This window comes from Strongylocentrotus purpuratus, unplaced genomic scaffold, assembly GCF_000002235.5.
Source record: "Strongylocentrotus purpuratus isolate Spur 01 unplaced genomic scaffold, Spur_5.0 spur5_scaffold_5, whole genome shotgun sequence".
Classification (NCBI taxonomy): domain Eukaryota; kingdom Metazoa; phylum Echinodermata; class Echinoidea; order Camarodonta; family Strongylocentrotidae; genus Strongylocentrotus; species Strongylocentrotus purpuratus.
The window spans coordinates 37247628-37391806 of NW_022145611.1; the positions used below are offsets into that span (position 1 = coordinate 37247628).

General features: G+C 37.1%; 8 protein-coding genes across 18 annotated transcripts; 4 read left to right on the top strand and 4 right to left on the bottom strand.

The window, feature by feature from the left end:
• Positions 1–1319: 1319 nt before the first annotated feature.
• On the bottom strand, positions 1320–8566 carry LOC578993 (ankyrin repeat and EF-hand domain-containing protein 1). Its single transcript, XM_779129.5, has 7 exons — positions 7530–8566; positions 6968–7167; positions 6126–6399; positions 4981–5800; positions 4276–4502; positions 3644–3846; positions 1320–3133 (listed from the first exon to the last, which is right to left on the bottom strand). The coding sequence occupies exons 1-7, from the start codon at positions 7873–7875 to the stop codon at positions 2855–2857; spliced, it is 2349 nt and encodes a 782-aa protein (XP_784222.2). The 5' UTR covers positions 7876–8566; the 3' UTR covers positions 1320–2854.
• A 3578-nt stretch (positions 8567–12144) lies between these two features.
• On the top strand, positions 12145–27455 carry LOC115929729 (mitochondrial ribonuclease P catalytic subunit-like). 2 transcript variants are annotated; one of them, XM_030999623.1, is made up of 7 exons: positions 12145–12231; positions 22499–23736; positions 24156–24294; positions 24709–24858; positions 25363–25514; positions 25759–25948; positions 26565–27455. In XM_030999623.1, exons 2-7 carry the CDS (start codon positions 22706–22708, stop codon positions 26688–26690), a joined length of 1788 nt encoding a protein of 595 aa, XP_030855483.1. In that variant the 5' UTR covers positions 12145–12231; positions 22499–22705; the 3' UTR covers positions 26691–27455. The 2 variants fall into 2 exon arrangements, with proteins under 2 accessions (XP_030855483.1, XP_030855484.1); XM_030999624.1 differs by lacking the exon at positions 12145–12231 and having other exon boundaries at positions 22210–23736.
• A 3529-nt stretch (positions 27456–30984) lies between these two features.
• LOC578873 (adenosine 3'-phospho 5'-phosphosulfate transporter 1) lies at positions 30985–37025 on the bottom strand. Of its 4 annotated transcripts, none has more exons than XM_030999626.1 (4): positions 36869–37025; positions 34302–34580; positions 33074–33183; positions 30985–32549 (listed from the first exon to the last, which is right to left on the bottom strand). In XM_030999626.1, exons 2-4 carry the CDS (start codon positions 34564–34566, stop codon positions 31554–31556), a joined length of 1371 nt encoding a protein of 456 aa, XP_030855486.1. In that variant the 5' UTR covers positions 34567–34580; positions 36869–37025; the 3' UTR covers positions 30985–31553. The 4 variants fall into 4 exon arrangements, with proteins under 4 accessions (XP_030855486.1, XP_030855485.1, XP_030855487.1 ...); XM_030999625.1 differs by lacking the exon at positions 36869–37025 and adding an exon at positions 36666–36775; XM_030999627.1 differs by lacking the exon at positions 36869–37025 and adding an exon at positions 36672–36774 and having other exon boundaries at positions 34317–34580.
• LOC578800 (enoyl CoA hydratase 1, peroxisomal-like) lies at positions 36744–48547 on the top strand. 3 transcript variants are annotated; one of them, XM_030998301.1, is made up of 8 exons: positions 36744–36851; positions 40403–40565; positions 41094–41182; positions 42206–42342; positions 43087–43200; positions 45287–45429; positions 45994–46144; positions 46923–48547. In XM_030998301.1, exons 1-8 carry the CDS (start codon positions 36800–36802, stop codon positions 47016–47018), a joined length of 945 nt encoding a protein of 314 aa, XP_030854161.1. In that variant the 5' UTR covers positions 36744–36799; the 3' UTR covers positions 47019–48547.
• Positions 48548–50053: 1506 nt separating this feature from the next.
• LOC115919094 (dynein regulatory complex protein 8-like) lies at positions 50054–54398 on the bottom strand. The gene is made up of 5 exons (XM_030999615.1): positions 54291–54398; positions 53334–53418; positions 52621–52773; positions 51185–51294; positions 50054–50363 (listed from the first exon to the last, which is right to left on the bottom strand). Exons 1-5 carry the CDS (start codon positions 54319–54321, stop codon positions 50245–50247), a joined length of 498 nt encoding a protein of 165 aa, XP_030855475.1. The 5' UTR covers positions 54322–54398; the 3' UTR covers positions 50054–50244.
• A 7488-nt stretch (positions 54399–61886) lies between these two features.
• On the top strand, positions 61887–87544 carry LOC115919096 (heterogeneous nuclear ribonucleoprotein U-like protein 1). Of its 2 annotated transcripts, XM_030999630.1 has the most exons (15): positions 61892–62397; positions 63436–63696; positions 63948–64050; positions 65787–65854; positions 72126–72265; positions 73199–73298; positions 73780–73892; positions 74294–74446; positions 76289–76396; positions 81429–81551; positions 81899–82027; positions 83918–84086; positions 84285–84611; positions 85182–85498; positions 85876–87544. In XM_030999630.1, exons 1-15 carry the CDS (start codon positions 62076–62078, stop codon positions 86275–86277), a joined length of 2835 nt encoding a protein of 944 aa, XP_030855490.1. In that variant the 5' UTR covers positions 61892–62075; the 3' UTR covers positions 86278–87544. The 2 variants fall into 2 exon arrangements, with proteins under 2 accessions (XP_030855491.1, XP_030855490.1); XM_030999631.1 differs by lacking the exons at positions 81429–81551; positions 81899–82027; positions 83918–84086; ... (1 more) ...; positions 85182–85498; positions 85876–87544 and adding exons at positions 77666–77816; positions 78276–78346; positions 79116–80148 and having other exon boundaries at positions 61887–62397.
• An 18688-nt stretch (positions 87545–106232) lies between these two features.
• LOC100893977 lies at positions 106233–122476 on the top strand. Of its 3 annotated transcripts, none has more exons than XM_030998505.1 (6): positions 106233–106712; positions 111671–111997; positions 112658–112978; positions 119409–119587; positions 120715–120865; positions 121641–122476. In XM_030998505.1, the coding sequence occupies exons 2-6, from the start codon at positions 111706–111708 to the stop codon at positions 121652–121654; spliced, it is 957 nt and encodes a 318-aa protein (XP_030854365.1). In that variant the 5' UTR covers positions 106233–106712; positions 111671–111705; the 3' UTR covers positions 121655–122476. The 3 variants fall into 3 exon arrangements, with proteins under 3 accessions (XP_030854365.1, XP_030854364.1, XP_011661290.2); XM_030998504.1 differs by lacking the exon at positions 106233–106712 and adding an exon at positions 108796–109037; XM_011662988.2 differs by lacking the exon at positions 106233–106712 and adding an exon at positions 109371–109870.
• Positions 122477–127279: 4803 nt separating this feature from the next.
• GCF1 (transcription factor GCF1) lies at positions 127280–142885 on the bottom strand. Of its 2 annotated transcripts, NM_214656.1 has the most exon segments (4): positions 127280–127398; positions 127902–130644; positions 131626–132000; positions 142824–142885. In NM_214656.1, coding segments are annotated over 2 exon segments (1461 nt in total). In that variant the 5' UTR covers positions 131957–132000; positions 142824–142885; the 3' UTR covers positions 127280–127398; positions 127902–129514.
• Positions 142886–144179: the final 1294 nt, after the last annotated feature.

A 144179-nucleotide genomic window follows, 5' to 3' on the forward strand; every position in this document is an offset into this window, starting at 1 on the left:
AAACCTAAATCAAGGGATTAACTATGTGTTATTTCTTAATGTGTATATAGATATACATGTAATGCTATGATATTGTTCATCTGAAATAGAATTCTTATAGACTAACGTTTCATTGTAGCATTTTTTTTTTGTATTGCTATTTATTTTGAGCACACCTTGAGTTTGGTAATTCCTTGCAGCTTTGTTGTAGATGAAAACACATAGTTGAAGCTATTTGCATTATTGAATGTTAGACTTTGATTATTATTTGCAACATGAAGATACAAAAAGGACACATTATGTTCATCATGCTTCATGTTTCATGTGTAACCACATTAGTTTCTGTGAAGAAAAAAAAAACCAAATTGATATTACTTAAACCAGTCTATATACATTGCATATCACAGTGGATTCAAAATTCTATTTACATTTATGCTAAAAGCATGTTTGAAGTACAATCATAATTTTGGAGCATGTAATGTGTTCATTTATTTATTTGGTCTTTTGCATCAGGAACACTATTTTTTTTTTAAAGCTACTTGATTTATACTTAAATTTGAGTCTTTAAAATAATCCATTGATTGTACGTGTAGTAGACATATTAGACAAAATTTATTTTATTGTTAAGAACTTTGACCAAATCATTTGTTATGAAGGACAGTGTTTCACACAGACAATAATGGCACAAACTTGCAAAGTTCTATGATTTGCCAGCGTATTATTTTGTCACGGTATCTGTAGATTGTATCTTCATCTTCTGAATTGTTTTGTTCTGTTTTCAATTTGTGTGCTCAATTGTATCGCTATTGCAATGAAAGATAATAAATATCTTGCTTGACAATTTCAAAACGTGTGTTTGTCATAGATTTGTGTGTACACATTTACATTGATGTTGAAATACTCTGAAACCAGCAACTTTCACGAACTTGGCATGTTGTCACTTTTTGCAAAAGTTTGAAGTTTTAGTTTATAATTTTCCTTTCAATTTGATTGTCACGAATAAGTGGCCCTCCACAATCTGCAAAAATTTCTGGTTTTACAGCACTTATATTTAAATCCATGACTGATCCTATACATAGCCATCACCGTAAACTTATGACAGAAGTTTGTGACAGTTAAGTTGCCACAGGTAATTTATTTTTGTTAAGAATTTGTTATATATATATATTCTATTAACATACCTCTTTCTTGTATGACCAGGTTTGATAGAGAAGATATTCACAATATTATTTTGTTTTTCAATTAGTTTCAATTAATTTCAAGTTAGTATTAGAAATCAACATTTATGGCTCCTACAAGCTGCAACTGGACTTACGATATGACAGATAAGTCAAGATGGATTAATTCATGTACATAAATATTTATTGATAATCACTTTTATGATATTACACAATGAGCACTAAAATATTTCTCTACCTCACACAAAATTCACAAAAATAGAGGCACTTTAACAGAAACTTATGATGTGAAGCAAATAAAGTCTACAAATCAAAAGAAGTACATATTAACACCTTTTGACCTTTCAGATCATACTCGTTCTTTTTGTTCCAAATCAATATAAAAACATTGTTCTCCAAAAAATTTCCCAAATTGTTTCAAAACTAAAAAAAACTTAACCTGTATTGTTCTTCATACTTTTGCATAAAATTATACAACTTGCAAAATGACTGTAATAATGCTTGTTGATGTCGATAGACATATCTAATATACAAACATTTAAAAATTGACCACGAACAATAGTCTAATTAACTAAAATGCAGTTCACAACTTCACATAAACTAGCTTTTCTCATGAAATCCGATTCTAATTTATATCCGATATCAAAATGTAGTACAGTTGTACATGTAATTGAAAATCTACATGATTATTTCAGTACATAAGTTAACTTCATATCAAAGACACTCCTCAAATATATTTTTGTCACTAAAATACCAACTTGATGATATTTATTGATTCATAATTCATTCTATAGGACTACATGTAGGAGTAATGCACAATTCATAATTACTATAAAATAGAAGCATTAATTTAAGGGTACAGAAATAGTGACCTATACATGATACACTTTAAAAAGCCATGATGATTTTATAAAAAAATGATTGCTCAATCAAATATTTGTGCTTTATCGTTTGCATAAAAAATAAATTATGTGCATAATCTCAACTTGTTCGCTATGGCATTCATTTAAAAGTTATGATGCATAACATAACCATGACTGATGTTTGTTTTGTTTGTTTTTATAGCTGTATGGATCGAACAAAACAAATTTATCATTAAATTAAACATGATTTGATAGCATTAATGTGCATTGCATAATATATATCAGATCTGTGTACAAAGTCAGGAAACATTAGAATGCAATGATGGAGGAATTGATTACCATTACTGCAATCTCCACTAAAATACCAACAAGGAAAAAATGCAGCAATATTCAATAACGCCCACCTGATTAAATTCCCATGTTTACTATAGATGAATAAATACAGATGAAATCTACAGCAAATGTTTTCTGTATGACATGTGACTACTCATTGACACATTTATGCGTGACCGTTGAGATACAAGTACCAGGTAGTTATTGCCATCGATCAGAAGCATTCAAAAATGGACTTCATATCGCAGGCAACTCTTGATCAAAATGTTGATCTTTATAGCGTCACTGAGCATTCTCTCAACTCTCCCACCGAAACTTCCAACACATGTGCTGCACTGTGAATAGCCCACTACATTCTTGTATACATACTTGTATTCTATGAAACAAGCTTCCGACGTTCCAAACAAATCCACCATAATCATAACCATTTGGGAATTTATTCATTTGAATAGGACTTAATCAATTCTTTCATTCCATTTTGGATCTTAATCAAAATAAATTTCAATCATCGTCGGAGTCCACCCCACCAAGTTCTTCTGATTTCTTCATGAAGTTTTCATTAAACGGATGTCTGTAGTCAGGGAAGTCAATACCATCTCCATACCTCTGTCTTCTCTGTTCCTTCTTGATGATAAGCTCCATGGTATTTGGTACATTACTCCATGCTTTGAGGGGTATATAAGTGATATCCTCCTGGTGTTCTATACCCCCGGCCATGGCCGAGGCTGCTCTTAGTACGGAGCCTTTACGCTCGCGTGGTGTTGTGATTGGAGAGTCGGTCTAAAGAAAGGACAGAAAAAAGTAAAATGTTAGTCTACATAAGAAAATGTATACTTGTTGAAATCATATTTGATGTCCTTTAAATTCAATATTATTGGTAACCAATTATGAGGCACAGTGCTCCTGAGAAAACTGCTTTCGGGTTTATCTCCTACACTAACTGAATTCTTAGCCTCAATCCCGGACCGTACTGTAACTTTACTCTAACTCCAAACCTAACTGTAACCCTAGTTCTGTATTTTTAAAAGAAAAAAGCATTTTCCATGTTAAATTGCATCATTATTTGGGAAAGTGGTCTTCAAAAAACAAGTGTGAGCTCATGTTCAATCAAGGTAGATATGACTATGCTTACGTGTTGACCTCCATTGATTAAATAAGCTTATAATAAAAATTGAAAGTAGATCGACTGGTAGACTTCTAAAGAACATTTCATCTAGTTAGAAATAGACTTTTAAATGGAAATCACTGTATGTATACACAGGTCAGATTTCAAAGGAATGCATTGCTCACCCCTGATGGTTGTGATATGAGACCACCCTGAGGGATAGGGGGTACAGATTGTGCCCTCTTGACTCCATCGCTCTTCTTGCCAGCGCTCTTCTTGCCCTTCTTCTTGCCTTCCTTTGGAGTTGGGATGGTTTCAAACTTGTCAGAGACGATTTGAAGAACCCTTGGATCAGCCCACCACCTTGCTACATCCATTGCTGTATCACCTAAAGAGAGATAATATGAATCAAGATTGGAGTTTAAAACCAGTATCTTACAGTTCATGGATTAAACACCTTCTAATTAACGTTTTAGAAGTACAAGTCCAAAGAAATCAGTGCTTAATGCTTTAGTACTGCTTGTGTTGCTTATTACCGGTATTTAGGGTATTTCAAATTGCAGATATATTGGAGAAGATATTGGAACCTAAAATATTCTTAAATTAAAAGCTAATAAAGGGTCTTAAAAGTTTTCTGCTCATAAATAACATATAGATGAATAGGTTTCTAGTTTTCTGAAATAACTAGGGAAATGACATATGGATTTAAATTACTTCTTTAAAAAAAATTGCACTCTTTCGACATAAGTCCCAATATATGCCAATTATACATTTGAAATATCCCCTTAATAAAAAAACAATTTCAATCAAATCTTACCTTTTCTATTTTCAAGTTGCACACTACAGCCTCTGTTGATGAGGTATTGTACAACGTTTGGTGAGCCTGTCTGTATAGCCCTCATGAGCGGTGTCCCTCCATTCAATGCCTGAGCGTTCATGTCTGCTCCAGCCTCCACTAACCGCTGGACAATGTCTAGCTGACCAGACAGACAAGCATGGTGAAGAGGAGTCCACTTGAAGTTGTCACAAGTGTTTACCTGGGCTCTGTTTGAAACAACAAGGAGTAAATATTATATAGACTTACTCTGAATGGGAAGAAGATATTGGTCTCTTGTCAATTTGGGTTTCATCAATGTTTGGAATAACTATGTTTTCTAAAGAAGTGATAGCAATCATTTCTCTCTCTCTTTTTCTTTATCCTGTATGAAACTCATTCCTTCACAGGTGCAAAACGTATATTAGGATATGGACACTGCTTGGTAGAAGCGTCTCTTGTTAATCTGTTAACTTCCGATGGATTCTCTTTTCTTTTTCCAATGTTTTGATCATTCCTCACATTTCAGTTTTATTGTTATTTCTTCATAATACTTTAGCAACCAAATTCTACTTTTCATCAGTATTTTAACTTGTTTTCATCTGAAGTAAACTAAATTTTGAAAATGCCTCTACAAAAGCATGAATTATGAAGAGCAAAATTGAAATACCATTAATATCTAAATTGCAAATCAAATGCAGCACTTACCCATTATCAACTAAAAACTTGGAAATCTCAAAGTTCCCTTGACCACACGCAATCATGAGGGCCGTCTTGAAGTATTTGTCTCGTACATCCACGCTCCTACCATGAATGAACGCCTGTCGTAATGAGTCTAAGTCTCCCATCTTTGCAGCATCATTAACATTAATGTAAGTCTTTTCTGGATGACTAAGATACCACGCTGAGTCATCCTGGATGGGATGAAGTGGGGGTCTGTTGCGATCAAAGCGACCAGTATCAGTGAATGGTACATGTCTCTCAATGAATACAGGTGGGGGTCCACCCCTTTCTGTTCTATCACCTTCTGGTCCCAAACAAATAGGCATTGGCACTTTGGTTTTACCCTTCTTCTTCTTGCCCTTTTTGCCCTTCTTCTTCTTATCCTTCTTGGCATATGCTGACATGAGATAAGTTTTGTGTACATACTTCTTGGCTCCTAGAAAGTCACTGTAATTGATAACATTTTCCTTCATCTTGTCATGAAGCTGGAATAGTTTCTTAAAGTCTTCTTCATTGACGGGTGCATCAAACGATATGAGGACATCATAGAACTGGTCCTTAGAGATAACTTCATTCATCTCTGGGTCCATCTCCATGAACTTCTTGGAGAGTTCTTCTTGTCTGGCATTTGCCCAATCATACACCCTGACAGCCCATGGCTCCGTGGGCAGTTTGCCACCAGTCTGAATCTTTTTGGCAAGTTTCTCAGCCTTCTTGCATTCCTTCAGTGCATCCTTAAATCCAAAGTTCTTTGCAATCACTTTGGGAAGAAGGCCATCTTCATTCTTCATGTGTGCTTTGGCACCTATTTAAATGAAAACAAAAGAAAACAAAGAAAAACAAGTAGATTAGTACTAGTCTAAGGCTTTATCTACAGCTGACATTTGTCAAAATGGATATACTGCGATAGTTTGATATTTAATATAATGTTTATACTCCATTAAATTGTTCATCTGACTTACATGTAGATATATTCAGAAGTAGTTTTTATACGAACTATGAAACAACCCTAAAATTAAAAGTCAATCTGGAGAATATTTAATAGTTCCTTTAAAGAGTAATGGTACACAAAGAAAAAAAATCAAAGACCAAGTGCTGACATCCAAAGCTGAATTCCTACTTCAACCTACCTCTCTGTGCAAGGTATCTGCAACACAGGGCATGGCCCCCTTCTGCAGCATAGTGCACAGGTGTGTTTAGAATGACATCAACACATCCAAAGTCAGCATCGTAGCTAGCTAATATCTGAAGAACCTCAAAGTGCCCTCTCATGGACGCTCTGTGAGTGGGCGTCAGCATGTTCTTATCGGGTGTGTTCACGTTGCCCCCTTTAGACAGAATGGCTTTGACGACTTCAACGCTACCGCTTCCAGCTGCAGCATTCAGCGCTGTTCTTCCTGTGGACTACATAAATAAACGATGCATTGTATTCAAAATCATGTTGCACAATCACAAAATTGATTTAATATTGTTTTCCCTATTACATCTTACCTTGCCCTGTAACAACAAACTAGAAGCAATTTTAGTGATGGTTGTATGTCGTATCAATTGCTATATAAAGCCCAATAAAAAGGTATCAAAGAACCTTGAATAAATCTCTTGCATTGCTTAAGGATTTAACATCTCCATGTATGCTTCCTATGATTTTACCATGCTCAAAATTATAAATTAGGACCAAATAGATATACGGATTGATACATGTACACAATTCAGCAATTTTGAAAAATTAAAACCTTTCATTTGTTTCCATAGTAGGCCTACATATTATTTCATACATCAAATACTTATCTCTCTTTGTATGCCATTCAAAGTATTCAAGTTGTAGTTAAATGCGTATCCTAATGTCTGATTTTGCTCTTGAAATTTTCTTTGCTTAAATACAATTCCTTTTCATGGAATGTTCATCATTGAATTTTTCCCTTATATCCTGAAATCTTGTCTACAGTAGCTCCTGTGGGATTGGGAAACTTACTGGATGTGTGCTGTTTGGATCAGCGCCTTGGTCGAGAAGCTTCTTACAGATATCTTCATTCTCTTTTGCTTCTAGACAGGCTACAACCAGAAGAGGCATGCCATCATTAGATGTGTTGTTACACTCTGCTCCATTCTCAATAACAATGGCTGTACAGCGAGCATGACGACTGGTTGGCAAAATACAGAAGAACAAAATACCTATAAAGAAAAATGAAAAGAACAAGAGTTTAAAGTATGAATTCTCAAAATACACCTCCATAAATATAAATTTGGTTTATTTGTATGTTCATCATAATCCGTACGTTTAAAGAATCACTTATATTATTAACTTACTGACCAAATTAGGGACTAACTAGAAAAAGAAAAAAATTGCATTGCTCATTATGACTTCAAATGTACTCCAAGTATCAAGTATGAAGTATGTAATTCTTTTGTGAATACAGAAATCATAATTATCAGTTCCTCTTAAAACATTTTAGTCTACTTCATATTTTCATATAGACCTGAAAAAAACATCAGCTTGAATCTTGTCTGCTGGTTGAGTATAAAATCTTCCTCACCTTTGCCATCAGTATCTTTTATCTTCATGTCTGAGCCAGCTGTGGCTAAAATTTCCAGAGTCTGGACATGGCCAAACTCTGCAGCTCTCATCGCAGCTGTTCTCCCTTTAAGATCAATGACATTGGGATGGGCTCCCAAGTCGAGAAGGAATCGTACCATCTCCTCATCATTGACCCTTGCTGCCAAATGCAATCCTGTTTCACCTTCTTCTGGTTCACTGTAGTTGACGAGATGTGGGACTCCATTTGAGCACAGTTTCTCAATCTGTGCTTTGTCCTTGGATCGTACACACTGCAAGAACTTGTGAACTTGCAAGATTTCAAGTCTGGTTTGTGCAACTGGCATTGTTGACACTGGGTCCTTCTCTGCTTCTTCTTTATTATTAAGTTTCAAAGATTGCTTTATAGTGTTAGCGGTTGTAGATCATGAAATTTCAACTCTTACTTGCAGAATCAAATAGTCAAGACATCACCACAATGGCAATGAACAAGTCCCAGATTTTTCAGGAACTTGTTGTTTACTCAAATAAACTTCGAACAAATTCTTAATCTTAGATCTTACATTCATCACAAGTGTCCACCATGCACCAAAATCGTTAAAACATCACACTCTGCATAAAGATTATTGATGATTCTGCATTTCGTCTCATGTTACTTGCAGTAAGAATCTGTGAAATGCTCCAAATTCAACACCTGTCGCTTCCGCCGTCTCGCCTGGCCGTGAAAAGGGGTTGTCACACCGATATCCGGAAGAGAAATTGATTCCACAATAAACTGCACGAAAATTAAGTGGTTTTATGTCCAAACAGCTGCTCGCTCATTTCTGTAAATCTAGAGTTATGTTGCATAAAATCGGGAAATAAATATTTGTATATCCATGTTATTCCTTATCATTGATGTGATGTTGCTGAGGTCCTAAAGTTGGGGTCAGATGCATTGAGCGGCCTACGTTGCTATTTTCGTGGTGGTGGTGTTCCGCATGCACCTGTATTGTTCGCATCGCGATAACACACACACAGTACACAAGTACACACGTTGCGACCGTATCCGAAAGCGTGTGTAGCAATGCCCGTTGCTAAGGAGAAGACAATCAAATGGGGGTGTCTCATCGAACTCAAACCATGTCTATACGTCTACGAACGTCTGTGCTTGTGGTCGGTATTTTGTCCTTGATGCTCTGTCGGGACCATTGTGTGGTTGCAGAGGAAGGATGGCCAGATAACGGATTGCTATTATGCAACATGTAGGCTATTTATACAAGATCAAGTTTACAAGATTATGTCTGACATTAGATTTTATCCCCTTTTTTAATTAATAAAGAGTAGCCCTATGGAATTGTTGCAATGCAAGACGATTGGGGTAGGCCTACATACATGACTGTCAAGTCATGGTTTGGTCAGAGATATGATAATTGATATAGTAACATCACTGCTTTTGTTAGCTTGCCAGTTGTCTATAAATGTGATGTTTATAACTGAGTTGTCTATGTGAAATGTAAATTTCTATTTTTCAACGTGTTGATATAAATTTACCAATGAAAATGGACCTGTATACCCCCCCCCCCCCAAAAAAAAATAAAAAAAATAAAAAATGAAGAAAAAAAAATCCCTAAACATGGGTATGATTTTGTGCTGCAAAAATCGTTAAAAGTGCCCCCACATTTCAGATCTTGGCCTTAAACATGAGTTACTATTTTCTTCAGGATAAAATCTCACCCATAATCTCCAGTTGAACATTTCATGCAAGTGGAATATGGCAAAACCTTAAAGGCCCACTGCACTACTTGTAGCTACTTGCGCCCTCTATATAACAAACAATGCCTAATCGGTGACCATTGGTCCCTCATGATCCTCTTTTTCTTATGTTGACTGAGAGCTGAGTTGATGAGATAACCACCTGTCCAGTGACGTACTTGCAGGGCGATCTATAATCCCTCCTGTAAACTATGGCAGATAAGCTTTAAAGCCCCACTGCACTAGCTACTTGCCCCCTCTGTATTGCAAACAATGTCTAAGCGGTGACCGTTGGCAGTGGCGGATTCAGGGGGCAAAGGGGCACGTGTCCCCCCCCCCCCCCCCCCCCGTAGCCAAAAAGGGGAAGGGGGAACTAAAAAGAGAGAAAAGGAGAAAAAGGAGGGGAAAAGAAAGAAAAGGGTAGAGAGAAAGAAGAAGAAAAGAGGGCCCGGAGAGAAAAAGCAGGGCGGAAAGGAAGAAAGGGGAGAGAGAGAGGGAAAAGGCGGAAAAACAAGAAAGACGGAGGAGAGAAAAAAAAGGGGGAGGAGAATAATGAGAAGGGGATAAAAAAAAAGGGGGGGGTGATATTATAAGAAGTTTTTTTTTTTTTTACCGGGAAAGGGTTGGCGGGGGGGGGGGCGGCACACAATTTTGTGGTGTGCACAATATGGGGTCCCTCTTGTCAGGTGTGTAGCCCCCCCCCCCCCCCACACACAAAAAAGCACATGAAGAACAACAAAAAGAGGAGGAAAAAAAGAAGAGCATTTTTATGAGTTAAAGGAGAAAGGGAAAAAGGAAAGAGAAGTAAACAACGATAGAAGAGAGGAGCGAGAGCATAAGAGATAAGAGATAAGAGATAAGAGATTGCATTTCTTTTAAAGAGAAATGGGATAACAACCAGGGCGTAGCTAAGTGTGTCATGATATTGTCGGTAAAATTGCGCTGCTGTCGGGGGAAATGAGAAAAGGGGGAGGGAAAATGAGAGGGAAAGGGAAATAAAAGAAAAGGAAAACAGAGGAAAGAAGAATGAAAGAGTAAAAAGAAAAAGAGGAAGGAGAGGAAAGAAAGGAAAAGAAAGAAAAGAAAGAAAAAGAGAAAAGGAGAAGAAAAAAAGAGAAAAGTAACCAAAGATACGGGGATGAAAAAGAGGAGAGAGAGAAACGGGGGGGCAGAGCCTGAGAAAAGAGGGTGAGAGTAAGAGAGATAGGGGATGTTGATTGGAGTCACCACGTCGAGGGGGCAAGAAAGATACGCATAGATATTATGTTGCTGTGTCGGTATTCTTGCTCGATCCTCGTGTACTATTACTATATCAATGCAGAAATTTGAAGTCGGTAAGATGTATTAGGTCGGTCAGCCGGCATTTTTCCCCCAACGAACTGTTACTGTTTATCGGACAAATTAAGAACCATCTTCTTTCTCTAATAATTTAATTAAACGTCAAAGCTTCCGCGCTTCGCGCGGGAGGGGGCATCCAAAAGACGCGAACCCGCATCCTCGGCTGAAATATTTATAAATTTTAGTCACTTCTAATTCTCAAACTTTCATCAGTGTGCAAGGGGAACTCCCTCCCCGCTCCCTCCCTCACCAATCCCATGCAGTATTTTAATTCAGAATGTGACAAATGAATGCTTTTGAAAATAATGCTTCAAACAGGATTTGGTTAAGAGCTCACTGAAATTGACTAAATATGGAAAATTAGGTATTTTCCAAAGCCTGCTAAACTAAAATTTTGCAATAAACATTAATTATTGTGCATTCCTAGTGTGAATTTCTAGATAAATATAAGCTGGGATTGAGAGGTCCATCCTCAAAGGGGCCCCACTCACAAGCATTGCTTTTTGGGGTCTCAATTTGGATCATGTTTGTTCGTCATGATTACTATCCAGGATTACTATGCCATGTGTTTTTTAATAAACTGAACTGAACTGAACTGAAGCTCCCAAAACACGATGCCATCCCTTGTCAGAATGCAAAGTGAGATTAGGGAGGGCACGGCTGGCCTCTCAAGTTAGGGAAGACAGTGGCGGATCCAGGGGGGGGGGGCCCGGGGGCCCCCCCCCACCCCCCTTGAGAAAAAAATCATGTAAAATCACGTGATTTTTACCTTTTTTGGGGGTTAGGCCCCCCTGGCGCTCAAGGGGGGGGGGGGGGGGGGTGCAAATTGAATGTTTTTTGAGGATCAAAAAAAAAAAAATGTGCTCACTAACCCCCCCCCCCCCCCCCCCCCCCCCCCACTGAGCGAATTTTTGGCCGGCGCGTTTTTCAAATTTTCGGAAGCAAAAAAAAAAAAAAAAAGTGCTCTGTAACACCCCCCCCCCCCCCCCCCCCCCCCCCCCCCCCCCCCCCCCCCCCACTGAGCGACTTTTCGGCCGGCGCGATTTTCAAATTTTCGGGAGCAAAAAAAAAAAAGTTGGGCCCCCTCCCCTAAGAAATCCTGGATCCGCGACTGAGGGAAGATGTCAGGATCTTTTCACACCCACTTTCCAACCTCACCCCAAAGTTCGCGAACTTGAAGGCCTATTGCATTGAATGCTTTCCTACATTTTCAAATCAAGTGGTTGCGAGTTCTGACTTTGAGAAAATGGATAGCAGAATTAAAGCTGCAGAACGATGGGTTTCTTTGGAATACAGAAAATCAAATGAGGAAATATTCGCGAAGGTGTCAAAGGTGTCAACAGGTCCCTTTTAAACATCATTTCCCAAGAAACCCATCGTTCTGTCAGTAGTATCATAAGAAGAAAAGGTACATGGATTAGATGTTGACTGGAGAACAAAATGAGTGAAAGAGAAGCAAAGCAGTAGTATGTCCATGAGCAAAACAATGGACAGGATCAGGAGCACAGTATTGATTTTTTCTTCTCGAATTGTTGCATCGACAACACCATACTAGTAAGTGGTGAGAGGAAAGAAATTTTAAAAGTCGCCAGAATTTCTGTTAGCTGTCAAGTTTCACGGTATTTTGAAAGGTAAGAACCGAATTCTTGTTATATTGCACATTATTTTTCAAAAGAGTACATGATGAATCAACAAAGTTGAGCTCAGTAGGCCATATATTAAAACATCGTCCGCTACTGCGCATACTCTCAGTCCCATCTGCTTATTTTTTAGTTGGAAACATCGGGAATCCACGACCAAATCTGATCTGCTGCGCTCGTCTAGGTCCATGGCCGTGCATGTGCACCTGTGATGCTGGCTAATAATAAACACCAAACTCTAGCTTTCCGCACGCGTGAAAGTGAAAATCATTTTTGCAACAACAAGACAACCATGCTCTGACTTTATTTATTGTAGTAGACAGCCATTCTACAGCAATGCATGGTTGACCTCTGTTTTTAAATTATCAAGAAATAACATTTTACAAATAAATTTAACTCTACACGTGTGTGTGGGTGTGCACAAAATTTGAATTTGTAGATTTCTTTTTTAATTGTTTACTTTTTTATGTTTCCGTCGTACTTGTCATTTCCCTGTTGATCTATTATTTTATTATATTTTATTGAATCAAGTAGAGTCTATTATATTAATGTTTTGTAAACCGCTAGATTTTAAAAGACATCCTCAATCACTTTTCTTTCAAGATTAGATTGGACAAGCACTGGTCCTCTCAGCACCAAATGCTTCCATAAAATTTATATGTGCGTCCACCCGCCATGCGAGCAAAAATTGTTCAGGTTCATTTTTTGAACGAAGCACCACTGAATGAAACGACCTGAAGTTTCAACAGGATCACCTCACACTTCTGTATACTGATGCTGATGCTGACATTTTACTCTAAATTAAATTTGCTTCAGCCATATTTAATCAATAAATCAGATCAACCAATTACAATCAATCCTTGATCATAAGACATGGAAAGCTTGCTTGGGTGGAAGCAGAAAAAGTAGAGAAGGAGAATAAGGATTTGTCAGAAAATTGTTTAAGGATAGACAATTTTGTCAACCTATTTGTTTGTGGAGTTGAGATCGTCTATACCATAGGTGATGTTGAGAAAATTCAAACTAGTTTGTTTTCTACCCAAAAATCAAATTCTTATGGTAGAATATACATTTCTTTTGTGTGAGGAAATGTAGAATTATCAATATTGTGGCGGCCGCCCCCGCCTCCGTCTCCAACCTCGACCTCTACGTCGGGATTATTCTCATTCCCAGCTGGGGAAACTGATTCTTTATATCTGTCAGGATATTCGTCAGCCGACATTATTTATAATGTATGTCCGAGCGGTTAGAGTAATTAGATCTTATCTTTTGAGGAAAGACGGGGGAAGCTACAATACTTATTTACGTTCGTTTCGTCGAAATATACGACTATGAAGGAGTACCAGTCAAGAAGGACAAAGTGTTTATAGACTCATAATTTCAGTTTCAAGACAAAAGAAAATGGTCAACTTTTATTAATGCATGTACTTCCAATATTTACATCTTTATATCACCACTGTCACAAATACCTTGTGCTTATAGTTATACTTAATAAATTTATACGATTGTCGTTATTATATTCGAATACATGTAATAAAGTGAAGGGCAATGATTCATTGGGATTTATGGGACTTGGGAGTTTTCCTCTTAGTTTAATTCCATAGCATCATAGGGGGAGAGGTGGACTTATAATATTCCTGCATCTTAATAATAGTGGTTCATTAATTCCAGCATCTTAATTCCAGCGTAGACTTCCTTGTGTACCTTTATATTCCAGGGAGGGAGAGAGATCTTATGTGTGGTACCAGTTCCGACGAGTGCCCAATTCCAAGACAAGTCCTTAGGTGGGGGGGATTTCCAGGGAGAGACTAATAGTTCTGATTCCGACGAGCGTCCAATTCCAACTCCTCCCGTTTTAGAAATGTTACGGGTTATAAAGGCATAATGCGGACGTGGGGGAAATCGATGCGCTAAGCGATCTTGAAGAGTACGCGCGCAGCGAAAATGGACTTAACATGAAGACTGTGCTAGTTCAGAGCAAAATATCTAAGTAAATCTCTTATTTTACCATTAATTAAATACAACACTCTGAATGACATAGTTGCAGTAAATATTAACAAGTTACATTGTCTAAACAACTTTCCATCCAAATTCATGTGATAGATTGATAAACAATTACAGTATAACATCTTAAAGCATCTCAATAATGGATCCAAATGTCAATCGCTCATATGCAAATTATTAACGTAAACATTGTGCGTCGGTGTATGATGACGCGCTTGAAAACAACAATCATTTATGTTAGGCCTCTTTGTTACGTCACGACCGCGGAGCGGATCGTTACACAGCCCTCCTCCTTACAAAATGCGTCCTCGCATTTAAAACATTAGGTTTTCCTGGGCGATAACCTTGTTACAATGCAACCTTGTCTAAATTCGATTGCAAGTATATACATGTATACAAACCAAAAATATCTTTACTCAATATTATTACCAATAAGGTAGGTGACATTTGGAAGAAAACACTTGTCTTATTTTGCATACTTTTCTTCTCCTTCTCTATTACCTCATAATCTCTCTATCAACACCAGTATCAATCAAATATACATCTACAACATAAGACATCTGCTTTTCTTCCAAAACTTGTCAATTCTTTGTTCCTATGCAACATGGAACGTGCACTTATATTCTTAAATTTTCATCGCCCTAGATTACCTATTACAAATAAATTCTAATTCTTAAATCTACTCAGTGGCGTTACAATGTCAATAATGTTCATTTATATACAATACAAACAATGGAATCTGTATAAGAAAGAGATATAGATGAGAAAACAGAGTTGAATAGAAGAAAGAAAGAAGTGAGATAGAAAGTTATAGAGAAGGAAAGAGGAGAAGGAAACAGATCAAAAGTAAAACAAATATTATTCTACTTTATTTCCACAAAACCATTTCTAATAAAAGAAATGTGCGGGTCTTCTATTCCTCAGTGGATAGCGTCGAGTATCTTCTTGTCTTCTATTTACAGTCACGTCAGGCGTTGAATCTTGATCAACCTCTTCAGAGTTGGACTCCATCTCTCTGGCATCATTTCCAGCGTCTTCCCGTCTAGTATGAGCTGTCTTCCATTCCTTAGGCTCGTCTCCTTCACATGGCTTCAAACGGTCAAAGTGTACAACCTTCATCTTGGTTCCAGGGCTCTTTTGGATTCTGTATGTCACATCAGACAGCTTCGTCTTAATCTTGAATGGGCCATTCCATCTGTAACTTAGTTTGGGACTGATGCCTTTGTGTCTCTGATTATTTCGTAACCAAACGAAATTTCCTTCCTCGTAACTACTTCCAGCAATCTTCTTGTCGTAGTTTCTCTTCTGTCTTCGGAGATTCTTCTGACTGTGCTCAGTAATCCTTGTATAGACTTTATCCATCCTGTCTCGTAGTTCCTCGACGTAGTCTGTTCCAACTTCCATATCTGGTTGGATCATGTACTGATCTGAAAGCATTTTCAGTTCTCTTCCGAACATCATCATGTTTGGCGTTTCTCCTATTGTCTCATGAACTGAACTTCTGTATGCCGTTGTAGCTATGTGTACATACTTGTCCCAATCTCGCTGATTCTTTCCAGGCTCTATTAGCGTGACAAGCATATCGAGCAATGTTCTGTTGAAGCGTTCAATCATTCCGTCTGATTTAGGGTTATATGCCGTCGTCCTTGTCTTCTTTATTCCCAAGATCTGGCAAACTTCTTTGAACAACTGTGACTCAAAGTTCCTTCCTTGGTCTGTGTGAATCTCGGTTGGAACCCCGTATCTACATATAAACTCTTCAACTAGTTTGGGTGCCACAGTACTTGCTTTCTCATTAGGTATGGGATAAGCTTCTACGAACTTAGTGTAGTAATCAGCTACTACCATTATGTACTTATTTCCGTCATTCGTTTCTGGCAAAGGTCCTAGTATATCAAGAGCGATCCGTTCCATCGGACTTCCACTTCTTCTCTGCTGTAGAGGTGCTCGCCTCTTCTTACCAGCTGACTTCCGTCGAGCACAAGATTCACATTTACGGATGAAAGACCTCACATCTGCCTTCATTCCTACCCAGTAGTATCTCATCTGACTACTCTTCAGTGTCTTAGTTGCTCCCAAATGACCAGCTAAAGCACTACCATGAAGTTCTTTCAAAACTTCATCTATTTTCCTTCCAGGTAATACTAGTCGCCACTTCACTTCTTTGCCATCTATAGATTCCCATCTACGATAGAGTATTCCATCTCTGATTTCAAGTTGTTCCCAATGCTCTAACAAGACTTTAACTTTCTTAGACATTGCGGAAACTTCTTCCTTTGGTGGTCTGGTCTTCCTTTCCATAGCCTCTAGCACAGGCTTTATATTTGGGTCGTCTAGCTGATCTTTCCTCATCTCAGACAGTCTCTTCTCATTTGTCATCATTATTACACGGGCTTTGGCTGTTTCTTCCTCCTTGACCTTGAACTCGCACTCCAGTCCTCTTCCACACTGGCCACATGGTCTTCTCGACAATGCATCTGCATTCCCATGACTTCTACCAGCCCTGTGAATGATCTCTATATCATAAGCTGCGATGACCTCAAGCCATCTTGCCAGCTGTCCTTCAGGGTTTTTGAAATTTGTTAGCCACCTTAAAGCTCCGTGATCTGTTCTCACTGTTACATGTCGACCGTAGAGATATTGTCTGAAATGCTTCAAGTAAACGACAACTGCAAGTAGTTCCCTTCTTGTAACGCAGTAGTTCCGTTCTGCCTTACTTAGCACTTTACTTCCATATGCAATTACTCTTTCCTTTCCATCTTGTACTTGTGACAACACTCCTCCAATCCCATCCTTACTGGCGTCTGTGTCAAGAATGAATGCACCTTCCGTATTCGGGTATCCCAGAATAGGTGCAGTAATCAATCTTCTTTTCAACTCTTCAAACGCATCCTGACAGACAGAGCTCCATTCGAACTGTCCGGCACGGCGCTTTTCCGTGAGTTGATGAAGAGGTTTGGCTATACTAGCAAAACCTTCAACAAAACGTCTGTAGTAGGATGCAAGACCGAGAAAACTTCTAACTTCCGTCACATTCTTCGGCGTCGGCCATGTTTTTACAGACTCAACCTTCTCTGGCTGTGTTGAGACTCCCTTGCTTGATACTTCATGTCCGAGATAGGACACCTTCTTCCTGAACAGAAAGCATTTCCTTGGTTTTAACTTTAAGTTGGCTTGTCGTAGTCTATAGAATACTTGACGTAACCGTGAAAGTTCCTCTGGTATCGATTTACCAAAGATAATCAAATCATCTAAGTAGACAAGTAATGTCTCCCAATGCAATCCGGTTAGTACTTTATCCATCAATCTCTCAAAAGTGGCTGGGGCGTTACAAAGTCCAAAAGGCATCACGTTCCATGAGTAGAGTCCACCATCAGCTACGAAAGCTGATTTTTCCTTAGCATCTTTGCTTAAGCAAGGACCTTCGATGGAATACACACTGCCAACTCCTACTGAACAAGGCCAACAAAACCCTTGGGTTGCTGCGGAGAACCCTGTCACCATGCACCAAGGATGTGAAATCAAGAGCATACACAGCCCTGGTTCGACCGCAGCTAGAGTATGGCGCTGAAGCCTGGAACCCTCACACTTCTGGTGCTGCCGAAGGTCTGGAAAGGATACAGAAAACAGCTGCTCGTTTTGTCTTCCGCGACTACCGAAGATCCACGTCAGCTACAGGGCTTGTTTCCCAGCTGGGATGGGATAAACTGCACACACGTCGTCTTCTAGCACAAAGCACCATGCTCTTTAAAATACACCACCAGCTAGTCAACATTTGTCTTCCTCACCTCATAACCAAAGCTACATACATCAGCAGAAGAGACCACACACTCAAGCTCTCTGTTCCTGAGGCAACAATCGACTCCTACAAGTACTCATTTTACCCCCGCACCATTCGCATCTGGAATCAACTACCATTCACTGCAGTTACTGCCCCATCAGTTGCTGCTTTCCAGATGACCGCCCTCCCTGTCATCAGAGGGTTGGAACCTGCTGTAGGTTCCAGAATATTGTAAACCATATAGCAGCATGATTATTTTTACTTGCACGTCACTATTTTACTGTATAAAGAAATTGTACACCCTTTTGTTGTCTGCACCTTCACCTGCTGTCACAACACATCCCATCCCAGTATAGCTTGGAAAAGCTGCTTCAGGGATTACCACATCAAGTATCAAGTATTAAGCCTACTTGCCAGTATCCACTTGCCAAGTCCAGGGTTGAAAACCACTGCGCTCCTGACAAAGCATCCAATGTTTCGTCTATACGAGGTAGGGGGTAGGCGTCCTTGATCGTGGCAGCATTCAGTTGCCGATAATCCACGCAAAATCTCTGAGTTCCGTCCTTTTTCTTTACGAGTACAATGTTTGAAGCCCATGGACTATCAGTTGGTTCAATAAGACCTTTCTGTAGTAGCCCTTCCACTTGCTCCTTGATTTCGTCTCTCTGCCCAAAAGGGTGCTTGCGTGGTCGTTGTCTAATTGGTCGCTGAGTTCCAGTATCTATCTTGTGTTGTACCAAATTAGTCCTTCCAATATCATCATCTCCTCTTGAGAATACATCCTGAAATTCCGTCAATAACTTTGCCACGTCTTGGCGATACTGATCTGGTATTCCTTCTGTACTTCTCTTTAGCAAATCCCTCAAATGTTCCGGAACTTTTCCATCACCAACAGTGGTGTACTTGGGGACTTCTTGTACTTCACTTGTATCTATTACGGTCATCATAGCGATTGGTGTGTTCTTCTTTATTACTTTGTTGGAAGTAGATGGGTTGAATACTCTAACAGGCACTAACTCCTCCCCTGTCTTGATTAGAGTTCTAGCTGTAATGAGTCCTTTCTTCACTAATTGTTGTTGAACATTTCCAGCCTCTATTAAACCTAGGGTGTTAGGTTTAATTCGATCTCCTTCCTTCATTGATCCAAGTATTACAGCTTCATGTCCTGCGGGGATTGTAGTAGTTTCTGACGCAGTTATGCGGCAGGATAGTCTTTCTCCACTTTCATTCTTGCACTCTACTTTGCCCCATTTTGTGGTGAGTTGGAAATTAGTCAGATCAATGCTAGCCCCCATTCTTGTTAGATTGTCCAAGCCGAGGATTCCATCACTACTCACATCTGCTACCAAAACTGTAATTACTCCTTTATTTGGTCCTATCTTCATCTCATGAGTTATTGCTCCATAAATGGCTAATGGTGAACCATCTGCTAACTGTGCACTTATGCTACGATGTTGCAGAGGGGGTCTATCTTTTTCATCTAATTGTTCATATGATCGTCTAGAAATGTAAGAATCTGAAGCACCAGTATCAACTAGAAATTTGTATTCCTTGTCCTGAATGTGCACTGGAACATAAAGACCATCAACATTTTGATTTATACTGGGTATGAAACTTGTCTTTGTTTTGCTAGGTTGGGTCTCAATTAATTTTGGACGATTGGCCGCGCCACGACCCTTTGGGGCGACCACTTGTCGTTTGACTGACGCTGGTATCTTTGTCTTGACCAGTTAGATTCATCACTTGGATAGTTCCTTCCTCTTCGATCCATTTGTTTCTCACGGCATTCTCTTGCGAAATGGCCAGGTTTCTCACAATAGAAACATGTTTGGGTTTTCACATCAAATCTTCCTTGCGCTGTTTGACTTGGTCTTTGATTAGTTCCTGGTTTCTTCACATATCCCTGACATCTTTCCTTGTTAGGTTGACTTTCCATGGCTTGGCCTAGGACTTTGTTAATTTCATCTTTGATCATCTTCTCGAGATCCACTTCAGAGCCGATTCCTCTATTGTAAGTAGGCTTAACCTTCCATCCATTCCTCTCAGTCTCCGTCTGTAGAAATGTCTCAGTGGTTATTGCGGCTTGAATTACCTCATCTAAGCTTGTTGCCTTAGCATGAAATATTCCCATACGAATCTCACTACTACGAATAGCATCAGTAAAATGAATCCTAGCTAGTCTATCGACCCCTTGACTTTCAAAGTTTGGATATGCCTTATCAGTGAGTTCCCTAATATGACGTCCTAGTTCCTGAAGTGATTCTCCTTGACGTCGCTTACGATTCCTAAGTTCCAACAAATAGCTTTCCGCCTGTTTGGCAGAAGAGAACCTGAATGACAGTTTACTCTTTATTTCTTCAAAGTTCCACTTGGTGCCTCTTTGTTCTTCTAGTAATCTCAGAGCTTGACTTCTCAAGCTAGCAGCTAGATACTTGGCAGATTCCTCATCTTTCCAGTTGTTGATTCCGCAACAAGATTCAAAGTGCGAGGCGTATTCTTTCCAGTCGGTACTTCCATCATACTTGTCCGGCATGATCAGTGGTCGATGAGTAGTTTCCCGAATTCTATCTTCTTTGGCATGGCGAATATCATCATTCCTCTTTTGTGCTTTCATCTGGTTAGTTTCTTCCTTATGTTTCCTCGTCTCTATTTTGGATTTCCATTCCTAATTCCGGTCGTCTATTTGGTTTGAAGTTGAATTCCACTTCATCATCTGAAAAATCAGATAGTTCTTCCGTGGAGGAGTCTGGGCCAACAGTCCTCTTCCTTGGTTTCTTTGTCAACTTCATCATTTGCCCCATTAACTTCGTTAGTTGACTTAATATCCGACTTTGTAATTTCTCTGACCTACTCTTCTTTTTCTTTGAACTTTTTGTACTAGACATTGTCTCATCTGAGGAGCAACTTAGCTCATCTATTTCTTTCTTAGACTCTGGTACCTCCGCCATATTAATAATCCTACTTCTGACACCAAATTTGTGGCGGCCGCCCCCGCCTCCGTCTCCAACCTCGACCTCTACGTCGGGATTATTCTCATTCCCAGCTGGGGAAACTGATTCTTTATATCTGTCAGGATATTCGTCAGCCGACATTATTTATAATGTATGTCCGAGCGGTTAGAGTAATTAGATCTTATCTTTTGAGGAAAGACGGGGGAAGCTACAATACTTATTTACGTTCGTTTCGTCGAAATATACGACTATGAAGGAGTACCAGTCAAGAAGGACAAAGTGTTTATAGACTCATAATTTCAGTTTCAAGACAAAAGAAAATGGTCAACTTTTATTAATGCATGTACTTCCAATATTTACATCTTTATATCACCACTGTCACAAATACCTTGTGCTTATAGTTATACTTAATAAATTTATACGATTGTCGTTATTATATTCGAATACATGTAATAAAGTGAAGGGCAATGATTCATTGGGATTTATGGGACTTGGGAGTTTTCCTCTTAGTTTAATTCCATAGCATCATAGGGGGAGAGGTGGACTTATAATATTCCTGCATCTTAATAATAGTGGTTCATTAATTCCAGCATCTTAATTCCAGCGTAGACTTCCTTGTGTACCTTTATATTCCAGGGAGGGAGAGAGATCTTATGTGTGGTACCAGTTCCGACGAGTGCCCAATTCCAAGACAAGTCCTTAGGTGGGGGGGATTTCCAGGGAGAGACTAATAGTTCTGATTCCGACGAGCGTCCAATTCCAACTCCTCCCGTTTTAGAAATGTTACGGGTTATAAAGGCATAATGCGGACGTGGGGGAAATCGATGCGCTAAGCGATCTTGAAGAGTACGCGCGCAGCGAAAATGGACTTAACATGAAGACTGTGCTAGTTCAGAGCAAAATATCTAAGTAAATCTCTTATTTTACCATTAATTAAATACAACACTCTGAATGACATAGTTGCAGTAAATATTAACAAGTTACATTGTCTAAACAACTTTCCATCCAAATTCATGTGATAGATTGATAAACAATTACAGTATAACATCTAAAAGCATCTCAATAATGGATCCAAATGTCAATCGCTCGTATGCAAATTATTAACGTAAACATTGTGCGTCGGTGTATGATGACGCGCTTGAAAACAACAATCATTTAAGTTAGGCCTCTTTGTTACGTCACGACCGCGGAGCGGATCGTTACAATATCAAACCTAAGGTATCATAGAAAAAAAGTATGTTTGATAACCAAAATGGAAAAGGGGGATACTATGAATAAATGAGTGTTATCAATGTGTGACATAATGACTGCATTGACCAATTGGAGGTGCCCTATACTATAGATGTCATTGCTTTTATCAATTTTCAAATACATGTTACATAAATGTTTATCTTGTGTTTCTGCTTCTATATACTCAAAGCCTACCTTCTATGAAGTATAAGAAAGATAAGAAGAAACTTCAGAAAGACAAGAAATGCATTCTATAAAATGTTCTGATTTAAATTTTGTATTGCTATTTCAGAACTGATGGTCTTATAAGGTGTATGTGTGCCAAGACTGCTGTTTTCAGAGACTACTAGAACAGTAGAAGGTATCATTTAACTTTTTTTTCAAAGGAACCATTGTATGAGATTACCTGATATGACTCGAATTTGGAGGACATCCTGGAATGTTGTACAGTAATGAACCCTCCACAACTGAGATATTTATACATTTAAGCTAATGAAATATGATGGCCCTTCTTTCTTCAGTATGTAGCGTAAAGCAAATGGCTTCCAGAAGTGCTCAACTGAAGTCTTTGGTCAATAAGCTTTCGTTTCAAGAAAGAGCTGGATCATTCAGATTTCATAGTAGGACATCTCTGTGTATTTCACAAATTAGTATAGTCCAATCTGTGTTCACAAACCAAAGAGGGAAATGTGATTATATATCTCCCTATTACTTGAAAGCAAATGCAGGCCCATCGCACATATTCCTGCCTCAGAGGACATTGTCAAGTGAAAGCACTTTGACTCAAGTTGATAAGCACAGAGGAGAAATTGGGTCGAGAAGAAGTAGATGGCTTTTGGAAATTTCAAAAGACCAATGGTTTACAGCTGATCAGTGGAAACAAATGAAAACCAAGTGGATAGACGAGCAGCAGCAACGGAGAAAGCAATACATAGCAAGAACAGAATTTGAATATGAGCTGCATGCCATGGAATCAATTGCTGCACAACCATTCCCAGTTTCAGCAAAGTCTCTCATTGCTTTCATCAAGGATGAGCACACTGTCATGAAGAGTCAGTTAGTGAGTAAATGTCTTTTCATGTGTACAACATGTCAAGATCTTGAAGGGATCCTTTGGTGTGTGGATTGGCTGGAGGAGAACCAGGGCATGATGGACAAGGGAACCATAGCCAATGCTGTGTCAGGTCTATGCTTGACAGACAGGTGGCAGCAGAGCCATAGCTTTATTGCTAGGGCTGCTGATGCTGATTGTGTTACTTCAAGAATCCTAGAACCTTACCTGATAGCTGCTTGTGAGCATGGTGATGAAAGTCTTGCCAAATCTCTGCTCGAGGATCACTACTCAAAAGATCTCATTCCGACGGATGCTAGTGCTTTGAAAATCATTGCAACCTTCAAAAGCAATGCAGATGACGAATCTGTTCTGGAGGACAATGAGCACATAGTGACAAGACTTCTGGATTACAAGAGGGCAAAGAGGCACTTTCCTTCACAACATGTTGCAGAGGAACTGGGCAACTGGTTCAAGAGGTGATTTCTTTGGGGGTATTCATTTCATTGCTAACATGTGAAATCCAACATCCATCGTAATTTAGATGTCTCTTTTGGTAATGTTACTGTAAAGTTCTTTTGCACAATCATTCATAAGTGACATTAGTGAAATTGAAACAGAAAGAACATGTGATTGAATGAACACAATTAGAGACAGATGGGTTTTATTTCTTGGTATTTAATTGATGCAATTGATGAAGAATAAACCATTTAGATTTCAAAAAATAAAAATCTTTTCACGTAATCAGAATGCATTATAGTAGTTGCAAAACAGGCCTTAGACAGATGGCCCTGGCATAGCTGTTAAGATTTTGTTTTTAATGGAACATACGTTGTAAATGTTAGGTGTCTTGCTTGTATTATGTAATAGAGCTTATTTTTTACTACTTTTCCTGTAGCAAGCAGCATGAGACATGGAAAGTTTCTCACACCAAGATCAGTCATACAGGTGTTTGTAAGTCTTGCTCTAGTCATCTTGAACCTCTACAGACAAGTGGAGAAGAGTTCAACAATCTTAGAGAAGAGATCTTTAGTAAGGTATGTAGAGTTCAATGTCAAGGTTTTTCATTGCTTTGATATTTTTGTGCTTACCTTTTCTATCATATTGGCATCCCCTTTGCTTTAAGTTGATGATACATGTAGTTCTTAGCCCTTCATGTTTTATTTTTCCTCCTTTCCCTTGCTATAATATATATTCCAATCTCTATTTTGAAATAGATTTGCTTTAGTTATTAAGATAGGTTTGTTTGTTTGACTTTGACTGTAATACGTTGTAACAAAGTTTCCAGGAGGAGAACAATTGTTAAAAGGAAGGTACTGAGCCCCTTTCTTTCACTCCATGTTGTGTACTTGTATCCAGTCTCGTTTGTGATTGGAAACTCTTTTGTAAAAACTTTCTCTCTTTGTTCTCTCTTCCTCTCTCTCTCTCTCTCTTTCAATGTATATTATTAGGTAATCAGAGGCAAAGACATATTCAGGAAGACAACCCCAGAAGAGCTAGATGCCTTCATGAAATTCATTGATTCTGGACCTTCATATGACATTGTCATAGATGGTCTTAATGTTGCTAAACTCAAGAAGAGAAAGTCACCGGGTAAAGTGGTATGTTAATTCCAAACAAAATTATGTCTGATAGTTATTTGTACTCTTCCTCAAGATCATTGATTAAGTGATATTATTTTTGTAGATAAGACTTGTTATTATGTACATAAATGTATTATATTATCTTATTTTGTATTAGAAGTGAGAGTGAGGTAGTTTGCAGAGAATATGACTGTCAGTAAAGTTGTATTACTATTCAAAGAGTATTTGTCGTATTTCTGGGCCAACATAATTGCTTGTATTGTATAAAATATAAACCCTACACTTGGTTAAACTCGGTGGAAAGTCCAATTTAAATTGTAAAGTTAGACTGAGGTCTGAGTTTCCCCTTTGTTAACTTGACTTAGTCCTCGTGTCAGCTTGAACTGAGTTATTAGAGTATAGGCCAAATAGTTTTTTTAAAGGAAACTCGTGTTTTTCTATCTATTATCTAAAGACCACTTTCAAAGGCTTGCTACATCCTGGCACATTATTCACAGCTACATTATGTTTTCTCATTCCCAGCTGAGACAATTTGTGGAGTACCTTACCAAGAAGCTTGGCTACAGCTGTCTTGTCCTTGGGAGACATCACATGCTGAAACAACGAAATCAGTTTGAGAAAGGTGACATGGCTGTCATACAAGACCTTGCTGACTGCTTCTTTACACAAAACATGTAAATATCAAGCTCCATTATTATTATTGTAGTGTATGGACAAATTGAAATGTATTTAATGTACCCGCAGAGATTACAAACCCAACTTATGTGAGTAAAGGCATGGCTTTTCAAGTGCTAAACAGTGAAAGATATTATTGTATATCATTTCCATGTAAGTGTTTGCCAGATGGTAAAGATAATAATATTCCATACACCTCTCTGCAGATATGACCTTTAAACCCTTGTATCCTAACCCCTACAGGTCAGAGGATGACCCTTTCATGCTGTACGCCACCATGCACAGTGGTACAAAGACCAAGTATGTCAGTAGAGATCTGCTCCGAGATCACAAAGCCTTACTGAGTCCTGAAGCTCATCTGTCATTCATAAAATGGCAACGTACCCAGCAGCTCTCTCCTGTGGACTTTAGAGAAGGAAAAGCAATATTCAAGGTAATGATCACAAGTTTTATACATTTGCAATGAATATGCTATCCAATAGCTAATTGAGAGAGAGGGAGAGAGATAGGTACATGTGAGTATGTGAGTGGAGGTCACTCCCAATTGGTCAGTCACATTATGGAGCCTCAAATAGTTCCTTCTTTGTGTTGTGCCATTCTTTGGAAAGAAAAACCTTATTGAGGTCATTTGATTGTTCTAGATTGTATTGAATAGGTTATTACCAAAATGTCAAAATACAAACTTTTGATCGAGTGCAGAAATCTTTCATCATCATATCCATGTTACGTGTATCTCTTTCAATTAGCTATGTAATATAGGGTAATTATTCAAAATTATGATTTGCCTAGGATTGTTTGAAGATGCTATGCTCCAATGTGGTTTGATGCACTGGACTCTACTAAAGTTTAGAATAAAAAAATCAATATACAAATTTAAATTTGTTCAAATCTCAAACACAAAATTGTGGACATTTAGGAAACAGCACGACAATATACTTTCTGTGGTCTACACTGTCAAAGGAAGAAAACAAATGGGAAATAGAAGAAACCTTTAATTTTATGTCTGGATCACTAATGTTACAACTACTCTTCTGTACTTTTCACTGCAGGAAAATCTGGCTCATGACACTGTGATACAGTCCACAGATAAGAGCTGGCATATCCCCTATGATGACGGTCAACCACGCTTCTCATATGAGGTTCCCCTGACATGGCTGTGTGCTGTTAAAGACTAGATTATTCACAACTCTAACCATACAATGGCTATGCATTTTTGTTTTGCATTGCTCTAAGAAATTTGATTCATCTTCAAAAGTCAAGGTGATCTATTGGGAAATCCATGCTTACCTAGGAAATGGGATTTCTTTTTTAAAGAGACAACAAAACTTTCTAATTGATACTTCTTTATTTAGGCACTCTAACAGGAACATGTATTCATGAGAGCATGCCAACTATAGTCAAGCTTAACCTACCCAGAGTTTAATAATCAACTGATTGATGAAATGCCCATTGTACCCCCGTTTGTTCCCATAAATTACCATAATTATAAAGTTATAAACACAGACCATGTCATTATTTTAATTTCATGACTTTCAGCAGGATATTCCATGGCATTGATGCTCCATGCTCCATGAACATATCAGTGGACCTGGTACAGCCAAGGCTAACTCAAGTTGCATTTGTATGCCCCAACGCTAGTGCAACTTATGATAATACTGGCTGTCCTTATTCCTGATATTAAACTGCCCCTGTATTCTGATTTCTGAATTCTCCGGGCCTACATGTCAAACATATTTAATCAATAACAAGTTAGGAAACTTGGTATAAGCTAGTGAAACCATTGCATGCATTTGATTGCTTGGCTTTCAGCAGATTATGAAAAAGACATTTAAGTAAATTTTATAAAGTTTATATTTTTCAAATTTGTGTAGTTATTTGTTTCTAATTGACTTACTATAACTTGTATGATGTTACATTAAAGATACAATGACCACAAAGCTCTATTTGAGTATCACATTTACTTTTGTTTTATATTGTTTATCTTTGGGAAGGTGAGACATACAGAGATGGAGAGGGGGCAGAAGCTGAAAGAGAAGAGGGAGGGAAAAGATGGTGTGGGAGAGAAGAGTGTACATGTAGAGGGAGGGGGGGGGGGGGTTGTAGTATGAATATAATGATGAGTTATGAAAGAGTTACTAAATGCTGCAACAACCAGTTGAGTGTATTGGTGAGAGTGTTGTACAAGTCTTTTTGAGGGGCTGATCTCCCTTCATGACAGCTTTACCAGAGCTTTGCAAAAAAAATTGTTTTCTCTTGTAGCATTGGTTTTAAAATATTTTCAGTCATGATAAATGAATCAAATGGCGCTGAAAGGGGGATTCAAATGCCTGCCAAGACAGGTAGTCAGTATCTAAAAGTCTGCAAAAAAAGTAGAATTACAGATGCATACATATTCTTAATTTTGTACATGAATTGCACTTCTTTTATTTATGTCTTGCATTTATTATTATTAAAACCCAAAGAGTGAAATAAAAAGTCTCTTTCATAGTGTTGTGAAGAAAGAGAGGGATGTTGTCTGTGATAAGAAAGGCCTGTGTGCATGTTTGAGATCCCCAATCTTCAGAGATAGCAAGGAAGAGAGAAAGAGAGAAAGAGAGAAAGAGGGGAAGAGAGAAAGAGAGAGAAAGAGTATAATATTCAAACACAAACTTAAAGAAAAACTTACAAGTACAAACATGTATTAACATTCAATAGTATCCAAGCACCAGAATATCTTTAATTCCATTGTAAATGTATTTATTATTCTCCAAGAAAAATCACCTTTTACTACTCTATCTGAAAAATACATTTCTGTGAGCTATATCTGTATTATGTATAATGTATCATCATATTCCCCGCTTTGCACTGCAATAGCAGCACGTATCTACATGAAGAACAAGATGCTGGTACAATCATAATACTGAACGTGAAATTCTCAAAGTCAAAATAATACAATAGAAATAGAAGCCCAAAACTACTGTTTCCGATGTAACCTACACAAATGACAAGTTGCTTCATCAATCCAAGTGGTATAACACATTGACTACAGTAGTAATGTGATGTGTCTCCCCCCCCCCCCCCCCCCCCCCACAAGAAAAAGAAATCCAAGAATCACACTAAATTTACCTTGGCGATGGCTGAACAAAATAGATTGATAAAAGTTTAACCAAAATCAGATGAAATCAGAAAAAAAATGAATGTTTAATTTTTTAGGGTGAACAAGAATAAAAAATAGGGCAATTGGTCATACCATTCTAGGTAAACTTTCCTTTTCATTTTTACAGTAACGTATCATACATTATCTGTAGTCTAGTACTGTAGTCCGAGTAGATTTTTCACTTGGAGCTGTACTCCAGATATATTACCTATATCATGTTGTTAAGTCTCCTTTATATTGAGAAAAGTGTAACTTTATTCATTTTTGAATGACTGTCATTATTAAACTACCAATTTGAGATTTCCATCTTTCAGTGATCTCAACTTCAAAAATTCTTAATTTTCTAATTGTACTCTGGATTTTGTTCAAACATTCACCAATCTATTTCTCTGATTCCTTCTTTCATTTGAAGCACACATAATTCAATAGGCAGTGAAACACCGACTAAAGTAGTCACTTTAAACCTTCACATATAAGAATCTCATTTTCTTTATAGTAACAAATCTGTGAAAATAGAGCAAAATAAAATAGAAATGTAGTATTTTAACTCACTACAGCAAGTCAAAATATTCAGCACAAATTATGAGAGGCATAATAGGGCAATCTGTGCAATGTGTCCCATACAACATATGACATTTTGTCATATATTTTACCCATGAATGAAAAATGTATTAGTATACCAACACAACTCATGGTAGTGATACCATAAAGCAGTGCAAAGCACCACTATTGAATGGTCTTATCAAGGTATTCTTCATTTTTGGATGAACTATTTGGGAAAATGAAATTTGTTGTAAAAGGCACATTGTATGGCATTGCCCAATAATAATAGTCTTGCAGTTTCATGCAAGTGCATCAATTTAATACAATCTGATGCAAACAATTCAGTTCATTTAACCTATCACCAAAGATTTATACACCCTTATTGGTAATTTATCTTAAGCACACTTAAAAATCTATGAAGAAATTAATCAAAACTAATCAAGTAAACTTATTATTAAAAATTGCCAAAGAAAACTCAATCAGTATACACACCACTCACAGACAAATATAAATATCTGAAGAATCCACAAATATCCTGATTGTTGAAGAGTAACTATTTGGTGAGTCTTCTTCAAATTCAAGCTTGCGATATTTAGTTCCAATTCATTTAGATATAGCCTCTTGAAGCATTTCAAATTGAGCAGCACTCTGTCACAATTCACAATTATATCTAAGAACTAATATACACATAAATAATATCTTAAAGAGCTTTCTTACAAGCATATATACTTTGCTCAATCCTTAAGCACACAGATAAAATAACTTTTTAAAGAATGTTAACTAAATTACAGTATTCAATTGTGAAAAACTAGTCTTGTTAAAGAGTAAAGCAAATCAGAAACTACAAATAATCAAAATTAATATCACTGCTGAGAGTAATCAACCTGATTTCAACGCCCATTACTGTTCAGACTGAGAACAGTTATGTAGATTCAGAATTAACTGAGAACTACTGCTGTTACCAAAAATATACCGGTAGTCCGGTACATAAACAAAATGTTTGTACCATCCTCAAATTAATATTGATGCACAAACCCCAAGTATGGTGACTCTCACTGTTTTAATTGTTTAAAAGTAATCAAGAGATACATGTTCAGCTTAGTTTTGTAATGTAGTCGCACATAATTGCTATTAAAATAACAAAAAACATATCTGACTAACCTAACTTTCCAGGACTAGGGTTAGGACTTAGGAGTAAAGACACCAGAGCATACCTGCCCCCCCCCCCCCCCCCCCCAGTTAAGAAGGTCCCAGAGAAGCCAAATAAAATGGTTGAATGTAAAAAAATTAGGTGCAACTACATTTTACTCAGCCAGTACTCAACTTGGAATAAAATCAACAGAAATTGCACTTTATGGAGAAATCAAATGTAGTTGATGTTGTGGTATCCAACCAGCTTAAGCCAACTCTTCTCATTCAAATACATACGAACCTTTCATAGAAACAAATAAGAATCTCTCGAGGCAAAATTAGGAATGCAATTTGGAGCGCATAGAGGATTGTCTATAATGATTATTATGCGCTATACAAATCACAATTATTATTAATCTACTTTAGATGCTTTTACACAGAAGTTTTCAGTAAAAGAGAGAATTATAGAATTCCTTCAAAATATGAATGGTTGGCAGCAAAGCAGATACCATACGTATATACTTGTACAGTGTACAGCAGGAAATATACATATTATATTCACAAAGTAATTTTTTTTTAAATGTTATCATCTAGCGATATATTGCCAAACTTTGGTACCTCCATTACATTATATCTCTAGCTGAAAATAATTTTTTTTCTTTTGTACAATGCAGGTTCATTCTTGTTAGCTTGAAATGTGCATACACTTCAATATTCACAGTTATAACATTAAGCAGAAAGACAATTTTTGAATGTCAAGACTTTCAATTTGAAACACTCATAACGTCCAAATATACAATTAGTTATTTACAAAGGTCATTGGAGCCATGTCTAGATGATCACTTTAGCTTTGAAAGAAACTAACCTTCAGAGTAAGCTTGCAAATATTCAACTGAGTAAATGGAGAAGAAAGCACTGATGAACCAAACAAAATTATAAAGTTATGCTAGCATGTACTTGAAAGTTGCTGAACTGGTTACAAATAAATAATATTCAGAGGCTTACTTTGACAGTAATGGTTCCAATCATGATACCTTAAAAGTAAATATTTCTGAGTACACATGTATAGAAATTTACTACCATGTGCATCAACATTGTACAGGTGTACTACTCACATGTTTACTCTAGAGTGTCAGTTTCTCTCAAGAGGAGAGCTATCATCTGAACATGGCACAAGGTTAGCACTACATCACAGCACAACTTACAAATCACGAGTACGGCTGCCTAGTCATGTCTTATTTGGACCAATGGATGATTCTTGAGCAGGTGCAGGTTTGGCCTTTTGCCCTGACTTACGCTGTCTTGCATACACCCTGAGGAAGAGAGCCACGAATACCACTAGAATGCCCATGATGCCCTGGATATTGAGGGGATGGCCGTAGATGATGCAGGATAGGAGGATAGCCAGGGCCTGACGAGTCGTCATGATGATGGTGAAGGTGACCGCACCAAACTGGGAGATGGTATAGAAAATGAAGAGCTGTCCTGTGGCTGAAAACAGCGACAGTAGTCCCACATGAAACATGAAGGTGTTGTATTTGAGCATGAAGCCGATTCCCTCGAAAAACCCACCTTGTTCTATAAGAGACCAACTTGTGAAAAGGCAGGAGAAGAGGTTGACACCAAACATCATCTGAATACTGGACATTTTGTAAGTCTTATACAGGTCTGCTTGCCAGTTAGAGGTGAAACTATCAAAGGCCATATAACCAACCAGGATCATGACCCCTGATATTGTTGTCACGGTTGACCCCTTGTGATCCCCTCCCTGTGACAACAAGAATAGTGCTACACCAACAGAGATCATCACAGCAGTGATGTACTCGTAGTACTCATATGTTTTCCCTGATATAACTTTGCCCATGAGCATGACAGGAATGATCTTGGAAGCTTTGGCCAGGACTTGAGTGGGGAAGGTCACAAACTTGAGAGCCTCGTACTGACACCAGCTACTCATGATATTGGACAAGGAGCAGTAGGAATACTTGTACAGAGGTGCAGTATGGCGTGGTTGAGCAGTAAAGTTCATGACACACAGAGCAGCTATGAAAGCAAGAACACGGTTCATGAAAACCAAGAATTGGGAGTTGCTGAATTTCTCTCCAGGATTGTTTGCATCTTTGCCATACTCATGTGCCATGATACGTTCTTGAAGGACTCCCCAAGCTAGGTAGGACCCTTGCAAGCCAGCCACACAAAACAGCAACACCAAGCCACGGTTCATCTGAAAGTAAAATTAAATGTACATAAGTACTAAACATCATTATCCAAATAAAAAAAGAAAAATTAAATTTTCATACAGAAGGGCAATATATGAAAGAAGCACTCTTGCTTTTAATATACTGATTAAGCTCCTACTCATTAATTAATTAATTAAAATAATAATTTAAAAAATTAAAAAAAACATGTAATGATCCATATACATGTATCACCTAATCACCTATATTTATAGTCAATAGAACTTGATTCTAAAGTTGGCAATCCCTTACCAATTTAAAGTAGTATTGATATTTGTGTATATGTCATGGTTTTCAGCATAGCTGCATTTCAAAAGCCTGAAATTTTGCTGTCACCTTCACACAAAAATTAACACCTACTAATGACATATCAAACAGGAAAAAAAACTTGCATTATGACTACAATGTGATTACGGTAATCTGAATATATTAATGAACTGAAATGGAAACTTAAAGTACTAAATAAATGAAATCATACAAAAGCACAATAGATAAGCTGTGTTGTAATTACCTTTGGTGTTTCTGTCACCACACCTTTGCTACCTCCTTCCTCAAGGCTTGACTTGATTTCATCCAACCCAGCTACACATGATTTGACAGTCTGATACCAACAGCCATGACCTGTACAAACGTATTTGAGATAATCATAATAAAGGTTGAAAAAGTGGCACAATTGAATGGAGTAATGGACAATGTGCATAAAGGAAAAAGGGACTCGTCAACAGGCCCATGGCAATACTTCTTCCCCATTAATTCTACAAAATTATAGAGAACTTAAAATAAAATTTACCAACAATTAAAAAAATATTGATTATTTGAAGATTACACGAGACATGATTTAAAGGCTAAGTCCAGTCCGAAAATAATTAACCTTTAATTCATGTAGAAAAACTAGAGAAATGGAGCAAAACAAATTGAGTAAAATCGGATAACTAATAAGGAAGTTATGATTTTTTTTTAAGTATGAAAAACTACGGAACTTAGAAAATCGCTACACAAATTGCGAATTTGGTTATCAGTTTGTGACGTCATTCAAAATTCATAATTATTGATTCTTATATAAATATTTTATCAAAATTCACATTTGTCATGATTTGAATGAAATAAATTACTCTATATTAGTGCGTCCACACAAAAACATATTACTATCAATATAACTTGGATGCTGGTGTGAGGAAATAAGATTTTAGAAAGAAAATTGGTAATTTGTATTATCAATATAAAGAAAACAATTAGTGGATAGTGAGGAAATGACGTCATAGACTCATGAGTGAGTTGCCAATTTGTCTTGTGATTTTCAAAGTTTTTCATGTCATCAAAAATTCATAACTTTCTTATTAGTTATCAAATTTTGCTCAAACATTTTTTGATTGGTTTGTCTGACTTTTCTGCTTCTATTGGAAGTACCGGTAAGTTTTTTTTTGCCCTTTAAGTATATCAATTCATGCAAAAGTAGGATGCATGAACTGGGATATAATTCAGTTATCATAAAGTTTATATAAAGTGCTGGCAGTGCCAGCAATAGCATTTTCAATGTAATTAAGATCCAAATCTATTCCCTGTACCTGAGAAGTTCTCACCACCTCCTCTCTCTCATAGTGCTGGTACTATAAATTTGTATATGTACCAGTACTTAAACCCAACTCTATTCCCTGTACCTGTGAATTCCTCACCACTTCTCTCTCTAGTGCTGGTGCAATACATTGTATATGTGCTTAACCCAACTTTATTCCCTGTACCTTCGGGATCCTCACCTCCCTTCTCTAGGTATCCAGAGCGTCTGATGTAGCTAATCACCAACCATGCAGGAACAATCACTGACAGGTAACCAAGGACATTCAGCCCCAAGCGGATAAACCAGTAGTCCATCCAGCCATCTGAAGAATCCTTGTCGGCTTCTTCAGCATTTGCTACATGAGCGTTGGCCAGGCATAGGACAATGCTAATTATGAGGGTGGCAGTGCCACGACTTGGCTTGTTTGTGGGTTGTCTGAAAACAGTCATCTTCCCTCAATTTTCTGTGGACAAATGAGATAGATATTATAATAAGTCAAAATTTCATTTGCCTGAATTAAAACTGATACACCTTACGAGAGGTTACTACTTTTTCTTAATGATTATGGTTGAACATAGTGTAATGAATGTTTCATCAGACCTGACTTTTGTGAGTGTGCATTATGGTTCAACTTTTCGGTAGCAAATTCTTTTGAATCTTTGTGTAAACTCCATCTACACAAATTTGGTCGTAAAAAACATACCTTACCATGTCCCAGGTACATGCAAAAACCACTGAACTGAAGAAAAAAATCTAGAACACTGATACCCCCTCAGTGCCCTCACAATGCACAATAAAACGATTAAACAGATATCAAAATATGTGAATCACGATAGCAATAACAACATGAAACCGAGAATTGCAGGAATCAAGTGGTGTGAAACAAAATGGATTTTGAAATAGATTAAATTCACCCTTAGAGAAAGAAAAACTAAGGAGAGGAAAAAAAGGGAGAGACAGAGAAGAAGACAAAAAAAGGAAAATAAGAATTTGAAAAAAAGAGTGGAGAGAGAAGTAGGAGAAATAGGGAAATAGCAGAGCTAGGGATAAGGAAATTGACATGTTGAGAGAGGAAAGAGAGAGAGTGAGAAAAAAACCTTCCATACTACAGCAGTACTGTCCCAACCCCTCCCACTTTAAAAAAATTCTCCATAGCCCCTTATTCAGGTCTATTCCAATGTACAGTGTTGCTTGTACAAATATATGGAACACTACCATGTTTTCCTCCAGAAGGATAGTGGATACCTTAAACTTTAGAGCACAAGCTCCCCATTCCAAATAAACAAACACACGCATGTCGTTCTTCAACGCACAATAAAGTATGACATTTATTCGGTGTATACAGTATGAGTATTTACTACCAGGGGGGTGTTTCACAAAGATTCTAAGTCGAACTTAACTCTAAGTTGGACTTAAATATTATGGAGAGCCATTTGTAGCCTTATTATGAAATATATTCAAAAGCAAAAATTCAAGTATTTAAAACTTTTCATCAATTCCACATCAAGAACATGAAATCTCCTATGATACATGTAATAGAAAATGTGAATGATTTGAATCAACATTTTAAAATAACTTCTACAAAATATTTTCAAGGATGCTAATGGCTTTCCATAATTGTTAAGTCCAACTTAGAGACAAGTTCAACTTAGGATCTTTGTGAAACACCCCCCCCCAGGAGTCATAGATTATTATTACCTGTTACACAAGTCCCATAACCAGAAAAACGGTTCACACATACAGCAAACTCATTACAAACTTACAAACACATTATTACATAAATCTGTCAGAATAATATTTCCAGTCAGGTTCACAAATCTACTTTCTTTGTATTCTGTGGGTATGAGATGATGATTGACAAAAACTTTCTTGATACAACCAAGCAAATTTTGCATACCTTATTGATATCATTTAAGGAGTCAAATAAATATATGGCATACAGCTTTGTTAATAGTAACAAAACTTAAAGAATTCCAACATGTCATTATTGAAAAGAAAGGCTCGCGTTAAAACCAAAAGAGGACCGCCCAAGATGGCGGATATCACGTAGTCAAGTACGAGCACTAGCTATATTTTAGAACCTGTACAAGCCTTCTACATATTTCCATCTTCTTCCTCCTCCTCCTCTTCCTCCTCCTCCTCCTCCTTTCCTTCTTCTTCTTCCTCCTCCTCTTCTTCATTTTCATCTCTTTTCTCTTCTTCCTCCTTCGGCTTCACTGCAAAGTCTTTCTCTAGTCTTGCAGAAAAATAGAGACTACTAGTATTCTGCTCTACCAGGTTATCCCAATAAATCACATACATACACATGGTCCAATATATTTGATTAAAGCCTGAAAAGAAATACAATTTAAAACATTATTTTTGTATAGATCTAGGTCTGGGCCTACAGCATCAATGTAAACTTGTGGGACTGTTGCAAATATTTAGCAAATCCCATGTCAAGCTAAATCCTGAATCTGAGAAGATTTGGTACTTAAAAAAGAAAATAAGGTCCTCATGAACAGAAATTGAGATACTAATATAAATAAAAATATATATTTGAGCTCACTTTTACCTAATTCTTCGGGTAAAAAGAAGAACTTCTAGAAGTGGAGAGCCAGTTTCGACACGTCAAACAGCAAAATTATCGATATCGCTTGTAGTATCGTCGTATATCGTTCCCGACTTTGTTACAAAATAATCATGAATCGCCTTGCAAAAGTCATTCTGTCAGCATCCAGGAAAGGTAATTTGAGTAAGTATATAATTCACCATTATTCGGAAGGTAGACACGTTGAACCAAGGCCTTTAATAAGTTGTTAGCAGTGATACTGCGTGCATCTCGGCCTCATTCCTCTCTCAGATGAATATACCAAGCGAATAACGGTGTCCCACCATTGTCGCATGCCTAGAGTTTCGGGGTGACGTACATGCACTGAGAGCCCCGTGTTATGTCTTCTTCTTCTTCTTCTTCTTCTTCCTCCGCTCTATCGGAGATCAGCAGCTACCAGGGTACTGCAGTTTGTCATAGCAGGCAGGATTGTCAAGTCAAGTAGAAAATGTATTAGCGATTGCATTAGCACGAGCAGAGTGGATATTGTATAAAAATGACAGTGATGCATTAATAAGAAGATTCTTTTGGTTAGGGCAGACAGTTAGAACATTCGGAAGTAGGACTGCCCGCGTGAAGGTCTCAGGGTCATCTGGACTGAATAGAGCGAGTGTCGACTGCTGTACGCCCCTGTGGTGGAGATTGTCGACCAGCTTCTGGCGATGATTCCTAAGTGGTTTACACTTGGCTATGAAGTGTGTGATGTCCTCCTCTTCCGCTTTGCACACTTGGCAGAATCGGATCGTACCCTTCTTGATTTTACACAGCCGGGATTGAGTTAGGTACGTCTGAGAGAGAAGTTGTGAGCGTACAATGATGGCTTGACGTAGAAAACTTGAGGAGATGGACTTCGGGTAAAGGTCATGGGGGGAGCTAGTGTTATTCTTGAAGAAGGCGAGAGATGATTTTGCATTGATGGCCTCACGGACTTTCTTCTGCATAGCCGAGTCAATTGCAGACCTAGTGACTGACTTCCATGTAACGTAGGGAACGGGCTTGGAGAGGAGGGAGTGAAGGTTGGGGAGCTCATAACTTCTCAAAGTTCTTTCCCAGGTCCTCGCCAAGGGAGTGAAGTTGGTGATAGCATGATGTAGTGTGCGTACCTCATATCTTGAGTGTGGCAGATTGATAAGTTGACCTATGACGAGGAGAATTTCTTGGTCAACTCGCATGCTCAGAGGAAAGAGGCCTGTGAGAAGATAGACAGCATCATCGGCAGCACTGTTGGGGAGCCCGAGAATCTTCTTGAAGAGCTGGTATTGGGATCTGTCCAGTTTATTTAGCCTTGTCTGGTTGAGCTTCATGATGGCCACTCCATACAGCATACGTGGGATGCAGTATGTTTTCCAGAGTCGTGCACAGTGGTGTGGTAGAAGACCTCCTGTGTATGCACCCGCTCCAGTGAGGGCATAGAAGGTTTTTGTGCCTCTGGAGATCATTAGGTCTGTTGGATCATGTTTGGAGGAGGACTTTATGATTCCCAGATGCGGGTGTTGGGTCACTGATTCGATTGGCATCTGTCCAAGGATCCACATGGGTTGGGCCGTTGACTTGTGAGCTTTGTTATTGAAGGTAACAATCTTGCTTTTCTGCGGGTTGATGCGATATCTCCAAGTTTCTGCATATTTACATGTAACATTCAGCATCTCTTGAAGCTCTGTTGGAGATGAGCTGACTAGCGCTACATCATCGGCCAGGACGATCACACCAGCATGCTGGCTCAGCAACTGGCAACCTAGCCTCTTGTCTCTCAGCTTGGAGAAGGATCGTGATCGTGTTGCGTGTAAATCAAATGCCTGAGAGTGTTGCGGGGAGGGGGGGGGTCCACTTCCCCACAGAGTTTACACGCTCACGCAAGTGTACAACTAGTGGCTTATTTCACGAGAGGAGAAGGCAGATTAAATTATTAGTAGCCCTAGACTAGAAATGACATGATGAAGCCAGGTAGAATTGTTAATTTGTAAATGATGTTGTTGTTGTTGTTTTTTGTGTGTTTTTTTTTTGGGGGGGGGGGGGGTGAGGGGCAAGAACTGATACAAAAAAAAGAGATCAACCTTGGCCTTGGGAGGGGGGATTTCTGGCATATTTTATGACATAAAAGTCATAATGGTATCCGAGACATGGTGATGGATCCAGGGGCCCGTTTCTCGAAATCAACGACGAGACAGTCAAAACTTTAACCGCCAACTACGGAGATGTCTCTGATCTTCCTTAAACATTTTATGAAGAGTTTACCACTACTACTATAGTACTAGCTAGACTGTCTAGACATCTTGTGATATCGATAATTTTGGTGAGAGGCGCCAAGACATTGCCGTAGTCGCAATTCCATGTGGTTAAAATTTTGTTAAAGGAAAACTGCAATTAGTTAAATGAATTAGGAATATTTTAAAAAATGAAAATAGAACCAGGGAATAAGAGATGCAAAATAATTGGCATATTTTCATGAAATTTTGAAATATAAAAAAGGATAACTCCCTGTTTAAGTGAATGTGATGGTGTAGAAAGATAGCTGGAGGACATGAAAAAAGGAAGGCAACTTATGCCATGGTGTGTCTCGTAAGAGAGTATCAATTGACTTCTCTGTGCTATTCAGTAGTTGTTAATTCTTCGGAAGTGCTTACAAGTTGCATGTGACGAAAGGAATTTATCCTAAACTGAATTTCATTATGAAATTGTGTTTTCTTACAGAATGACTTGATTTCTTTTTTTTCACCCCTTTCATAGTTTCATTACATATTGTTCTGATTGATTCTGTTGATGATTTTCCTTAGTAAAGAAATGCAGATCAAACATTTTAACAAGATCATGTAATTTTGTGACATTAGAATGAAGCCTCAATACTTTGGGTAAAATAATACAATTGCTTGAATACTTGTGATTTATACACTGATTCTTTGATGTACATGCATCATGTTCATTAATTTAAAGGTTATCCTAGATAAGTTTGTTAACAAATTAACAAAAATAGAATAGTGAGCCTCACTATGAATATGACTGACAAAGAAAGCGGACAAAATATACAGTTCCTCAGGTAGACAAAGGAACATCCCTTCACTGCTATTATGTAAAAATGTGTAGAACAGGTGTCACATGAGAATTAACCTTTTTACATAATAGCAGTGAAGGGATGTTCTTTTGTCTACCCGAGGAACTGCATATTTTGTCCGCTTACTTTGTCAGTCATATTCATAGTGCCTATAAAAGACCAATTCATAAACAATCGGTAATTCACAAAATGTTTTTTGTCCTCATATTTTTTTCTTTTTACCAGTAGTTTTATTCACCCCATTTTTTGATATTATCAATTATCAGTGTACTCTAGTCTTAGCCATTAGGTTGAAATTCAAGGCTACTTATCGTTGGTCTAGGGTCAATAAATACATTTCATAATAAAAACGGTAATGCAAATGTGATCTGATTAGGCCATATAAGACCATTTGTATAATTATTAGAAGGGGATGATTAGGGGTGTAGGTGATAGAGAATTATATTGATTTAGATTTTTGAAATGTATTTTGTAAAGTTATATGATTACTTGTCATAGGACAAGGATTCATGTATTCTGTTCAATTCTATTAAGGCATGTACACTCTGTAATATTATCAATGTTGGTTACAATGTCTTATTGGCTGCTTTATTTCGGAAGTGTGTCAGTCTGAATTAAAGTTCTTTCTTTTTCCATGTTATAACAGCCAACATAGGCCTTGCCAGTACTCTGGCTAGGAGCATGTCTTCAGGAGGGCTTTCAAAATATAATTTTGAGTCACTCGCTGTGACAAGTCCCCAGGAGTTTATCTACAAGGTTGAGGTGAACAGGCCAGAGAAACGTAATGCTATGAACAAAACATTTTGGAGGTAAGCATTATTTCATATTGATTTGCTTTTTTGCCTTTGAATTTAGCGCTATTGTTTATTTATCCATTTCATTTATACTTCCAGTATCAGCAGTATGAAGTGCCTCTGCATGCAATTGAACACAACATTGGAACTGTATTCAGTAAACTGTATCAAGTTAGATCAATTTAACGGAAGGAAAATTAAATGAAAAACATGACCCAAATATGCAGTGGGTCCATAAATTACATTGAATATTTTCTTGAGGAAAACAAAATCAAATTAGGATATACTGAATTATAATTTTGTATTGCATTTTTATATGTTTCCATGATAAAACTCACATTCACCCAAAACAGACTGTTTTCAACAAGTCCATGCTTATGTCAACAACGGTTTTATTTAAACGTAACATTAATTCAGATTTAATATTCCTGTATTACATGAATTATAAATCATAATTATAAGTAGATAGTTTTCCAACATAATTAATAACAATGAAACCATAATTTTACAAGAAGAACAATTGTTTATTTTCTCTTCTTTTAGAGAGATGGTAGAATGTTTTAATACCATTGCAACTGACGAAGACTGCAGAGTAGTGCTATTAACTGGGGCAGGCAAGACGTTTTCTGCTGGTAAGTTGGAAACATGAACCACATCCAATGCTGTCTCACAGTCTTAATGTAATTGCTCTTACCCTTTTTATATTCTATGTGTTATTCTTTGTTTCTTCCTCTTTCTCTGACATTCTCTTACCAATTGAACATATGGCTGTGTATATTATTTTCTGCTGTCTTTTCCATCTGCTGCACTTAAAGATAAACTCTAGTACTGGTAAAAAAAAAAAAAAAAATTCTCACAGAATCAAACGAAACTTACACTGAATGTTCAAGATCACAAATAAATGACATGTGCCAAACAATTTCGGAAGAAAATGTATACTAACTGAGTAATGAGCATAGAAAGACAAGGAAATCAAGGTAGTACCAGCCCCGACACCATGTGTGTTGTCCCATATATAGCTTTCTATGTGAGTGCTTGTTACTTTACCAAGACTCGGTCAAATTTATTATGATTTTGATGACTCCAGAACCTTGCAGTGCACACCAATACTTACATGCTACATGATCAACTGTTTCTGATCCTTTCCACACCTTTTCTTTCACAATGCAATCGCATTACCAGTACTAAAGTTTATCTTTAAGTAATCAGTATTGCATTCTCTTTTATTGATATGAGATAGTATTCGTGTTATTTGTACATATGTGAAGATGAATAAACTTTCATTTGATGTATTGGTCTTAGGTTTTGTTTATTATAGTGGCATGGAATGCAATTTTGCTCCTACAGTATAAATATGGATTAAGTTTATACTTACATGTACATTGCTTTGTGTAAGTGTCTATGTGACTGATTTTAAGCAACTGAAATGAACAGTGTTTTCATTCGTTTCAATACTAGCTTTCATTTGTTTTTACCATTCATCTCACTCAGCCAACTGCAAGGTTTTATTCATTTTTTATTAGATTACTTGCTTTTATGATATATTTTTCTTGGTTCATTTGTGAATAGTAAAGTCAATGGTCTGATCTTATTTTGTACGTAATATTGATTATGATGTGATTACCGGTATATTTTACTATATTTTTTCTTGGCAGGTATCGATCTACAGGATAATGCTGAATTGATGCAGGGTGCTATTCCGGGATCAACTGATCTTGATGTATCACGTATCGCTTATAAACTCAGATCGAAGATCAAGGAGTATCAAGAGTCTTTCTTTGTTATTGAGAAGGTCAGTTTGGCTTGTCATAAAATAAAATAGAATTTGAAAAACTTATGAAAAATTGTCAAATGGCTCCTGGGCAGTTAAAGGTCTAAGAGATCAAAGGTTTTGACGGAAGCTTTTGGCCCATGAAAATATGGTTTAATGATTAACCCTTCAAAAAGTTGTTACAAAGATATAAGACCATATCTTCATTCATTTGAGTCTTCTGTCTTTCGAATATTTATTAAAGCTTGTGCTTGTGTTCTAAAACAACTGGTATTATTCTTTGAAATGTAGTGAACTGAGCATTTAAACAGTGTTTACACACGTAGTGCATCAGATGGTTCGTAGTTCAAGTCCCACTGTGGACATAATGTCCCTTGGCAAGACATAAACCTGCATTTTCCACTCCCCACCCAGGTGATGTAAATGGAAACCTGGTAGGAAGAATTTCCTTGAATGCAGCGCCTAATCAGGGCTGTTAGGCTAATGTAGGACTACTAATAGTACAGCGATTAGATACATTAGTATTCGGTGCTATTATAATGTTACTATCATTATTATCAAGATACTTTTGTGTATAGTATGATTTTCTCTGCTATACTGTATGAGAACGCTGTGATTCTTGTAACCAGGCAGCAAGACCTAAGAATCTATTGATAATAATCTTTGATAGATGTTGTGTTTACATTTAGTCTCATTTGAAAAAAAAGAGTTGCTTCTTTATGTTATGAAATAATAATTGGTCAGTATTTGTCATTGTTCTGATAGTGTCCTAAGCCAGTGATAGCAGCCGTCCAGGGGGCCTGTTTAGGAGGAGGACTCTGTATGATCTCTGGATGTGATATCAGGTTGTGTACTGAAGATGCTTGGTTCCAAATTAAGGTAAGTAAGCTCCATTTATCATCCCATCTCCAAAATGATACTAGTTCAGAGTGATGTGAGGCTTAGTTAATTATTTGCTGCTCCAGTAATGCAAACAAAACCAAAGTCCACTCTCACTGTCCTGAAGTGGTCATATTTGATTTGTTCAAGCTATTTTTGTTTGCATTATCATGCTGCAAAGTGAACTTGTTTGTCCAGTATTGTTAACACTTTATTATACAGCACTGTGAGAGTAAAAAATAATCTGGGTTGATTTGCATGTGTAGCTTATGGAAGATTTTCATTCCAAATGTACCATGTATTCTCAATAGTTAATTTTTCAATCATGCAAGCTTTATAAAGCAGCTCCAGTAGGAGACATACAGTAAAAGGTGTAATGTGTTTGTTAGACCAGCGTAAGGTCCTCACTAGTTTGAAATGTTCTTTAACAAATAGAATTAAATAACTACATGTCCAGAGATGCCAACCAGTACGATAACAAGAGTGGAATATGTTTTGTAATACCCATAAAAACAACAGAATCACATAGAAACATGTACCAGTAAACCCCCGCAACCCCAATAAAAACTTTGCTTTACAATTTTCTTTTAAAATTTAATGAAAGAGCAAACATTTTACTCGACCGTACATACCAGTATCACATTTTTCTGAAATTTTACTGGCCCAGAGCCAACCGGCCATTGGTAGTGTCGAGTTTTCTCCAAAATCTGATTTTTTAGGATACTCAGTCTGTTTTTTTGTGTCAAGAGGTTGGCATTTCTGCATGTCAATAAGTTTCTCCCTTTATTATTTTGTCAGCTAGAAAATGTAATAGCATGAAATTGAAATTTAATATAGTATTATTTTTGTTAAAGGTGAAATTCAAAGAAAATCACAAATATGTCCACTAATGTATCACTAGAAAGTGGTAAGCTAACAGATGGCCATCGTACACGTTTTAGGTGAACTACATATCGGGTGATTTATAAAAATATAAAAACAACCACCTCCATAGCAGCTGGGATACACGAGAGATTCGCCGGAAAAAAAACGATGTTTTATTGACGTCACTATATGGACCAATACTGCCCAAGCAGACGACATCCCATAAAGAATGAACATAATTGCAAAGCTATTATTTGTCAAATTATTATAATGAGTTTCGTGTATATAAATGTGATGGCATGTCAAACCATTCAAAACGGGATATGACCCGATTTTGATAACTAAATTCTTTTGCTTGTAATACACAGGATAGGGGTTAATTAACAATCAAAGAAACTAGACTTTCAAATTGAAAACCCCCGGAATGATATTAAGGACGGCATTTGTTCCCTCTTGAAACGCCAAACATACCGCGGTGTGTGCAGCTGAATATACAATGGTGTCTTATTTTCTTTACAAGCGACAGATTCCTTTATTTTTGTATCCCTGCATTTGTCATCAAAATAAAAACATGCGCGGGGTTTAGAGTGAGGCAATAGATTGTACATTTAGCCCGACGGTAGTGAAGTAGGAGAAAGAACTCAAGAGAAAATGAAAACACAGGCACTGAAAATGTGTGAGATGTCATGGGACATCGTCTGCTTGTGCAAATCATGTCCATACTGTGATCTCACACATCTCAGCAGCGTTCGGAGAGCTCTTCAGGTGCTATGCCGGGGCTGTATTTAAGCGTTTTGTAATTTATGATAATCATTACTTCGAATGTTTCCAAGCATTGAATTTTGATAACCTTGTCGAATCAAAGAGTCAACTGTGCAATAATGAAAATAAAGTTAGTTTTTAAAATCAATGAATATCTGCTTTAATGCTATGGGTATTTTCAGGAAGAGGATACATCATTTTGCTCCTATTTCAATGATTTCAGTGGCAGCAAGAATTTTAATTTATATGAATGCCTCGTTATTTGATACCCTCTTAAACATGGAAGTAGGTTTGACCCTTGTCATAAGAAAGTAATTAATTTATTAAAATAACAAAAACAAACAACAACATAATTATTATTTATTGAATAACATTACTGTAGATTTAAACATTTACTTTGTAAAAGTTGCAACCAAAATAATTCAAATTACGAAAAGTTCTGGTTGTGTGGTTTATACAGGAAACAGACCTTGGTCTAGCTGCAGATGTAGGAGTGCTTCAGTGGTTACCAAAGAAGACATCTAATGACAGTCTGCTTCGAGAGCTCTGTTTCACAGCAAGGAAGTTTGATTCAAGTGAAGCCAAGGAATTAGGTCTGATCAGGTGAGAGATGATCTCTTTATTCATATATTGCTATCTTATCTTCATTTTTTTTTATCAGTTTCTCTGTATCAATTCATTATTTTATCCTTAAGACCCCTTTTATTCTCCCTTTTACTTTTTTTTAAACAATTATAGAAAGTTTATGGATTCATATAAGATAAAATTTAGTCTCACTGAATAAAATTATCCATGTGCCATTTAAAGTTTGCCTTATAAAAATGTGTTTATTTTCCGATCAATTACAATAAATATGCATTTCCAGAAATTGATAAATTTTGAAGTCAAATATGTTTCAGTTAATACTCAAATGTGTAGTGATTAGGTGTAATTGCCCATTAACTTTCTTTTTCACCACCATCCATTGTTTTTCTTTAGATTCAAAATGATGCTTTGTACTCTAGAAGTTCCAATTATCAGTGTTTAAGAAATCATTTACAACCATGTTTGTAACTTCATTTTGCTGTAGAGATCTGTATTCATTTATTGTTCACAAATGTGCAATAAATTAATTATTCTATCCTTTTTTGTTTTAAATGTATCTTTGTCTAACTTGGCGTTGGGTAGTCGCCTGTACCCAGACCAAGAAGCCATGATGGGTAGTGCTATGGAGCTAGCAGCAACTATCGCCAGTAAGAGTCCAGTGGCTATGCAGGGCACTAAAGTTAATCTGAACTACAGCCGAGATCATACCGTAGCAGAAAGCTTCGAGTATATTGTAAGTCAAGAGTAGAATCCAGTAATCCACAGACATCACTTTCAGATTTCACACAAATCACTGTCATATTCCTTAAAGAGGACAGTCACCAAACAACCTAGACAAATATAATCATTACAGTTCATTGTAATTGTATAAAGAATATCAGTTAGATTTATAAAATGTGAAATAATACTGTATATCAACATTTTAAATATGATTAATATTTCCTGATCATTGGATTAATTACTATTCTGCACATATAGTGCACCACTCCTCTGGGGAGCATTACAGCCAGTCGCCTTGTACAGATATGCACAAATCAAAATCACATCCTACTACTCGAAAATACCACAGTTATACCCGGGTGGAGAGAAGTAATGCAGATGAAAATACCTTGACTAAGGACACGAGTTGTGTGCCTTGCTTTAATAAAACCTACAGCCATCACATCTCCACTCAAGTATTTAAACCACTTGAAATGTCTTCTATACTATTTTGGAGTCTGAGAGAAAATAAAGAGAGATTGATGTGAGACGTGATGGAGGCATACTGTTCAGTTTGCATGTTGTAATGGTGCATTACCTGAAGTATGTGCAAATTGTATGCTCATTTATTATATCTGTAGAAAATGATACTCTTGTCTCTTAATACACAATAGAGGAGATTGAATTGATGTGTACCATGCATAATTAATTCTTTGTCATTACAAACTTATGAACAAATATTACAGACCAAAGATAGTCATGAATATTGATAAGTGTTGTCTAATCTTTGCATTCTTTGTTTTTTCCTGTAGGCAACGTGGAACGCAGCCCATCTACAGACTGAGGATCTTGCAAATGCAGTAATGGCAAGCATGACAAAATCAAAGGCAGAGTTTTCAAAGCTGTGAGATGATCAATCAAATTGTAAACGTGAAAGAAGGAAAACCTATTATAGCAAATGCTTCAGCACCATGTGTACAACTCTGTTATATGAACTCTTATCATGGTAAACCAGGAATGTTATGTGAAAATTATTGGGGCAGCGTTGTGTGGTTAGAAAAATTTGTTATAACTATGGAAAAATATATAAATACTGGGTGGTTTTGTTAAAATATATTCCTGTCTAAACATACTTGGTTTTGGCCATGTTAAAAAAGACGTAGTGATCCCTGTCTTGAGGTAAGAGTAAAGTTTTATATCATTTGCAATTTATCATAACAAATAGGCAGATGGAATTTTATGACTCATTCAAGAACTTAAGATTGATTTTGATCCATCACAACACTTTGTCATTCAGGGTCAAGATATACTTTGAAAATACACTTCATTTTTTAAGGAAACTCTGGTGAACTGGCATTGTTTTATTAATTTTTAATTTTGATGGATTATTTTACATGGTTGTGATAGATCTTACATTCCCAGACTCCCTTGATCATAGGTGTAAATGTTCAGCAAAACTTTGCAAAGGAACGTCTTTATTTACCATAACATTTATTATGTTTAAAATCATTTTAGGTCATATATTTCATGCTGCATTTCATTGTAAATAAAAGAAACATATTCAAATCAATTTAAAGGCCTTCATGTAGCAGCTAAAGATTGCTTCAATTAAAAAATATATATAAAGTTCAAAATAATGGATTTTTTTTTTTTTAAATACTTAAATAGCTATTGAAAGATTAACCTAATTGACCTAATTGACAGATTAGTTTGGTTGAATAGGTCAACTACTTGGAACTAGTAGGCCCTGGGTTCACATCCCATCCCTGTGGGCTACGGGAGCTTCTTTGGCATTATGGTAAAATGCAGGGATTAGTGATTATTTCATCTTAGTGCCTAGGATTGGCCTTGTGTTAAAATAAAGATTGATCTTTGCATTTATAGGTAGTAATCCAGAGAAATGTACATAATTGGTTATCCACTAGATCTCTACTCAATTTGTTAATTTCTTTGATTTGACTGGATAAGAAGAAAGATAACCACATTTATAAAGGAAGTTATTTATACAGAAGAGGTGAAAGTACATTTAACAGGGTAGTACAACTGGGCCCCTGCTTATAAAAGTTGCAGTTTATTACATTCAGTTGGTAATCACAAACTTACAATTGCTTGTCTCTTGATATACAGCATTGCGATTCATTTCTATATCAAGTTAATTTGCAATCTCTTTGGGTAAATTGCAACTCTTGATAAGACAGAGCACTGATGGTTGTCACATTATATAGATTTTTTTTGTTTACACGAGAAAGGTAATCTCTATTGATCAAGAAAGCTTACGTTTCTTCATTATTGTGACACTTGCTGCACAATGCCTTTATTTTTTATTTGTATTTTGCCAATATGTGAAGAAAATTGAAATACTGTATATATAATTGTATACATGCATAAATGATGAATAAAATTTAGATAACCGAGCTTTTCATCTTGGTTGACTTTATTTCATATTTAAGCTGAAGTAATTTTACATTTTAAATTTGGCTTTACTGGGCATTAGGTGGTGTGAAGGCTAAATAACTAAATCATTTTGTGAATTTCATTGTGTGCCTTTTTAGAAAGATGCAATGAATTCAGACAATGTGAAAGGAAAAAAAAAGAATTCTGAAGTTATGACCATTCTTTGACTACATCTGCTATCACATCTCAGTCCACATATCATCCAAATTATGAACATTGATGTCACTATTTCAGCAATCAAAGGTAAAAGATTTAGAAATGTATGTCTATACCCTTTAGCGAGGTACACAATCTTTATTACATTGTCACAATCATATTCCCACATTTTTTTACCTAATTTCCTTATCTTATTCCCTCTTTCTTCTCTCTGTCTCTGCCTCTCTTTCTCTCTCTATCTATCTCTATCTATCTCTCTCTCTCTGTCTCTCTCTCTGGCTCCCTGACCCTCTCTGTATCTGTCTCTTTCTCTCTGTCTCTATTATGTCTCTCTCGTAATCATGAAGTAGACTTGCAACAAACATATTGCAATTTTCTTCATACACTTCAATATAATTTGCGAACAAATAATAAGTTCATCATGTTTACAAATATCTGTAAACTTGATTTGAATGATTTTTCTGAGTAACATATTTAACACAATGGAAAACTCATGGGCTGAAGAAAAACAATATATATATATTTTTCTTTCTTGTGCATTTTATTTACAACTATTTACACTATACATAACATCTTACATCAAAAATACTACCATTGAATTTAATCAAAATGATTTAAATTATATTAGATATTGTAAAGCATAAAGTCCTTTTTAACTCCAAATTTTTCATCTAAAATTTAGCTTGACTCTTAGCTGGAAAGGCATTACAATTATTTTAGACAGAAGCAATATTTTTTTAAGTAATTCATCTATATATATTTGACAAGAATGTTACCTTCTTCAAGAAAACTATTGATATTGCTATTTGAATTCTTTTTAGAATTTCAAGATGGATAATTTTCAATACTGCCACTGAGGTACAAATACATTTGCCAGGCTTTGATATGAAATAATATGAATTTCGAAGGCTAGATATCAAACATAAATTCAGAAACCTATTTTATGGTTAAAATGGCATCATAGGGTGATTGCCTGTTCAAAGCCCAATACAGCTCTCAATGCCCAGCAATATAATTCTATATTACTGGTCTAAACGGCATTCAGATATGTTAAAGGTACTTAGTAACATTGTGATGGTTGATTTCACAAATCTGTTGAATCATGATGCAAAACACGTAAACTTATGTGTGTATGAATGGATAATCCAACTACGATGCCCCAAATCCAAAATTAATTCACGCAATATGAAGATTTTTAACAAAGAGCCATTTTATTGCTTTGTGAGATTTCCATTCATCTAAAATGTAATTAAATTGTAATAATATAGTTGGGAGAATTAAGGAATCGATCGGATCAGTTTTTCCCAATTTGTACCATGAATAATTTTCCGTTTTCGCTCAAATTTTCAGATTATCTTTAATTGTACATCTAGCATTAAAGTCACTACCTTAGCACCACTATCTCTCATCTGAACAATGTTACAAAGTCCGTTTAAGCGAATGCATCCTCATGTATTATATTCTGGAAATAACTTATTTCACTCCATATTTTCAATGAGTGCCTAGGATAGAAAGAGGGTGGTATCACATTTCTGCATCTAGAGTCATCATTGAAGCATAATCTTTATATAAGACATGTCCCTTTTCTGGGTCCACGGCAGCTGACAGCATCTCCTCCAATTCTTCTTGTGTGAATGGCTCTCCTGTCATACGATAACAACAATAATCAATAGGTCATATCAAATGTATGCTAGTTCAAATACCAAAAATAAACGATTTGTAACCATTTCATTTCATACCTCCATGATTTTGTAAATATCCCTATGCCCTTCCAAATACAAAAGCGATGGAACAGAATTAAGAACTGAGGGCAGAGATATGTGTGCTTCGATCAGCATAACTAAAACATGTCATATTAGACTTCAGCTTGCACTATCATGGGAATGATAATAAATATTGGGTACAAACTGCAGATGTCTTGGGATTGGAAAACAATAGGTTTTCTGGCAGATTTGACAGAGCCATCAAATGCTGGAATTCTAGAATCATCTCACAAGGAGCTTAGATAATAGACATAATTGCAATTAAATTCTCTCCTGTTTTTCACTAAGAATCAATTTCCAATTTTTAATTGCTATTTGAACTCCGGTCCTATTGTCAATGCACTTACCGCTACATGTTGACTTATATGTAACAAACTACTTGTTTTACCATAGTATAAATACAGAGTACCATAACATTACAACCTTTTTTCATTTTTTAAAAGTTTTCTATAATATATGTTTAATTGGCTGTTGGCCTACAAACCACTTTGCACATGTCACAGTTATCGTACTTCAATCCACTTGAACACTATTGTATTACTTGATCAACTGTATTATAGTAAAATTGTGTATACCAGTATGTTGTTTTTACTTTTCATAAATTGTGAATTTAAATCATTTCACATAATTCAATGAATAAGTGAATATATTAATATACAAATAATAATTACATGTATTATGAAATGGAAAACAATGATTACCTTCTTCAGACATGAGTTTTGTCATCTCTTCAACTGTAAGGTGACCTTTCTTCTCAACATCTAACACTTCAAACGCTTTCACAAGCTGGTCTTCTGGGCATGGTTTGAACCTAGATGGCAACAAGATACAATAATTAGAAAGAATTTGTTCACAAAGATGAGTTATCAGGCAGTTTTCCTAAATATATTAGAACTAAAATTAGTAGGCATATTGAATTCCTCTAAAAGTTTTTTTTAAAGCAGCTGAATTCAAAATAAATGGAAGACAGCAGTATGTTTCCAAGAAAATCATAGTACAAAGTCACAATGAACATGCAAAAATGGGGAAAATATCAATCACACTTCTCCACTTCATCATAGATCAAACTGGATACATTTATTTTTTTAATAATCTGATGTTGGAGATAGTAATAGATTTCCTTTTCTACATAAATGGTCAAATATACATGATTTACATGAGCATAAACAATTTCCATCACAATGCTATTGAAAATCAGATGAAGTTTCATCAGTCGGAAGTGGACTACCAAGCATTTAAAATAAAGGATTTGGACTTAATTAAGCTTCAATTTGGTATTGATTTGGTTTGGGGTTAGTTCAAGTACTGAGGTTTAGTGTTGGGTCTAGGATGTAAGTTAGGAACTGACCATAGTATGAAAGTTACTGCAGCATGTGTCATACAACATACACACATCTACTCTTTCAATCTTTCTTTGCATCTATAAAGATACTTAATTCAACTCACTTTTATTCTGAGAGGACTTCCCTCATGATAAATAATTGTATAACAAGAACACAAAGATAATGCACACATATCCATTCTGAGGGTGTAAATATTCGTTACAAAGTACAGTGTAGGTGCAAAAAAAATGTACAGTGTTTATGTAAACATTGTTTTAGGAAAATACATGGGACAAAATAATCAACAATGAATGGAAAACATTATTAAAATTGTATAAATTAATCAAAAGACTTTTACACAGTATGATAAGAAGTTTTATTTTGTTTTTGTTTTCACAAATTTTGAGGGAGTGACACAACTGAACTCGTGGAAGGGTTGGTGGAAGTTGTAAGAGAAATGGATTGAGATGGATGGGTCATGTGTTCAAATGGGAAGATGATGAACCTGTGAAACGAGCATGGGATCTGAAAGTGGATGGCATGATATGGAAAGATCTGGTGAAGAAAGAAAGCAGTAAGGTTGGTTTAAATGAGGAAGATGCTCGAGACGGAGGGAGGGAGTGTCATCATGGCTCACAAGACAGTAACCCCTTTTAAGAGGAAAAATGCTGACTTGAATAAATGATGACGTTGAGTGACATTCTGATCGAGTTTGGTTATTTCTGAATATAGAAAGGGTGCTGCAGCCATGAATATACATGTATGTCACCCCAGCTCCACTTTTTCCTGAATATTTTAACTTGATAGCAACTTACTTGCGTTCCATGAGGACTTCCCTCATGACGGGCTTATAGCGATCATACTTGATGTATCCAGTAGCCTCCTCTTCTTCCATCTCAGAGAGAAGATCATGGAGTTCACCTTCGCTAGGACAGCAGCCTAATGATCTGATAATGGTCCCAATTTCCCTGCCACATCAAATATTTAGATTAAATATTGTTTTGATTTTTTAAAGAATATTCAGGGATAAAAAAGAAGCTAAAACACTTAATAGATCTGAGACAGATCTGAGTATGTGTGTATATTATAAGCTTTCTTGTATGAACATGTATATAGTTACAAGTGACAATATTTTATTATTTTGTTTGTTTTTAAATGTGATACAATTAATTTGGTTTCTTTAAGAATAACAATATATAGAATACAATACATGCTAATATTTCTTAGGGAGGGGGGGGGGGGAGGGGGTAGTAACAACCAATTACTAAGTCTCTTTTTTAATACAATTTCATCAACATTTTCAAAGAAATGCATTTACACTCTTACCGAAGAATTATCTCGAGAAAAAAAGTGTTTTAATGTTGGCGAAACAACTTCTTGTAGAAAATAAAATGTAGTATGAAACTTATACACAATAACACTAAGCTTATTCCTATAATCTAATTTCCCAATTTACTTTCTTATCAATAATTATCTAACTAAGCGGATCAATGTTCAATTTTCAAGCAATAAAATTTTAGATACTCACCTGACATCAACAGTCTTGTTTGACTCATGGTCAAAGATATCAAATGCATCTGTTATTTTCTTTTGAATATCCGCCAGCAGTGATTCTGTGGGAAAGGAAAATTTTGGTGTAGACGTATATTATTTGACAGGACTCTGCACTGCTCACCTCTGAACATGTTATATGGACTCTTTTCAAACTTTCTACACTGCAGGCCTAGATCTAGGTCAAAGTGAAATGTCGGGTGTAGACGCTGATTGCTTTTCAAAATATGACAAAACTGTAATTAACAACATTATTGAAAAACATCTAAGGGCAGAGTCATACTGCTCAACTTACATGGAATTACACATTTTCTCCAGATCCTTAAATTCCAAGTCAATTTACTTTTGTTATGATATCCTATTGTAAATCTATAGTTTAGAGTCTAAGTAGATCTAGACTAGACCTATAATAAATAAAGACAAGTTACTTTAAGTAGACCCTAGATAGATCTAGAGTCTAGACCTATCTATAATTTTATAAAGAAAAGTTTAAGTATAAAGACAAGTTTAAGTAGATATCTATAAAGAAAAGTTTAAGTATAAGGACAAGTGTAAAAATAATTGGTACAGAATTTGTTATTGCTGTATTTTTTTCTTTGAGGCAATTAAAAATACTGTTTGCTACTAGATCTAGATCTACTACTACGGGCCGAGGCCGAGCCGGGTATATTCAACGAATGGCGCGCCGTCTAGTAGGCCAGCCATGCCCATGCACGGCACAACACTACTGCCACTTTACTGCAAGAGCCGTGGGCCGGTGTGAATGTGAATGTGATCACATCGCGACAACGAGAAATCAACTAACAATTTGAACTTTAATTCGGTCTAGATCTATATTAATGATAACCATTTTGGTTCTAAATGTATTTTAAAACCATTTTGAGAAACATTTTAAAATATAAATAACCAAGCAAAACGATTAGGCGTTATTTACCGGCACTTTCTTTCTCTTCTGCCTGAGCCATGTCGAAGTCTGTTGATATGTTGCTAGCGTGGTAGTCTAAATGTCAGACCTCACGATGAATGTTTGAACTGAGACCTAAAATTGTTCAATAAAAAAATTGATACGGGGAAATAAAAGATAAAACTTCATATAAATGTGGCATAATTTAAACAGTCTCTCAATGACTGATATATCTTCAAAATATAACATGAACTGAATTTCTTAAATTAAAACAATGTCATTCGAAAGATAACAAACACAATAAAATTAAGACTAGATCACGAGGCAGATAGAGCAGTTGGCCAATACCATATCAATATACCACAACGCTGCTCGCTCCCACTCCTGGCTGCGCGTTTCCGTTTTACACCCTGCCCTAGGCTTTTCGGCAAGAAATTACACGAAACATGCTGTATCCGAAGTCTAAGTTTGTTTATATCGACGTCAAGAATAGCGAAGCCAAAGCTTATGTACAATTTCAATTGGGGATGCGAGGGTCTTCTTGTTCAAGACGGTTTTCCCGATATATTATTGTTTTGTTATCGCTGGGCTAAATTTTGCGAGCTGATCACGCATCCTCACGCTCTTAGAGTATTGCGTATTAATGGATAAAAATAAATGATACGACTAGGAAGATCAACTAGTATAGAGAGTTAGCTAGCGCTACGTGACGTTTTCAGAGTTCTGGTGGTGTGCAGAGCGCCGAGGCAAGATGTGGACGACTAGACTCCGAATACCAGTCGGTTTGTAAAATTTTATTGGAGAAAAGCCTAGGGCAGGGTGTAAAACGGAAACGCGCCTCCTGGCTCTAGCATATGGTGGCCCTGAAAGGACATCGCGAATAGACTAAATCGTGAAAAATATGCGATAAAATTCACGATATCGTCAATTTTATCGCATATTTTTCACGAAGAAATTCACGAAATTGACGATATCGTGAACTTTATCGTGAACTTTTCACGATGAAATTGACGATATCGTGAATTTTATCGTGAAAAGTTCACGATATAAAGTTCACGATATCGTCAATTTTATCGTGTAATCTATCGTGTACTCTATCGTGTACTCTCCTGACGGGCGCTTCGTAATCAAAACCAGCCCTAGCTGGGGGAAACAGAGAGAAGGAAAAAAGGGAAAGGGAAAGAGAAGATAAAAGGAAAGAAAGAATAATAAGAAGAAAAGAGGGAAACGGGGGGGGGGGCGAAGGGCTCTTGCCTCCTCCTCACTCCCCCCCCCCTCCCCGCCAAAAAATAAATCAGAGAGAGAGAGAGAAGGGAAAGGGAAAGGGAAAGAGAAGATAAAAGGAAAGAAAGAAGAGGAAGAAGAAGAAAAGAGGAAAACGGGGGAAGGGCGAAGGACTCTTGCCCCCCTCCCCCCCCCGCCAAAAAATAAATCAGAGAGAGAGAGAGAAGGGAAAGGGAAAGGGAAAGAGAAGATAAAAGGAAAGAAAGAAGAGGAAGAAGAAGAAAAGAGGGAAACGGGGGCAAAGGGCTTTTGCCTCGTCCCCCCGCCCCCGCCAAAAAATAAATAAGAGAGAGAGAGAGAGAAGGAAAGGGAAAGAGAAGAAAGAAAGAGAAAAACGAAAAAGAGGGAGAATAGGAAAGAAAGGAAAAGAAAGAAAAGAAAGGAGGCAAGAGCCCTTCGCCCCTGTTTCCCTCTTTTCTTATTCTTTTTCCTCTTCTTTCTTTCCTTTTATATTTTCTTTCCCTCTCCCTTCTCTTTCCCTTTATGGCGGGAGGGGGGAGGGGGAGGTAAGAGCCTTTCGCCCTTCCCCCGTTTCTCTCTTTCCGTCTTCTTCTTCTTTCTTTCCTTTTATATTTTCTTTCCCTTTCCCTTTCCCTTCTCTCTCTCTCTCTCTCTCTCTCTCTCCTATTTATTTGTTGGCGCGGGAGGGGGGAGGAGGCAAGAGCCCCTTTTTTCTTCTTATTCTTCTTCCTTTCATTTTTTATTCTCTTTCCCTTTCCCTTCTCTCTCTCTCTCTCTCTCTTATTTATTTTTTGGGCGGGGGGATGCAAGAGCCCTTCGCCCCCGTTTCTCTCTTTTCTTCTTCTTCTTCCTCTTCTTTCTTTCCTTTTATCTTCTCTTTCCCTTTCCCTTTCCCTTCTCTCTCTATCTCTTATTTATTTTTTTGGCGGGGGGTGGGGAGGGAGGAGGCAAGAGCCCTTCGCTCTTCCCCCGTTTCCCTCTTTCCTTCTTATTCCTCTTCTTTCTTTCCTTTTATATTTTCTTTCCCTTTCCCTTCTCTCTCTTATTTATTTTTGGCGGGGGGGGGAGGAGGCAAGAGCCCTTCGCCCTTCCCCTGTTTCCCTCTTATTCCTCTTCTTTCTTTCCCTTTCCCTTCTCTCTCTCTCTCTCTCTCTCTCTTATTTATTTTTTTGGCGGGGGGGGGGGGGAGGTAAGAGCCTTTCGCCCTTCCCCCGTTTCCCTCTTTCCTTCTTCCTCTTCTTTCTTTCCTTTTATATTTTCTTTCCCTTTCCCTTTCCCTTCTCTCTCTCCTTATTTATTTTTTGGCGGGGGGGGGGGAGTGAGGAGGAGGCAAGAGCCCTTCGCCCCTCCCCCGTTTCCCTCTTTTCTTCTTATTATTCTTTCTTTCCTTTTATCTTCTCTTTCCCTGTCCCTTTTTTCCTTCTCTCTGTCTCCCCCAGCTAGGGCTGGTTTTGTTTACGAAGCGCCCGTCAGGAGAGTACACGATAGAGTACACGATAGAGTACACGATAAAATTGACGATATCGTGAACTTTATATCGTGAACTTTTCACGATAAAATTCACGATATCGTCAATTTCATCGTGAAAAGTTCACGATAAAGTTCACGATATCGTCAATTTCGTGAATTTCCTCGTGAAAAATATGCGATAAAATTGACGATATCGTGAATTTGATCGCATATTTTTCACGATTTAGTCTATTCGCGATGTCCCTTCAGGGCCACCATTTTTTTTTATATATATATTTTTTTTTGGGGGGGGGGGGGGGTGGGACTTTGGGGGAGTTCCTCATAATTACCCCCCCCCCCCCCGGAATTACCCTCATGTATATTGCGCAATTGTATCCGACATGATTTGTATTGGCTCTACTCTCTAAATTTGAAAGTCTTATTTTTAAATATTAAAGTCTTACTTTTAAATCTAACAGAGACTGATATTAGTGACGAACCCTTTGGGATTTAAAATAAGTCTAAGCTAAGACTTGAAATTTTAAGTCCCTGAAAAGGTTTAAAATTTAAGTCAATTGGATTTATATTTCAAGTCTTTTAATATTTATTTTAAACCTTTCTTGGATTCATTTCAAAAATAAATCTAAGCTAAGACTTAAAATTTTAAGTCCCTGAAAGATTTAAAGTTTAAGTCAATTGTATTTATATTTCAAGTCTTTTAGATTTACTGGTCTAGCTAAGCCATTAGAACCATTTGGTAAAACTTCTAACCAATTGAACGGCAACAACACTTCAATACTGGTACGTCTGTATTATCAATGTAAAGGCATTGGTAATAAGTAGACTTATACATAATTTAATTAATCGAATTTTTTTTCATATACTTGTATTTTATTGAAATTATTTTAGTTCATAGTTAATGTTTCTCTTATTCATATTTAATTAAATGGAATTCATACGAAGTAGCGAAATGTCCTAATAACTTGTAATTTATATTTGTAGTATTTTCGAAATGAATTGCATATACCTAAATCATCAGTAATATAAGATGCTGTAAATTCAGAAAAATTGTTAAAAAAACATAGATCTGCACGCACCCCATATTCAATATGCAAATTAATTGGTGTCAGCTGGTTCAACTGGAAATATGCCAACAGTCAGTCATCAACAGGTGCAACTGGAAATATGCACATCTTATTGGCGAGAAGTTTAAGTCTTTCCAAGATTTATATCTAGAAGCTGGTTTCGATAAAACTTTTAGTCGAATTCCCAATTTATTAAGTCTTAAAGACTTGAAATATTTTAAGTCTCAAAATGGATTTAAAATTTAAGTCCTAGAAATTAAGAGAGTATGCTTGACCTTTGCTTTATACCATCATCAGACAGATCAGGGAGATGAGACAAATATACACTCTCTATGTCCCCCCCCCCCCCAACTCTTTTTTGGGGGGAACGCGTATGCTCGTTCCCTCCGAGCTCCCTTTGAAAGCATCCCTTATCTCATGCAGGGCTGCCAAAATATCTGGTCCCCCTTTCGCGGGCTTTTCCTGCCTTGAATCGTGAGACCCCCCTAAATCAAATTTTCTTTGATATTCAAGATATTTTATAACCCCCTTTTTACATTTCTCAGGAGTCCAAAGAGAGAGAAATTTTTTTTTTTTAAAGAAATCTCCGGGTGAAAAGTGAAATACACCCCCTTTTCGTTTTTACAATTCTCGGGCCGGATTTTTGTCGCGCGAAAAGTACCCCTCTACCGGAGATTTGGGTGCTGTCCCTCCGACCCCGAGATGGGGTAGGGAGTGCCGGGGGGGAGGGGGGGGGGGCTCCGTGTGAACCTAAGTTCTACGAGATGATGACCGTTCTCCCATCATCCCCCCCCCCCATTTTTCTCTCTCTGACAGTCATGCTGACTCCGATATGTGCGAAACCAGGGGCGACACGACCACCCTAAGTGGCATGAAGAATTAAAAAAAAAATAATAATAATAATATGCATATATATAGGATATATAGGAAAAGAAAATAGAAGGGGATACAAGTCACAAGGAGATGAAGAAAGAAAGAAATAACTTAGGAAGGAAGTAAGGAAGAGAGGAAGGAAGACAATAGAAGAGAAAAAGAGGAAGAGAAAGAGAGATAGAAAAAGAGAGGAGTGTAATCGGGTAACGAAAGGGAGAGAAAGATTCCTGTACATAAAGGGGGCTCCTTCATAATAATCAATTTCTATACAAGTCATAACTGATGCTTCTCCCCTCTCCTTACAAAAGATTTTCAACCTGATAACTATGTTTAAAAAAATATAACGGAGATAGCCGAGCCCGACCGGTAGGTCCCACAACAAGCCGGAGAGGAAATTGAGATATGGGAATTGGTTTATTTATTGGGTCACCCCTGCTCTATAACCCTTTTGTGAAAAACTTGGGGAAATTTTTAATCTTTACGTGGCACTTTATATATATATGGAGGCTACATTCAGCCGACCACTGGTGCTCGGCAAGTTGGATGTGGACCATGATCTGTCTCTTTTCTTCCACCTCTAAAAAAAAGAGAGAGACTATTTAGTAACTTGATGGCATCAATAATATTGCAAACTCGATAATAATCAAATTACTCAAAGGACTTCATGAATCATTGAAATGTTATCTTTTTTCAGCTCAGCTTATATATATATAGCTAATGACAGAAATCAACAAAATAACATTGGACGTCGAAATTAATCGAAACTGTATAGGCCCCGTCCTTCGTAGCACTGTGTCTATATCGGTTGATCTCGACATGCTGTATCGTTTTGTTTAAATTAAACTTAATTGATGTACATCAATAATCTGTTTATAAACATGTTTATAAACATAATCGGGTCCCTCTTTATAGTTACTTAAGTGGGTCAATAAAGATGGACAAAGGGCGGATGCAGCCGGAGGCACTAGGGGGCCACTGAGAGGGCGGCCCAATTCGTGAGAAAAACATTTAGCGGCGAAACAGCCAGCCAATAAGCGAGGGGTTAAGCGAGCACTATTTTTTTTTTTTTTTTTTTTTGTGCTCAACGAGGAGGGAGGAGGGAAAGTGCCCACTAATTTCTTTTAACTCAACACGCCCCCCCCCCCTCGGAGCACCACTGATACACAACACTTTATTGTTTTGCCAGGGGAGCGGGCCCGTCTTTTCTTTTTTTTTCCTTTTTTTTTTTTCTCACTCTCTCAAGGTGGCGCTATACCCCTTACATCTCAAAGAGATTCGATCATACCATAGGTGGCTTTCTCATCAACTCAGCTCTCAAATAACATAAGAAATAGAGGATCATGGGGGACCAACAGGCACCGATTGGGGAAGTTTTCTATATAGAGGGAGCAAGTAGCTACAAGTAGGACAGTGGGGCTTAAATGTAAAATGTAAAATGAAAAATGACATTTCCAATCCAATCAGAGCGCCAACGTCTAATTGCGTACCAAATCAAAGGCTGCATGTATGATGAGAGTTAGAAAAAAAACACTGAATATCATGAAAGACAGATAGTGACGTATTAATATTATTGTAAGCAATGGTAACTAAGGTTATTTTTGGTTTGAAAAAATGTCTACACAAAATAATATAATCATCATTTTCCAGTCCACATAACTCTATACGAAACATATTTCTGAATTATGCCATAAACATAACTTTTCATCCTACTATATCAGTCCAAAATTATTAATTAAAAATCTTTTCACATAAAAAAAAAAATATACATTTTCGCAATCACCTGTTTTTCCCCTGACAATGCCCGACCAGTTTGGACCAGAGGCGGAGGTCCGGGGGGGGGGGGGGGGGGGGGCAAGGGTTCACAATGCCCCCACTTTTTCAAAAACTTGTATCACAAAAATACTTGTTAACATTGGAAAACGGTGCCCCAGTTTTACTTTGGATAAGGATTCCTTTTTCTAATGTTGCACATTCTTATATAAGTGCAAGTAACCACCTCTGATAAATGCCCCATTTCAATCTCACAATTGTCCCTATTCAAATCTGAGAGGTGCAGGCCCGTAGCCAGAGTTTGATGTTTGGGAGGGCCCGGGGGGGGCACATACATGCAATCGATCGACGTCCTGTGGAGGGGTCTAAAAAAGTTCAACAGATGTTGGAATTTCCCCGTGCCTGGAGAGGTGCCTCTTTTACTTTGACAAATGCCCCTATACTTTCCTTTGAAAGCCTGAAGTACACTTCAACTTCATCATCCATGATAATGATATCACAATGTATATGATATATAAAGGGTATATTTTCGCTTTGAGGTTTTTCTTGGTCGGTGCCCTTTTTCCGGAAAGGGCCCCTTTTGTTAGCGCCCGGCCCTCCCCACCCCCCCCCCCCCCTTTTTGGAAGGCGCTCCATCGCCCCTGGTTTGGACCTAACACAAATGAACTTTCGTATAATTAAATTCCCTTTGAACATTAGTTCCAAGTTTGGAATCAGGTAATTAATTGGGAATGCATTGGACTGGCGGTTTGGCCATTATGATGCTATATTTACTTCACCCTTTTTTTTTCCAGACGCGTCGTATCGGTAGAAAAGGTGCTCTAAAATGCAAAGTTCTGAACAACACGCCAGAACGGCGATGCGTACTCCGCGAACTACATTATTACTCCCATAAAGCAATGCGACAAAAGAGTGGCTAGCTAGCTCTGTACATATACAGCCACGCCACCATTTGTTTTTGTAACCTCATCGCTGATTGGATACATTTTTATTATCTTGTATTTCAGATTAATCAAATTAAATTGTTTTCTCGACATAATAGACCTAAACGATAGATTATATTGATATTTTATAATACTTTTTTTAAAATGAAATAATTTTGAAAGTTTTTATGATTTAAAACAAAATATTAGGAAAAATGACAAGAAAACTCGATAAATCGAATATCCAATCAAAGGACATTTCTCAAATCAAGTGTACTTAGTTTGTCATTACGTACTAGCATGCTTGCGTTCGCGGTATACTTGTACTGCGGCCCCTACACTGTCGATCCAATTTCTTGAACGATTTAAAGCACCATTTAATACTCTGTGGTCAAAATTCGGTGATTTTATATCTCACTGGTTAAGCCCGTACATATTGAGTTTAAACAGGCAAAATCAAAGGTGATAAAATGAGTGGGATTGAGCCATCAAAATTGAAGGTCGCCGAGCTTCGTGCGGAACTGCAGGCGCGTGGGCTTGATTCCAAGGGAGTGAAGGCTGTGCTTATTGAGCGATTGGAAAACGCTTTGCTCGATGATGCTGAGGAAGTTGGAAATGAAGATGAACCGACCGAGGCAGAAGGAGATGACAATTTTGATGACGATGTAGTAGAACTGGCACAAGAAGCGCTCCCAGAAGCAGAACAAGGATTTGGTGATGAATTTGGAATTGGATTTTCAGGGGATCAGGAAGGCACCGGCCAAGAAGCTGACGATGATCTCTTGCAAGAAGGTTCGACATCGATGGACTTTATTTTTAAAATGATTATTGATTGAGATGTGTGAAAAAATATTACATGTAATGTAACTAATCTATCAGTAAAAAAAAAAGGGGGGGGGCTGGTCCGGGAATAAGGACCGTTTGCGTAAACTCGAGTCGGACAGACGCGTCCTCGAAAAAATAAATTAAGGATCCGCATTTCTTCGGCGCTTTGTCAGTAGGGGCTGGGCACTGGTCCGAGAATGAGTATGGTCCTCGTAAACGAGGATGTCATAAACGCGGACAAAATTTGTCCTAAAAAATATGGATTGTCTGCGTTTTCGCGGAGGATTTTTCATCTGTGCTCTGCGGGTTTCGGGTTATTTTTGAGGATGAATTGGTCTGCAAGCAATCCCTATTCTCGGACCAGTGCCCCTACTGTCGGTAGGTGTAGGGTTTCCGATCTGCGTGCTGGCAATGCAAAAAAAAAAAGGGATTCCGCGTAATTTAATTTCCCCAGTTCACTGTCTTCTCGAGGATTTAACATTCATAACAATCGTCCGCAAAAATGCGGACGATCCTAATTTTAATCACACGTCCGTCTGGGTTTACATAGATGATCCTCATTAACAAGGACAATCCTTATTTTCTGGCAAGCGCCCCCATGATACATACGGTGCATGAATGTCACAGATGATTATGATAATAATTAGTATAGACTAGGCGTGATTTAAATTACTCAAACGGTTGGTTTCGGTTTAAATGCAAAGGCATGCAGTATAGGTAATGTCAAGTTATATCTTTTTTGGTATGTACCATTTCACATTGCGAAATTCACTGATGAAACGTACACTGCCAGTTCTGCTTCTAATTGAGCACTCATATCGTGAAGATACTGAACTTGTGATTATCTGAGGATTTTCCTTGTGTATCTTTCTGTTCAATTCTGTTCAATTTGAATTGCCAACGGAGAAGGAAAAAAATTGTCATGTCAATTGGATTTATGCATATGTAACTTGTTTCTCACTTTGTATGTTGGTTGGTTGGTCTCAATTTTTCCCCTTGTTACAGGTGAAGAGGGTGGAGATGACCAGCTCTTAGCAGACTTGGAGATTCCTCCCGCAATGGAGGAACCAGAAGCTGAAGCAGCACCTCAAGATGTTGATGAACCCCAAGAGGAAGAGTCTATGCAACAAGAGGTAGAAGCTGTGCCTCAAGTCACAGAAGATGCACCACAAGCAGTGGAGGAACAGGGGCAGGATGAACAGCAACCAGAAGGCATGGAGCAAGCAGTAGAGAAGGAAGGGGAAAATGGAGAGCAGACTGGGGATGGTAATGAAAACTATATGAATTATGAAACACATACCATGTGAATTGTCTTATTTTAGGAATGTACAATTTTTTTACGAAGTTATGTTCCATAACAAACAAACAAATATTTGTATTGATACAAGTCACATAAATCAACCTTGGGTGTTTTTTAATTTGTACAAGAATATCAACTGCTGCTAATTCTTAAAAAAGTTGTTTCTCTGTTTAAGTTGAATAATATTTACAACTCTATCATGTTTTATCATTTCCAGGAGACAAAAAAGAAGAAGACAAAGACAAGGAAAGGAAACGAGACCATGAAAACAGGAACCGTGATCGCCGATCTGGAGGCAGGGATCGATCTCCTAGAAGAAGGTGGGTGAGAGTAAAGGAGACTTGTTTGGATGTCCAGTGATGATACTTTCACTGCCAGTTCTGCTTCTGACAAACATGAAGATACTGAACTAGTGTTACTTTCTGAGGGCATAAATGATATACATGTAGTTGAGTTCATGCTCCAAACACTTGCATGTTTAGTTTACCATAGTTCTTCAGTGTTTTAATCAGTCAATTTTATTTTATAATGGGAAGTGGCTTTGAAAGCATTGGCTTTCCTATCTTATTTATTTTCATTACTTGTCCTTGTACTTCACTACCAGATTCGTGCATTTAATTGCAAATTAATAGAATTTAGTTGAATTTAGAATTCATCATAATTATCATATCTAGGCAATTCGTTTTAGAATAAGATTTTTTAAAAAGGCTTGAAACATTGTATATATAGACAAGCAATTTGAGAATAACACACTATATATTTTCTCTTACATTTGATTATTCAGTGATTACAGTATGCTTCTCGTGAGATTTTATATATTTATAAGAATTAGGCCTAGGGTGGTATTCTGAACATTGTTGTAAGTTTTGTGTTATCTTTTGTTGTATCTTCCAGAGATAACACAGCGCTAATATTGTTGTAAGTTGGTATTCTGAACATTGTTTTATCCCTGTGTTATCTCTTGAAGGACCGCCTCTATCTTATCTTTGACCATTGATGACACGCCCATTTTTATGGACCCTACCAATCAAAATCTATTTTATATAAGCATGATAAGTAGATCAACCAATAGGAATACTTTATGCCATATCTGAAGATGCGCCTAGCGCATACTAATCTTGGGCGTAATTAGTTATTTGAGCACTTATTACGCGCGTCATCATTATGCGCGTCATCATTATGCGCTGTTGAATGTGGATCATGAAGACAAATCACGCTTTCACTATATTGGTTAAGATGAGAGCATTAAAATAGTCCTATCCTAGCATGTAATATCTTAGAAAGTTCTCATCTGTGATGTTTCCGGTCAACACACAATCTTCTTCTAACTCGTCTATTGGCACGAAGTTGGTTCTGGGCAAAAAATATTGCCGCCATTATATCACCACGAAAGATACAACAACCCCCTACCTGTTGTAAATATTGTTGTAAATACCATGCAAGATAAGATAAGATAAAAGATACAACAACTTTCAGAATACCAATTATCTCGACATATTATCTCCCGTACGCATATGCAAATGAGAATTAAATGCCACTTTATTAATAATACGCACGATTACAAGCGCACCAAAGTATGAGCGCAGGCGCGGCCAATAAGATGAGAGAAATTAGATACAACAAAAGATAACACAAAAGTTACAACAATGTTCAGAATTCCAACTTTATCTTATCCTCAAAGATACAACAATATTAGAGATAACACAGGGTTCAGAATACCGCCCCTACTCTAAATAGTAGTTATAAATCTCCCCAAGATAAGACAGGAATGTCTATACCATTGAAGAGGAATGGTTTGAAGCATGGACTTTTAACTTGACATATTTTGTTTACTCTCAATTTCAATTGTTCTAACTGGATTAGGGATTCCCCAGATTCCAGGAATTTTGAAAGGTCCTGGTTTGCACCCTTTACAGGAAACTGGCTATGAGGAAGTGGACACATTCATTTCATGATTGGTTCACTCTAAATCAAATTTATTTAGTATTAGGCAATGCATTGAATGCAATGTACCAGTAAACCAGGCTAACAAAGATTTTCTCATTACTGTTTTCAGAACACCCCCTCCTGTGACCATGGAAGAAGATGATGATATTCCAGACACACAGTGTGTGCTCAGCAAATGTAAGTTACTTCATGATTTATTCTAGATTTGTATCAGTTTTAGTGTATCCATGTAGAATTAATTGTAATGAAGATGGGACAGGAATCTGCATGTTCGAAATAAAGCAAACATTAACTGATACTGAAGGCATAATGGTATTTAACCCCTTCTCTCAAATTTTGTAGGGTATTAGGAGAGAAGTAATTTATTATGTACCATTTCACATGCCTAAATCCACTAATGAAACATACACTGCCAGTTCTGCTTCTGATTAGGCCTGAGTCGAAACGGGTCCCTGCCCGGGCCCCGACCGTCGAGCTGAAACCAGGTTTTTGGTTTTCGGGTTTCGGGTTTTTCAAAATTAAATTTCACACTGATATTTTGAAATATAGAACTAAAAATATGGAATTCACAAACTTATATTTCAATATAATCAAATAAATATGCTTAAGAAATAAATGGATATAGTTTCAGTTGACGGTAGTTGTTTTTATAGCTCTAAAATTGAGGCTGCAAGAAAGGAATCACGCTTCGTGGTACCGATCGAGTGCGTTCAGAAACGGAAGTGGAAATAGATCTATGACCCACTGAAGACAGAGCAAGAAAATGCCACACACAAGACTAAAATGTTGATCAGACTATTGCAATTAAATCGTAATACTAAAGGCATTAATTTAATTGTCAAAATATATCCACAACATAATGGTTTATCCTTGATAGTTTGATGAAGGAAAATAAATTAGAGCTCTTGAAATAACATCGAAGTGCCTTTCGTTCGTTCTAAAAATGCGTGTATAACGGAAAGCAGAAGTTACGAGTCAAGCTTGATATGCACGTTTAAATCCCTACACCGTCATCCGACCTGATCGGAACAATAAGCATTAAACCAATTAAAAAACATCACGTAAGACTTTAAGGGACTCCAATTCAACAAAATTACCGTAAAATAATTATTTGCTTTGACAAATAATACTATAGATATTCATAATATCTTACAGAAATAATGATATTTCATGAACTACGTACTCGATATCGAGTTCAGCTAGCCATCATTTTGAAATGAGACGTAGTTGTCATGCATGCAGCGCAGAATGCGGCAGCTCGCAGCTAGAGGGGGAAAAAAAAATCACGTAATAGTCACGTGAATATCACGTGATCTCAGGCCCGCGCTTTTTCCTCTCTCTTCTGCATACTGCCCTCTACAGTCTACTGCATGACAACTACAGTCTACTGCATGACAAATTTTCAAGTCAAACCCGGGTTCGGCAAAACCCGTGATGACTCAGGCCTACTTCTGATTGAGCACTCATAATCGTGAAGATACTGAACTTGTGTGATTATCTGAGGATTGTCCTTGTGTAGCTTTCTGTTCCAAGCTCTCATACACTATTGCTGTGTGCTGCCTTCACCTACCAGCTACACATTTTTGTAGGGTTGTTTAAAATTACATTCAATGTTAGTCCATACTTAAGGTTAGGTTAATAATGACAAAATTTAGAAAATTTGTAATGAAATTACAAGCTTCTATGCTATGAAGTGATGCGAAGGGCATAATCATTAATGCTGTATTCAGGCCTTAAATTTCATCATTTTTAGGGCAAGGCCAGTTTGGCCTTGAGTACCTCATATTTTTAAGGGCACCAAGGCCAAATGATATTTTTACAAAAAGGGCATCGAGGCCAAAATATTTTACAAAAAGGGCATCGAGTATGAGGCCAAAAAAATTGATTCTATTTTTGTTAGATGTCATGTGTATTTTATGAAACTTGTGCGGGATCAATTTCCCATGACTTTTAGCACCAGCTTCTTCACAGAATGTATAGAGGTCTACGGTACATACAAACAAGGCGGCGGCCCGCAAGCCTTAGATTTAGCAGCCAGGAGCAAGGGGCAATTTTTTTTTTAAGTTGCCCTTTGCCACGGGAATTTACCAGAGCAAGGGGCAATTTTCCAAAAACAGATAGGCCCCTTATCTAATCATAAGTTCAAAGAGAGTCTAGATCTACACATTTTAATTTCATGATGTGAATAGATCGAACGATCAATTTAGACCTAATAACTTTTTTTTATCTGAACAATATGAACAGGAAAGATTGATTAAGAACATCAAACTTGCACATTAAACAGAATTTTAAAGTAACTAAAAATATTGATGAGCAAATGAATAAATAAATTGTCAATTTCACAAACATCGAAAGTCAGAAGGACTTGGCAAGTTTACCGGGCCGGGTATCCCAAATCAAAATCGCACCTCACACACAAACCTTCCGCCACTCTCTCGGTAGTAGGAGCAAATTTGAAGAAATTAGTATAGAAAGGTCTAGATAGGCCTAACTAATGAAATAAGATGTAAAAATGTCCTTATAGACATTCGACAGCTGAAAGTGACACGCTCAGCTCAGTTGCGTAACGTGCATTCACGAAACCAAAATCGTTCCTCGCACACACACTCTCGCCACTTTTGGTGGGAAGCTGTCGGGCTGGAAGTTTGACAGCGAAACCGATGCACCCTCGGAGATTCGCAGCGCGTAATTTTACCGGGACTCGAAACGTTCGTCTTGGGAAGCTGGCGGGGTAGCTTTTTGAAGCGAGGTCGGCTGGTGGCAAAATGAGAGTAACTACGATCGAGAACATCGTAGGTGTTCTTAACTTATTAATAAGATAATTCTAAATTCTATTTGAGATAAAATAATAAACTAGACCTACAAACAAACCTCGACAGATCTCTAATGACTATTTGAATGCTTGTTTATTTCTCCATTTGTCGATTTGTTTTCTTGATCCTGGCCTTCGATTTGTACGTACGTACGTCAACCAAAAAATTACTTTTTTTTTTACGAGGGCTCTTTTCAGATTTTCCCTTAAAAAAATAGCCCCCCTTAATTATTTTGCGGTGGCTATTTTGGAGCTCAGGGGGGCTTTTTTTTTTTAAAGGTTGTATTTTTTTTAAACGCGGTTTTACCTAATTAAATTCCAAGCAAAGGCAAATATAGATACAATTGTAGCGTACATATGTCAGGTAGAGTATTGCAGACATTCAGATACCCATGATTTATTCACTTTGTGTTAAACGTGTGGCTTTATGATTTACATATACATGTAACTAAAACTTGTCAAAAGGAGTGCTTTGTTTAACTGTTCGTTTTTCATATCCTAAGAAACTATTATCACTGACACGCGGGCTAGGAATTAATTTTTTTATGAGGGCTACTTTTCCCCATTGCCTAAAAAAAACCAAGGGGCTACTTCCTTAAAGCCATATTGTAAGCTGTAACAATAAGTTGTGTTTTTCCTTAGCCATCATACTACTAGCAACCAAATTGGTAGGTAATATGTTATTTAGTCTTTTTTTCTGTCCCAAATTTAATTGTTATCATGGACAATGCAATCCCATTAAAAAAAAATGTAGACCAACTCCCTTTAAAATTGTGTTATTTAGACCATTTATAACCATTAAATGTGAGTAAATATTTTTACTGTTGTCCCACATACCGATGTAGGGTCTATTTGTTATGCCGAAACATGCAAAATCATGGCCTTATTTTTTTTTTATAGACTCTAATTCTAAAGGCCAAGCCAAAGCTAGTTTCATTTCGTAGACAGAAATTGATGTCATCATCACTCATGACAATTGACCTGGCATCGATCGTATATAAATAATTTAATTTAATTAAACAGTTGTAAGAAAGATTCTGAGGAGTAGGAACATCCTTTATATACTTATTTACGGTTTTTTTTATAACAAAATTCAATTTCTGTGTACGAAACTTGCTTTATACCGATTTTACAGGAAAAAATCCGGCATTGATTTTGCACGTTTCGTTATTACAAATATATCAGTATGTGGGACAACAGTAAAAATATACTCGCATTTAATGGTTTTAACTTATAAATAACACAATTTTAGACGGAATAACATTTTTTTTAATGGGATTGCATTGTCCATGATAAAAATTAGGGCCAGAAAAAAGACTAAATAAACATATTACGTACCAATTTGGTCGCTAGCAGTTGAGCTCTCGTCACTCGCAAATACTTATTTGCTTCATACAAGGAGCGTGCGGGCGCGCGCTGGAGCTGAGCTAGTACGTTTCTGTGTATTGTGAACGTGTGCGAACTGCGTATGCATTCATGCTGTGCACGAAACTACATCGGGGCCGGTGGCCTGTCCGGCCGCCGGGAGCTTAGGCGCAGGCTAGGCAGGCGGATACCGCTGTAGATCTAGGTACGACCGCCGATCCGCTGCAACTCACAAAACTTTTAAAATGTTGATGGAAGTTTCTAGTTTTGGAGTTGGTAGTTGGAACGGAGATTTCACTCAGACACATCAATAAATTGGTTTATTAATTCATAGGGAATATCAATTTATGGCGGGGGCGATTTTTCAAGATATATTGATTTTTTTTCGCCCTCGTCTTGATTTTTACCGTGGCGATTTCAGAGGTTTAGGGGGCGAATCGCCCGTCGCCACCGTGTATTTTTTTCGTTGACGTACGTGCGTGCGTCAACAGCATGCACCATATGCATATCATGCGATCGCATGAACGTACGTGCGCTAGCGCATTGCCTATATAATAACAAAGGGCGCATTTTCACGGCACTTGCGCCTTATTAAAGCACTAAATACGAAGCTAGAAGAGAGCTCGTGGGCGGCAAACTGTTCGTGATTGGTGTATTTTTACTGTTCTAATAATTTATGGGCGCATTTTCACGGAAAACACTTGCGCCTTGCCGTCTAGTTTTAGATGATTATGGGCGCAATTGGTGGTTTTATGTGCGCAAATTTAAAAAAAAAAGGGCACGTCCAGTTGGAAAAAAAGGCACGTCGGCCAGTTGGAAAAAAAGGGCACGGCCTTTTTGGCCGTGAATTTATCTTTTTTTGGGAGGGCACCGCGGCCAGTCATAGGGGCATCGACGGCCTGGCCGTCGATGGCCGTCGATTAATTTAAGGCCTGTGTATTTTCTAATACATGATTCATAATATTGAAGATTTGCGGGTTTTTCCCATTAATAGAGGTGTCAACTTCTCCTGACAATTAGCTTCACATGTTGTGAATCTTTAGACCTGATACATGTACAAAGTGCAATACTTTATTATAGCCGTATTTTCGGATTTGTTAAATAATTTGAAGGTATGCAGGTTTTCCATTAATAGAGGTGTCAACTTAGCAATTAGCTTCACATGTTGTGACTCTTTAGAACCACTACAAGGTGCAATACTTTATTATAGCTGTATTTTTCTGATCCAGAATATTGAAGAAATGCGGGTTTTGCCATTAATTAATAGAGGTGTCAACTCTTTAACAATTAGCTTTACATGTTTTGCACAACATTGTCGGGAAGGGTATTGATTATATTTTGCTATTTACTGCCAAATTGCCTGTACATTTTAGCTACTCTAAATTTCTTGAAAATGCTGAAATGTTGACCATCATGTGCAGGCGCACCGTGGCCTTCGGAGCGGACGCGACGATGCGTTGCAGGCCAATCCATTGTTGTCTTCTCAGAACGCTCCGGTGCGCCTTCTCCTGTGTAGATGTGTATAAGAAATGTATTAATGTTTTAATGCTACGTTTATCTACCTTGTTTCTTATTTTGCCTTTTAAAGATCTCTCCCCTTTCTCTCTCTCCCTCTCCATGTCTCTCCTTTTCTCTCCTCCCTCTCTCTCTTCTATCCCCTTCTCTCTCTCCCCCTCTTTTCTCTCTCTTCTCTCGCCCTCTCTTTCTATACCTCACTCTCTCCCTGTCTCTCTTCTCTCTCTTTCTACCTTCCTCTCTCTCCCTCTCTCTTCCTCTCTCTTCCTTCTCTCTCGCTCACTTCCCCTCCGTATCTCCCCTCCCCCTCTCTTTCCCCCTACCTTCTCTCTTTTTCTTCCTACCCTTCCCTTTCTTGTCCCTCTCTCTTTCTCTCTCTCTCTCTCTCTCTCTCATTTGTCATTTATCTTCTTTTCGATTTCCTTGTCATATCTCGCCTTGGTCTAGCCACATCTAGCCAGCCGTTGTATATTGTATTGCAATCACATTTTTATGTGTGTGAAATAATATGTTCTTCTTAAGTGTATATTTGTTGGTTCAATTTTGTTTATATTATTCAATTTCATTGTAAATCAACCATTATGAGTTCCTGAACTTTACGTGTTGATGTTTTTAAACCGAATAAATAAATAAATAAATAAAAATTAGAATTAGATATTACTGGTTAAATTCATTGAGATGAAGGTGCAAGTTATGGACTATGACATGTAGTTCTTTGCTTTCAACGCTTTTGATTTACCCTCGTTTTGTTTGTAGACCTCTCCGACTTGAATCTGAAAATTGGTAAGGATGGCTACAATATCTGTCCCCTCAGCATGGAAGGATTCGCATACATGTGGGGAGGAGTCAAGGCTACCCATGGAGTGAACAAAGGAAAGGTCGCATTCGAATGCAAGGTTTGTTTTCCCAAATACTGGTTATGGTAATATATAATAAATAGAACAGTCGAATATGTCTAAGTTGTTTTTCTACAAACAAACATGCACATTTATTGTTGAAGATTCATTCTGGGGTTTGCCCTTTTAGTTGTAGTTGGAAGAGTTATAATTTAAGTAATCATGACTTATATACATTTAATGAATCCACTGATGATATCTACACTGCCAGTTCTGCTTCTGAATGAGCACTTATAATCGTGAAGAGACTGAACTTGTGTTGTTATCTGAGGATGACCTGTCTTTCCTCATACCAATGAGCTTTTGCATCTCTGATATTCTATTAACCCTTACTGTACTGGGGGGGGGCCTGGGAGGCCCCCCCTCGACATTTTCGAAGTTTGCGCCGCAACCGCTTGGAATTTTGAATTGTCGTTTCATGACTTTTTTCCCTCAAGTCTCACGCACATTTTGATACCATTTTCGTCGAAATCGGATATACCTGTAAGGCGTTACATAACAATTAGTATGCGCATGTCATCAAAAAAAAAAAAAAGTTGCATCAAAATTTGCATAAATTATCATTATTAATTACATTAAATTAACTTTTTTGAGTTAAAAAAGAAGTTTCATATGAATAATGAGTTTCAACATTCAAAAAGTGGAGTTTGAAACGTTTTCTGTAAAATGCATAAAATTAGCATTTTTGCATAATTAATTAGGCTAACGACAAAAATCTGCATATTCAGAAAAAACTAATTATACCATCTTGTTCCCTACGTAAATATCTACAAACGTGCAAATTTTCGTGTTCATCGGACAATCGACTGCCGAGATCATAGGGGGGGCCTCCGAGGCCCCCCCCCCCCCAGTCAGTGGGTGCTCAAAATAGCCCAGTACAGTAAGGGTTAAGAACAATGAAGATAAAATATTCTTTTTCTTTTTCTCTCATAGCTGGAGTCCCAAGCTGATGTACGTCACCTTCCCCCTGAAGAGAACAACAGACATGTTGTCCGTGTAGGATGGTCCATTGATGCTTCTTCTCTTCAGTTAGGTCAGTTTATTGCCATGTTAATAACTCTTTTCAAGTTTAATGGTGGGTTATTCTACAAGACCAAGTATTCACTCCTTTAATCCATCCGTGACTTGGAGGCTGAAAGATGTATTACTCAATATATTGAACTTGAAAAGAGCATTATTTCCTGCGTAGAGTTCATATGTTTGGATTTGTGTAATTCTATGATGAACCGTACACTGCCAGTTCTGCTTCTGATTGAGCACTCACAATCTTGATGATACTGAACTTGTGTCGCTATCTGAGAATTAGGTAACTATCCATAATAAAACAATTCAAAGAAACCATCAATCTAGTCATAAGAGTCATCTGAAATGTCCAGTGGAAAGAAAGAAAACTTTTAAACAGATTGGTACTGTTCAGGGAGAAATGAAGAAAGCATTTATTTCTGAACTCAATTTGAAGTAAGCAAACTTCGAAGAGCTTGAACATGAATTTTTTTTCTTCAATGTTTCTACAGGAGAGGAAGACTTTTCCTTTGGGTATGGTGGAACAGGAAAGGCATCAGTCAAATGCAAGTTTGTGGACTTTGGAGAGAAGTTTGGCGTGGGTGATGTCATCGGGGCATACGTGGTAAGTCCTCAGTTGCTATTGACTTAAAATTTGTTGAGGATATTTTAATATGTTTGAAGAGTTTAAAGAATTATGTTATATCTTGCCAAGTATAACTTAAGAATTTTAGCGGTTTTATCTGAGAATAAGGTAATAATGATCTGTCCTGGTAAGTGGGATTACTTAAATATTGTATGAATTATATGAACAATTTTTGTTGTTGTTTAGTTTTCCCTGTAATGCATATGAGGAGCGAAATGCCAGTATAGGTAGTGTCAAACTAACATACTCTGACAATGTTCTAACCATGATATGATAATTTCTTACAGGATCTAAATTACTGGGAATAAAATTCAATTATTTTTACCAATCAATGTCAACATAATGACAATTTTGAACAATTAATTTGCTTTTGATTGCAGGACTTTGAAGGAGAGAAGCCTACCATCTCGTACACCAAGAATGGAACTGACCTTGGTGTTGCTTTCACCATTGAGGAAGATCTGAATGGTCAAGCCCTGTTCCCTCATTTCATGGTCAAGAACATCTCAGTTGAGGTCAACTTTGGCCAGAAGGTAGGAAACAGCAGCAAACTTGAGCAAAGCTTATTAATTTTGTGCAATCAGTTCCTTTTTTCAACTTTAATTGAGAGGACTTAATTCTGTGATGATACCTACACTGCCAGTTCTGCTTCTGATTGAGCATGAAGAGACTGAACTTGTGTTGCTATCTGAGAAGCGAGTAAAAAGAGAACAGAAAGAGAAATTAAATCTGTTTTATCTCTGCTCTACTTCTGGTGTCATGTACCCTTCAGGATACTTCTGATTCAATACTGTATGTGCCATTTTAGATTACTTTCTCTGTAATTGTTGTAGTACAGGGGACCCTAAACAGTCTGTTATTTGCAAGCCTTTTATTAACCGGGCGCCGGGCGATTTTTACCCTACGGTCCCTGACTTTTGGCGCCCGGTAAGACGGGGAAAATGAGTACCGGGCGCCGGTTCATTTTTATTTCTGGCGCCCGGTCTGGGAGAATTAACATTTTCTGTTTCATAAACTTCCACATGTCTAGCACTAAATGTTCACAAATGTGACAAAAACTTACTTGATACGAGTTAAACATGGACTGAATGAACCCTAACAAATCATTACATAATGAGAATCCTAATTAAAATCGCCCAGAAACAATTGCAGCACTAATACGAGCGGCCGCTATCTCCTACTCCTAGCGGAGTACGGAGCACACAATACAGGGGATGTACGCCACTCAAAGCGAAGACGAGCGCATTTCCCAAGCCATGCATACACACACAAATGACATCAGTGCTGTACTGCACTACACACACAGTGTCAGTACAAGAAAGTCTCGATGTAACTTCCAAAAATCCATCCCAAAAGCCAAATTTTGCCGTCAAAAATGCGGAATCGGAGTCATATTTCCAAAGCTCACGGGGGTTTAGCCCAGGTTTAAGAAACAGTTTCATCAAAATAGCGCTAAAAATCAAGAAATCAGCGATTTTGTTGCCAGTTTTTTTGCCTATCGCATGCCCTTCGGATGTAATGGTATCTTCAAAAAGCCAAATGAAAAACAGAACACCGGACCTGCTGATGCATTGACTTTATGTACAAAGTTGATTGCAACTCCAGACTTGCCTTGATTCAGCGGCCCTCGTACTCATTGACTAAAATTCTGTGATGTTTTAAATAATGGATTTTTTTCGATCAAATAGGTAAATATATTTAACAAATTTTTTTTTTTTTTTTTAATTATTATTATTTTTATTTTATTTATTTTTAATATTTTTTTAAGTGACAGGTCTAAATAACAAACCCGTTAAACAGGCAAAATCTTTTTTTTCACCTTAAATATGCTTTTTCAAGCTGAATACCGGTAATATGTTTTTTGAAAGTGACAGGTTGGCAGCTCTGCATTGTCATTATCTAGATGGTTTTTCTTAAGTATTTTTTTTATAAAAATAATTTAATTCCCCCTTTCCTAACATTTTTCAATTTTTGACATTTAACGGCATGAAAATAGTATTAAACATGAACTACAACAACTACAGATTTATCCAAGGTATGAGTGATTTAATATAAGAGTGCTCAAAATGTAAACTGTAGAAATTAAACTACCGTATGTATAAATAAAAGGTAACGTTTAACAAATAATTTAAAAGAATACATATTTTCATCAATTTTGGAAACGGCTCCTGGTCCTGGAAAACGGCTCCCGGTTCTCTAAAAAAATTAAGGACCGGGAGCCGCTTTTTCAGATATTTGGCTCCCGGTCTGCTTTGACTTAATAAAAGGCTTGGTTATTTGTAAGTTTTATTTGCTAGTCAAGAATCATTGCAGATGAAAAAATGCTTGTATTTGATTCTAATTGCTTTATTTACAACTTACATTTCGTTACACAGGAGGAGCCATATTTTCCTTTAAAGGAAGGATTCTCTTTCCTAGGTCAGCTACCCGCCGAGGACACAGAACGTGGACCTAAACCTCCTGCAACCAAGAAGGATTGCGAGGTAAGTCTTCACCATATGGGGTTTTATGATCTCTCCGGAGGCCAGCTCCTTCCATTCATGTATTCTCACCTGGCGTTCTGATTATTTTATAATTTTAATATTTACTGTATGAAAAAAATGCATATGCCCCCTGAAAAATTTGGTTGTCATTTTTAGAGTGTAAAGATCTTAAATTTTGGGGCTTCCCATTTAGAGTTGTGAAGCCTCATTGAATATAGAATTACAATTATTTCTATGATAGGGTGGGTGGGGTGGGGTGGGTAAAGAGTGACTTTGTTGATGGATTGCAAATTTTGGGTCAGTAAATCAAGAGTAATGTCCATTGATGTTACACAGACAGGTCTATGAATAAGCACTCATAAACATGAAGAAATGTAATGATTGTTTTCATCTAGGTTTAGGGACACAAAAATCCAGTAGAAAATAGTGGTTACCATTACCTTTGATTTGTTATCAATTTATCCAAAATGTGAATAAATGTGTGAAAAGAAGATTGGTTATACAAAATTATTATATAGATATTACCATCATATAAAAAATGTGAAGCTCTTCGAGTATCAACATGGTCTAACCTGGTACTGATTTTAACAATAGAACTTGTTGATATAACATGCAAGGCATTCCAAGAACCACATGTCATATTTTGTTTTGTTTTTTTATTTGTTTTGTGTGTGTGTGTGTGTCTTGTATATTGTGTTTCTGTTAACTTATGTTTGACCTTTACATGTGTAACTGTTTTGTTTCTTTGAATGTGGGTTTATATGTTTGTATCAGTCTGATCAATAAAATGAAAATAAACTTTTAAAAAAGTCAACACCAGTCTATGTAGAGTTTCTAGAGTAATTGAGTTTATAATGTAATTTTAAGATATTGTTACCATCTGCCATTTGCAATAAATATTAAACCACATCAGAAGTCATCTGTATTTGGTTGTGAAGACTTTTCATTTCATGGTAATGCTGCAATGTAGCTGTTCAAGAGTGCTGGTTTTGAACTAAGAGGAAAGTTGCTCATCTCTTCATGTGACATTGATGGCTGTGTGGGTACTCTAATATAAGCCACTGATTAGTCGCCAGTGGCACAACTAACCCATGATTGCACAGAATATCACACTTCTGATGAGACCGGATTCATGACCATCACTCCCATCATGAGCACCCAACATAACACCATCATTCGTGTCGGCAGCAACTTACCCATGGAATGAACACCCATCAACCCATCTTTTAGCTTGCTGCTGGTCAGCCAATATCCTTTCCCATTTCCCAGAATGTTGCAGTGCTGGTAGGCTTTGCTGATGAGTGGAGCCCTTGTATCATACCAGTTAGTCATATTCTGGAAGGAGCAAGTGTCCAGCATACGTTTGTTACCGTCTTGTGGAAGGGATCTCTTCTTCGCGGAAAAGTGCTGTCTGTTCTGCGTAAGTGCTTGAAACTCTGAAAGAGCAACAGCTTCTACATGGAATAATATGGGCATATTGGACATATATCACCACAATCTCAAGCTATTGGGATAAACTTGATCAAAATGAAATGTGGGAGGGGGGTGCTATTTCGTTTTCATTGGAATGTCAGAATAGAATGTCGGAGGTCACATACTTAGGCACTCTTCTATTTCTACGAGGAGTTTAGGTGGATATTTTAAAAGTGTAATGAATAAATAAGGGATGCCAGTTTTCCGGCTATGTTCATGACGTCTTTCCATTCAGGCTTTATATTGTACAGCACATATGAGACTCCAACATGTCTAAGTCTCTTTATCAGCTCATTATGTGAAACCAGCTGGATATCACTAATTGTCTTGTATAAGATCATGAGTAGAAGAACAAAGCTTCGTGGTCTTATTTTAGATGAGATGCATTATCATTTCTAATATGCAGGCAATGCAGAGGATGTTAAGATGCTGGTCCAGTATCTTCCATGTCCAGTCTCTCTTGAATGCAAGAACAAGGTGTGTGTTTGGAGCTATGATGCATCCAGGAATTATACAGAGATCATTTATTGCTTATCTGTTACACACATCACAAAATTGAATAATATTCAGTCATACCCTATTTACATAGTTTTCTCTTTTTATAGGGAAATAAGTTGATTTTTTTTCCCTTTTGTAAAGCGAAGTTTTTTCATAGGTTTCCAGTATTATTTATTCCTTAAAAGGTAATACTGAAGCAACAAGGACAATATATAGTAAACTAGTACTGATAAATGAAAGTGTAATAGTATTTAACCTGTCTCTCAAAGTAATGTATTATGTACCATTTCACATTGCTAAATCCACTGATGAAACGTACACTGCCAGTTCTGCGTCTAATTGAGCGAAGATACTGAACTTGTGTGATTATCTGAGGTTTGTCCTTGTTCTCTACAAGCTCTGATACATGATAGATGTTGCTTTGTCCTTTTTTTTATGCCTTCATCTCTGAAGGTGGTGCTGGGGAAATTATGTTTTTGGATTGTCCGTCAGTCGAAACCATTGAGCAAATGTTAACCAAACTTGGATCAAGTGTGCATGAGTATGCAAGGATAAACTCATTAAATTTTGGGTGGAAAAGGTCAAAGATAAGGGTCATAAAGTGTTCTAAACTGCCACGAAATATCTGGTTACTGTGATAACTTGAAAGCATTAAAGCAGTTCAAACCTAGCGTGGATGAAGTATGAATGAGCATACAAGAATAAATTGAATGAATTAATACTATCTTATCTTGTCCTATTTTCATAGATGACTGAAGACATGTTCCTGAGTAGTGATGATATTGTTAGTAAGACTTTAAAGAAATTGCTTGAAGCTCGTTTAAACAATCTCTACCAGACTTCATCTTGCTCAGTGAAGCACACACTAAAACAAAATGCTCCCTACCAGGCATTTGACACTCTTAACCCAAGGTTAAGCCTCCCAGGATATTACCAGCTTCAAGAGACAAATGCAGCAAATTGTCACGAACCAAAGGAGGGTTGTGGGATTTTGGAATCACTTATAGCAAATATAAAAATGTTAAACAGTAGACTTTCGGTAGCTTTAGAGCATAGTAATGAGATACAGGACGTGTGCCATGATCTCACCAGGATGGATAAGAAGTTGCAAGTACCCAAGAAGAAGATGAATAGGCTGTCCCCAGGATCAGCAGCAGGTATTCCAAGAAGAAAATCTGGTAAAAGCATGAATCGCTCACCAAGACCATCCTTTGTGTCTCTTGACCAAAGCCCTGATGCCCCTCCTCAACCTAATGCCACTACTAAGCCTAAGGCAGCACAAAGGAAGGTTCATTCTTCCAAGGTTCATTCCAAGTCGGATGAAGTTAAAGGAGGAGCGAGGGGGAAACCGTCCAAGGTCACGTTGCGCAGATCAGAGGTGGAGAAGATCTACAAGTCTAGTACTAACTACCAAGTGTGTGCACTTCGTTTGGCAAGAAAGATGTTCCCAGGCAAGAAAGCAGGTTCTCAGCAATCTGTTCCGACCGAGTGTCCCAGGATGTTAGAGGTTCGGCATCACATCTTTGAACTATACAATGTTCCTGCTGCAGAACAGGATACTGTATGGCAGGAGTGTAGACAACTTCTCAACCAGTCTTTCTCATTTGAGGATCTGCAGCTAGACTGTCTTTTTCCGAAATGCCCCAAGCTTGTTACTTCTCGTGGCAGAATTAATTAAACTTTAATAAAAGCAAGAAGCTTTCTTTCAGGAAACCAAAGTTATGTTTTGTGTGAAAGACAGAGATCTAAGCATTTGGTTTTGAAAACTGTATCCTGGTCAATGTGTGAATATATGTGTGTTTGTGAAAAGTTATTCACGTATATTCAGTTTGTTTAATGTGTGCTTGTTTGTTAAATCTTCCGTCTACAAAGAGAAACAGTTTGAAAATAGTACTTGTAATGATGTGTAGGAAGAGGTTGGCTGTGATGTATCGTTTGTAGTTTCCTTTTGTGTCTTCAATATTATATTGAAAACAGAAACATGATTCAAAATATCATGTCAATGGAATAACTAAGAAGGTCGATAGGTTTGGTATCAGTAATATTTAAATATACATGTATTGTGCCGTAAAATGATGGTAACTTTTTCTTTTGAAGCAATATCAGAAATTTTAAGGTATTAATGGAAATGCAATGAACATTTTTAAACCACTCTGGTAACGGAATGGTTTATTATAAACTTCGCTCAAGATATTTGAGAGTAATTTGTATTTGATGTTTTTTTTTGTTTTTGTGTGTGTGTAGTAGTTTGTTTCGTTTTTTGTTCTGTGATCCATACAATTTACATTTGTTTCCAAGCATCCCCCCCCCCCCCCCCCCCCCCGATTACTGGAATAATATTCTTAAAGATTCCTGAGTACCTGTTCATAAAAAGACCAATAAAGTTAGCCCCTTCCTTTATGGTTTCCTTTGGACATAAACAGTGCCCACTGTGACTTTGTATTACATGTACATTGTAGTTGGTTCATACTGTTTGTATGTTTGAGTGACTATACGTTGTTTGTTCATGATGATTAGCAAGATGGATTATGCCATGGCTGTATATTTGGGTTATTATTCAGTTATGTTTGTGTTTATTATAGTACCCCATCTTTGACAGGGTATATCATTGATTTGCCATTATCATTGTATATTGAAATGTATTATTACTATTGTTAATCATAATTTTGTGCTGCATGTCCACAAAGATTGTTAGCATACCACTTGTGCAAAGAAATAAAATCAAGTTTAAAGAAATAAAATCAAGTTTAAAGAAATTAATTCTTGTGTAAGCTGTATTCTGAATTGATCATTCAAACACTAATAATTCCATACAATTCAGAATTTTTTAAAACTTTATTCATTAGAAATAAAACATTGGTATTGGAACTATCAACAGAATCAAATAACAAATCTACAACTTTTTGGTGACACTTTCCTAAACATGGAACACACATACCTACCAAAATACTGCTATTCATCTCACATTTATTGATTTATATGACCAAGTTCATCAACAATTTCATACCATGCTTGTTGTTTCTATCATGTTTCTAATTGTGTCCCATTCTTTTTTGTGTAGCTGCTGATGATGGTGGGTCTGCCTGGCTCTGGCAAGACAACATGGACCATCAAGGCTTGCAAGGAGATGACCGACAAGAAGTACTACATCCTTGGTACCAACCTCATCATGGATAAGATGAAGGTAGGTCAAAATGTCAAGCCGAATACAACCATTGTATCACCAGATCCACTATTAATATCTGTATGGGTGAAAAGGCCTGTGGAATGCTGGATCATTCTACATGTAGAAAGAAAAATTTATGATTATAGTTCAGATTGAAATATGGGAGGCCTATATGAATATTTGTGTTTCATAGGAATTTTTGTATACGCAATGAAATGGTTTTCTGCTGTTTAAAATAGTTGCAGTTTATGTTACCTAGGAAATACATGTTTGTAAGCTCTAATCGAAATATTTATTTAGGATTTTACCGTTAAATATTAATGGAATTGCTCATTAGTTATTAACATTAACCTAACTGTTTACAGGTGATGGGGCTCCGCCGTTCGCGCAACTATGCCGGCCGTTTTGACAAGTTGATGGACTTGGCTACCAAGTGCTTGAATCGATTCTTTGAAGTTGCAGCCCGGAAGCGCCGTAATTACATTCTTGACCAGGTATGTCGTCAAACTGGAGGTAGAGTCAGTTTCATGCTGAACTCCTTCTTTGCCTTGTTGCACAATGCTGAAAGATTACCCCAAAATGATTGAAATTCTCAGTGCATTACGAATCAATAAAACATACCTCTTGTAACATAAGTGAGCGTGCCATTGGTTTTACTTAAACAGTAACATTTTGGAGTTTAGATTGAGTAGATATTTGTAGTGAAAAGTACTTCATGCATTATTGGGCATTCTTTGTTATTTCAATTTTTGAAGAATAGCCTTATTTGGTATAATTTTTCTCTCTTGTAGAACTTTCCTATGTAATTGCAGTTGAATGATATAAATGATTATCGTATCAGGTGATCAAATGCATTTTTTTACAACAAAGATATGCTTATTTTAGTGACTCTTGAAATGATGACATCACAATGCTTCAGCAAAATGTCATGTATAATGAAGAGCAATACTACAAGGTGCAAAAGCAGAGCCATTTCTGGTAGTTAATGATAATTGATTTGTGGCTTGGAAGAAGAAAGGTGAACTAAAACAGTAAGGAAGTTCTCTGATGCTACGATTCTTCATGACAAAAAGTAAACTTGCATTCAAGACAATGATTGTTGCAGGATTAGATGGCAAGTGATACTCAATGCGATACGCAAGGAAATTTTGGTCTTTTCTGAATTCTAGAAAAGTAAATTAATTTCAACATACCCTACAGGATATGAGCAAATGATAGTCAGTGTCAAATTTAAAGAGGATGATTATAACCAAAGTGATTAGTATGGATGATTAGAGGAAAGTTGGTGAAGATTCTTTTATAATTGAGATTATATCAATGGAGCTAATGACTGCTACATGTAGGTAAAGAGATGGACCAACTTGGCTTGGAATTAGTAATAATTTCAATGGGGTTATGGTGATTTGCCTCCTCCAAACTAATACAAAATTAGTAAAAGCCACCATACCAGAGAAAGGAGTTTTGTAAAGAGTCCATGTGAAAAATTAATTACTTTCATTAGGTATTAATGAATAAATATGATGGCTAAAAGAAAATAAGTAAAGTAAATTTTTCGCAAGCATGTGAAATCGTGCATACTTGTCTATTTTTTTCATCTATCAGCTATGGATACAGCAAATGAAGAGATTTAAAAATTAGACTTGGGTATTAAGAATCTGTAGCAAAGGGTTCCTTGTCCTTGTTGGATTTGAACTGGTAGTTTTGGAGAAAACATATTCATGACTTATCTGAGATACACCTGTCATGAATGACAAAGTAGTGTGGAACTGAGATTTGGATTACAATGGTATTCAGACGTACAAATTCAATTTGACAGTCAAATAATAGAACTGCAAAGAAGTGAATATTTCGTCATATCAAAGGCATTATCTTTGTTGTTGGCTCAGCCATGGGTTTTTTTCGCATGCATAATGGAGAACTGTTTTTGTTTTTCATTTGATTAAATGATTTATTTGAAGTACTTGATGTTCATCGTGATATGTTTTGATGTTTGAATTATAATATGCCTAAGAATGTAACAGCTCTCTTAAAATGATGTGTGTGAATTACTCTGATTGTAGTTTAACTAAGCCATAGTATATTTTGTAATTATGTTAAGTATCACCAATGGCATCTCAGGTTAAGAGGTAGATTTGAAGATTTAATGCACTTTCTTTTGTATATGTTGGCTTTGAAATTTCAGTCTTGTGCACAAGGCAGCACTACTAACCACTTCTTTCTTCCAGATGGGTTTGTATATGGCATCAAACTATTGTTATGACCATTTGAGTAACATGTATGGACTTATCATTACAGAGAATTGAATGAAGATGCGGCTTTGATAGCCCATGAATGGAATCAGAAATAATCACTATTATTCTCTCCTACTCCAATGCTGCTGTCAGACAAATGTGTATCCCTCCGCAAGAAGAAGAAAAATGCGCCCTTTTGAGGGTTTCAGCACCAAAGCAATCGTATTAGTTCCCTCTGAGGAAGAGTTTAAGAAGCGGATCGAAAAACGCACTAAAGAAGAAGGCAAGGACGTCCCGGACCATGCTGTGAATGAGATGAAAGGTAGGGATCAGCCAGTAATGGCTCAAACAAATGTAATCACCCATCGTCTTACTCTCTCCTAGAATTAGCCTGTAAAGTGTTAATGTAGGAAACTGTACAGTAAGTGTAAATTAGTAATCTCACAGCTTCATGTTGTACTATTTCTGTGCACTAATTTTCTTTATCCTTTCGTACTAACCCACACTCTAATTTATCTAGCCAACTTTGAGCTCCCTGAGAAGGGTGTGCTCTTTGATGAGGTGGAGTACATTGAGCTGAATGAGGAAGAGTGCAAGCCCCTGGTAGAGCGCTACCGTAAAGAAGGCAAAGAGGCTGGAGGACTCAAACCTCGCTTTGACCGTCGTCCTGGTGGAAGAGACTTCCGAGGAGGCTATGACCGTGGTGGATACGGCCGTTATGACGATCGACGAGGAGGCTATGGTGGGGGCGGTGGCTATCGCTCTGGCTCTGATTATGGTGACCGTCGTGGAGGCTATGGTGGTGGAGGAGGAGGAGGTGGATACAGAGGAGGCTACCGTGAAGGAGGTATACCATCTATCATACTTGTGATTCAATGACTTATCTACAGATTGTCCAGTGCATCTATATTTTCTGATTTTTAATTCAACATTGATTTATGGAGCCGGGGGGGGGGGGTTATTAAATTTCCTATTCATGCAGGTGAGCCCTAGTGCTAAAATGTACAATTTAATGATAGTGCCTTGTGAAACTAATGCCTAAGTATAGAGAGTGTTCAAATTTTAGATGTGTATCCAAGTTGTTTTGTTCTGCAGATGCAGTCTGTTTTAAATGGTAGAACTATAAAGGTATTAATTGACAATGCCAGTTGTCTGTAAACAGATTCCAATCTCTGTGATTGTCATCAGGGTTAATAGCTGAACACTCAAATTCTCCCAATATTGTGCCTTTGTTGGAAGTTCAAATTGATACATTCCCTTAGTATATGTTTAGTATTGTGTTTATATGTTCTTATGCTTGAAGTGATAATAAATATCCTATCACAAGACATCATTGTAACCGTTGTGGAGGTGGATATAGTGTTAGCAAGAAAGTATCTCTATCTAATCTGCTCATTTTACTTATCTCTTTCTTCAGGTTGGAACCGTGGAGGAGGCGGAGGTGGTGGATATGGTGGTGGACGTGGCGGCGGTGGAGGATACAACAGTGGTGGATACGGAGGCAGTGGTGGCTACGGTGGTGGACGCGGCGGTGGCGGAGGAGGAGGATACAACAGTGGTGGATACAACAGTGGTGGCGGTAACCGTGGAAGCTCAAGCTATGGAAGTGGTGGTAGCAGCAACTACAAGGGCAACTCAAGCTCTGGTAGCTATGGAAGCCAGAGTAGTGGTGGAAGCTATGGCAATCGTCAGAACCAAAGCTCCCAAAGCTCCTACAACAAATACGGAAACCAGGTAATTTTATGTGATTATGGCATTGAGAGGAAAAACTTTAATACTTGTAGAATATGAGCTGCTCATGGTTGTATGACTAGACCCTGTACCTATAGATTCCACTGACCAACATGCAGTACCTCTTATTGGTGTTTACCGAAATGAAGATGACTGGAAATTGATTGTCAAAAGAAAAGAACCTCGTTACAGATTTTTATACCGACTCCTTTTTTATATTGATCCTAAATTGTAAATTATAGTAATGTATTGTGACAAGTACATGTAGTTCAGCGTATTGTACTCATATATGTATGTTTTCATGGCTATGTTCATGAATAAGTTGTATTTTGAATTTAAAATATTTTAATCATATCTTATTTGGTATTTCTTCCTCACAGTCCAACTACCAACAGAATAAGCAGTCAAGTTACAACCAGCAGCAGTCCTCCTACGGCAGTGGCAGTGGCAGTTCAGCAAGCAACTATAGCTCAAACCAAGGCTATGGTTCCTCATCAAACTACAGCAACACTTCAGCCGGGTATGGTGGTAGCAGTAGCAGCAACACCACGGCCGCTGCCGCCGCTCCCGCCAGCACCGGCTACAACCAGGGCAGCCAAAGCTCTTACAACCAGTCATACCAACAACAGACCCCACAACAAAACCAATCAACCCAGCAACAGTACGCCAACTACCAACAGCAGTATCAGCAATACTACCAACAAAACCCTCAGTATGCCCAGCAGTATGCTCAGTACTACGGCAACTATGGCAACTATGGAGGTTCTGGGTCCACTCAGTAAAAGAGGTAGTCAAAGAACAAGGTTGGGATGATTATCCATCAGACATGGGTAGTCCGTCCAAATCTTTGCTCTTTGATTTGTTCAGGTTTCTCTGTGAGTAGGTTGACCTCAATAAGTCTTGTTGATTTTTTAGAACTTGCATGATATTTTCTGACTCTTTCAAATGTATATTTAGCAAGATATGGATATCTGTGTATTGTACCCCACTAGAATTAAAAAATCTGGATGACAAACACAATAACCTATAGAATGAAAAATGGTGTAAATATACAGTTTGAAAGGAAATCGCAAAAAGAAAGAAGGATAAGTGAATACAGTGGGTAACAGATTCTAAAAATGTCAAATATAAGACAGTGTGTAAATAGTAATAAAATGAGGGAGATTATCAATGTTTGTATTTTTAAAATGTCGTTTTATGGATTGAAACGTTAGATTTTGTATTAGTTTATTTTTCGATTTTTGTTGGATTTGATTTACACACAAAATGAAACTTTTGGTATGTCAGTGAGGTTTTCTGTCCATTGTGATATTTGTTTACTAGTAATCATGAAAATAATTTTGCATTCTTAATTAGTCTCCATGTGTCCGTTTTACAGTTGAAAAACATTCCGACATCAGGATTTGTTATGAATCTAGTCTTTGCTTCTGGATACACCACTACACATTTTCTTTTAGTATTTGATAAATTGTGTGTCATTTCAGTAGATTTACAGCAGCTTTTACTAAAAGTGATCCGGAGGTAAAAAGTCAAACGGTGAATATCATTGTGCTGTATATGATGTGTTGTGTTTTATGTGTACGTTATTGAACCAGTAAGTCATCATACCTGTAAGAAGTTAAAGCAGAAAATTGAAGTTCATGTTTTTAGATACTCCCTCTAGTGAAAATATAATCAATATATATCGCACATATAAAAGAAGGGATTCTAAGATTACAAAAAACCTATAAGAGGACTTCATTGAACGTAAAGAAATCAACCATACACATCAATAATAGAGACATCAAACCTACATGTAAATACATACTTTCATGTTAATGCAATTACTGCTATTTGAATCTTATTCTTGCCTTCACTTTGAGAAGAGCATTGGTTCTATGATGATTACTGAAATGTGTTTCTTAATTTTGTACATACATTTATTATGCAAATTTGATGGTAAGGAATGTTTTGTTAGATGTAGTCTTGTTGATTATCTCAATCCATCTACCATGCTATCTCAGGAGACAGAAGACTCTTTCCTGACTTAATAAATTTCTGAACTGTGAATTTGCTGTTGTTTTGTACATTTTAATTAATTTACTGTGAAGAAATGTTTAATATGATATGAAAGAGATCAAAGGTAGTTTCATTGATATGAAGTAGAAAATGTGCTAGATAAACATACAGAATTTGACATACAGGTACTTCCCAACAATTATGAGCCTCAAAACTCTATGTGTGGCTCAGTGTACCCGTTCACATTTTTGTTAAATTAACTACAATTCAGGTACATTTGCTTGTGGTAATCAATGATGCTACCTTTGAAATGTGATATATGCTGCTGTAGCAAGATCAATAGAAGGAAAGGGATGGGAGGGGTAAGATCAAATATTAGCTTCCATACTGTAAAACCTCAAAATGGAACTGCTGTAATTGTTAATGATGGCCGTTTTGCAGCAGGCAGCTTTCAGTAGTATCACAAAAACCACCTCGGTGTTGGGATAAGTTTTTTTTGTGGCAGCTATTGGATGCTCGCAACTTTCACATGGTTATGTGCATGTCATTGTTACTGGAATTTCAGTACTTGAGAAATGGATATTTGATGGAATTGGTGAAGGAGTGACCAGGAAGAGGGGGATATCAATGCATGTAGAGGGACAAAGAGAGAGAGTGAGGGAAGAGATGAGAGGAGAGAAAGAGGAAGATATTTTGAGCGAAATAAAGGAGAGAATCGGATAAAGACAATAGTAAAGATAAAAAGAGAATGGAGGGAATCTAGTGTATCTTTTTGTTTTAGACTGGTGACGTTCCCTTTTTTTCATCTTCAGTCAAGTCAGCTTGTCATTTTTCTCCATAGCGCCAATGTCTCGTCTTTCTCATTCAATTGTTTGTCATTCTCTCTCTTTTCCTCTCTCCATCTCTCTTACCTTCACTCCTACCTCCTCCTGTCTCTTCATTCTTTTCTATTATTCGTAACCCTCTCCCCCCCCCCCCCCCCTTCTCTCGTCCTCTCATAAAGGCATCATTTAACAATGTTAAATCTGAGATGCATGGCCCTACGTGTTACAGAGATGCCAACTAGTACGGATTTCCCGTAATTTCTACGGGAAATCGGCCGATTACGGGCGGTACGATTTTCATACCATAAATTCCGGATTTTGCCAATTTTGCCGATTTTCAAAATTAGCACTTTAAGGTTTAGCACGTTTAAGGTTTAGCACGTACTTTTGACTATTGCAGCGCAGCCATCCTTGAATCCATGCATAGAAATCCCACAGGGCTTCCGATTGGACAATTTGTTATCTAGCACACCCCTTTCAGTGCATACATGTGCATACAACATGTGCTTCGCGAGCGGGGGCCGGGTGAAATACCTCTCTTGGCCGCGCCGCTACCGCCCGCCCATGCCCAGCGCCAGGCCTCGCTACGCTAGCGCCGTGTACACTGTCGGATTTCTCACAGGCTGTCACAGCGTTCGCAGCGTTCGTCGATTTTCGTCGACAATCTGAACTCATGTTGGTTGGATTTAGATATCAATCATCATGTCTTCCACAACTAAGAAGCGTGGCAAGAAGTTACAGACTTTTAAAGAAGAATACAGTAAAAAATGGAAATGCATCGTGTAGCACCAACTAATGAACAGGTAGACTATGTTACTTTTATTTAACTTGTTGTGCTATCGCGCTTGCCTGCGGGAGCTGCGCTTGCCAGCGTGCAGAAAAATTTGCGTCGCGCAGAAAATTACGGATTTTGTCTCCAAATTACGGATTTTTAGCCTTATGATTACGGATTTGTGCTCTGAAAGGTTGGCATCCCTGGTGTTATCACATGTCTTTGATATGGTGTAATATTAGAGCCCTAAACAAAATTGCGCTTCAAAATGATCATGAAGTGCCTCAAAAAAGTAAAAATCTTTGAGTGACCGGTTTTATCATACTCGTAACGCTAAATTTGATTTCGATTTCCAATCACAAATATCATGATAATCAGACAGGCCATCGGCTTGTAAAAGTTGTGGGGTTCCTGACTGACCTTAAGGTTTATAATTATCAGAATCTGAGACAAAGTTACCCAATCCCTTTATGGCTATCACACATCTATGATATTCAAAGAATAAGCACTAGTATATTTTTTCCTCCACATTCTCCATGTTTGTACCCAATATCTTTCTTCTTTTCAATCTCTTTGGTTTCTTCCCTCATCCTTTTCTTAATGGTAACAAATTGAAACTGATAATGCGCATAACAAGACTCCCATCATATCTATGCCTCACATCCTCCCTTTTTGTACATCTATGCTCTAGCCCCCCCCCCCCCCTCCCATTTTTCTTCACAATCTTTCCTCTCAATTCCTGTTCTCTCCCTCTCATTTAGTATCCTTGTATTCTCTCCTCTTTTTCTTCCTTTCCTCTTTTTCTTCCTCTCCTTTTATTCTCTAATCCATCTTTCCCTCCCCATCTCTATCTCTCCTCTTATTCTCCCTCTCTTTTCATTCTTTCTCCATCTTTTTTTTTTTCTTCCATTTTTTGGACCCTCCAACAGGCCATTTATTGAAAATCAATCTGAAGATAACATATTTGAACACATGTTCCAATGAATATCATACAATATTTCATAATAAGATATACATAACGAATATCAACCATAATACTGTATATACAGAACATACATGTAGATAAGGGAAAGAAAAACAAAAATTAAATAATAATGCAACATCATGACTGAAAATGATGTGGGAAATTCAATATACTCCTATTAAAGGATCAAAATCCTCTCAAAATTTATCCATTTTTTATCGAATTTGTCAGTTTTGTTAGCAAATATACTAACTTTCTCCATCTTCCCTCCCCATCTCTCTCTCTCTCCTCTTCTGCCCCTCTCCTTTTATTCTCATCTCCATCTTTGCCTCCCCATCTTTATGTCTTCCCTTATTTCTTCCTCTCTTTTCATTCTCTTCTCCATCTTTCCCTCCCCACCTCTATCTCTTCTTTTTGCTCCTCTCCTTTTATTCTCGTCTCCATCTTTTCCTCCCCATCTCTATCTCTTCCCTCATTTTTGTACCTCTCTTTTCATTCTCATCTCCATCTTTGCCTCCCCATCTTTATGTCTTCCCTTATTTCTTCCTCTCTTTTCATTCTCTTCTCCATCTTTCCCTCCCCATCTCTCTATCTCATCTCCATCTTTTCCTCCCCATCTTAAAGGTAGGCTTTACTACTTCAGCAAGAAGGGATTAGACCGCCCAGCGAGCCAGCGAGGTCACTGTGACAGGTGGCTATCTCATTAACTCAGCTCTCATTTAACATAAGAAAAAGAGGTTCATGGGGGACCAACAGGCACCGATTGGGGAAGTTTTCTATATAGAGGGAGCAAGTAGCTACAAGTAGGACAGTGTGCCTTTAATCTCTTCCCTCATTTTTGTACCTCTCCTTTCATTCTCTTCTCCATCTTTTCCTCCCCATCTCTATCTCTCCTCTTATTGCCCCTCTCCTTTTATTCTCTTCTTCATCTTTTCCTCCCCATCTCTCTCTCTCATCTTTTTGCCCCTCTCCTTTTATTCTCTTCTTCATCTTTGCCTCCCCATCTCTATCTCTCCTCTTATTCTCCCTCTCTTTTCATTCTTTTCTCCATCTTCCCTCCCCATCTCTCTCTCTCTCATCTTTTTGCCCCTCTCCTTTTATTCTCTTCTTCATCTTTGCCTCCCCATCTTTATGTCTTCCCTCATTTCTTCCTCTCTTTTCATTCTCTTCTCCATCTTTCCCTCCCCATCTTTATCTCTTCCCTCATTTCTTCCTCTCTTTTCATTCTCTTCTTAATCTTTCCCTCCCCATCTTTATCTCTTCCCTCATTTCTTCCTCTCTTTTCATTCTCTTCTCCATCTTTCCCTCCCCATCTCTATCTCTCATCTTTTTGCCCCTCTCCTTTTATTCTCTTCTCCAACTTTCCCTCCCTATCTCTATCTCTCCTCTTTTTCTCCCTCTCCTTTCTTTCTCTTCTCCATCTTTCCCTCCCCATCTCTATCTCTCATCTTTTTTCCCCTTTCCTTTTATTCTCTTCTCCATCTTTCCCTCCCCATCTCTCTCTCTCTCCTCTTTTTGCTCGTCTCCTTTTATTCTCATCTCCCTCTTTTCCTCCCCATCTCTATCTCTCCTCTTATTCTCCCTCTCTTTTCATTCTCTTCTCCATCCTTCCCTCCCCATCTTTATCTCTCCTATTTTACCCCTCTCCTTTCATTCTCATCTCATCTTTTCCTCCCCATCTTAATCTCTTCCCTCATTTTCTCCCTCTCCTTTCATTATCTTCTCTATCTTTCCCTCCCCATTTCTATCCCTCCTCTTTTTGCCCCTCTCCTTTTATTCTCGTCTCCATCTCTTCCTCCCAGTCTCTTCCCTCACTCTCTCCTCTTCTTATCCCACATCTCTCATTACCATGTCTGTATATTACCACCATCTCCATCTATCTTTCCCATTCACTAATCTCTGTCTCACTTCCCTCATCATTGTCTGTCTAATTCACTTCTCTAATACTGTCTCTACATTATTTTTTTTTTGTAATTGGGAATAAGGAATTCAATCCAAAGACAAACAGAATATCAACATATATTGTAATTATACTAATTTTTAATTAAGTTCTATTCTATTGAACTTCTTCAGATTTGAAGCCTTTCTTGAGAATAACATATATAAATTTGAGACACCGCAAATAAGGAAAACAAAAATTATTTTAGCTTTGACATAACCAGAATCTTTCAGAATTAGCGAATTGCAAAACAAACATGCAGAGCTAATAATTGCATAATATTGGAACAAAAATGAGGTTTACACTTGTATAATGGCATTAGCTTGCATTGTGATACCTTACATTAAAGATAAACTTGAGTTCTGGTTAATAAATAAATAAAGAATATAGAAAATAAATTCTCACAGAATCCAACAAAAGTCACACTGAATGTTCAACATTACAAATAAATGACATGTGTCAAACAATTTTGGTAGAAAATACATACCGGTAGTGGCTGAGTAATGAATGAGCATAGAAAGATAAGGAAATCTGCCTGGGTAAGTAGGCCCTACATCAACACAGGTCACTATGTGTAGATGGGAGTTGTGTTTTTTATCGAAGATGATGCCCAGTAAGTTTTTGTGCGTTTGTTTTTATTTCACTGGTTGAAAAAAAAAAATCTACTGCAGGATAAATAATGCAGAATAAATCATCAATTTTCTCTCAAAATACGATTCCCATACCAGAGTGCAAGATTAGCATTAAACTCCAAATTTACAAATACCCGTATCTAAAATTTTGAATTTGTTGCACCCAAAATGCTTCATTGATAACTAGCTGTCCACACGGCCTTCTTGCATAAAAGTCAAGTTGCAATTGGTCGCAACTCAGATCAAACGCAAATATCATACGCAACTGCGCATTCCATTAAGAGAGTTGCGATTGATTTGATCATATATTTATCATAAAGTTGCGTTTGATCTGGAAAAGTCGCACTTGAAATTATGCAATCGCAAAAATGTGTTTCATGTTTTTAAGGACTTGTGTTTGATTTTCAGAGTTGCGTTTAAACGTAACTCTTTATGCAAAAGGGCCCAGGGTGAAGAAGTCCTGAAAAATTGTGCATAGCCATGCGAAAGTACAGTATTTGTGAAAAAAATATCTCAGCCAAATTCCCTACTTCTGCAATCATAATTGGGATGATCATAAAATATAAAACAATTACCAGGTAAGGATTATTGTGATCAAAATTCTGTATCACTTAAGAAATTGTTTCTGGCTACAGGGCCAGGTCAATTACTATATATTCAAATACATGTACATATACATGTAAAATACAACCGTACACTAACTAGTGCTTGATTTAATACAATTATTTTCTGATTATCAAATATTTCCAATTTCATTTCTCAATAGTTTACACCTCCATTGTTGAGCAATGGATTTCTAACTTTGTCCTCATGACACATTTCCTAAATATATAATTTTTATAGATTAAAAAGAATATTAAAAATACACTTTTGCACCATCAAATAAGAAGTTTTTCTGATTGTCAAATACAACCAGATGCTGGTGATTGCACGTCACGGACAGATACAGATATAAATGAGCTGGAATACATATGCTTGGATACAACACACACATTAAGAATGTTTGCCTGTGATATAAAAATTGATTCCTTTAAACTTTAGGTTTTGAAAAATATTAGCTTGGGGAAAAAAAGTCACAATGCCCACATGCACAAATCTCCAAACATTGCATATACACGAGTAGTTATCATATGAAAGGCTATGCATTTAAAGCTTTCAATTTTGGTCAGTCATGAAATATAGTATTAAAGAATAGGATGAATCTCATGTCTGTAAGATCAGTACTGACTGGTTATTTTGCTTCTAATTAGCTAAATATATTTGTCAGTAATTATCTCTACATCTCTGGAATGTATACTACCACAATTATGATTTTGTCTTTATTCTTAGAATTGGTGGATTCTGCAGGAGTGTGAAGTTTACTTATTAGTTATTCTTTTTGTTTCATATTGAAGAGTCTTAAGCCATTGCCTACATGTACAGGGTGGATAATGTATTAAGTCTATGGGAATAAGATATGGTAATCTAGTAGTCACCGGATAAAAGCATTTCATTCATAAAGAAAGTCAGTTACCATCATTTTATTCCTCATTGTTTACCATAGAGCACCTTTTACAAGTTGTTTGGTCTTTGGACTAGTAAAACCTATGACAAATTACACATCATCTGGGAATCACAAATAAAGAAAAGCGCATGCACACATTTTCACTTATCATGAAATTAAGTACATGTAGTACACATTTTGACATACTACAGGTATATGGCTATCATAAATTGTCTCTCCGCATTATTTGCCTTGTACTATCATCTATCCATAATCCTCAACATTAAGCATACATTTTGTGGATTATGACAATTAAATTTTGGTCATTTACAGAAAGACTACCAAGTAGTCTTTCAAATCAAGTATTCATGATGATTGTATCAACACATAATCATATTCTACTTTTTCTTTCAACTGTTTACTGCTAATTTAATATAATTTAGCTTTACAAAATCACATAGAGTGTTTTTGTTCTGTCTTTTTTGTTCTTCAGGATTACAATTCTACCAAAGGCAACAATGGTTTGATTTTAACAGTGAAGATATATATACATGTACATAGAAATTAGGCTAAAATTATTGCACATGAAAACAAAATCACTGCAAGATTGGATAGATTGATTACCAAATCAATTTGTGCTCTCATTGCGAAACATCAGTCATTGACTATGGCTAAGATGACTTATATATATGTAGAATGATTTACTTCTAATGGAGTTTTTAAACGATTGAGGGGGTATAAGGTTAACTGCAAGAACAAAAAGAACATTATAATAATAAAATTAAATAGATTAAAAATCAGGGAAGCAAGTCGATCAATTGTTTTTTTACAATCTTACAAATTTACCCCATTCTTTAAAAAAATTAAGGTAAAAGAGATGATTTTATGATTTGTTTTTCTTTTTCTAGACTAATAAAGATTTTGTGTTTGTCCTTTCAAAGCATCTTACTCCATGAACCCTTTTCAGACAAAAGGCAAGATAACTCACATGTAGATTGAAACTTGATTAAAATTAATTTTGAATAAAAAATGAAAAAGGCAACAATAGAGTTCCTCTTGGAATGAATACTATCATCAACATATGGAATGTACATTGGATTGATTGATTGATTGATTGATTGATTGATTGATTGAAATTTATTCTGTTTCATATTGTTCGCACAATAAAGAACATAGTTGACAAAGGCAAAATTATGAAATGAAACAGGAACCTACTGGAAAGCATAGATTGTTTTTGTAGGTTCCCAAGAATAAATATAATATGCACATTTTCATAAATCATTTTAAAGTGTCTTAATAATCACAGTAAAATAGATATAATATAATAACATATTTTCATAAACCCTTATAAAGTGTCTACATTTAATAATCAAAATATACAATAAGACAAGACATGACAAAACAATTCACAACAGGACAAACAAGACATGGCAGGAAAAGACAAAACAAGACATGGCAGGACAAGACAAAACAAGACATGACAGGACAAAACAAGACAAAAACAAAGCTGCACACTGTAGAAATTAGAAGAAGAGAGAGAGTGTGAAACAGGGTGAGATGTGAGAGGTCTACCCATATCCTAGAAGTTTAACCTGTAGGAGTCATGTATTTTTGTATTAAATTCTTTTTCGAACCCTCTACTAAAACTATAATTCATTAAAGGTCGAGACATATGAGGTGGTCTCAATCCAAGATTTACTTCTTCCTTTGAGGATGATGAGTGTTTGTGAAGCATGTGTGTTATACCTTGTTTTGTTCAGAGCTTAGCAACATTGTATTAAACGCTTTATAAATGTAATTTATTATTATTATACAATAATATTCATATCACTATGCTTTGAATTTAAATTTTAAAAAATAAGACTACATAAAAGAAGGTCATTCAGAAAGTTTGGTACATAGAATGCTGCCATTCCATTACCTGTAATAAAAACACTTTCTTTGAAGGGAGGGTAGAAAGACAGGAGATACCATTGAATAGTGGTTGGAATGTGAATCGTAACATTATAGGATACATTTGATATCCATTCACATCTACATCTATCCATTCTTCAGAGGATGTTTTTCACTTATGGCACTTCACTAGAGCTAACAGGTGAATACTGCACTTTGCCATAGGTCCTGACAGGTGGCCTGATCCTGGGGGCCTTCGGTGATGAACACTTGACAAGGATGATGATCACACAAGTTCCCAACGATACAATGAAAGTAATACTCAAAGAGATAAGAAATACACCAATAGGAGGCACAGCTAGCATAGAATGTTTCAGAAAGTTGGATATGTCCAAGGTCCAGATACCTGCGAGAGGTGTGGTATTGGAGGATGTCCGAGCTTGTTGACCATCAAAGAGAAAGAGTGTGTCATTATAGGTCCAAGTCATAGGGTCCAGGTGAGGACCATGCAGTCCCTGGCACGCTGCTGTCTGGCAGGCACTATCAAGTTGCATCCATGACTTGGTTTGTAAGTCATATGTCCATGTATCCTGCAGTGGTTCTGTGTCGGACATACCACCATGCATCCATATATTATGATCACTATCGATCCATGTACCAACATGTGTACGACATGTTGGCAAGTCCCTAGATGCAGTTTTCTTCTTTTCAGTAGCTGCTAATGTTATCAGGCAATTATCATTAGTTTTGCAGTCAGAGAGTAGTGGTGTCCATTGAATATCTTTATCAAGTAACCATAGAATACATAGCGAGTCAATCAGCTTCAACTGATCAGAGTTGAATGTTAATTTATTTTGATCAGCAGGTGCATAGAGAATGATAAACCCTCTCTCTGAAGGCCACAATGGATATATTGAAACATTCCTCAAGTCTGGTACAAGCTCTGACTGGGCTTTCTTTGTGCCAACCCTGGTTGGAATCTTTGTCCAACTCTTATGGTCCCAATGATACTGCAACAATGTTGTATCAGACTTGGCCTGGACAAGACTAAAAAGGTCCTGTCCTGAGCACCAGAATCTTGTAGCATTACCTAGCAAGCTTTCATACCCCACTTCCATTTCCCAAGTCCCTGCATCTGTATCATATCTCCAAATATTCTGGCTTAAAGAGCCTGACGTGAGAATTCCTCCAGCAAGAGCAAGGACTTTCCCCCGAGAGCACAAAACTGCACGATGTCTCCCTGCAGGCCATTTTTCTTTATCATGTTGGATTTGGGTCCAGTTCATGGTCTGAAGATCTAATTTCCAGAGATGATCCAGGGTAGACGTCTTGTTGTTCAGCGTAGCTTGTCCTCCAAACAGCCAGACCATCTCTGCAGTGGAGTCTAGCCAGATAGCTGCACCTGATTGAGGTAACAAGGCTTGCTGGTGATAACCACCCTTCAGTAAGATCTTCCTCCAAACTGTAACAACAAAAAAATGATCAAATGAACATTAGACAGTTTTTGATAAAAATAGACAACAGAAAGTGAGAGATCTTTTGTAGAACATGTTAATGTGGTACCCACACCTACAAACATGAACAATGTACGTTCAAGCCTTTTATTAAGTCAAAGCAGACCGGGAGCCAAATATCTGAAAAAGCGGCTCCCGGTCCTTAATTTTTTTAGAGAACCGGGAGCCGTTTTCCAGGACCAGGAGCCGTTTCCAAAATTGATGAAAATATGTATTCTTTTAAATTATTTGTTAAACGTTACCTTTTATTTATACATACGGTAGTTTAATTTCTACAGTTTACATTTTGAGCACTCTTATATTAAATCACTCATACCTTGGATAAATCTGTAGTTGTTGTAGTTCATGTTTAATACTATTTTCATGCCGTTAAATGTCAAAAATTGAAAAATGTTAGGAAAGGGGGAATTAAATTATTTTTATAAAAAAAATACTTAAGAAAAACCATCTAGATAATGACAATGCAGAGCTGCCAACCTGTCACTTTCAAAAAACATATTACCGGTATTCAGCTTGAAAAAGCATATTTTAGGTGAAAAAAAAGATTTTGCCTGTTTAACGGGTTTGTTATTTAGACCTGTCACTTAAAAAAATATTAAAAATAAATAAAATAAAAATAATAATAATTAAAAAAAAAAAAAAAAAAATTTGTTAAATATATTTACCTATTTGATCGAAAAAATCCATTATTTAAAACATCACAGAATTTTAGTCAATGAGTACGAGGGCCGCTGAATCAAGGCAAGTCTGGAGTTGCAATCAACTTTGTACATAAAGTCAATGCATCAGCAGGTCCGGTGTTCTGTTTTTCATTTGGCTTTTTGAAGATACCATTACATCCGAAGGGCATGCGATAGGCAAAAAAACTGGCAACAAAATCGCTGATTTCTTGATTTTTAGCGCTATTTTGATGAAACTGTTTCTTAAACCTGGGCTAAACCCCCGTGAGCTTTGGAAATATGACTCCGATTCCGCATTTTTGACGGCAAAATTTGGCTTTTGGGATGGATTTTTGGAAGTTACATCGAGACTTTCTTGTACTGACACTGTGTGTGTAGTGCAGTACAGCACTGATGTCATTTGTGTGTGTATGCATGGCTTGGGGAAATGCGCTCGTCTTCGCTTTGAGTGGCGTACATCCCCTGTATTGTGTGCTCCGTACTCCGCTAGGAGTAGGAGATAGCGGCCGCTCGTATTAGTGCTGCAATTGTTTCTGGGCGATTTTAATTAGGATTCTCATTATGTAATGATTTGTTAGGGTTCATTCAGTCCATGTTTAACTCGTATCAAGTAAGTTTTTGTCACATTTGTGAACATTTAGTGCTAGACATGTGGAAGTTTATGAAACAGAAAATGTTAATTCTCCCAGACCGGGCGCCAGAAATAAAAATGAACCGGCGCCCGGTACTCATTTTCCCCGTCTTACCGGGCGCCAAAAGTCAGGGACCGTAGGGTAAAAATCGCCCGGCGCCCGGTTAATAAAAGGCTTGTGTACGTTACATATACTTTTTCCTTTAAGTTTGGGCAAGTTACAGAAAATGAACAAGCATTGTTACTATTTTTGTACTGACTGGAGTAGGTCTACTCGGCAGAAGAAAAAAATCTGTGGTTTGGGGAAATTCTACATCAAATGGAAAAACAAACAAGATTTCTTTCTATATTAGTTTTAATTTCTTGCAATTTTATTTATTTTTCAGATGCACACAACCAAAAGCTCTTCAAAAGCAACGTTTCATAGCACACTTGTCAATCAATAAGAACAAACCATGAATATGCAGGGCCTTGTCTGATGAAGCGCTGCCATTAATTTGAATCAACTAATTCAACAATACTCCTAATCTTTGATTTTGCATTGAAGTCTGAATCTGATTGTCTAAGCCAAAAACTGCAGAAAATATTAATCTGGACAGCAAGATTTGAGCACAAAGAAATGAAAGTTAAAACCTGATGGCAAGAAATGAACCTCTCAAAAACAAACTAAATGGGTCTTGTTTTGTAAATGTATGCTTACCTGGAGACTGAGGCATTCCATACGATGTCTTGATGACATCCATCATCAGAGAGAAGGCAAGTAATGTCTGAAGCTGGGGGATCAGTTCTTTACTTGTCATCAGCATCATTGTGATTGTCTAATTCTTTTTCCTTGTCATCACATTGTCTTATCAGGCAACAGGAGTACTTTCAGCCTACAATAATAGCAATGCTTTCACAGGCATACTATTTTTGTTTTGTTCTTCAGTCTTGATATGATCTTTTAGATACACAGGATAGGAGTGATGTGATCACAACCTTCGAAGATGATCCATAAATAGGATAAGGGTAGATGACTGTCAATGGAGATATATTCCTGTCTCTTAATTTCATGAATGATAACTCAGCATCTTGGCCATTCTCTGGAAAGTAAAAAATAGAGGAAACATATAAAGTGAAATAAGATGGTGCATGTAATTCAAAATGAATGAAGTAAAAAACACAGTACTTTTAATTTAGAAAACAAAATTAGAAAAAGGCTGTTGAAATGCAGAAAGATATAATGACCATCAGCATCACTCATAAGATGAACTCAATTTTGTTTCCGATTACTACTCCCAGTCTCCTGCATTTTTTATACCACTGGCAGAGAATGCATTTGATGTGAAGGCAGTGAAGCATAAAAAAGTGCATACAATACCCTTCTCTTCACTCCTACAATATAATAATCTAACATCTTTTTATCACTTATGGCAGCAAAATGATGTCAATTTGATCTTTCAAAGAATATCTTTTACAAACTCTTAAATAATGTTATTATTTAAACACTCATGCACACTTCTTGACAACTGGCTGGAAACTCTTGTTTTGATCAAATATCTTGAAAGACATTGTCTTACTTTTGCTTTGAAGTTCACACGTGACCTTTATTGGCCTTGTTAGAAAATATGTAAGATTATGAAAATCTGATACCACCAATGGAAAGAGGAACCTAACATAACCCACCGAGAAGAAAACGTCTTTGGAATAGGGTGTGAAATTAGGAAAATATTGAAAAAATATATCTTCAAATCTTGTAGTCATCTGCGTTCGTTTCGGAAAGATATGAACTTACCCACAAGGATCTGGAAATGTTTATTTTGAGAGCAGATGTCATCAAAATTGTAAGTAAAAAGTGATACCAACTGATTGGTGATATTTTGCCTTGCAAACTGAGCAATTATTTTATATTGAATGGATCACTTTTTTTATTAAATCAGCTGTAAAGCTATACATTTTAGTAAATAAACGAATTAAGGTCTCATTGTATTTATTGACTTTTTTGTCAGTTACAGTGCATTCTGATCCAACATTGAATTTTGAGATTGCGATATAAACTCCAGAATTCTACAAGTCTCAACTCTTGTCTCTTGACAATAATTTGGTAATAAATTGAATAGAATACAGTTGTAAAGAATTATGAGAAAACATGGATCAGATATCACATTCCTAACATTTTTCTTAAATCCTCGCGGAGCTGAGGCGCGAACCTTATGTTAACCCATCATATAATCTAGGTCTAGCTAGCACATGCATAATCACATGAAGAATTTACGTATTTGAACAGCATATATTGTAACACGTGGGACAGTTACAAGCCAAACCTTGTCATTTGTTAGCATTTTCTCAATTGACATCGGGCTTAATAAGCGAAAGCAAATATAAAATGAAAATTATTGGCTAACAAAATTTTACTAGACTTACCAAGGAATTTTACGAATGGAGTGAAGGGTAAATATTATGGCAATCCATCCATCTCGTCTCACAATTCAGTGTCCGTTTCGTATTAACAATAACAAATCAGCTAAATGTGTAAGCAATGAATAGCGCGCTCTATAGCTCCAGAAGTGGGTGTGGTTCCTAACTGTGACTACGAGATGATAATCACACATTTCGGGATGTAATATTGTCAGTGAGGCAAAATGAATGTTGAACTATTTGCTAAGAATCGAATATTTACAATGGAGCACTAATTGCCAGTGGCGGATCCAGGGGGGGGGGGGGGGGGCTGGGGGGCCCGGCCCTCCCCCCCCCCTTGAGAAAAAAATCATGTAAAATCACGTGATTTTTACCTTTTTTGGGGGTTGGGCCCCCCCTGGCGCTCAAGGGGGGGGGGTGAAAAAAAATTTGAGGATCAAAAAAAAAAAATGTGCTCACTACCCCCCCCCCCCCCCCCCCCCCCCCCCCCCCCACTGAGCGGCTATTCGGCCGGCGGGATTTTCAAATTTTCTGGAGCAAAAAAAAAAAAAGTTGGGCCCCCTCCCCTAAGAAATCCTGGATCCGCGCCTGCTAATTGCCACTAACTAGCCCAGCTAAGAGACCATCCTGTTGAAATAAAACTATAATAAAATAAATAAATAAATAATACATTCAAAACTATAATAAAATAAATAAATAAATAATACATTTGTCCCATGTATACGTGCCCTTGTTTTCGCATTTCTTCATTCAGCTCATGGTAAATCCCCAGGCCCCCCCCCCCCCCTTCCACACTATGTCATGCACACTCGTCACTGCAGTGGCTGAACCCACAGTGAAGCAGACCTATCGTTTAGATCCTGCCCAGATGCCATCGGCGAGACCCTTCCTTCCCATCCTTTTCGATCATTTTCCCAAGTTGTCATGGTTTTTGCAAAGGCAAACGAATCGTTTGAATCTGCTCAGTGCATGTGTTGATCCTTGATGGCCATTTTTTAATCGATAAGTCTACTACAAAATTCTTTCAATATGGAATCTGTTCATACTCTGTAGAGGTCACCGAACCGGCATTCATTGTTATTTACTTTGTGGTTTTGTTTGAACAAAATACTGTTATGTTGTTGTTGTGTTTTGGTTTATTGGCGATTAGTCAGTAATTTGACTATTGTCACCAAAATACTTTACGGCACGTGTTATATCTCTCATTTTTGTATTTTTGAAAAATATATTTATTTCGTTTTATATTTATCTATTTTTTAAGATAGTATCGAAAAATAATATCGTAAGCAAAACATTCATGGGCTTTGTTAGTGTTTCTTAACAGTACGTGCAGATTATTTGTTACATCACATACACACCATACATAAATATGTATATAAGATATTACCTACATAAGCCTCTATATTCAATAATCTTATCATACCATTTATCATTGTTGTTACTTTTTCTTATTTTATTTTCTTAGTACATTATGTTATTATATTTTTAATGTACTGAGTGTAATTTAGCATATTCATAATATTGTTTTACTGTTCTTATTTTATTTCCTTATTACATTGTGTTATTATATTTTTAATGTATTGAGTGTAATTTAACATATTATAATATTGTATTATGTTTTACTGTTCTTATTTTATTTTCTTATTACATTATGTTATTATATTTTTAATGTTTTACTGTTCGTCAAGGGAGGTATTACTTCCTGATAGGGAACCATTTCGTTCTGTGAACGAACCGTACTACAGCTTTTTGTATACTGGACTCACTCTTTTTTAAGTATTCCATAAATTTTTCCGGTTAGGATTCGATTGTTTCTGTTAAAAACATAGCCCTTTCTATAATATAGTTAGGGCAATGTACTAAAAAAATGTTTTACAGTCTCTATTTCACTGGGGCATCTATTACAGAAACCAGTAGCATGAATTCTCAATCTAAGGAGATCTTGGTTAAGTCCAAGGACTCCAAAGCGGAGTCGATGAATAATATTTATTGTTGAATGTTGTCTCTCTAATGAACATATATATTGTTTATTAACATCTTTTTGAAATGTTTTCAAATACGAGTTGGTTTTGTTCCACCTTTCTTGCCAAAGGAGTTTGGAACTTGTAATAATTAAGCTTTTCATTTCTGACATATTTAGATTATTATTGGCTTCTATTTTCTTTACTATAAATGCGGCCTTTGCGTGGAAATCCGCCATCTCGTTCCCTTTTATTCCACAATGTCCAGGTATCCACTCTACGTATATATCAATTCCTTTACTCTTTAAGTGAGGAATCATGGTGAGAATTTCCAGAATAAAAGATTCGTCCTTCTGTTGTTGTCATGGGTGTCGATCCCGGGGGGATGGGGGGGATATATCCCCCCAATATTTCAGGTGGGGGGGGGGGATGGCCTGTACAATCATCCCCCCAATAATTCACCATAAAAAAAATAATAAAGAGAAAAATTAATGATAAGAGCCCGATGAGAGTAGTTAATGGTTATTACTTGCAAGATGACCATCAATATACACATTTTGCTATCTCATTTGCATAATATATACGAAATAAATGAGACAAGCGTATATGGGGGGAAACTGGATTCTCTAATAATGTAATGAAATGTGGAAGCTTCCGCGCTCCGCGCAGGAATGGGCGAAAATGAATTCAGACAAGGATTAAGAGTAATAATTAAATGAAACGTCAAAGCCTCCGCGCTTTGCGCGGGAGGGCCGGGGGGGGGGGGGGAATTGCACTCAGACAAGGACACGATACAACGAATCGACTTCTTACTCTAATAATTTAATGAATCGTGAGAGCTTCCGCGCTTTGCGCGGGATGGGCGAAAATGAATTCAGACAAGGATTAAGAGTAATAATTTATTGAACCGTCAAGGCTTCCGCGCTTCGCGCGGATGGGGGGGGGGGGGGGGGAACTGAATTCAGACAAGTACACGATACAACGTATCGTCTTCTTTCTCTAGTAATCTAATGAAACGTCAGAGCTTCCGCGCTACGCGCGAGGGAAGGGGAACTTGATTTAAACATTGAGGATTAAGAGTCGAGAATGGTACATCGCATCGTCTTCTTTCTTTGATAATCTAATGAAACGTCAGAGCTTCCGCGCTATGCGCGGAGGAAGGGGAACTTGGTTCAAGCAATAAGGATTAAGAGTCGAGAATGGTACATCGAATCGTCTTCTTTCTTTAATAATCTAATGAAACGTCAGACCTTCCGCGCTACGCGCGGAGGTAGGGGAACTTGATTCAAACAAGGATTTAGAGTCGAGAACGTTCCAACGAATCGTCTTCTTTCTCTATAATCTAATGAAACGTCAATGCTTTGCGCGGGAGGGGGGGGGGGAACTGAATTCAGACAAGAGAATGATACATCGAATCGTCTTTTTTCTTTAATAATCTACTGAAACATCAGAGCTTCCGCGCTACGCGCGGAGGAAGGGGCACTTGATTCAAACAAGGAATAAGAGTCGAAAACGTTCCAACGAATCGTCTTCTTTCTCTAATAATTTAATGAAACGTCAAAGCTTCCGCGCTTCTCGGGGGAGGGGGAAAACTCCTCCCTCTCTGCACCCAACCCCCTAGGGAGCGTGCTACGCGATTGGGGATGGGGTGTAAATTTGCCACACGCTTCTACCTCTTGGTTGCTTTGATCCATTGCCGAAAATATTTTGGCACCTATCATCCCCCCCCCCCCCCAACCACGGATACAAATCGACACCCTTGGTTGTTGTAATGCAATAAGTGCACTCAGTGAATCACTAAAAATAACAACCCCCACATATTAATATCTAATTCATCTACCCATCTGAGAGCAAGAATGATGGCAGCCAATTCAGCACTGTATGAAGAGGTGAAATTTGATAACCTTTTGCTCCGATGTACAGAATAGTAAGGGACGTAAAAAGCAGCTGCAGAGGTCCCTCTTTCAGGTACTTTTGATCCATCGGTGTATTATATGTAATTGAGTCGCCCATTTAGTATGTATGATTTCCAGGCTGCTTTGTTTTTGCTGTGTAGGATGATCTGTTTTCTTTATTCGAGTACTTAATTCCGGGTAGAATAACCATGGTGGAAATGGGGAGGAGGTTATCGTTTCTATACGTTTTCCTAGCTTGCTTTGTATTCTATATCCAAAAGGTTTGTTTACGTTTTTCCCCTTCAAGTATTCAAAATGCCAACATGGTTCAATGTTTTTCAACAACGGATGATTCGCCCATCTTTCGATGTTTTGTCTATATTTACTTGAAAGCATTTGTCTTCTTATATCCAAAGGCATTTCCCCCATTTCCACCTGTAGTGATTCTAAGGAGGTTAAGGCAGCCCACCTGCGCATATCCTCAGTGCTTGGTATTGGACAGAGTCAATGGCTTTTTGGTGGTAGCAGCTGCACTGTCATACGCCTCACATCCGTAATCAAAAAGAGACCTTATAAGTGCTCTGTACATTTCGAGGAGCTTCCCCAGCTTGGTCCAGTTAGACATCTTAAGATATTTAATTTTTCTTTTACTTCTCGTGATTACATTTTCGATATGTGGTTGCCAAGTTAACCTTTTATCAAATATAACCCCTAAAAAGCGATGAGATTTTTCGTACATTAGCACATTTCCATTCACTCTTCAAACCAACAAATTAAAAGATTCAAATATTTCTGTATTTTTTCAGTAATAATGTACAATGTTCCTGCCTGATATCCATATTGCGCAGTCATCTGCATACATAGATATTCTGATAGACTATGGTGAAGTTTTGAATCAACAAGTTTACCACAATCTTCTCGATAAAGTATAGGACAATAAACAAAATGAGAGGCAAAGAAAATTTACTTTTATAAACAAAAATGCATATTTTTGTCTGCAGTTACCCTATACCTGTTACCCCACGCGCCTTGTAAATATCCCGTACTCATGTCAGTGTGTCATGCACAAGGATGGGGGAAGAGTAAGATTGAGAGTAATGCCAAGAGAGAGAGAGAGAGAGAGAGCGAGAGAAAGAGAAAGAGAGAGAGAGAGAGAGAGAAAGAGAAAGAGAGAAAGAGAAAGAGAAAGAAAAAGAAAGAGAGAAAGACGGAGTTTCGCAATACCGACGATATCAGATGCTCACTTGAGCAAACATCGACAAGTGGCTGGCATTGTGAGCGTGTACTTGGGAATACCAGGGAGGCGAGACAAACCCTGGGAATACCCGAACGCTGTATGAATTATAATTATTCATGACGGCGATGGTTCTGGTATACTAGCATTGCATTGTGAAATATTGACGTCTCCATGTATGAATGATCAAAGCGCCAAAAATAAAACTCTGGCAGGCACGCTGAATAATACTCACCTATCTGCATAAAAGCAGAGGGCGAACATGCAACGAAATTATATTCAGTTGCATTGTAATTAGGTGAGACCAGGGACTTGGGAGACATTGTATTTAGTCTACGGTGTTAGAGAACCAACTTCTAGAACGTTCAATCACTCCAAGTTATAACAACATCATCAACCGGTGAGTAAAAATTGTAAGAAACTCATAATGACTGTACGGAACACTTCTTCTATAAGTGGCGGTAATATTGCTATGATTGTTATCAATAAATTCCTAACTTTATTCCTGGCACCAAGTCTACACATAACCCTAAACCTAACCTGACACATAATCTAAAACTCAATCGCAACCGTAAACCTGAAATACCTTATTTTGATGAAAATTAATATAGACCAGGGCATACGTCGTATCATCCTCAGACCCCATGCGAATGATGACAAAAAAATACATACTGACTGAGATCAACACAGTCATGACGATCTTGCATACCATGATGACTGAAAATAAAGAAATCTGGTGAATGAACGCTCGGTCGTGTGATGGAACATAATAAGATTGTAAAAATATAGGGCCGAAAAGAAGGCACAAAATTGGCACTGAGTAATATTAATGAGTGGTTTGCTGAACGGCCTTGTAGTAATGAGATGGCACTCGAAGACATCAGACGTTTATACGCATCTCATTGGTATATCACGTGATCTCAAAACCCGACATAAATAATGTGGTTCCGTGTCTGAAGCTTCTATTCGCCTCAGCACAACATGTTCTTGTGTAGTATCATCTATAATACATAATCATCTGGAGGCATATTATGTCTTGTATGCTATCTTGGAAGTGTGTTCTCGGACAGTATTATCAGTCTGGTATATTGGTTCTGAGTTTTTGGACCTGCTGATTCTCAGATAAGTTGGCACCATAATTATTCTTCTTAATCTTGCTTAAGATGAATGCCTGGATCTGACAACTTTTACGTGAGCAGGAAGTAATACTCTACATCTAACACTAAGACCGCTTTTAGGCATATTTATAGCTGATTATTTTACCTTATATGCATGCTTGCCTTTACAAGAATAGTAAATTAACATAGTCTACCTTAGTATTACGAAGACTAATTGATTTAGTGCATTTATAAAGATGACAAATCGCCAGCAAATTCTTCCCTGCGAGTCGAGCTGTAATATCATCAGTTTCCTCAAATAATTATTGTAGGTCCTGTTTATTTATTAATTGTTAATGTTAATATTGACATTGACGTAACAATAATATTGAATTGCTACCATGAATGCGGAACACAAGGTTCACCTTCTTGTGTAGGAGATGAAGATCGATGCCGATGGAAAGGTTACTCGTCAAGTTTGGAATTCGTTTTGCGGATGAAAGATGTTTATTGATGATTGTTTAATATATTTACTTGCAAAACCATCATTGGTATTTTTGCTTCTCTCTCTGAAGGTGTTGCATCTTTGCAATATAACTGAACTCTGTTTGTTTTGAAATTTGTTTATGATTGTTAACCTCAGTTCTATAACCTTTATTTTTGTTTAGAACTGGTTGTAACGAATTGTTTATTATTTTGTATATGATTTACAGTTGTGTTTGAACGAGCTGATAACTTATATTTTAGTCCTTGGTGGCCATGTTTTTTTGTTGTTATCACCAATTTACTACAATACTTTTTCCTTGGAATATGTTTATCTTCTGCAGAGGCTACCGAACCATTCATTGTTATTTAGTTCGTGTTTTTTTTTTACAATAATAAACTGGTAATTAATGATAGACAATGAAGAAGTTGTAAATCAACTAGTTTACTACAATATTCTTTCCATGGAACTTTCTCAATAGTATAGGACAGTATACCAATGCCAGACAAAGCAAATCTTACTTTTATGAAAATATATATTAGTGTTTGCAGTTACCTTACATGCATGCATGTTACCTCACGCCTTGTTATACTAATGGGCCTACTTAATATATTCATTTCAGTGTTTCAAGGGTGGGGGAAGTGAGCGTGAGGGAGAAGGCGAAAGAGAGAGAGTGAGAGAGAGAGAGAGAGAGAGAGAGAGAGAGAGAGAGAGAGAGAGAGAGGTGCAATGGCAACGATATCACATTCAGAAATATGATGCTCGCTTGAGCAAACATCGACAGGAGTCTGGCATTATGACCTTGTACTTGCATGGGAATACCCGAATGCTTCATGAGTAACTATTATTCATCACGGTTTCTTGCCATTGGTATCAATGGTTCTCGTATACTAGAATTGTATTGTGAAATATTGACACCGCAATGTTTGAATGATCACAGCGCCAAAAATAAAACTCAGGCATTTCTAAAGCCATGCTGAATATCATTCGCCTAAAAACCTGTATAATAAGCAGGAAACGGACATGTAGCGAAATTATATTCATCAGCATTTTACAGTGAGACATGATATTGCTCTCGGTTTTGGAGAACCAAAGCGATATTTCTAGAACGTTTGATCACTCAAAGGAACAACATCATTAACCGGTGAGTAAAAAATTGTAAGAACCTGTTAACGATTGCTCGTATGACAATTCCTCTGCCGGAGTGGGTGGCGGTAATATGTGATCAATTCCTAACTATATTACTGGTCCCATCATTACACCTATAACCCTAAACATAACAAAACCCAATCTCAACCCTAAACCTAAAATACCATTATCTTGATGAGAATGATATAGAGCATGCAGAGGATAGTACATTACGTCGTACCACCATCAGACCCCAAGCAAATGATAATGACCAAAAAATACATATTGGACTGAGGTCAACACAGTCATAATGACCTCTTTGCATAATGTACCAGAGAGTTGAAAATAAAGAAACCTGGCTGGAATTTACGCTTGGCCGTGTGATGAAAAATATAACATTGTAATATCCAAGATAGGGCCTAAAGGAAAGCACAAAATTGGCACTGAGTAATATTAATGAGTGATTTGCTGAACGGCCTTGCAGTAATGAGATGACGGCACCAGAGGTATACACGCATCTCATATCACGTGATCTCAAAACACGACATAAATTGGTTCCCTGTCTGAAGCTTCTATTCGCCTCAGCACAATATGGTGTTGTGTAGTATCATCTATAATACATAATCCTCTGGATGCATATTAAATTGTCTTGTATCTTGGAAGTGTGTTCTTGGACAGTATAGCGGTCTGGTATATTGGTTCTGAGTTTCTGGACATGCATGTGATTCTCAGATAGCTATTTGGCACCATATTCTTCTTGATCTTGCTCAAGACGAATGCCTCGATCTGACAACATTTACGTGAGCAGGAAGTAAAACTCAACATCTAACACTGAGACCGATTTATTGGGTAGGCATATTATTATAGCTGATCATTAAATACGTTATATGGATGCTTGCCTCTCCAAAAATACTTCTTTACGATCACAAATTCTTTTTAGTGAAGGTTGAAATAATGTATTAGATGTACATTAACATAGTCAGAATTAACTATTACTAAGACCAATTGATTTAGAGCATTTATAAAGATAATAAAACGGCAGCAAATTCTTTCCTGCGAGTCGAGCTGTATATTTCCCCAAATATTAGGTCTCGTTTATTTATTTTTATTTATTGACATCGACGCAATTATACAATATGAATTGCTACCATGAATGCAGAACACAAGGTTCAACTTCTTGTGTAGAAGATGAAGATACCGATGGAAAGTTTGGAGTATGTTTTGCTTATGATAGATGTGCAAACCTGTTTTAATCTCTAATTGGAACCCTGCAAGCAGCTGAGAGAAAAAAGATTATTATGATGGAGAGCTTCTACAAGGCGTGCATGATAACGTCGATATAGTATTAATTTAACTGAAATTGTATTATTAGGGTATAAGTAGTGTACCATCATAAGAGAATTGATCTGTATAAGGAATAACAGAGAATATTCATTCCTATAAGTTCTCGAGAATGTACTGATTGTATTTCTAATCTTTATCTGCATTAGATTGGCAGATATGGAATACTGTCAGGGAGACTGCTTTTAAGGATTGTTAAGGAGTGCTGCTTTTAATGGTTTCTGTTTTGTAAATGCATGTATAGTTTATTTTTAAATTGCCTCCGTATAGATAGTTCAGGGAATAGGTGTCAGTTATCAGTATCACTTCGCAGAGCAATTTATGAGTTAACCCACGGTTTATTAAACTGTGGGGGGGGGGGGAGTATTAAATAAAAGAGGGGGGGGGGTGATTGTTTAAACGAGATTTCATTTTGTTTATTTTACTTGCAAAATTATTATTGGTATATAATTATGTTTGCTTCTCTCCTGACTGTGCTGAATCTCTGCAATATAACTGAAATATGTTTGCATGTTTGTATGAATGTTTTGAATTTTGTTTATATCATGTTAACCTCAATTTTGTAACCTTGATTTTGTTCATAATGCTTTTGAATTTTAAACGAACAAAGAACATAAAAAAGAAATAAGTTTAATCAATGTAGTTGACTGAGAGAATGTAACATGATGCCGTGTGTTTGTGCTTGTTCTACTGATGTCTACCACTGCTGAAAACTAATCACTCAAATCAATTTCATTTTTCAGAAAACTGATGAGTTCTGGAGAAAAAATTGTTTACTGTGTCTGTAAAACTTTTTGCCCTTCATCCGGGAGATGGCTCATGCAGTGCATTTCTTGATAATGGCACTTTTTGTAATGCTTTTTTTAATAAAGGAGATAATTTTACTGATGTGTACAACACGTATACCGGTACATTATATTAGGAAGGGTCAGTAAAATACTGAACTAGAGAAATTATTAGAATGTGACATTATAATTAGAAGCTTCATATCAGCAATGGTTTGTTACACAGCCCCAACACACCAAAGAGACCGACACCAGAATAGGGTCAATTTTCATAAAATCTTACTAAGCTATAGTTGTCAACTAATTACATAGGATTTAATAGTTAGTTGACAACTATAGGCTTAGTGAGGTAGCCCAGATCGACAGTAGATGAAAAAACAAAAAACCAACATACATAGCTCAGAATGGGTAAGAACCGACATGGTTTGGAGTCGGTTAAGAGTCGGCTTGATTGAGGTATAAACACGAGACAATAATCTATGCAAATGAAATTAACATAAACTATCGCCTTTCCTTTCAAAAGGTACTTGACAGCTTTAACTACCTCTGGCATCCGAAATGCCAACCGAGCCACCAGAATACACCAAACTAATGCAGAATGTGGCAAAACAGATCGAATCTACTCCTGATGGACTCATGGACTTCAGAAACACTAGTCGTGCTCAGGGGCACGTCAGGGCTTTCGATCTTGACAAGAAAAGGGCATACGACATCATCAGAAATCTTCAGAAGAAGATGATTGTACATCCGGGTCAGTATGAGAAGTTTGTGGAGTTCCTAGAAATCATCGGAAGAGAGGATGTCATCAAGATGCTTCCGGGTTACCAAGACTATCAGTCTAAGGATGGAGGTATGACGATGTTGATGTTTGATGTTGATTAGTGTGTCCCGATTGCAAGAAAAGAGAGTAAATTATTGTGTATTATTAACCAATGAACATAAGTATAATGTTTAAATTCCTATCTGAGGAACTCAAGTTGTTCTTGAGGACTAATGGCTTATACAAATACTGGTTGAACTGACTTGACTCGAACCTTGAACCTTATGGTTTAAAACTTTTATTCTTCTTACTGAACCATCAAATTGGGCCAAGAAGTTACAAACACAAGCCTTATGTGTTCATTGCTAAACATTCCCTCTTTATTTGGCAGGGTTTAATACAAGTATTAAAACCTAGGATAAAAATCGATTACTGTAACAACTAATTGAAGAGCAATCATGGTAATATGTTATGTAATATCGAGGGCGTTGTTACGCGGCCACAATACTAATTCTTAACATCAAATTACTTTGAAAATTAAACCGTGGACAATGCTGTGTTCTAAGTCAAAGTGTTGTATGAAAACGTTTGGTGGAAGTTTACTTTACTTTTAGACATAAAGGCCTAATTCGTATGTATGTTGCTGTTTGCTAACGATTATATGGCTACTGTATTGTAACGATGATTGTGACAGCACCTACGTTGCTTAAAATATGATTGCATGATTATATCTCATTTTTTCTTTTTAAGGGAATAATAACCGAGCTCATTACAACACCATACCGGAGAAGGTTGAAACCAAAATTGGCACTTCACATTCTGCAGTTGCTGGTAGGGTCACAGACATAGAAATCTCGATTCTATCGGACAGCATCCCACCAGACTGCGTGCTTCGTTTTGGCATCTTCCTCGACATGTCCTATCCGGAGATCGAGACACAACGCCGACAAGGAGGAACTACTGGTATGCTGTTTCATTGGCGAAAAAATGTGCCTGAGCGAGACCAAAGGCAACAACTTCAACAGGCACTGGAGGAGGCTCGCCTGGGTCATCTGGTGACTGATTGTTTTGGTGAGGATACTCCTGAAATATTCAAATTAAATTTTATCTTACGAATCTGATCAAATTTGGGACTGAACAGATCCCAAAATGAAACTTAGACACGACTTACAGCATTGTACTCGGAACAAATAGGCGTTGTTATGACTTTCATCAGGTCAATGTTGGTGCAATGTCATACTTACGAGCCATTATAACAAACTCTTTCGCGAGGGGGGGGGGGGGGGGGGGGGTGGGAGTGGGAACCAGAATCGTAGCCCTATCACTTTCAGGGATCATCTGGTGACTGATTGTTTTGGTGAGGATACTCCTTAAATATTCAAATTAAATTTTATCTTACGAATCTGATCAAATTTAGGACTGAACAGATCCCAAAATGAAACTTAGACACGACTTACAGCATTGTACTCGGAACAAATAGGCGTTGTTATGACTTTCATCAGGTCAATGTTGGTGCAATGTCATACTGTGGCTGCAGCGAGGTCGATCTCAAATAAATAGTCTAAACAAAGGCTTCTACGGGAATTGTATCTTTAATTGGAGTTTCATTTTCGTTCCAGTAAATTCCGTGAAAACTGTGGATAAATCACAGATAAATAATCATAAGTACAAGTACATCATAGCATAATCAATTTAGCAATAACACAGTCTCTATTCTAGTCCATCTGCATTAAATGGCTTTACATAAATACAAACTCACACTACAAGTATCACAACTAGACTTCACTATAGCATGTTTAAACAATTAACTAAACAATTATAAATTCTGAATCTCTACTTAGTGCTTCAGCACTCTCATAATATTCTTCAAAGTATTTCACAATATCTTCACTATCATCATTGTTCTTCATATCAAATCAAATGTACATATTAAACCAGCATGGGCTTGCATGTCTTACACTACATACTAACATCAACATCTCCCAGTATGAAGTACAAAATACACACACTAATTTACACTTTATGTTTCAACAATTCATAGAAATAGATTCAATATACAACAAAACTAACCTCTTTGCCTGACATAATGACAAAACTATGACAGAAATCTCCTTGATGCTCTGGCAAAAAGGGGATTCTTGTACCTCAGCACAACCATGTCTATGTAGCCTTCTGAGTGTTTGATATCAAGTCATTATCAATAGGTGGCGCTATACTAGGCACCTTGCCTGAGGAAGTGCTAATACAAATATATGTGTGTTCATGTCATGCATCAATAATACAAAAACAAATGACTTGGGTGATAACTTAATTAAGTGCAACTGTCACAACATGGCTCCTTTAAATTAAGAATTAATTTACTCTAAGAACGTCATTACAAATAAACAAAATGGTTGACAGCCTCGTCTAAATCTAAAGCATCAGAATACAATTGTAAAGCTTAAACTTGCATAGCATAATATATGTCGCTTAAATTCAAAATCACACAAGTACGAACAAAGTACTCATGTTATAATACACTGTCCAAAAAATGGAATTACGGTAAGTACATAATCAAATAGAAGCATTTAAATGGTGAATCTTAGATTATACATCATATTCTTCAAACAGTAATCCGTAGTCTCTCGGACCCTGAAAAAACAAACAAATGCATAAATTAGATATCAGTATTCTCGACTTGAGCCTGTACTTTGCACATTCACTGAATCATTCTCGGTGAATTCAAGTTCAAATTAAATGCAATGTCTGAAGTTTGATCATTTAAGTTATAGTTCGTAAATAAAAGTATCGGTCTTCACAGTCCTGTGGCTCCTTGGCCGGGAATTCTTCCTGGTCTACGTTCGACACGAGAAGAACTAGCTTGGATAGGGCGATCGAGGTAACTCGAGGTACTCTGTCTCTCCCTCACTCCACCCATGTGGCTCGAAGTAGGTACATTGCATTTGAAGGCAATGAAGTCACACTCCTCTCTCTGAAGAAAGTCCTTCGCTCTTAGGATGTCATCATTGTCTATGAAGGGGTCAAGATGATGCAGACGACTTTCATTGTAGCGTTTGTCACCCTCTACTGCTTGCATTACATCATTAAAGGTCTTCCTTTGAGTCAACTTTATGCTCTCCCTTTCAGCTTGCATGTGTAGTTCAGAAGATAGAGGTTCCATCACAACATTCTTGTCCCATCTTGCATAGCAACGTTTCGGTAAGTAAGATCTGAGACGTAGACAGTTTGCCACAGCTTTCTTCGCTCGACACCAACTAGAGAGATTATCAAATCGTTCCAACTCGAGCTTGTCTACTTTCTGCACATGGGTCCGACTTTTCACTTCAGGATCTTTAGAAAGATCTACAGCTTCTGGCTTTCCCTCATCTGGAGTGAAGTCGGCCTCTAGAAGTCGATCAACATGAAGAGGTGCTTTCTCTTCCTTCATGGTCGCTGAATGAGTGAAGTTCATTTCTGATCGATGTCCATTTACATGTAGCTGTACCTCATCAGGCACAAATCGTACTGTTGTGTGATGGCTCACACCCAAAGGATCGTTGTGACTATCCGCATACCCTGCCTTTACTGTGCCAACAATGCTCCATCCCAGATCCGTCTGGATTGCGTATGGACCTCTATCATCAGGAGAGTGGACAACAGCACGTGGAGCGAGAGCCTTGGCACAGTCGAAGCCGATCAGGAGTCCTATTTCAACATCTTGAAGAGGAGCTATCATGTCAGCAATCCTGGACAGATGTTGGAAGGATCTTGCCATGTCAGGAGTAGGAATGTGATGTCGATCTGCTGGCATGATGTCTCTCGTGAAGGTAGGAGGGAGGCTGATGATCTTCGTGGAGTCGTTGAATGCTTTCACCTGAAGACCAGTCACCTTTTCACTTGCGATTCTCTCATTCGCTTTGGTCATGGTAGAGAGTAGCAGGTTTACCTCTGTTCCTTTAATTCCCATCGCCTCCTTAGTTTTCGTGAGAATAAAGGATGTATCAGATTGAGTGTCCAGCAAGGCATACACTAATTTATCCTTGTCGCAGGACTCATGAGACAGCCACACTGGAACGATCATTGTTGACTTTGTAGAGTGACTGGAATCAGAATTCGATGCATAGGATGTTGACTCCAAGGTTTCCATGTTATCCCTATCTCTGTTTGTAGCATCCTGTCGTCTTTCTTTCCACTCATCATCATGTAGAACAGTAGGATGCTTCCCTCTGCATGAAGAGCATGTATTTCTCTTCGTACATCTTCTTGATATATGTCCCTTCTCAAGGCAGCCGAAACAGAGTCCATTTTCCATGACAATCTTTCTCTTCTTCTGCATCGTCTCTGAATTGAAGGACGAACATTCAGTGAGGTGATGTCGACCCTTGCAGAAGATGCATGTTAGAGTCCCTCTCTCAGCAGAGCCATCTCTCTGATTCTGATGAGTTTCCGTCTGCATAAAGCTGGAAGTAGCTGATTTCTTCCTTTCATTCGAGGTCTGCAGAGATTGAAGAGATGTTACAGGGTCACAAGCTACTATAGCTTCTTCTTCAATGAAGTCGGTGAAAACAGAAAAGGGTGGGAATGTCCCCCACTCTCGCCTCCAATGCACGACCTTCCTGCTCCATTTCACGACCAACCAATCTGGGAGTTTCATCAGTAGCTTCCGGTTTTCTCTTTCATCATCAAGATGACTTAAGTGATGAACATACTTTGAAGCTGTGTCACACTGCTTCAAAAAGTCTCCAAGTCTCCTTAGACCAAATGCATCTCTGGAACCCACTCTTGGCCAGGAGTCTAGCTTATCACGATAGGCATTGGATACCACAAATGGATCTCCATATCTCTGCTCCAATACCTTCTTTGCCTCGTTGTATCCTGCAGCATCTCCAATCATGGAATAACCTTGAACCAGGGATCTCGGCTCACCACTGAGATACTTTAAAAGAAAGTAGAACCTTTCTTCGATGGGAATTCCTCGATGCTCGATTAAGGCGTCGTAGCTTCTCTTCCATGATGTATACTCAAGCGGATTGCCTGAGAAATGTCCGGGCTCCGGAAGAGGTAGTCTGTTCAAGCAGAGCAGCTCCTTTAAACTGTTGGCGAGAACATCTTCGTTGCTGGGCTTGTCTGCTGGTTGATGACTTACTTCATCATCTCTCCTGGCTGCATGCTCCATGGGAGAGACAGGTGCTTGTTCGTTGACCCAGTCTTGAACTCTTGGTTTTGGCGAGCGAGAACCAGACTTTGAAGAGTGAGTTCCGCCTCTTAACTGTAGAATGACTCGCATGGTCTCTCTCATCAAGGATGAATGCTCCTCTTCCATCTCATCAAGCCTGTCTTCACCATCATCTTCGAGACTTGCTGAAGGAGCTAAGTCAGCGAGCACTTCTTGAGTAGCTATGGCTTTGTCCATAGCTTCCTGTACTTTGTTGCGGGATTCTTTAATCACCTCAGCTTGGATGTCGTCTTCTACAATAAGCTCACGATGCTTATTTGCTATTCTACTCCAGAGTCGAATGGCGACTTTCCATGACTTCACTGCGACATCCGCTTGGTGCTTGATACCCTTCTCTGTGGGTCTTCTATCCCTTTTGCTCGCTTCTTCTCCTTCAGACATGATGACGGTCTCTAGCTAGTGATGGAAGATTAACTTCTTGGAATGAACCACTCTGCTCGATCTGATGTCATCACACAGAAGAGTTTTCACTGTGGCTGCAGCGAGGTCGATCTCAAATAAATAGTCTAAACAAAGGCTTCTACGGGAATTGTATCTTTAATTGGAGTTTCATTTTCGTTCCAGTAAATTCCGTGAAAACTGTGGATAAATCACAGATAAATAATCATAAGTACAAGTACATCATAGCATAATCAATTTAGCAATAACACAGTCTCTATTCTAGTCCATCTGCATTAAATGGCTTTACATAAATACAAACTCACACTACAAGTATCACAACTAGACTTCACTATAGCATGTTTAAACAATTAACTAAACAATTATAAATTCTGAATCTCTACTTAGTGCTTCAGCACTCTCATAATATTCTTCAAAGTATTTCACAATATCTTCACTATCATCATTGTTCTTCATATCAAATCAAATGTACATATTAAACCAGCATGGGCTTGCATGTCTTACACTACATACTAACATCAACATCTCCCAGTATGAAGTACAAAATACACACACTAATTTACACTTTATGTTTCAACAATTCATAGAAATAGATTCAATATACAACAAAACTAACCTCTTTGCCTGACATAATGACAAAACTATGACAGAAATCTCCTTGATGCTCTGGCAAAAAGGGGATTCTTGTACCTCAGCACAACCATGTCTATGTAGCCTTCTGAGTGTTTGATATCAAGTCATTATCAATAGGTGGCGCTATACTAGGCACCTTGCCTGAGGAAGTGCTAATACAAATATATGTGTGTTCATGTCATGCATCAATAATACAAAAACAAATGACTTGGGTGATAACTTAATTAAGTGCAACTGTCACAACACATACTTACGAGCCATATATACCAAACTCGTTCGCGAGGGGGGGGGGGGGGGGGGGGGTGGGGGAGTGGGAACCAGAATCGTAGGCCTATCACTTTCAGGGATGAATAATGTCACGATTTTTTTTCTCTTACGATTATAACCCCAGGAGAAGAAAACAAAAATCAAAAGAAAATAAAACAAAAAGAGAAAATTCAAAACAGTATACTTTTATCCCCATCACGCTCTTGAATATATGTACAGTATGTTGTTTTATTTCCTGTTATGAATTTTACTTGCTATAAAGTTATTTCCTTTGATAGGTGACATCGTGATATAAGGAGGGAATGTGTGCCCAAGGCCTCTCCCCCTCTCCTTTCTCCCTATCTCATTGATATACACCACTGATCATGGGCACTTTAACAGTTAATACGACCATCTTTATAATAATATAAAGACACTGACTTCGCTTCTTGCAACTGAGCCATTTTATTGTCGATCGTCTTGTCTGTTTATCCAACTAATACTAACATGATGGTGTGAGGATTATCATAAATTTGCGTATTCGGCTCAAAATTATTCATTATTAATATTGAGGCCCAATACATCTCTGTTGCCTGTTACAGCCCTCAACTAAAATATGGGGCAACGTCTACCACGGTAGACGTTAAAAGAGGGGTGCTCCCATGCACCCTGGTCGGAAATATTATGACAGATATTAGTCACTTTGTTTTCATACTAATCAGTATCATAGCATGAGTTCATTAATTGAGAGGGCAGTGGATCTATTGAGGGCAGTGGATCTTACTCGTATATAATGAAATGTGACTTTACAGGCGCCTTCTTTTTTGCCCTTCTCTCTCTCTCTCTCTTTCCCTCTCTCTCTCTCCTCTCACTCTTTTCTCGCTTTTTCTTTCTTTTCAATTTTAGGGGCACATGCCCCCTTTAGCTATCTTGCCAATAATAATAAGATAAGTCATGTATTATGCTATGTCCATCGTTTTTTCATGATTATTTTGTTTGCAATTATAGGAAATGGAAAGAATTCTTCACGCAAAGACACAGGACCTCTGAGCCGATCTTCAATTATATCTGACAAGATTTTAAGCAAGCTAGCTGGGAAGATTGGCGAAGGATGGTCACAGTTCGGCATCCAACATCTAGGCATGTCAAAGGTCGACATTGATCATTTCAAACACAACAGATCAACCGTAAGCACTTGAAAGTTTATTAAATCGGTACACCAGCGCCAGGAGGGTCAAATCTGACTGACATGAGCGCTATATTATACAAGAACCAAATATTATTATTATTACAATAAAAAGGCACCGGTTATATTCTCAAGAGGAAATTCATATTTTAAAGATATCATAGTATCTTTCTCCCTCCATTGCTTCGCTCTTTCGCAACATTTAGAAACAGGATGATTTCCGGTAGCAAAGTGCCCGAATACCTCCATATTCCGGAAGCAAGCTGCGCGAACATAATAGTTTTTACATTGAAAGTACAACGAGATGCCCAAGTAGTCATATTCGTGTAGTGAGATGACCGAATATAATATGAATTTTGTATACAAAAGTCCATGTTCGGCGGCTAGGTGCCCGCATACATAATGTTATGTCTTAGTGTGTTTTGATCACAAAGTCGATTTTTTACCATGTTGAAATGATTGCCCTTTTTTCTCACGCACGCTTCGCTCGTTTTGTAACGAATATATCCATACGCGTATATTTGACATTTGACGATTGCCAAAATAATAAAAATTAAATTTTTGCGATCCGGGTGAATTTGGGATTGGGGTGACGCGAAACTTGTTATTTCTTAAAAAGGTGCAGTGACTTTCAAAAGGTTGAAAAACGCTGACTTATTTCAAGTCGCTATCATATCACAGAGCTCATATCTTGACTAGTATAGCGACATGGAACCTCTAACATGATTAGCAAAATATTTATCATGTATGGATTTACAAAGCACATACAATCAATCTTGCATCTTAACAGTCTTATAGAGGAGCGTATACTCGTGGAATTGCAGTTACTGTTATTATTTTTTAATGCAAAGACATCTAAACAGTATCTGTTTATATGACAACATGAGCCAGTCGGCATCAGTTTACTCTAAATTAAAGATCTTCGATCTAATCAATAGTAAAGTTCTTAAATCATTTTGAATGTGTAGTACACCAATAATTATGTGAAGCAAGAATATAGATTGATAATGGAAACATGACTGTATTAGACTTTTCATCACGATACACAATTCAGCTAGATACAGCTTTATACTTGAGCTAACATACACCCTTATATTCTGGAATCTCACTTCTTTATGAAAATTACAGATGGAGGAAACGATATTTGGCATGTTGTATGAGTGGCGTCAACGTCATCATGACGATGCAACGATTGGCAAACTACTTGATCTAATGGAGGAGAGTCCGAATATCTCACTGGACTCTTATAGCTTTATTCTAGAAGAACTGCAAAGCAGTGGTATGTAGTATGTTTACATTACGATTTTTTTTCCTTGCTAATTTGAAAACACGATCTTACGTTTACTAACTGTCTATTATTTCCGCGTATTCATAATAATGAATGATTGGTACATTTGAAAATATGCAAATGAACCGAGTTGGGACACTATCAATTATAGTTGGTATGCATCAGAAATGACAATTCCATTGGATATTATTATTGCATGCACTATACCTTACTACTATAGGCTAATAGACACAACAAAATTCATTTTCACGAAGAGCATGATCAGGCGCGTACGCGGGATTTTTTCAAGGGGGGGGGGGGGGGGGGGGGGGGGGGGGGGTAAGAGGTCACTTTTTTTTGGGGGGGGGGGGTCTCGAAATTTGAAAATTTGACATTTTGCTCCGTTTGGGGGGGGGTAAGATCAGCTTTTTAGGTTAGTCATGGGAAATTTTTTATTTGTTTTAATTTTTTGTAATAAAAAAAAAAAAAAAAAAAAAAATCAAAGGGGGGGGGGGGGGGGTTTAGGAGGGTTTGGGGGGGGGGGGGTTTACACAAAAAAAAAATACCAAAGGGGGGGTTTAAACCCCCCCCCCCCCCCCCCCCCCCCCCCCCCCCCCCCCCCCCCCCCCCCCCCCCGTGTGTACGCGCCTGAGCATGATACATTCGTAGAATTGTGTACATTAGGCTCTGGTGAAAATCTTTTGAGGTTTATAATCCATAACGAAAAAGTTTCATTTAAAGAAAAACATACCGGTAACCTTGTTTGTCTATTCTTGATCTTTTTCAGATCTACACCAGTGAGCATTGCGAAAGAATATGCGACTTAGTGACTGATATCATGACAAGAGCGTCATCAAGGTGCTAACAAACACAGGACTATTTTATTTGTCGAGTATTATACCTACATTCCAGTTCCGTTGTGTATTAGTGATCCAGAAGATGTGTTCGCCCTCAAGATTTTGTCTATGAACTCAAAGATATCGCTGGGTGTGTGGCCTCGACTCCTTTGAAATCTCTCCTTCTAAATTGTTGTATTTATTATTTTGTGCGCGAAGTCGTCCCCGATACTTAACTCCATTAAAACTGAAGCGGCACTGGAGATCGTTGGCCATATTTTGTACATAATCTTGAGAATTGTCTATAGTTTGAAGTTTGCTTCATGATTGCACCCATGTTCATCCGAGTATTACTATTTGAAACCATGTAAACCAAACACTTCCTAGCAACCACCATTCATCATTACCTTGCATAATGCACCATTATTTATCATTATTTAGCACAATAGTAAATTAAAATTGTTATACTGATATTCAGATGGATTTGATGACATCTTGATTTATGTGTAATTGTATAATGGTAATTCGGATGAAGTTGTTTGAAACTAGTATGTGTCCTATATTGTGTAGACAAACTCTTTATTATATATTCAGACCTACGAACGATGCAACATCAACTACCCTTTATTGATGTTGCATCGTATGCATAAGTTTGAAGATCGATATTACATGGAAAACCATATTGAAAAAATAAACCAATATATTAGTATTAAAATTGGTATCAATAGTTGTATAGACTCAGAAATTTTGTGTCCCAGAAAATGGTGATTTATATACAAAACTTTGGTGCACCCCCCCCCCCCCCCCCACATTACAGATGGAATTGAAGTAATAGGTAGCACTTATGAAACAAATCTAAAATGTATAATGTTAAGTTTTTAAAAATGGCTCTACACGCTATCACATTTAGTTTGTTAATGGCACATTCAAAACCATTACTTACAAAATAACAGATCTTGAACGTGTACCAAATGCACAAACTTATTATTTGTAGTTTAATTAGAATTAGTAAATGTAATTTTTCCTCATTCACTACCAAGGGAAAGTTTTCAATTTCATGAGGAATGATCCCCACAAAGCCATCCACATAATTGCTATAGGATGGCACTTTTAGAGCAATTTTTAAATGAGTAAAATATAATAAAGTGATAGGTATTTGCTTTGTTTATCATCTATTTATACAATAATAGTTTTGTTTGTAAATAGCTTTACTATTGAATTGAATTGAATTGATATCTTTATTTATACACGGTTAATACGTGTAACATTCCAAATTTGTGTGTTTCAGTATTCTATGTACCCAAACAGTGTTTTTCATATGTTCGAAGTGAGGGTAACATGCAGGCTCGATGGAGGGTGTATCTCACTTAGCGGCGAATGCTTACGAACGTTTGCGAATTTGGATTCGCCAACTTTTCTGACGAATGTTTGGGAAAATCAGAGTTCGCCTCTGCGACATTAGCGACTTTTACCGACTGTAAGCAAAATATGTCAGCAACAGGTTTTTGCGAAGATTAGCAAATTTTTGTGAATGTTTGAGACCTTTTGCTAACTCCTGGTACTCATTGGGTCGATTGTATATAGGAACCATAATTACGGTCACGTGGTTGCTAGCATTGGCGAATCAAAAGGAACTTCAGCGACACCGTCTTACAACCGTTTGCAACAAAAGGCTTACGACTGTTTTGCAAACGCTTGCAACTGTTCGCGGAAAAATAAATTCGCAAAGAAAAACTGATTGCGACAAAAGGCTGTTTGCGAACTTTCTTGCAACCTTTTACGAACCTTTGCAACCTTTAACGATCCCTGGCGAAACCCCGAATTCGCTACGTTCGCAAGCATTCGCCGCTCAGTGAGATTAGCATTCGTGCTATTTTCTGGATACTTTTATCTTCCATTTTATTGAATAAAACAGTTCAGATACCTATGTGTATATCGTTTTTTGTACATGTTTATTTTATTGAATTGATTGATTGAATCGTTTATTATGATAAAACTCAAAATTGAGCATGTAGCCCAAGGGCTGAAAATATCCTTTTTACAAAATGTAATATATAGAATACAAATCAAGATGGAAATTAAGAAGTACCAATTATCACTCATTATGTCAAATTAAAACTAATTTTAAAAGTTCAATTTTATGTCATCAGAAGTAAGAATAAAATTAGAAAAAAGGTGTAGAAGACAGACACTGTTTTTTCTAGCTTAGAAATTGTCCACGTCTAAAAAAATAGTCAAAAATGTTTTGATCCATCGTACGACCTTCCAGATGCAAGTGCTTGGGTAAAGTCCGTCACATTTGCTCCCTCTCCAACAAAATGTTTGTCACTACAACCTGTAGGGATAATAGTTAGACAGGTCATGTTACACACTAGTTTAGTACATCTTTAAGTAAAACTATGTTACACTGACAAACCGCCCTATAGTAGTTTGGGTTGATTGAGCCATTTGACAAATGCTTGTATCACTATATTTGTACCCCAAACATAATACAAATATGATATTCTATTTCAGAAGAATGTAAAATTGGTTCCTTCTAATTAGTGGATTTTAGGTAAATTAGTGTAAAAATGAATTAGATTATCTAGTTGGCATGAAAATACAGATGAGTCACTGTATACCGACAGTTTACGAGACCGATGGCTCACCAGTGGTAGGGTAGGTGGCATTACCGGTGTCCTATAACTCTCAGGCAAGTTTGCAGAAGACCCGCCAGACCATCATTGTCGATCTCGTCAGCTAACCATCCATCTCAAGGGTTGCAGCCCAAGTTACCGGTTTTCTTTCTTTTGTTTTGCTATCCTTTTCCATATTTGAACGGCACATTCCAAAGATATCATTATTTAGAAAGCCGTCTCCAAATGCCTGACAGAACAACAACCTACTATATTTCTTCATTACTTTATTGTCAAATTCGTAACTAACCCTTTAGCACCCGTCTATTGAACACCATTTTTGTTTTGTTTCGCTTTCTCATGGAAATCTATATTAAAGAAATCTTTAGTTAGAGACCACCTTCATAATCCTACAACCACTTTTAAAAAAAATTCCTTTCCCTTGAACAGTCTTTATATACGGATGATACAGTTAAAATCTAAACTATTCAATCCCTTGTAAATTTTATGTTTTTGTGTGTGCGTGTCTTTCGTAACTCAAGAATGAAATGTGGACTGGTTGAATTAGGGCCTATGCTGAAAGCTTTAACATGTCACATTCTCAAGAAACATAAGTCGGGACAAATCAATTTATCACAGATTTTAAAAAAAATGACATAACTTGGTAAGCGTATGACTAATTTAGCTGTTAATTGTATGTCTGTAACTCACTTATATACAAAGCTGATGCTTGCAATGAAAGAAGGATACAGTACCACACATTTTCAGCAAAGGAAGGATGCAAAATAGTTTAATTTACCAAATTCATGATACACATATATCGAAGCTAAAGGGCGAGTCTCAAAAATTAGAAGTTGAAAATCACTGGAATATTAAACAGACCTTGAATTCATGTGAACAACAACTTTTTAAAAGGAACTCTTTTCTTGACAAGACACAAAATGATTAACAGAAACCTGGATAATACTTCCTGACAATATCACGATCTTTGAATTAATTTACAAGTCGGTATTGATGCTACATGTATTTATATTTGTAATAACAGCACTTACAATAGAAAATAAAAATAAGTATTTTATGTTATTTGAAAGAGAAAAGTCTGACATTTCCCCAATGAAACGGTGTATCTCCTTGGAAATTTAATATTTTTCATTCATTTGAGATTTATTTAAAAAAATAAAGCTGTAACATATTCGTTTTGAAGTGACTGTACCATAATACATGAATATCAATATAAAAGTCAACACGATGTGATTTCTCTATCAGCATTGAAGCATAATAATACAGCACACTTTTGGGTTCTCTCCTATCCAAAAGTGGGACTATCTTGGAAGTCTATTCTTTTTATCACTTTGATTTTATCAACATTGCAATATTTTTACCTGTGCATTACCTTTTGGAATTATACTCGTGTATGGCGATAAAAGCTTGACATAACAATTTTTCACCTAATCGATTGTTAACATGTTTACTCCATAACAGAATTGGCTGTTATCTCATTTAATAGTAAATTAACTTCCATTTCATGATCCTAAACAACTATATTCTTATATAATGACATGATGAAAAATTTATTGACAATAACACATCATACACTATAGGCTGCCAATATCTTCATTTCTTTACCTCATAGCTTTGCAAAGTTTACATGTACAATATAGTAATAGAGTATAAAAATAACTATTGTACTGGTTTCACTTTGTCATGGAACAACTTCATATTTCCAGGCATTAAGAAGGTTTAAAATGAGATGGAATAAACCTAATCTCATGTAATTATGCAAAAAGATGTTCAACTCAAAGCCGATTAAAAACAAAAAGTAGCACCAGAAGTCACTGACAAAAAAGGATTTTAAAAAAAGAAGAAAAAGATCAATAAACTGTTAAGCATCTCAATACTTTTTGTTGGTTACTATGATACAGTTTGTATTTACATTTCTACATGAATACGACACATGTAATATCGTCTTGCATTCTACAACTGAATTACTAATGTGAATTTTCTAATAAATCTTATTTATTATTATCTATATAAGGCTTCCAAGTGGTATAATAAATCAGTGTATTTAATATCTTTAGCGCAGTACCCACATGACAGATCAATATTGTTTTCGTATTGCTCTGTCATCCGGTAACTTCAACAATATTGCTTTATCATCAAGTCAAATTTTGTTATTTCGCTAGTCAGCCTGATATAGATAATAATAATAATATTGTATGGCTTCGTTTACGTGTGATGCAAGAATATATTGCTTAAGCTATGAAAATATTTGGACTCGTCTTCGACTCATCCAATATTGTCATAACTCAAGCAATATATTTCTGTATCACACTCAAAGCCATCCGATATTATATACACATTGTCTTCCTTTCCCAAACATAATTCATATACCGGTAGTATTTTTTGCATAAGAAAATCAATACAAGCCATGTGACCTGTTGATTTTGTATGTGTACATGAACATTGTGTTATATGCACTCAAACTGCATTGAGTTTGATTTACTTTTTCAAATGTTCTTTATTCTCCTTGAGTAGAGAAAGCATGAGCAATTTTCCATGTTTCAGATCAATTGATCATTTTCAGAATGCTTTGCAAATATCAAAGTATTCAACATTTATGTTCTTCCTAGTAATCTGCCATACTTCAGAGCATGAATGTGTTATCAGTGATCATTATGTCATTACAATTAACAACACAATTGATCCTATTTGACTGACATCATGTGACACAGTGATTTATCAATATATCAAATGCATTTCAAGCAACAACTGAGGGGGGTATTTGTATTGTGCTCCTCTCCTTCTGGCAAAGATGTGATCTATCAATTTAAATTTAATGAAACTAACTCTAGTAAGATAACAATCATACTACCTACAAACCCAGTGATATGCATAGAATTTTTCATTTTTGTTTACAGTACTGGTTCAGCTTATACCCTCACTTGCTGAAACCTTCCTTAATGACATGTAATAAACTTGATTCAGACTTGTACAAAATTTAGTGTTGTCATAAATAATTAGATTTACACACCAGAAGCAAATTTGAACCTGTTGATTTTAATGCTTTGTCAAAAAACATTGAATCATTAGTAAACTAGATGGAATTTTGACTGCGCGCAGTCGAAAATGATGCCTCCGCCATAGAGCAATTTAAACAAGTTTGGAGTTTAAATCTCCAGTGGTTCTTGAGATATCATGATAACAATCTCAATGTATGGAATTTCATAAGTTGACCTCTGTGACCCTTGACCTTTGACCTACGTGCTCCAAAATCTAATCAGATCGTCTTCCTATGGTGATACACACTATCACTAAGTTTGAAGTTTAAATCTCAAATGGTTCTTGAGATATCGCGCTAACAAACTCAATACAAGGAATTTCATAAGTTGACCTCTGTGACCTGTGACCTTTGACCTACGTACTCCAAAATCTAATCAGATCGTCTTCCTATGGTGATAAATACTATTCCCGAATCTTAAGTTTAAATCTTAAATGGTTCTTGAGATATTGTGATAACGGTCAAACGGGACGGGACGTACGGACGGACAACCCGAAAACATGATGCCTCCGGCACCACCTTCGGTGGCGGAGGCATAAAAATTAAGCAATCATTTACACCCTAAAGCCAAAGCAAAGGCTTAACTTCAATGTTTGAGTGACCCGATTTATTTCATTTTGGAGCTAAAATATGACCATCACATTCTGAATAATTTGGATGATAGACGAGCAATACAAACCATATTTCATGGTTCAACTTGATTGGAAGGTTACTGGTAATCACATAGTTTGAATGATTTCACCATATAGGAAATGGCAAAGATCAAGTAGCACTTATTAAGAACTCGGCAACAACAAAAATGTTTACAGTGTACCAATCACTAAAACATATTTTGCTCTTGATGTAAGGGGTTCAATGTGTGGCTATAATGTATTAAAAAAATATGAGCTTCAAATATTACTTCTATTATTAAAGAGATATTGCAAGTTAAATACAACAGTATTTCGTTTTCTTGAGTAGACTACCAGTAGTAAACGCACACGTACGTACTTGCATGAATAGGGCTTGCACGGAACTAAGTCGGATTTAGGTTCCGTGCAAGCCCTGCATGAGGGATTTAATGTTACCCTTTATTTTTGTCATACTCCTTAATCGTTTACCTATATAATGCCTGGTAAATATTTTTGGTTGATTTTATTTACCGGTATACATTCTAGCTTTACACTACACAGATCATTTTTTTTCGGATGATTGGTACACTTAAAATATCTCACCCATTTCTTTAAACCATGTTTAAAAATCCAGGTCTCAGACTGGCTACTTCCGAGGTAGCGGGTAAGTGGCTATGATAAAAAGAATGAACATAATATATTTCAAAGTAAAACAAATGTCCAGAATGCAGAAACTATTCTACTCTAGCTGCCTAAAAATAAAGCATTATAAAATAACATTAAGAGACTGACAAATGTACATGTAATAACGGGTAGTAATTGTTCTATACATTTGGTCCATGAAGGAATATTATGGGGGGAAAAGTCAACATAAACACCCCCCAAACAACCCATTCCCCACCGCCCATAATAATCCCCTGCCCCCCCCCCCCCCCAAAAAAAAAGAGATTTACCCTACAGCTCTATTACAAACTTACAAACACAATGAATCAGTGACAAATCAGCCAAGAGGAAAGTCTAAGAAGCACCAATCCAGGATAAACTAAAGCCATTGCATTTGGACAGTCCTAGACATGATCAATAAAGAACAAAGTAACAGGACATATTCTTACAATTCGAATCATGTAATAAATGTGGCAAGGCAAGTAATCAATATATAATTCAACGCAATGAGTTTGATTACAGCTTTAAGGAATTTTGTAAATGAAGTCTTTCCCAAGTGTGGTCATTCTACATGTATATTACTAGTAGAATAAAGAAGATTGTGATTTTTTAAAGAGTTCAAGCGAAGTGAAATTTCACCAGCTAAAATTTACATGTACATCTGGTAAAAAAAAAGAACAAGTAATCTAAAAATGTATTGGTTAGATCTAAACTGATGCAACATTCCTGCATAATATAATAAATGTACATTTTGCCATGTAAGAGTATGCTCATACATAATACAATGTTGGTTAAAACAGTGTGGAGTAGAGTACAGCCTACTCAATGTCAAACACTCGGCAATGTGGCAAAGTCGCTGTGACTTGGTTAAAATGTCTTTACTTCGCTAATTGAGTGTTAAGATTTACTGTGGGCACTGATTGTTGTGTCACAGCTGAGTTTACAGATGACACCATATTTGATGAGGCAATTCCAGTGACAGGAGGCAGTATGGAGTTTAGCTCTGAAGCAGGTGCTGTAATTTTGTTGATCGACAGGGAGTTGATACCAACCTGGGTTGCCTGTTGGTGCGCTTCAGTCTTAATACCACACTCTAGTTTTTGGATCTTTTGAGAGACCATCTCCATTGCACCAGGGGTCATGTAACCCTTACTGAGTAGGTGCATAAGAGGCCTCACTTCGGATTTAGATTTAATCCCATTTAACATGTCTGTGTTCACCTCGCTGGGTCCAATACGAGGCATCTCTGGGTGGGAACGCACCCGGTCATATGCTCCCCGGGATGTGATATGAAAGAGAAGCTCACAAGATCGCTGCTCAATCTTTTCAAGTTGTTTCTCCATGCGCTTGCGTCTCTTGCGGTTGTTCTCCTTTCTCCTCCTCCACAAGCGCCTACGATCTGCCAACTCTGCAGCTTCTGCTGTGAAGCTTGTCTGAAGGTGGGAGAAGGTCTGGTTGACACTTGCCAGGGTAGATAACACCTCATTGTACATCTGATCAGTCCTGTCAAACAGCTGTTCTATGTAGGCTAGCTCATTCTGCCACACTATAACGCTGTTATCGCTGGATGTCAGCAAGGTGCCCTTTTTGTGTAGCAGCTGCTGCCGTACACTGGCAATGCGGGTTGCCATGTTCTCAAGCTCTTTGGACGTGGCTTCACATCGCTTCACATCCTCACTTTTACATTTGATGGGGACACTGCGGTAGCGAGCAACATTCTGTGCAACCCCACTGTTTGGATTAATGAGCAAGTTATGTACTCTAGTCTCCAGGTTACCTATGTAGCTGTGGGTATCCCACCTCCACTTCTGTTGCTCTAACAGGTAGCCATGAAATTCCTTCTTGGAAGCAAACTTGTTGAAGTCACTGTTATACAGTTGCATGGCTACGTCGTTGTAGAAAAGCTGTCGCTCACTTTGTGGATTCTGATGTAAAAACTCGTTGGGGCACTTTTTCATTTGGGACATTTTTTGGGAATTGCTGTTGTTGAGTAATTGGCCTAAGTTACCTGCAGAGAGAGAGGAACAAAAAAGGAAAATAAAACAAATGTTACGCCATTTTCTTTACACTTTAATTGCTCAATTGTTAAAAATGAGATGTCTTTACATGATAAAAATTTGCATCATATAATGCGATGATTAGGTTCATGTGAATGTTTCTCATTCAACTTATGCCCTGATGCTCCAGAATGACAGCACCATAAGCACTATCACAGAATAGCATGCACAAAACGTGCTGATGTTTATTGATTCATGTGGTCCCTTGAGACGGGTGTAACTTTAAATCAGATTAGTAAACTTCCCTGAAAATGATAAGAGGTACATTTAATTCAGGGTCACCAAAAATTCACACATCAGACCAGATGTCTGCTGTTCCTCTATTTGGGGGACATCCCTTGCTCTCTGGAGTATTGAATCAAATCTTCAGATGCACTTTTAATCTTACTCAATAGGCCTGTTTTCATCAGCTCGAGATTGCCAAATATCCCGCTATTTCAACTATCCTGATCGCAAATCATCCAGTTAATTTGCATCTCCATCAGCCCAAAGTTATAATTAGTGGGATATATGGTCAAGATAATCATCCCAAGATATCTTGGGCTAGTTTGCAAAATATCCCGCTATTTGTCCGGTGCGTCTTAACCAGCCCGAAGACTCGCACTATACGCAAACGCTGAGCAAAATATCTTGAGCTTCAAGTTTCGAGGTCGAGTCGATGAAGACGCGATTTGTAACTTCAGGATTATTTCCCAAATGCATTAGTGGGACAACTTAACAAGACTACAAAAAAAAAATTCCAATGCTTTATAGCTTGATATCTGTCAAAGCAAGCAATGTCCTCATATCTCCAAATGTATTGTCTATGATGACTAACATTTAAAAATTAAAATAAATAAAAATGGGTAACAGTGTAATAGATTCCCCATGGGGCCCACCCAAATATCAGATGCAACTTTTGCATTCTCATGTGGGAGCACATTAAAACTCACCCTGTAAGTTGTGATGAGGAATACTTGGCATGGACACATTGGGCATCGAAACACTGGGCATGGATGCGTTGGGCATGGAGACATTGGGCATAGACACACTCGGCATAGAGACACTAGGCAGAGACACATTGGGCATGACGGGTAGGCTAGGCACGTTGAGTGGAGGATAGGGCAAGCCAGTTGCTAGGATGTTTGGTTTGACCTCCTGTGTAGGAGGTTTATTACTGATCATGGGCTTGATGTCTGTGATGAGCCCTGTCTGGGGCAGGTTGAGAGCGGGGTGTACCTGGTTCAGCAGGCAGTGGGAAAGGGGCTGGGGCAGAGTGGACATACCTCACTCCTCACTCACCTCTGTTGGATCCTCGTCAAGTCACTCTGGAGTTGCAAAAGAAACAAGCAAGATTGAAAAGTTTTAAATTGATAATAATTGTATAATTATTACATCTTGGCAGGGTTACATAATGACTGAAGATCTTTAGGATACTGTAAATGCCAAGTTGCCAACATTCAAAATACACAGGGGTGTGAGGAGCTGTCAAATTGCCCCTGAAGACTTCAAGCCTCTCAATTTTCAATTGAAGTCATATATTTTATTTTTTCTTAAAATTAATAATGGGGGGGGGGGGGGGGTCAATTTAAAAACAGCATCTTCTGAAAAATACAATATCTATAGGGCTATTATGTGGCAATAAATTAAAAAAATTCACATGGCCTTGGAGAAACATAACTTGGGTTTCAAGTTGCAGAGGGAGACTGTTCCTTCACATCTTAAATGTCACACAACATTGATACAACAATTCAAATATATGGCTACAACTTGTTATTCATTTTCCAATCAACTGAACTGCAAATCATTATCATTGTGATAAAAATTACATGTACTTCTTCTTCCCTCTCTTTCAGCATCATTATCATCATCAATACTGTAATCATCATCATCATCAAATGCCGTTAACTTGTTTGAATATACTTTATAATCAATACTTGATATACAATGAAGCTCAGTGTACTCACAAGGCTCTATTTTGTTCTTCCTCAGATAACAATTTAGCCCTTAGGATAACTTTACTAATTGACAATTTGAAATGTAGTAATGTACCCCCAACAGATTATTTGAAAAAAGAAAAATTTGGGGACCAAACTTGCTTTCATTGAATTTAATCATTGATTTTGAAAGTGAATCATAGGCAAATCGTAAATTGAGAGAGAAAAAGAAAGAGAGAGGGAGAGAGAGGGTTAACTTTTAAATAATATTCTGTCTATTCTGTTCCAACTGACATCTAAATGTACATGTACATGTACGATATGATGTCATGTCATTATTTGATTTTGATCACATTTTTTTTCTAGCTTCAAGAGCTAGTAAATCTTAAATTAGATGTTCTAAAATGATTTTTTTTTTGTAGTTCTGCTCTTCCATAATTTTCCAAAAGCTTAAATTCAAAGTGGACATTTGTCTCAGACTAACCCCTTTCTTTCTACCTGATACAAAGTCAACAAAAATCACCTATCCCTTTGGAAGTCAGTATTATCCCATTGTAATGCATACTAGAGCATACATTAATTATGTGTATTGCTCTGAGCAGGCAGGCTTACATGTACATGCACTGCACAAGTCTGAAGTGAAATCACAGCGGTAATTTTGTCCAGAGGATATATAGAGGCTGCTATTTTCAGCTATGCGTGGGGGGCTTGATAGGGGGTAGGGTCAAATTCTGCTCCCAGACTCTGGCAAAAATGGCAGGGGTGCTATGTGTATGGATTAAATTTCAAATGAATCCAAGCATACTGCTGTTTGAGTAGGAACATATCGTTTGAATGAACTGCATTGGAGGAAAATGTTGGGGGACTTTGCACACATACAGTTTCCTGAATGAGGCGCATGATTTATGGATCTATATATATATATAGAATGGTTAAATTCCAACCGCACCAATATGTAATGATTCAAAACTATGTAGATCCTGTAGATTGATGCATATAAATAGCCACAAGGTCTGATTTATCCATGACAGAGAGTGTCAAACATAATGAACAAAAGGTCTGGTGTTCATTGGATATGTCATTCTGGCACATTTGAGCTTTGGGTCCCCCCTTTTTCCTCACATTAGAAAATACACTGCATTCAAACATACTGCTTTACAATACAATTAGGATAGTTTTGAAAGAAATTACATTAAAAATATATATTATTGCAGGTGATTAATGATTAATGAATTTAGAGACTTAAGACATGTGTGATTCTCATTGAAACTATTTTTATAAGAAATTATGATGATTATCGAAAGTTATAACATAATAATAACAATAGGTAATTGTAATAATGATAATAATGATGATAACAATGTATCTAATGTGCAGTGGCGTACGCAGGATTTTTTCAAGGGGAGGGTTTTCAAATCGGGCCCAAAATTTCGCAACGACTAAGCCAGCCGCTAAATAAGCGGGGGGGTAAGAGGCCACTTTTTTTTGGGGGGGGTCTCGAAATTTAAAAATTTGACATTTTGTCCAGTTGGGGGGGGGGGGGGGTAAGAGGCCACTTTTTTTTTTTTTTTTGGTCTCGAAATTTAAAAATTTGACATTTTGTCCAGTTGGGGGGGGGGGGGTAAGGTCACCTTTTTAAGGTCACCCATTGGCAATTTAAAAAAAAAAAAAAAAAATCAAAAGGGGAGGGTTTTCCAAAACAACATACAAAAAATTTACACATAAAAAAACTTGAGGGGGGGAGGGGTTTAACCCTAAAACCACCCCCCTGCGTACGCGCCTGCTTATGTGTATAGCGCAATTTCCATGCACATGTTCAATATGACATTCTTTTTTATCTCCTGTGCCAGACTCAAATACATGTATATTGTAATAAGAGTATTTAGCAGTTAATGGGTAAAGAAATACTCCATTTCCATGGAATTGTACAAAGATATTACATGTTCAGTATATACAATTAATACATGTTTGTACATGTAAATCACCTTTAAAGGAAAATGCAGCCTTAAGAGCAATTTTAACTCTAAAAGAGAGCAGTAAAATCGGAGAAGGAGACTGGAGAAAGTTTGAATGACAATCAGACACAAAATAAGAACGATATTATTTTTTTGGAAATTGTAATCACTATATGTACATGCACGTTTATGGGAATTTCAAACTGGCTGACTTGGTAACTTTTAAACTGTGATGTAGTGATGGACAACTTTCACATTTGTTTTAACACACAAAACTATTAAAGTGTTAATGCTTTTGAAAAATATAACTCGGGAGGTTCATTTCTTTTTGGAGGACCTACATGTATGAATATATGCTATACATTAATATATTTTGGGTAATGCCGAAGGGATAAGGCACTTAGGAGAAAACATAAATTAACAATATTTTCATGACAAACAGAAGATCTGTCTGTGCAGGTGCTGTGCCTACCTCCATGAAATGGCAAATTTGAGGTTTGCAAAGATTTAGTGATCTCATACATGTATGTCAAACAGTCATAACTTTCTTCTTAACGGTCTGATGTATCATGTTCGCAGACTTTCTCTATTCTGTTCATCTTATTTTCTGCTCTTTAACCCAATGAAATTATTCAAAAGGTTGGATTGCCATGTCAGTTGACATACATGTACAATTAAATATGATAATGCTGGAATGTACATAAAGTCTTTTCATCTTAATAACACACTCCTTCTTTCTAAGTACGTATTTTACATCATTAAAGAAAGAATACTTTTAATGACGACTGTGTTTGCAGCAATACCCTTCTATGAAATGCAAATATGTCATGTAATGATTCAATCTAATCTGAATACTTCACAAAACTTTCACAAATCTTGAATGCTTGCTAATTCAGAAAACGTTCTTAATGGTAGTTAAACATTATTGCTGTAGGTACATGTACATTATGCTGTTTAAACGATAAGTTCCAATAAATTAATTTCATACCGTTACGTTATTACACCTAATATGTAAAAAAAGAATATGTAAAAAAGAATATATATTTTACAAACGATACTCACAAGTCACAACAAGCTTTTACATTGTATCATCCACACAGCAAAGTTCCATTCAATTTCTGTGGCACTGTGAATTTATCTTCCTTTTCCCACACTGAGTCAGTCCTAAGCTACAGACAATGCAGAATTGTGCTGCTTGTTCTCAGCCAACAAGAGACTTGAATAAAGAGCTGTCTACAAAATCTGTGGCATATAAAATCCTGGTAGGGGTCCTTTTTGTTGGTGGAGCCCAATCCCCAGCAAGCAGAGGGCGAGTCACTGCATACTCATGAGGGCAAGAGGGCATTCTGTGGGGGGTAAGCTGGGGGGCCTTGAATTTCCATTAGTTGCAAACAGGGAGGGGTCAAAGAGCAGCGTGGCTCAGGCTCTATGAAAGATTCAATCAATGTTTTCCCTTGATGGCGAAGCATTTATAAACATTTCTCAAAATGTGATGCATGTTGCGTGGGAAGGAAGCGTGAATATATTTCATTATTCCCTGCTGGTTTGTCAAGACTTAAAAAAAGAGAAAACTGTGATCTATTTATCCCAGGAATCTGATGAAGTAAAATGCATGAAGAGCATGTCTTTATCTATGCAGCTGCATACAGTACATGTACATGATATTAAAATAAAAGAAAGCAACATTAATAAAGAATTTAATGAATATACTACAAGTTACATCAAAAGCACCGTGATAAATGTAGCATACATTTCTAAAATATAAAAAATGTACTTTCTAAAATACATGTGTGTTTATCACTTTAAGACGAGACAAATACTTTTTTTAAATAACATAAGCGATGCATTTACAGAAAATTGAGCTTTTCAGAGTTATAAAGAACAAGTTTTTACTTTCATACATATACACTGCAAATGTACTTTTACTTACTGCTTGTGCTTGAAAGAGCGCAAATTTAATTCCGCAAAATAAAAAACGTAACTATGCTACAAGTGCTACATACCGGTACTCATACATTTTCCTGTACATGCTGCATATCCATAACTAACCCTGTAACCAACCATCGGATCCTTGGCCGATTGTTGGCCGATGAGATGAAATTGGATAATAAATTCTGATCACCGATCACCGAAAATGAATGGGAAAAAAAATTGGTAGAAATTTTCAATTTTGGGGCTACCAAATGCTAAAAAAGCATGCATACTTGCGTAGTTGGGATTATTTTGTCATTTGGAGTTGTTGTAGACCATTTTTGTTGATATTTAGTGCCTTTTCATGACTTTGAAATTAACAATATTAGTCTAAGAGAAGAGGCAAAACATGCGAGCCGCCATCTTGGATTATAATGTAGGCACACATTTTTTTGTCCATTGTCAATAAAATCCAAACTGGCAGCTTGCATGTTTTGTCTCTATTCTTTACTAGACTAATATTATCAATTTCAAAGTCATGAAAAGGCACTTAATATCAACAAACATGGTCTACAACAACTCTAAATGACAAAATAATCCCATCTATGCATGTTTTTTTTTAGCACTTGATAGCCCCAAGCTTGAAAATTTTAGGCATTAAAAAAAAGATCAAAATTTTTGCCGATACCAATCAAAGGTGCGAGGGTGTCGCTCTGATCTTCCGATCCGATCAAAGCCCCAACTTACAGTGTTATCCGTAACAATAATAGGTATATTGTATACCTTTAATGCACTGTATACACAAACAAATTAAACAATCGATCAAATTCAAAGCTTTTCAATTTCTTTCATTTTTGTTGATAAACAGCAAAATATGCAAGTTGTACATGTACACACTTCACTAATATTATTGATGGGGATACAGATAGCCTGTGAGGGAAAACCAATCTTGATAGAGCTAGTAGGACTTCTCTAGAAGAAAGCAGAAAAGTCATAGAAGCATGCTGCAATTGCAGGACAATCAACCCCTTATACTAAGTTCATTTGAATTGAAAGCAGAAAAATCACGGAAACAGAATGGCAAAAGTTGGTAATAATTCGGACAAATAAGAAAGTTACCAATGTTTCGCATCACTACAGCTACATACATGTACTGTATGTACATGTATGTACGTGAAACTCAAATTGGTAATATGAATTTGAGTGATGTATTAGTCTCCTGTTTGTTGTGTACAAGAATATCACTAGGGTAACTCCCAAGTGCCTTCACCCTTGAGGCAATACAATGGAGATTATATTATTAGAGGTCCTCTAAAAGAAAAGACTATCCCGAGTCATACATCATTGGAAAATTGAAATTTTAGTCATTCTGTGAGTTGCAGCAAAAGGGAAAGTTGTCTGTCATCGCATATAGACATCATTGATTCAGCCAATATGAAGAACCAATGTATATATAGTGATTGGAAACCTCACCTCAAGAAAGTACTTAAGTTATTCTGAAAGATCTTTTGTATTCTTGCCCATTAATTTTCTTGACCACGCGATGTACTTATATAATATTGGATGGCTTTGAGTGTGATACAAGTAAATATTGTCACACAAAAACAAAGCCATATAATATTATTATAATTATCTATATGAGGCTGACTAGCGAAATAACAAAATTTGATTTACCTTGGTAAATATGGCTTTGTTTTTCATAGTTTAGTGTAATATTGTTTATGTAGCGCACGGTGCGTGCATTATATGTACACGTAAAACAATGTGTGCTGCCAAGAGTTTGGTTGTAATAATTGTTCCTCATAAACCAAGGGGAAATCGTTTCATCCGTTTCCAGACCAACACAATCGCAATGAAATATTCAAGCTATACAATGTAGCAGCTTGGAAGGTGGAAAAAAATTTTGAGAATAAGTAAAAGTATGACAGGAAAAATGATGTGATCTGATCATATTACAGTTTACAGCACAGAAACTTACGTACGCAGTAGCGGTCAAATTCATTTGATACGTCACAGAATAGGCCGTGCGCAAACACAATGGCGACGTACTGAAAATTCTCAGAACCACAAAACATGTAGTTGAGGTTAATTCCCCTTTAATGAATTAAAAAGCTCTTCTTAATTCCCCTTTAATGAATCAAAAAGCTTTTCCAACTACCGGTATAGCTTGGTGCATGATACATGTACAAGTTTGCCTGGTACGTCACATTATCAGGAAAATGGCTGCGCCCATCTCATGATAAAAGGCATAACGTTACAAGAATATCTTCAAGTTCATTTATACATTTCTCTTGTTTATTTAAGTAGGAATATTCTACATCAAGAGGCAGGAATAAATCTCATATTTCAGCACACCTACATTTATTCTTGCATGTTGCATGGCCTTTAGCAATATTGTTTATCTCTAAATGTGAATATATGTATAGAATCACATTGTATTTTCATGGGCAGGGGGGGGGGGGGGGGGACCTGTCCCTCTCAGGCTGATAGAGCATCGAAATATTCTACCTCTTTCAATCTGCACTTCAAGACATGAGGTCATCATAAGAATAATTTAAATTCCAAATACTGGTATATTGGTCAATAGCACATCAACATTTTCTAGTATTTTATGTACCCCAAAACTAAGTGTGCCAACTCTACATCAAGCTCTGATGGGTCTGTCTCTAATATAATAATAATAATCATAATAATAGCCTAATAGTCCACTCCAACTTTTATTAAACGGAAACGGAAAGATGTGAAGATGAATAGTGATACTGAATGCTTAATGTACACTGACAATTTTACACACAAGTAATACATTTAAAAACTTGAGATCAAACATGCATTGTCCATTTTGGTTAGGTGTAGTAAGTCAAAAGCTATATCAAGGTTAGTGCTGCAACATGAGTTAAACTTCAAGAGCCAAGTTTATTTCTTGACCTCCTGTTACTCACTTATAGACCATTTCTTATGAATGTTAATATTCATGTAATATAATTCTACATAAACATGCACACATCATGTTCTTAGAATGAAAGCACTATGGCAATCCTACCTTTCTAATCAAGTTGATTTGAAGGAATACATACAAATCACTCAGAGAAACAAATTTGGGGGAAATGCATTATGCAGCATATAAGTTAAAATCAGTATAACAGACTAAAAGTTGTAAATGGGATAAGATTCAACTTGACAAATTGGCCAAATCCCTGAGATTTAGTGTCAGTGATCTCTTGATTCTCTTCCATTATCTTTTTTCTTATTCTTATTCAAATTCAAATAATCTAATTAAAAAATAAGTTGAATTTTCTTTTAGGAGAACAACTGCAACAACAACTATTCATTTAGACTTTCACTAATGTTAATTATCGCTCATAACTCTTTAACTTAATTTTTTGACAAATCAGCAAAATTTCAGAGATGTAGTGTTACTGATCTCTTCCATTTGTTAAAATATATATATATATATATATATATATATGTATTCTTTTTTTTATATTTCAAATTTAAAAAATCCAATTCAAGAATAGGTTGAATCTTCTTTTAGGAGAACAACTCCAACAACAACTTTCCAATTGAATATTCACTAAATAACACTAATGTTTTATTATCACTCATACATGTAACTAACCCTGTAAGTTGGGGCTCTGATCGGATCGGAAGATCGGAGCGACACCCTCGCACCTTTGATCGGTATCGGATCGGAAGAGCGACAAAAAAAATCGGCCGATTTTTTTTTTTTTTTTTTTTTTTTTTTTTTTTTAAAATGACGAAATTTTTCAAGTTTTTGGCTATCAAATGCTCAAAAAAAGTTCATGGCTGGGATTATTTTGTCATTTGGAGTTGTTGTAGACCATGTTTGTTGATATTTTGTGCCTTTTCATGACTTTGAAATTAATAATATTGGTCTAAGAGCAGAGGCAAAACATGCGGGCCGCCATCTTGGATTATAATGTAGGTATTTTTTTTTTTTTTTAATGACGAAAACTTTCTAGTTTTTGGCTATCAAATGCTCCAAAAAAGTTCATGGCTGGGATTATTTTGTCATTTGGAGTTGTTGTAGACCATGTTTGTTGATATTTAGTGCCTTTTCATGACTTTGAAATTAATAATATTGGTCTAAGAGCAGAGGCAAAACATGCAGGCCGCCATCTTGAATTATAATGTAGGTATGCATTATAATCCAAGATGGCGGCCCTCATGTTTTGCCTCTGCTCTTAGACCAATATTATTAATTTCAAAGTCATGAAAAGGCACTAAATATCAACAAACATGGTCTACAACAACTCCAAATGACAAAATAATCCCAGCCATGAACTTTTTTGGAGCATTTGATAGCCAAAAACTTGAAAATTTTCGTCATTAAAAAAAAAAAAAAAAACCTACATTATAATCCAAGATGGCGGCCCGCATGTTTTGCCTCTGCTCTTAGACCAATATTATTAATTTCAAAGTCATGAAAAGGCAATAAATATCAACAATCATTGTCTACAACACTTCCAAATGACAAAATAATCCCAGCCATGAACTTTTTTAGAGCATTTGACAGCCAAAAACTTGAAAATTTTCGTCATAAAAAAAAAAAAAAAAAAAAAAAAAAAAAATTGCCGATTTTTTCCCGATCATTTTAATTGATCGGCGATCGGAAATTTTTCCCCGATCACCCCTGATCGGATCGGTATCGGCGGCCGATCCGATGATCGTTTACAGGGTTACATGTAACTCTATATCTTCAAACTGTTTTTCTGATTTTATATTGAATTTGGATATCAAAACCAACCTAACAATTGATTCTGACTGAAAAGATGGCCTGATATTGGATTTAAAATCACAAGTGACCAAAACGACCATATTTTTATTGATGGGGGTCAATTTGACCATTATTTTTTCTAGCATCAGGGCAGGTTTTTGACATAGAACAAACTCATCAAATCTTCTTTGCTGATAAAAACGATTGGAAAAATTACAACTGGCCAAAAGTGAACATAATGGTTAGTTTGGGCCAAACGGTCAATATTAGACAATTTTTTTGATCGGCGCATAATTACCCATGTTAAGCTATTCAAATCTTCGCCATTAAAAACTTTGATTAAATCCCTTCATCTCCTAAACTAGGATAACAAAGCCTAGCAACAGCTGACAAAATGTTTACTTTTTCCCATGATGCATCACAAGAAGTTGACTGAACACTGGTGTCGCTAGATGGCGTTGTGGATTGTGAATCCAATATATTCATGCATTTATCTATTTTTATTTTTTATTTTTCTTACTACTTGGAAAGTTGGCCCTTTCTTACAAATTATCCTAATCCAGTTCACATCCTGCAATCAATCACAAAGTTACAAAAGCCTACATGTAGATGATGATGATTTTCAGACTTAGTTTCAATGGTTATCAAACTCAAGTTTTGATGCTGCTGATTAAAATCAATTACAAAGAACTCAACTTGACTCAACCATACCGACAGTAGGGTGGGGTGCGCTTGCGTACTTGCATGAAGTTAGCGAATGTAATCTCAGATCCTCATTAAATTCATGCAAGTAATTCACATTACGAATTGATGATGATCATTATTGACGCTAACTTCACGCACGCGCGCTACTGTAGGTATGCACTTGTATTGTGCAGTGGTTTGTCGTGAAACCTGTGAGAAAGTGTATACTAATGTCTTTGTTTCTGGGAAAAATACTCCAAAAAAGATAAGAAAATTGACACGAAACAGGTAAGAAAGATAACAACTTTTAAATCATGACCATCATTTGAACAATTGTGGAAGATTTTGATGATTTTTGTTGTGTTATAGTTGGGTATCTCCACGCCAGAGTCAAAGGTTCAAATGGTCACAGTTGTGAACAAGTGCCCTACTTTGTTGCGGATACGAATTACGATATACGCGTACTCTTATCATCTGACATGACTCTGCCGAGACGTTTGGCTTAACGGAATTCCTCTCCAGTCTTGGAGTTAGAGGAGAGCGTCAACAATAATTTATATGTCACAGTCAAACTCCTTAAAACATTTGAATCTTTCTGTCTACTACTTTACTATTAAAGTGTAACATGGCATGCCATTGGACTGTGGCGAGCGAGCGAGCGATGCGCCCTGGATCTGGATTGATCAAGCGACCGTAACCATAAAGCATTTCGCCTTCTTCGCCTGCAATGAACGATCATGATTATCCCCCTCATGATCCGTTTACACATGCACCGGGAACTTGTCAGGAGTATGCACACACCGGTAGCGGGTACGATCTCCTGCATAAAATCAGAAATATCACTCATATTACAAGCGAGTTGTATGCTTTTCTGTACATTTTCTCTCAATCCACATACACTCATAGCACCAAAAATAAGTTCTACTTACAAAAAATGAGTAAATTCGGGCCCGCTATCCTTGATCAATAGCAAAATTATGCCCCGAAAATCAGTAAATTCAGTAGTTATACGAGCGGATGATGTCCTCCGGAATCACTCAGTCGCTGATTGGTCGTTGAGAAGTTCGCTGAGGTCAGACTGGGCCCGTGACCTATTTTCAAGTCAATATTGTTTAACAATAATTTTCAATATTTTTGTATCTATTTCATGAATCATAATTCACTCTAAACATTCAGAAACTCTAGTAGGATTCAAAATTTGTATAAGTCTATCATAAAATCATTTTTTTTGTATTCCTGAAAATTGTAATAATATAAATTAGTGAACATTTAATTTGTGTAAATTGTAAAAAAATGGCTTTGCTAGCAATATGAGTTTTTTAATTTAATCCGGAATCGGATATTAATTCTTCATGCATAAATTTGAAATACACAAGTCTGTAACATTTATATGATGAAGACATTTTTTAAAGAGCAATCTAATCCTTGTAATAAGTTTATTTGTATGAAAGCAGTAAAATAACAAGAACAGAATGGCAAAAGTTTGAAATGTATCAGACCAATTAATAAGGAAGTTATGAATGTTTGAAATATGAGATCACTACACTACATCACATTGACATTACAGCTTCAGCCTTTTTGAAGTGCCCATACGTATGTATAGTGATTATAACTTTCAAAAATGCATACCGGTAACTTTCTTATATTTAGTCAGATTTAATTAAAACTTTCATCAGTTTGCTTCTCAGATTTTTCTGCTTTTGTTTAGAGTAGCACAATTAAAATGTACACTTTCATTTTCAGTTATCCTTTAATTTTCTTTTTTTTTCTTTAACCCCCCCCCCCCCCCCCCTAACTGCCAGTCTGTTTACTGCACCCCCTACCAACATCAAAGGGTGCTCTACATTTTGTGCTCTTTTTTTATTCATTATTTCAGGTTTATCCTTTTTTGTGAATCAGCATGCATGTTTAAAGCCCCACTGCACTACTTATAGCTACTTGCGCCTTCTATAGCAAACAAAGCGGTGACCATAGGTCCCCAATAATCCCCTTTTTCTTATGTTAATTGAGAGCTGATTTGATGAGTAAACCACCTGTCAGTAACCCGTGCACAGGGAAGTCTATAATCCCTCTTGGTCAAGCTAGCTAGTGCAGAGGGGCTTTAAAGCATAATCTAAAAGTTTAGAACATCAAAATATACCAATTATATATCTAAATAGCTATTTATCACCATTAATCTGTGATTCATATTGATGTTGTTTTGCATTACAGAAATTCATTTTGACTTTTGAAAGAAACAATCAAACTTCATTTTAATAATAGGCTTTTGTATACGGGCCTAGTAT

Bases quoted from the DNA above. Each gene is read 5' to 3' on its own strand.
- LOC578993 (XM_779129.5), bottom strand. From the start codon at position 7,875: ATGCCAGTTGCACAAACCAGACTTGAAATCTTGCAAGTTCACAAGTTC. The intron at 5,801-6,125 runs GTAGGTTGAAGT...TCATTTAAATAG, and splicing joins CAGATACCTTGCACAGAGAG to GTGCCAAAGCACACATGAAG. The intron at 3,847-4,275 runs GTAAGATTTGAT...ATCTCTCTTTAG, and splicing joins GCAACTTGAAAATAGAAAAG to GTGATACAGCAATGGATGTA.
- LOC115929729 (XM_030999623.1), top strand. From the start codon at position 22,706: ATGATGGCCCTTCTTTCTTCAGTATGTAGCGTAAAGCAAATGGCTTCC. The intron at 24,295-24,708 runs GTATGTAGAGTT...GTATATTATTAG, and splicing joins GAGAAGAGATCTTTAGTAAG to GTAATCAGAGGCAAAGACAT. The intron at 24,859-25,362 runs GTATGTTAATTC...TCTCATTCCCAG, and splicing joins GAAAGTCACCGGGTAAAGTG to CTGAGACAATTTGTGGAGTA.
- LOC578873 (XM_030999626.1), bottom strand. From the start codon at position 34,566: ATGACTGTTTTCAGACAACCCACAAACAAGCCAAGTCGTGGCACTGCC. The intron at 33,184-34,301 runs GTACAGGGAATA...ACGTTTGTACAG, and splicing joins GGGAGGTGAGGATCCCGAAG to GTCATGGCTGTTGGTATCAG. The intron at 32,550-33,073 runs GTAATTACAACA...TTTTACTTTCAG, and splicing joins TGGTGACAGAAACACCAAAG to ATGAACCGTGGCTTGGTGTT.
- LOC578800 (XM_030998301.1), top strand. From the start codon at position 36,800: ATGAATCGCCTTGCAAAAGTCATTCTGTCAGCATCCAGGAAAGGTAAT. The intron at 36,852-40,402 runs GTAAGTATATAA...ATGTTATAACAG, and splicing joins ATCCAGGAAAGGTAATTTGA to CCAACATAGGCCTTGCCAGT. The intron at 42,343-43,086 runs GTCAGTTTGGCT...TTGTTCTGATAG, and splicing joins CTTTCTTTGTTATTGAGAAG to TGTCCTAAGCCAGTGATAGC.
- LOC115919094 (XM_030999615.1), bottom strand. From the start codon at position 54,321: ATGGCTCAGGCAGAAGAGAAAGAAAGTGCCG. The intron at 52,774-53,333 runs GTGAGTATCTAA...TTGATGTGGCAG, and splicing joins AACAAGACTGTTGATGTCAG to GGAAATTGGGACCATTATCA. The intron at 51,295-52,620 runs GTAAGTTGCTAT...GTTGCCATCTAG, and splicing joins GAAGTCCTCATGGAACGCAA to GTTCAAACCATGCCCAGAAG.
- LOC115919096 (XM_030999630.1), top strand. From the start codon at position 62,076: ATGAGTGGGATTGAGCCATCAAAATTGAAGGTCGCCGAGCTTCGTGCG. The intron at 65,855-72,125 runs GTAAGTTACTTC...TTTTGTTTGTAG, and splicing joins ACAGTGTGTGCTCAGCAAAT to ACCTCTCCGACTTGAATCTG. The intron at 85,499-85,875 runs GTAATTTTATGT...TCTTCCTCACAG, and splicing joins ACAACAAATACGGAAACCAG to TCCAACTACCAACAGAATAA.
- LOC100893977 (XM_030998505.1), top strand. From the start codon at position 111,706: ATGCCAACCGAGCCACCAGAATACACCAAACTAATGCAGAATGTGGCA. The intron at 111,998-112,657 runs GTATGACGATGT...TTTCTTTTTAAG, and splicing joins CTATCAGTCTAAGGATGGAG to GGAATAATAACCGAGCTCAT. The intron at 119,588-120,714 runs GTAAGCACTTGA...TGAAAATTACAG, and splicing joins TCAAACACAACAGATCAACC to ATGGAGGAAACGATATTTGG.
- GCF1 (XM_030998290.1), bottom strand. From the start codon at position 131,956: ATGTCCACTCTGCCCCAGCCCCTTTCCCACTGCCTGCTGAACCAGGTA. The intron at 130,645-131,625 runs GTGAGTTTTAAT...CTCTCTCTGCAG, and splicing joins TCCTCATCACAACTTACAGG to GTAACTTAGGCCAATTACTC.